Genomic DNA, 144,179 nt, shown 5'->3' on the forward strand with positions numbered 1-144,179 from the left:
AAACTGATCCATATCGATGCATCGAAGGAAAGAATTCCAAAAGTCAATATTTAGCTGAATTTGCAAACAAACAATGCAATGTGCAATTTTAACTGAACAATTCATCAGAAGAGGAGAACACAATCTTTAAAATAGTACCTCATCTATGGATTTTGGTTAAGGATGAATGAAAAAGGGATCGTAATTTTTGCACGGGCCATCTAGTAGGTTTTATGTCTTTTTCCTTAAATTTTAGACATACCTCAGAAAGAGCCCTTCCCCTCTTATTATAGAAATGGGGTCCAGATCTCTGGGCGACCTGTTTGCAGAGACAGGGAAGGACGTATCAGGGCCTCTGTAAAGAGGCCTCTGCTGTGATCCCCACTGCTGGCTGCACCCGGAAGGTAAGCAGCCTTTCTTCGCACTGCCTTTGTATGCCCGAAGTCTTAGTCCCCAGCTGCGGCTTTGCAAGCAGTGATGTGGCGCGAGCGGCTGGTTCTCTGGCTTGTACTGAGGTGCTTGTGCTCTTGTCCTGCTGCAGGTGCATGTAGCTTATGGGGCTTTGCTATCAGATGGGACATGGTGTCAGCGGCCAGGCTCCGTCTGGGGCTGTATGTCGCATGTGCATGTCCTGCAATGAGGCTGAGCTCCAGGAGCTATAAGTAGCTGAGTGGGTTTTGATTTAGCAGTCAGGTGAGGGGGGTGGGGGAGGCAGGGACTGCACAGCGGTCTGTTAGCTGCACTGGCGGTAATGTACCCGTGCTGCTAGTCTTTTCAGCGAGTGGAATCCCCCATGTTTTTCACACAGTGACCGGATCAAGGCAAGGAGGAAGGTAGAGGGGTGGAGCTTATTATGTAACAAATATATCAGTTTATACAATAGTTTTGCAAGAAAGTGCAATTGATAGAAATGTTTAATGTTACTGTTGTTATATGGTAAACTGACATGGTTTATTGTAAATATTTATAACTTAAAGTGAAGTTATAGTATCATTTCTTCCATTATTATGAGTATGTTATGCTAAAGATTGTGAAATCTAAAACAGCTGTTAAATATTATGGTTCTATTGTTTCCTCATGTTATGCAATGCATGGGGACACATCTAATTCTAGCAGGGAAGTATGTGGTACCCCAACACAGTAATCAATGTCAAATTTGAAACAAACAATGTGCAATTGAAAGATTAACAATTTGTCAGAAGAGGAGAACATAATCTTTCAAATCTACAAATGCAACAAATAGTTTAAATGGTCTGCGCCACAGGGCTGCAGCAAGGTATACACCAGGGATTACCAATCCCAAAACACGATCTACAAGCAAAAAATGATGAATACTCTTGCGCTGTCCTATACTGCTGGTCTCCCCAAGCTGAAACTCGGTAGACGTTGCTCCAATATGCAGGTGAGGATAGGGCAATAGATCACATAAGAGGGATTCACCCCCTGTAACTGACCTCTCTGTAAAGCCCTATAGGCACGTAAAGGTTTCTTTTTTTCCCAATCTCTCTCCAGCCTCTCACTCTAAGCAGATCAGAGCTCACCTTGTATCTGTGCCCTATGGTCCACAAAAGGTTTCTTTCACTCTGGTCAGTCGGCGGGTAGCCCAATTTACTCGGATCCAGATAGGTGAAAAAACTTTTTATTCGGGTCACAGCAGGTATACACAATCCATAAAAAATCACAGATAAAACTTAAAAAATGGCAGAAGCCAATAAAAAGTCAATGCACGGAGGGGGTCCAAAAGGGAACCAGTCCAACCACTTCCCACTCACCCGGGATTGAGACGAGAGTGGGTGTCAGATGAAAAAAAGACACTGGAGTCCCCAAGGTGCACAGACGCTGTTCCTCCTACCAACGCGTTTCGAGCCTGTAATATGGCCCTTTTTCAAGGTATGGAGGAAGTAAGATCTGAACAGGTATAAATACCTGTCCTGATTAGCATAAAAATGGTCAAATTAAAAACATGTACCGGATTTCCTAATCACAAAGTACAAAATAATGCTAATACAATACGACAGTGCTATCTCTAACACCTATCCTGAATGTAAACAAATATACAGCTGGCAATCACATAAATATGCAATGACATATACACCAACAATTTCTTGGGGCGATTCTCTCTCTTCCGTGTTTTCTGGGTTTCCAGAAGTCAGGTGTCAGCCAGATTGGTCTTACGCTGAAACCGGAGATGACGTATCGGGATCCGTCTGATCCGTCTCTCACTTCCTGGTTCCATAGGATGTGACGTCCTATGGAACGAGATGTTGAGGACTATAAAACAGGTTCACAACATAATCCACCCAACAAAAAGATCACTAAACCTCTAAAAACTAATCCCATAGATACCAACACATCCACACCTAAAATCAGAAAGAAAAAGGAAGCAGTACAAACTCCCTATCGCCCTAAATGGACTAATAAACAAATACGCCATGATAGGAATTATGAAAACAATTCCCAGTATAAATATAATAGGAGGGAAAATAGGGACCCCTATAGATCTAATGATAGGAGGGATTTCCGCCCACAATATCAGAGAGGGGACACTAATAATTGGAGATCACATAATCAGGTTGAAACTCCACAAAATAGAGGGGAACACCATCATTTTTTAGAGAGAGGGGATCACCCATCAAACAGGTGGTAGTCCAACCCAATAAAAAGAGAAAAAGGGGCAAACGTGGTTCTGGGAAATCAGAATCATCCAAACTGGCTAAAAAAGAGAAGAAAAAAAAGCAAAAGTAGAATCCTCACCAGTATACCTGACAATGATGAGGTTAACCAACCAGTAGAGATACTAGGTAAAAATAAAATTTATAACCTGAGCAGTTACACCCTTAACGAGGATGAGTTGAATGTCCTACAAAGGGGACTAAAATTTGCCCCCGATAACAAAATTAATGATTTCGAGGTGTTTATAGATTTGCAAAAATTTGTGCGAAAATTAACACTTAAAAGATTTTTTGAGGATAAAGAAACCATCAACCCCCAAACAACCGAACTGGACAGTGATAATTTCTCTGTGTTCAGAAAGAAATCTACATTCTTTCCGAAACATATAAAAGGTTGTTTCGTTGAAACCTTTGAACGGTTAGTCAGAGATGACTTAGAAAAAATGGAATTTAAACCCAATAAAAAAGTAAACATGTCCAAAAAAGAAAGAATGGCCATTAAATCTCTGAGGGAAAATGCTGATATCGTGGTTAAACCCGCGGATAAGGGGGGCAGTATTGTGGTCTTAAATACCAGTGATTACAACAATGAAATCATTAGACAGCTCGAGGACAGAGCAACATATAAGAAACTTAGAGGTGACCCCACAGAAACAATAAACAAAAAATTAGAGGTTTTTCTAAATCTATACACAAACAAAGGTGTGATTGATGAAAAAATTAAGGAATATATTAAGATTGAAAATCCCTCGAGACCTGTGATCTATATCCTTCCTAAAGTGCATAAGTGCCAGGAGAGACCTCCTGGCCGCCCAATTGTAGCGGGCACAAATTCTGTGCTGTCTAATTTGTCGCACTATTTGGACAGTATATTACAGCCCTTGGCACAAGCCAACCAATCTTATCTTAAAGATACTATAGCTACACTCGGTATCATGAATGAGATTACTTGGCAATCCAATTACACATTGGTTACTTCAGATGTCACATCGTTGTATACGATTATTAGCCACGAATTGGGTTTAAAAGCAGTGTCCTATTTTTTGGATAAAGAGAACATGTCGGAGGATAAGAAGAGATTTGTGTTGGAGGGTATCTCCCTTATCCTCACTAATAACTATTTTTGGTTCTCAGATACTTATTATTTGCAGCTGATGGGCACAGCTATGGGCACCAGACTGGCACCTAGCTACGCCAACCTTTTTATGGCGTGGTGGGAGGCGCAGTCCGTATGGGCTGGTCACTCGCATGGTGCCAGTCTGGTGCTCTGGCGTCGTTACATTGATGACGTCATCATGGTCTGGCAGGGGGATGATGAGCAATTGAAACTGTTTTGTGACCACCTAAATGACAATGAGTACAATATAAAATTGTCTTTCACTATAAGTAGAGAATCGGTGGATTTTCTTGATGTGACGTTTTATGTTGATGATAACCAACTAAAGACTAAAAATTTCATCAAAAGCACAGACTGTAATTCATTCATAGGAGCCGATAGTAACCATCACCACAATTGGCTAAAGAGCGTGCCCAATAGCCAATTTCAACGCATCAGTCGGAATTGCACCAATGTTATAGTTTATGATGGCCAGGCTAAGAATCTGGAGGATCAGTTTCTTAGCAAAGGTTATGATAAACAGATGGTTGCCAGAGCAAAAAATAAGGGAAGGGATCTACTTTCGAATAGAGGTAGAGAACCGAACCTTATCAGGCCCAGAAATACAAACACCGATGTGGCATTTATTACCCAACTCACTAGCCAGCATAAACAATTTGAGCAGATCATTCGCAAGCACTGGCAAATCCTTACCAATGATCCTCTTCTCAATAAATATATTACCCACAACCCCAAGTTTGTGTACAGAAGAGCAAGGAATCTTAAGGATAATATTGTCAGCAGTGCTATTAATACACCCATACCATACAACCCCATCAAATCCAAGGGGTTTTATCGATGCGGCACATGCAGCCTTTGCAGACTATGTAAAAGTCCAGTATCAGTGATTCAACAGTACCAATCCACTTCTACTGGTAGGGTGTATAATATTGAAGAATTTATATCCTGTAATAGTAAATATTGTATTTACCTTTTAGAATGTGACTGTTCTAAACAGTACATAGGTAAAACAAAGTTCTGAAAGTGAGAATGGCTGAGCATGTCAGAAACATTAAGAAGGGCCTGGAGTCCCATAATGTTTCTGCACATTTCAAACAACTACATGCATGCGATATCTCACACCTCAGATCTTTCTGTGGGATCCGCACGGTGAAAACCCACTGGAGGATAGATAACAGAGATCTCAGGCTGTCACAGTTGGAGATGAAATCCATATATGATCTTAAGACCCTCGAACCGAGGGGGATCAATATGGACTTCGAACTTAAATGTTTTTTTGTAAATCCATATATGATTTGTGATTGGTACCTGGTTATCTGTATATTGACGCAGTTTTTTTCTCTATTTTTTGTATGATTGCCGGTAATACTGGATACCTATATATCACGATCGTATGCTTTAACGTCACCATGGCAACCCGACGCATGCAGTCAATGAGAGAGACTGGCTGCGTTCCAACTGTCAAAACATGGGCGCCCTCCATACTTCCCGTTGCGTTCCACGGACGTCACATCCTATGGAACCAGGAAGTGAGAGACGGATCAGACGGATCCCGATACGTCATCTCCGGTTTCAGCGTAAGACCAATCTGGCTGACACCTGACTTCTGGAAACCCAGAAAACACGGAAGAGAGAGAATCGCCCCAAGAAATTGTTGGTGTATATGTCATTGCATATTTATGTGATTGCCAGCTGTATATTTGTTTACATTCAGGATAGGTGTTAGAGATAGCACTGTCGTATTGTATTAGCATTATTTTGTACTTTGTGATTAGGAAATCCGGTACATGTTTTTAATTTGACCATTTTTATGCTAATCAGGACAGGTATTTATACCTGTTCAGATCTTACTTCCTCCATACCTTGAAAAAGGGCCATATTACAGGCTCGAAACGCGTTGGTAGGAGGAACAGCGTCTGTGCACCTTGGGGACTCCAGTGTCTTTTTTTCATCTGACACCTCGTCTCAATCCCGGGTGAGTGGGAAGTGGTTGGACTGGTTCCCTTTTGGACCCCCTTCGTGCATTGACTTTTTATTGGCTTCTGCCATTTTTAAAGTTTTATCTGTGATTTTTTATGGATTGTGTATACCTGCTGTGACCCGAATAAAAAGTTTTTTCACCTATCTGGATCCGAGTAAATTGGGCTACCCGCCGACTGACCAGAGTGAAAGAAACCTTTTGTGGACCATAGGGCACAGATACAAGGTGAGCTCTGATCTGCTTAGAGTGAGAGGCTGGAGAGAGATTGGGAAAAAAAGAAACCTTTACGTGCCTATAGGGCTTTACAGAGAGGTCAGTTACAGGGGGTGAATCCCTCTTATGTGATCTATTGCCCTATCCTCACCTGCATATTGGAGCAACGTCTACCGAGTTTCAGCTTGGGGAGACCAGCAGTATAGGACAGCGCAAGAGTATTCATCATTTTTTGCTTATAATCTTTCAAATGGTACCTCAATTGTCGATTTTGGTTCAGTATGAAGGGAGAAAATGGGAGCGTCATGAAAAATTACCTTCTATAAATAATATATATGAGGATGAGAGTGATGTGGTTGTCAGTACAGATCCTGAACTTCAGACCGGATGGCAGAGAGCGTCACACAGGGTTTCTTAGAGTGTAAATCTTCCGTTAAATTAAATTACATCTTGTTCTGTGATGCCAGATTATAGAATGTTATGTTTTTCCGAATGAGCCAAACATGATCTTTGAAATGTGGGCTATCCTGATATGAGCTAAATGTCATACACAGTAAAAACTAATAGACCTCACTTTCATCAGAAATTTTCCTTAAACACATGATTATACATCAAAATTGGTCATTGGCCAAGCATAAGTTTTATTCCGGTAGACTTTATGCCTTTTGGCATGGAAACATTTTATATCTACATTAAAACCAGCTACAGATGATACTTAAAACAAACTTCAATGTCAGAGTAATACAATTTGCTCAAATTAAACCCCATGTCAGGATCCACCCTGTCCAGATCAATCAGTGGTCACAGAATAAGGTGGCTCTGGGCAGTCACGATAGCAACTTGGTGGTATATGCTGGACACTGGGTTGGATCCATTGTCTGATTGAAACTGGACTTGGAGACTGGACTAGACTGGAATCAACTGATTACTGAAGCAGCCTAAAACAATGCTTGAATTTAAACAGGACAAATTGCAACACTCTAATGATTGGATTAGGCTGTGCTTGAACAGGAACAATGGCCACTGGATACTGGTGGATTTACATTGAGCTGCTGGGAGCTGGTGCAATGTCTGGAGGCGAGGATTGCACACAGAATAGTACTGTATGTAGATGTGCAGGTGATACAGGGGGTTAACAGCAAGGCTGCAATCAGACTGCAGTAGCAATTTCTCCAGTGGGTGTCTTAAATACTGTAATCAGGAGCAGGCTGCATATACAGGTGAAATCACAGATCAAATGTTAGCCAATTGTGAAATCTAGCAGTACAAATTAAGGAACTTGTTGCAGAATAAGTAGAAAGGGTTGTTAAAGGTAGAGATTAATGGCAAAAGTTTGAGTAATATTATTATGGAGTGAAGCACTGTTGACAGCTGGAAATGTAGACAATAAATCCAGCAGGGCAATATTCAATTACTAGGAACTGTGGAACATGCTTAGGGGCCAGGGAGTCAGAATGTGACTTGCTAGACGTCAGAATGCCTTATGCACTGGCACATACCAAAAGGCACATGAGGTATTCATAGGGATTTTAAGTCTATGATTGGTTGCTCATGTCAGCTGAAGTAAGGATCAATCTGTCTGAAGAGAAAGCTATCAACTGACATGATGTAACAGTTGACAAGACAAATAGGAAACCTGGCCTGCAACCCAGCTGACAAAGTAAATCTGATAACAATTAGAACTTGATTGTTGCACTTTGATATTCTGGGGCAGTTTTGGTAAAGTCTTTTGAAGTGATGAAGTGGAACTACAGGCTGGGTTTGCACTACAACAGTTAGGATGTGATTGGGGTTATTGGGTGTTTTATATTGCAGAATATAAAATTCTATGATATTTGATGGTTGACCTTGGATATTCCATAATCAGTGCGTAGGAGAGCTATAGATGACTAATGGACTATTCCATTTTATAGGAATATAATCATCCCTGGAGGCCTCTTTGGTTAATACCTAACCATGGTGATCTTCACTTCACTTGTTCTGTTCAGCATGCAGCAGTCAACAGTGGTCAGTTGAGTGACAGATCATCACTTCTTTACAATAGGCTGTTCCTGTTATCCTGTGTGGTGTCTTTCATACTCTATCCTTAAATTTGAGGATTGTAGACCAAACTAATCTGAGCGAGTTGCAATGTCTTATCACAATGTGTGTCTCTAGCCATTTCTGGGGTAAAGTGTTCCTTTCTGGGTTTCAAATCTATGTTTCCATTGCATTTCAACTTCTATACCTGAATACTACATTTACTGAAGTAAACTCTACCACTAGAATAATAATGAATAGAAACATAAGAGAACATGTGTCTGGTCAATATAGTGAAAATAAGCCAACAACAGGTAAATCTCACTCGATTGTCTCTAATCATCACGGAATACAAAAAAAATGAAAAGGAACCTCAAAATGTAGGTTAAAAAAACAAATCAATGAATAACACAAATACAGTAATAGCAAGCATAGACATGATAGTCAAATTAAACAGTGAAACCTTGTTTACTATTAACCCAATAGATTTCTTCCTTTATAGAAATTTGTATTAATCCTCAGAAATAAAAATAAATATTGAGAGAATAAGAGGGATATAAGGGGAGGAAGAGCTTTAAATTGGTACCGGTAATTAAACAAAGAATGTGGCGAAGCCCTCCTAGAGAAACATCAATACATTGTCACATCATTAATGTTACTAAAGGTCAATGGTACAGTATGCTAAACAACAAAGACCAACTTGTGTTTTTAAATACCTTCATAATAAGTTCAGATTGAATCATAGGTAATTAATGAAGATACACACATAACAATATCTCAATATTCATAGGCATAATGCGCCTACTAAAATTAAAGCTAGTGAGCAAATTACTATCCTGAAAGAGGAAACCTGCAAGGAGACTCAGTTCTGTTAAATAGCTTACCCAACAATGGTAACTAAAATAGTATGAAATGGAAAAAACAGAAGGGGGCTTAGGGGAAATAGACCAGGAGTGAATCTCAGCCAAGAGAAATGCCTCCAAGGAAAAGACACAGTGAGACCTGTTTTTTGTCCAATAAAATGTTTTATATCAAAATGATTTAATCTTAACATTATGCACAAAGGTTGCTGAGGATGCTTTACATTTGAGACACTCTCTCCATTTCAGGAAAAAGAAAGGGGTGGTGGAGCGCTGATAAAAATATATTAGACCAATTGGGTATTACAATTTATTATAATATATCATATGAAAATATATAAAAACACATAATAAAATCACAAATTAAGAATAAGTTCAATATGACAATAATCACCCCTACATGGGACCTGTATGAAGAATGGATTGGGAATGAGTCTCACTTGTTCCTGATGATGCTCTCCTGTTTGATTGGATATATGATTTATACTGGAAACTGGGTGTCCATGAACCTGAATTGGAGCCGATGTTGGTAATCTTCCCTCGTGAGGAAAGATGGTACACGTCTCACGGAATGGAGGGCCTCGCAAAGAATTATCAGGTGGTGGTGTCCCTTGGTTGTTATTGTCCAGTAACAGTTGAAAAACAGGAGGGCTGGTTCAAGTTGAGATGATATAAAAATTGTATTCCACAGGGTCCGGTAGAGGGTGAGCGCCTAACGCGTTTTGTCATCCACAGATGACTTTATCAAAGGCATTTTCAGACCATTTCAGACCACTGCGGAAAGTTTTAGACCAGGATATTTGCTATTCCTTTAAGAAACACCTTTTTACCTCTTGAAAATGAAGATATAACATTCCAGTCATCCTCTTTTTAATGCGGGACTGATGGACCCCCAAAAAAGGTGATATAGAATCTATATCATAAGTGAAGAAAACCCATAGAGGCAGTTGAAGTGGGACTAAACAACTGAAAACTTTAAAACATAACATCAGAATAAAAAATTAGAAAGCACAAGTAAGAGAAAATGAAGAGAATAATAAATAGGATAAAGTAATGTAACATTAGCTCATATCATTTATCTTTAGAGAAAGTAATAGTATTCCAGAAAGGGCTTATATTGGCCCCAACAACCCTTTTGATTTTTAAAGAATAATTAAAAAACTCAGTGTACAAAATATTTTATGTCTAAGAACAAAACAGAAATCATTTCTACAACAAAAATGGATAAACTAAAAAAAAACAAAAACGAAATTTAAACTATGATGTACATTCAACCCTAAACCCATTGATGGTAATTGTATTGATTATTTCAATAATGCAGTTTGTAAACTTAAGAAATATAAAGAGGATAACATTTTTTAATAATAACTTAACAAAAAAGGAAGACATTACTCTAAATAATTTGAAAAGGCTGAAAATGTGATTATTATGGCAGCAGATAAGGGGGGGTAGGGTAGTACTCATGAATAAATATAACTATGTTGCAGAAATTAATAGGAAGCTAAATGAGCAACAAACCTACAAAAGACTAGAAGACACACCACTGCTAATATAAAGAAATGACTAACAGATGAGCAATAAGACACATGCAAAAGTAATGCTGTCTAAAGATTAACTGGATTTCATCAATGTACTGAACCCTTCAGTACATAAGTATATATTTGTACTTCTCAAGGTACACTAAGATCTAAACCATTACCCAGGGAGACCAATCCTCTCTAATAACATCTTCAGCCATTGGTCACAGAGAATGCTTCCTATATAAAAGGAACAACAGATAAAATAGACACTTAGGCCCTTATTCTGATCGGTGCGGATATTCCCGCTTGCGTACGGGCCGCCGATGTTTATCGTCTGCGCATGTGCAGAGGTCACTCTGCGCATGTGCAGGCGATTTCGCCGCATGGATTCTTTATACGCCGCACAGGGGGCGTAGAGGGGCGTGAGGGGCTACTTATCCTCATTACCCTATGCATACGCCCCGCGTTTCATGGGCGTTCCCATGCAAACGCGGGGCGTATGCATGGTAATGAGGCCGTGACGCGTGGGTACGGGGCGGGCATCTGACATCGCCGGATGTCAGCTGCCCGCCCCCATACAAGATTTCACACGGACAAGTGTCCGTGTGGTCTTGTGTTGCGGGACCTGGTGGAGCGTGCGGCCCTGCATTCGATGTTCGGCGACCATCGAATGCAGGGGCTGCTCCCACCATGGAGGAGGCGTATCCCCGTCCACATTCATGCGGACCGCCACATATCCGCATACGGACGGAGGTGGCGATCCGTATGGAAGGCGGGGATTCGCCAAGACGGACATCACCGCATATTTCTGATCGGGCCGCACCGATCAGAATAAGGGCCTTAATTCCAACAGGAATAGGAGACTGCGCTAATTAAATATAGTAATAATAATCTCTCCTATGCCATGGATGAGTTCAAATAATCAGAAACAATGTTTATATTTCAATAATAAAAAATATTTAGCAATTTATTAAATCAGCATATAATATATAACCTATAGCATTGTAAGTACTAGTACATTTGTATCAATTTGTGTACAAAAACACATTTAAAAAAAAAATATATATAAATATATATATATATATATATATATATATATATATATATATACAATGAAAAATGTAAAATGTATATATAATAAAAAAAAACACACTAAAAAAAAACACACTTTGGCCTTTGGATTATTTGTAGGAGGCCACGTGACTTCCAATAGATATTTATATGATCCTCTAATGGGTATTTTATATAATTATTACTATAATCATAATCAGAATGATTCAATATAAATTAACAGTAAATATCAGGATTGTCCTTTAATGATCTACATATTTATAGTAAAGAAGGTAAATTATGCCCTCGCACTCTCCAAAAATCTACAGATTCCAAATGATAGATTGATGCAACTAGCAAACATCATAGTTGTTGGCTAGGAAACATACTGTTAGGATTTAAAAGGAACTTGATGCAGGTTACTTGCCTACAAAACGAAATTACAGAAATAAGTAGTATATTTATAAATAGACAATATTCTCATGATGCTAACAATAAAGCTACTTTAAAACTGAATAAGATAGAGAAAGGACTTATAAAAGAAAAGCCTAAAATCATCATCAGTTCACAATATAAATGGCCATTTATTTCACAATATGGGACTAATCATAAAACTCTAGAAACAATTATAAAGGATAGCATTTATTTACAAAAAACTCATTCAATTAAATAAAAATTAGCACTACAGGGAAAATCTAGTGGAAATCAAACAAACAAATTTCAATAATGTGTAGGTTGCTTGATGTGTTGATCCACCTTTTCACCAAATACTCAAAGAAATCTAGAGTTTGAAGTAAAAGGAACAAAAATAAAAGTTAAACAAATTCATAACTTGTAATTTTAAGAAATGTTGTTTATCTAGTGCAGTGGTTCCCAAACTGGGAACCACTTGTAATGGTGCCTTGGGTTAGTTGTCCAGAACCAACCTTGGGTTAGTTGTCCAGAACCAACTCAAATTTGTATATATGGTCAAAGTAATAGGCAAAAGCAGTGCTTGTGGTTTCCAATCATAATTTATGTGGACAAAAAGAGATTAATCCTGTCCTTCATGCCATAAATAAACCTACAAATTTCATAAACACAAATTACATAAATTAATTATGTAAAAACAAATTGTCAATAAGAAACTTCTGGTCTAGGGGTGACATGAAAAAAAATCAGATTCTCCAGGGTGCTGTGATTTAAAAAAGTTTGGGAACCACTGCATGTATGGAAATGTGTACATTGGCAATACAAGTAGAAATGTTAAAACTAGAGTGTCTAAGCATTTGTATAAAATCTAAAAAGGTCTTCTGAACATCCCTTGTCTGAGCACTTTAAATGAAAACGATAAATGTGAAAGACAAATTAGTAGATTAGTGGAATGTTGGAAACTTAGAATGTTGATAAGTGAGTAGCACAAAGTGAAATTAAGCTTAAATAGCCACTAGATTCTCTGGTATCGTATGTCTGAAATGTGGACTTTGATTTTAGATGAATTCCTTTAAATTCATTTTATATGTGTTTTAAATATTGTTTTAACCTGCATACTAATATTTGTTTTACATTTTCTATTTTTACAAATATACTGAAGGCACTGCATACCTGGGCATTTGCATGCCATTTGCCCATCCAGGGCTTCCACAGCATCTTCAATCTTCAGGAGCTCTTCAATTCTCCTCCTCCACCATAAGATTGCCTCTCCTCCCTTTCGCAGACTAATATTTGCTGATGCAGGGGGATGGGGCAATGACATGGAAAACAATGATTGGTTTGCCGTGACCATCTTGGATTTTCAAAAATGGCACAGGAGGCAAATCTAATATCAGCGTATGCAAGAGCCAAGGAGGCAGTCCATTGGTGGAGGAGGATGTTATATAGTGCAGCATATTCCGTTGCGCTTTACAAAAGGAGACAGTGATACAACAGACAGGGAATTTACAGATCCTTTGAAATCTTTGCTGCCTGGTCACCGCTGTTTGGGTGCAGGACGGGGTTCCGACAGTCGGGATCCCAACAGGTATTCACCCGACGTCGGGATCCCGACTGTCAAAACACTGACACAGAGAGCCGAGTTATCTCGGGGGTGGACCCCTCCCTCGTGGGGGTCCGGCCAGTCGGGATCCTGACATCGGGATAATGACTGTCGGGATCCTGACTGTAGGACCCCTATACCACACCCCCGCTGTTTGACACCATTACCGCCAAGCACACAGATCGTCCGGCAGATCTCCAGCAATACTGTTGTCATTGCCTCAAAATTTAATTAGAAAGTTCTGATGAACTCTCAGCCATTGCTAAGCCTCATACTATAGGCCAGATCTGAAGATAAATGTTATTAGTGTATGGGTACCTTAACTGCCAGTTTTTATGTGTTATGTGTTTTATTGTCCTGTGGTGTTTAATTGTTTTTATTATGAAGTGCACTTCTAAGAATATGTTTATTTATGAATTGCTTTTTGAATAAATTTGTATATTGTATAAAATATTGTATTGATTAATTTTTGAACTAAACACAACTGCAACTGTTAAAGCAACAGCGACTATATGCCGCAGTTGCTATATACATTATAAGCAGTTAGCATTATTTTCAGCATAATACTAATACACATCTATACATTTCTGTATCATTGTGTATTTGATACAGCAATAGAGTTGATACAATTTATTTATATTACATTCCTTTCTCCTTCATCCTTGGGGACACTGAAGTCTACGCTGGGGAATAGAGTGGGAGAGTTCAACGGTCATTCTGGTGGCCCTGAATTGGCCTCATCATCCTTGGTATGCCGGGCTTCAGGGGCTCCTGATAGATCGTCCATGGCAGCTTCTTCCAAGGGACGATCTCTTACAACAGGGACCGTTTGTTTACCAAGGCTTACGGCAGCTTCGTTTGACGGCATGGTTGTTGAGGCCACGCTGTTAAGCAGACGGCGAATTCCTAAATCGGTGATTCCCACAATGATGAGAGCCAGGAAGGAGGTTACTTCCCGGCATTATTACAGCATTTGGAAGGCCTATGTGGCATGGTGCGAGTGCCGTAAGTTGCCTACGGCCGTCTTTTCTTTGTCCTGTTTGCTGCGGTTTCTGCAGTCAGGGTTTAAGGCAGGCCTGCGCCTAGGATCCCTGAAGGTGCAAGTATCCGCCTTATCCATATTTTTTCATCGGCGGCTTGCCGTTATTCCAGAGGTACAGACCTTCCTGAGAGGGGTTCTCCGGCTACAACCCCCAGTTCGGACCCCGGAGGAACCTTGGGATCTTTCGTTAGTCCTGGACTATCTTAAGTCGGAGGTCTTTGAGCCTTTGGACACCATTGATTTGCGTTTATTAATGTGGAAAACTGTTTTGCTGCTGGCCTTAGCGTCGGCACCCGGTCAGGGCTGAACTTCGAACTCGGTTGGATTATTTACCAAAGGTGGTGTCTTCCTATCATCTAAATCAGCCAATTGTGGTTCCAGCTCTCTCGGGAGATTCCGCTTCGCTGAATGTGGTCCGAGCTTTGCAGGTGTATGTGAATAGGACTAAGGATCTCAGAAAATCAGATTCTCTTTTTGTTTTTTATTCCTTGGCGAAACGTGGTTGGCCGGCTACCAAACAGACTTTGGCTAGGTGGATTTGTCTCACCATTAAGCAGGCTTACTTTTATGCTTCTCAGTCACCGCCAATTAGGATTTCGGCCCATTCTACCCGTTCGGTGGGGCCTTCCTGGGCTGCAGCCAGGGGAGTTTCCCTTTCACAGTTATGTAGGGCGGCCACCTATGCATGCAGTTGTGTTTGGTTGTGCATGCGTTTGTCTGTTGGTGACTTGCTGGTTATCATTTATGTTCCTTGGTTTTGGTATCTCTCTCTCTCTATCGGGGATTCCCTGGTCTCTTTTCTCCTCTCGGGCACAGTTAACTAAGACTGAGGTCTGAGGGGGGGATAGAGGGGGAGGAGCCAAGCCACACTTCAAAGTTCTTAAAGTGCCGACTCCTCCAATACACCACTCTATTCCCCAGCGTAGACTTCAGTGTCCCCTAGGGATTCGGAGAGAGGGAATTAACGGTGAGTACCAAATTCCTATTTTGTTCCTGTACTGTATATTGAAAGTATCAAATCTATGGAATAAGATAAAGATGTCTCTGTGGTGCACATACAATACTGTATATTGTTGTAAGCACTTTATGCAAATCTCTGTTAAGGCCCATACACACTGGGCGACTTTGAGCTAAAAGCATGGCCGACATTTACTATCCCGAAAATACGGCAATTCGTATTCGTATTGATAGCACATCAATACGAATACGAATTGCCGTATTTTTGGGATAGTAAATGTCAAAAATAAGTGTATTTCTGGATACAAATACACCTATTTTTTTTACAAATTTCCTGTAGTAAATTTCCACCTTTGCATGTATTTTTGTAAGTAAATGCTCTCATAGTATATGATCTAGATAAGCATGGATATCACTACAATCTGGACCGTTAGTGAGCCTTGAGGACTGAGGTTGGGCATGCCTACTCTAGTCAACTCATGATTCTGGACATGTGCCTAATGGGAAGTTTGGCACTGGCTGTAGCAAAAAACGGTACTTGTGAGTTATCCGGGCTGCCGATTTTTTCATTGCGCCCGAAATCGTGGGCATCGTGTCGGTCGTGGCCGTTATAAGGGGCCGCGACGCGATGCCCGCGATTTCCCATAGACAGTAATGTTAAAAGACGCGATGGACCCGATTTCCCATAGACAGCAATGTTAAAATAAAATGACAATGTGAAATTGGCCAATATGGCCATTTCACATTGGATATGTTTTAAAAAAAAAGGTTTCATGGCCCCCCACCACCGTTAACGCCACCCCGCTATTGAGACCAACCCGAAGCGTGGCGAGCGTAGCGAGCCCGCGAGGGGCGGCGGTACACGTCCTCCGACCTTTTCATACCTCTACTATCCACTAGGGCGTGGAGTGAGAATAGAATAGTGTGGCGAGCGCAGCGAGCCACCGAGCCCGAAGCGTGGCGAGGGGACGCGGACACCTGTGAAGCCCGCAAGGGGACGCGGATACCTGTGAAGGTATCCGCGTCCCCTCGCGGGGCTCGCTGCGCTCGCCACGCTTCGGGCCTCGGTGGCTCGCTGCGCTCGCCACACTATTCTATTCTCACTCCACGCCCTAGTGGATAGTAGGGGTATGAAAAGGTCGGAGGACGCGTACCGCCGCCCCTCGCGGGCTCGCTGCGCTCGCCACGCTTCGGGTTGGTCTCAATAGCGGGGTGGCGTTAACGGTGGTGGGGGGCCATGAAACCTTTTTTTTTAAAACATATCCAATGTGAAATGGCCATATTGGCCAATTTCACATTGTCATTTTATTTTAACATTGCTGTCTATGGGAAATCGGGTCCATCGCGTCTTTTAACATTACTGTCTATGGGAAATCGGGTCCATCGCGTCTTTTAACATTACTGTCTATGGGAAATCGCGGGCATCGCGTCGGTCGGGTGTCCTTAAGTTAACTAAACTTAAGGACAAAATCGGCAGCCCGGATAACTCACAAGTACCCAAAAAACTGGGGTTATAGACTCCATTTGTGGCAGTTCTCCTCAGGTTACTGCAACTGTAAGGCTGCATTCACACATTGCCTTTTGACAGCATGCAGTTAAACAGGATCCTGTTTAGAAGGATGAAGCTTCTTGCATTTATACACATCCTGTTTAGCAGGATGCGGCAGGCTTTTGTATGTAAGTCTTGAGTATGCATCCTTCTAAACAGCTCATGTTTGACTGCGTCCTGCTAAAAGGCAATCTGCAGACGCAGCCATAGACTTAAGCCCCGTACACACGGGGGAGATATCTTGCTCAGTTTCTCCTTTTCATCACTGACCAGAGATGGTCGCTGATGAAAGGGAACCTCTGCCGGCGGTACCGCAGAGGTAATCAGCTGGTCGCAGGAGCTTGCGGTTAGAACCAGCGATTAGAACGGGGCTGAAAACGGGAGCGCGCACCCGGCGATTTATCGCCGGGCACACTCCCATCAATAGTAATATGGTCGCCTGCGACCATACTTCCAGAGATTTCAGCCCCTATCGCCCCCCGTGTGTACACAGCTTTACATGTCTCCTTCCTGCCAAAAGGGACCTGTCAAAAGGCAATGTGTACACGCAGCCTAAGTAAAGTAACAGTTGTTCTCCACAGCCTCCAACTGTGTAAATATATATTTACACTTTGATGTCAGCCTCAATAACATCACATGTCTGAGTTAAGTTTTATTTATATAGAGCACTTTCTCCAACAGGACAGTATTTGATGTTGCTTATGTAGTCAAAATCTAATCGAACATGAACTGTTTTCAGCCGATCCACAGCATCAAAATCGAAATAGAAAATAGAATGCACTGTACTATACTCTAAATAGAATGTGTACACTGCGCCGTGCGATTAGATCCTGATTGCATCCCCATCAAATCGGGATTTAATAGAAAATTAATTGCAACATGTGTTCGGGGCTTAGTTTTCATTGAAGAAAATGTGTTCGGGGCTTAGTTTTCATTGAAGAAAATAGAATACAGGTAATAAATATTACCAGCAGTCAATAGATATCAGTCTATCCTGGGCTAAGTATTATACAGCCACAAAGGACTGTGGTGCTCCAACAGTACAGTTACAGGGCACATGCAGTCCCTTTAACAACATTAACCTACAGTTTCCTCATGTGATGTTATTGAGGCTGGCATTCACAATAACATAGACATGTGGGGTGACATTCTATGGGATGCGATTTGGCTTTTTTTGCGGTAATTAGACCGCAAAATGGCGATATCGCATTTTCCCATTAAATCGTTAATTTAATGGGATGCGCTAAGGGACTGAAATCGCATATTATGTGCGTTAAGGTATGCAGAGTAATTCGCATTTTTATCGCATCCAGATGTTTTCGTATAGAAAAGTATACAATTCGCTTATTTAATGCAATGCGCATTTGCACATCGCATTATTTAGGTGCCTAATTTTCGCACTTATTTCAGACCAGGGTCTGTTTGGCGAATTAGCCAGAACCCTGCACAGATCGCAATGTTCTGTGCAGGGTTCTGCTGTAAAAAATAAAACAAAGGGTTAAAAAAAAAACGAGCGCGGGGTCCCCCGCCCGAGTATAACCAGACCCGGGCTCACTGAGCCGGTGCTGGTGACATAAAATCAGGGTCCCCGACAAATAGGGGTCCCCTTGATTTCATGAAACCAGCACCAGGCTCAAGGTCCGGTGCTGGTTCCCAAAATACGGGGGACAAAGTGACTAGGGGTCCCCCGTATTTTAAGAACCAGCACCGGACACAACCAGCCAGCAGGGTAATGCCACAGCCGGGGGAAACTTATTATATAAGCTCCCGCGGCCAAAGCATTAACCCCCTGGCTGGTCAGCATAAGCAGGGGTCCTGGGGAAGTGGGGACCCCCCCAATGAAGGGGTCCCCCCCCTCCAGGACTTACCAGCCCATGCTGATAGTCCGGGGCTGTCCCCGATGCCCCTGGGCGGTGGGCATCGGGCTGATGGCTTGTGTAAAAAAAGAAGTAAAACTATTGTTTTATACTGGCGAACTATGAGTCCCAGCAAGCCTACCCCGCATGCTGGGATTTGGAGAACCACAAGTCCCAGCATGCGGGGCATTAAAGGGCCCGCTGGCACTTGTAGTTCAGCAGTACAAAAAATAGTTAACAAAATCACACTGACACACTGTAAAATAAAAGTTTAATACATACAAAACACACACACACTGATACTTACCTACCTTGAGCCCTACCTTGAGCCTTTATTCACCACCAAACGCTCCTTGATAAAGGTCCATGTTCTTAAGGACCGAAACGTCGGGGCTATGGTAAAATCGGGATTTACCTGACATACTTTGTTGAAAATTAAAACGACTTTATTTTTTATCAAAAAGTATCATTCTTTGATAAAGTGGAGAGTGCTTGCGTCTCTTTATGAGAATCTAGCTACATATTGGAGGACGGATTCCTGTCTGGACTCCTTCGCATGCACCCCACAGCTGATCTATCACCCCCAGTGTGAGTGCGGTCTTTCCTTGGAGTATATATATATATATATATATATATATATACACACACACACACACACACACACACACACACACACACACACACACACACACACATACATACATACATACATACATACATACATACATGCATACATACATACATACATACATACCACATGAAAAGCCTGTGTTTGTCCCTCTGCCCCTTACTTTGTAGGAGACCTCACAGTCGTAGTGCTGCCTCTGATTAAAAACCCTCCCATGACTAAGCTGCTGCTGCTGTTCTCCATGGACCTGAGAAGCATGTAATGAGCTCCACCAATCAGAGTTCAGCACAAACCTCTCAGCCTCTGCCCTCTGGTGCAAAGTGTCATGGGACTTAGTCAATTCCCAGTAATGCACAACACACTTGTGCAATCAGTGTGCCTTGGCTTCCGATGCTCAGCTCCATTAATCATTGTCACATTGGCAGATCGGTGAAGCTGCAGCATTACCCCGCACCCATGCACAAAACCTTTAGCTAAAAAAAAAATATGCAACCACAGGGGGCCCCTAGCTAGAGGGGGGCCCAGGGGCACTGACCCCTTGTGCCTCCATTATAATCCGGCCCTGATTGTACATCAGTATAAAACATTGTTAGTCCCACTTATATACTGTATACTGTATTTAGACACCCTATGCAATGAATAGGAAAGTACACTATTTACTCTAGAAATGATAATCAGTATTTGATCAGCAATGTTTACTAAGTAGTGATGTGACTGTGGTGTGATCTGTGATGTTGTTAGAAATATCCGAGGACGCGGTATAGAAGCATTTACCAGACTGCAATACGGGACCAGTTGGAGATTTACCACAAGATGTAAGTAGCTACTGTGAGAAGAGAATTGTGTCCATGCAAAATGTCGCAGGAGCTAACCAGGTTTGTTGCTTTGGGTATGGATCATTAGGTAGACAGCATTAAGGTCGACATGCATTTAAGTCGACATGCAGGAAGGTCGACGTGACTGTAGGTCGACATGGGTTAGGTCGACAGGGTCATTAGGTGGACACAAGCATTAGGTCGACATGGGGAAGGTCGACAGTCAAAAGGTCGACATGGGGTTTTTCATATTCCTTTTGTCCCGAATTTCGACACAGTCGACTTGAACACTGAGCTGCGTTTGCCATGCTTTGGGCACTATTTAATTCTCCCACCACGCCCTAGTGGATGGTAGGGCATGAAATACCGCCTGTCGGAACATGTCGGCTCAAAACAAAAAGGTGAAAAACCCCATGTCAACCTTTTGACTGTCGACCTTCAAACATAGCAATGGACTAGAGAGTAGCTGCCAGGAGGAAGAAACAGGAGCCTTACCATGAAGTGGGAGATTGTGAGCTTTTAAAGTGCAGTACTGGTTCTATCTTGTTTGTGAATTATTTATTATAATATTTTTAACCTTTTCCTGACCACTTATCTTATTTAAATGTTTGAAACAGCCTATACTATAGACAATCTGTACTGTTACATATTAATACTGTATTCCAGTATCCAGTGTATAAAAAGACCAATTTTCAGGGCTGTTACCGCTCCCCCAGACTCCCGTACTTATTTCAATGCCCTGCTGAGTAGGAGATTTCGTACTACTGTACATTTGGAAACCCCCTCTAAAAATCCTGCGTTTGCCACTTATCTGTACGGTTTAAGTACTGACTTTGCAGCAAAGTAACCATCTACCTGCCAGCCTGAAAGCTTGCCAGCTCTACTTGGGTTGTTCTGAAACCACTGACTGTGCTGCTGCACCAGTGGAGAATCCTCCTGTTACTGCCATAGGGATGTGTATGGAGGGTATGTCATGCAGGGAAATGTACAGTACTGAGCAAAATATATAACAAGAGGAATTAAGTAGAAAGATACAAGCGAAACCAGAATGATTTAAACTCTGCTTTAAACCTCGCTATAAAGTTGTGAGCACTACAGATATTCTATGTAAAGACATATAATATAAGTGAGTGTCGGGATTTCGGCAGGCAGGATTCAGGCGTCGGAATTTTTACCGCCGGGATTTCGACCGCCGAGAATTCAAATGCTTCCCGACATAAAACAATACACAACAATATAAAAAAAAAAAAATTAAGTCTCATTGGCTTCCTCAGATGACGAGCTGCTGCATTAGTGTTGATGGCGCTTTTAAATAGCGTGTATCTGCTGGTTCGCATGTGTATCTATAATGGCACTTTGGTAATATTTACCCTTCGGAGTCCAGCGGCAGGAGTGCAGCAGAAATCACCGCAAGAATGGCCGTGCTCTAGTGCTCAGACACTACAACACAGCAGAGGTTCCCACCTGCGCAGAAGGGTCTGAGCACTAGAGAGCTGAGACCCGACTGCTCCCGGCCCCACTCCCAGCAGAGACGCTCTCTTAAGACACTGGGGAAGACCACTCACTCAATCTTTAATTCCTTGTAGGAATTTATACAATCAATAATAATAATAATAATAATAATAAGTATTGAGATTAACACAGTGGTCATTTGTTTTTAATCCCTCAATTTTTTTACTTTTTATACTATTATTTTAACAATTTTTTGCTTGATTTAGAGTTGATCACAAAAGCAAAATCTTTCATACATTATATGGGCAATACCATGCTGCACTGTAGGTGTAGCAGATGTAACATGTGCAGAGAGACTTGCATTTGGGTGGGTTATATCGTTTCACTGCAGGGCAAATACTGACTGCTTTATTTTAACGTTGCAATTTAGATTTCAGTTTGAACACACCTTACCCAAATCTAACTCTCTCTCTGCACATGTTACATTTTTTTTTTGCCCTCTGCAGTGCACATACTGTACTGTAATTTTGTCCATTTGGAAAAAATGTGGCTTTTGCAATAAACTGAATCAGGCCCTTCATTGCCTAGAGGAGAGTCATAATGTGTGTGGAAGAGCATTCCATAGGGTGGGTGCTGACAGACGAAAATCCTGCAAGTTTAATCAGGAGTGAGTAATGAGTGTGGATGACAGACGCAGGTCTTGTGTAGAGCGGAGAGGTCAGGAGGGGATATATTTGGGACTATGTAAAAACCGGACCCGGACTAAACCCCGGACCGCCGGACAGGACCTCAAAATATGCAGTCCAGAGCTTGTAGTGTCCGGTCCAGGGGTGTCCCATCCGTGGGGTGTCTTTTCCAGAGGGGTCCCTGTGATAGCTATCATCAGGGACATGGGGAAGGGGAGATTACAGCCTCCCCATGGGGTCTGTACTGTCCGTTTTTTGCTACATGCCTGGACAATACAGGGAGGCTTTATTCTCCCCCTCCTCCTCTCCCTGGTGACAGGTGTCACAGGCATCACCCCTAGACAGCACACCCCTGGACAGGACACCCTCTGGACTGGACGCTACAAGCTCCGGACTGCAGATTTTTATGTCCGGCCCGGCGGTCCGGGGTCTTGCTCTGGTCCGGTTTTTACCCATACCCGATATATTTTGAGATAAGCAAAGAGATATGTCGGTGTAGTCAGAGTAATGGGTTTGTATGTAAGTAGAAGTATTTTATATTGAATGCAGCAATATACAGGCAACCAATGGAGAGACTGACAGAACGGATTAGCAGACGTTGAAAGTCTAGCCAGGAAGATCAGCCTAGCAGCTGCATTCAAAATGGCTTGTAGTGGTGAGAGTCTTTTTTAGGAAGAACGGTAAGGAGGCTTTTGCAGTAATCAATGCGTGATATGAGTGCATGGATTAGAGTTTTTGCAGTATCTTGTTTAAGGTAGGGACAAATTGGGAATATGTTTTTTAATGCATGTAACATGATTTAGAGACAAATTTAATGTAAGGAATAAAGGACAGTTCAGAGTTGAGGATCACCCCTAGGCAGCGAGCTTGTGGAGTAGGATTGATTGTTATGTTCTCAACAGTAAGAGAGAGATATCAGGTTTGTAACTACTCTTGGCTGGTGGGAATATAATTCATTCTATTTTGGAAATGTTGAATTTTAGGTGGCGAGATGACATCCAAGATGAAATGTCAGAAAGGCATTCAGAGACACGGAGCAATACTGATGGTGACAATTCAGGGGAGGATAGATAGATTTGAGTATCATCAGCATACAAATGATACTGAAATCTGAAAGAGTTGATTAGTTTGCCAAGAGAGGAGGTATAGACTGAGAGAAGCAGAGGACCTAAGACTGAGCCTTGTGGTACACTCCAGCTGACAGAGGTAGTGAGGAGGAGGTAGAATCAGAGAAGCAAACACTGAAAAAGCGATTAGATACAGTGGTAGGAATAGAATCAAGAAAGGGCTGTGTTCTGAAGACCTAATGATTGTAGTGTTTGTAAGAGAAGAGTGTGGTCAACAGTGTCAAAGGCAGCAGAGAGATCTAAAAGACTAAGAAGTGAGAAATGGCCTTTAGATTTAGCAGTGGCCAGATCATTGACTACTTTAATGAGTGCTGTCTCAGTGGAGTGTTGGGAGCGAAAGCCTGACTGAAGTGGGTCCAATAAGTCATAGTAGTTAAGAAAGTGTGTGAGGCGAGTGTAGGCAAGTCTCTCAAGTAGCTTGGAGAGACTTGGGAGCTGAGAGATAGGACGGTAGTTAGAGAGACAGTTTGGATCAGAATTTAGTTTTTTTTAGAACGGGATTAATAAGTGCATGCTTGAACAGAGAAGGAAAGATACCAGTAGAGAGAGAGGTTACAGATTTTAGTTAAATTTGGGATAAGCATAGGAGACAGAGCTTTACTGACTTGTAAGGATATAGGATCAATAGGATCAATAGAAGATTTAGTGGAGTAGGAAGATGAGAAGAGTGTGAATACTTCATCCTCACTTGTGGGGTCAATTGAGGAGAAAGTGGCAAAGGGCTCAGGAACGGAAGTAAGCAAGTCACTGGCTGAAGAAGAGCATGCCATTTCATCTTTTATTTTAGCAATCTTGTCCTTGAAGAAGGAAGCAAGTTATTGTGCACAGATAGTATATGGTGGGGAGGGTGAGGGAGGGTAAATAAGTTATTTAAATTTATTAAAAAGTCGCTTGGGTTTTGTGGCATGAGAAGAGATGAGAGATTGAAAACAGTTTTGTTTAGCAGTGTCCAGAGCATAATGATAGGAGTGGTAGATAGTCTTATATATGAGGAAGTCACTTGGATTTCGACATTTACGCCACTGACGTTCAAATCTATGTGATAGTTTTTGAAGGAGTCTTCTTAATTTACAGTGCCACGGTTGGCATCTAAGCCTATGTGGATTGTGAAGAGTAGCTGGAGCAACTTCATTGAGAGCTGTTTGTAGAGTCTGGTTCTGGTGGGATACAGCTGTCTCAGGACAGACAAGTGTAGAAATGGGCGAGAGCTAATCTCCTGATCCACACATCTTCACTTGGTGTCTCCCAGTTGACCTTCTTCACCTACTGTTGTGATATTTCTGATTTCTCCAACTTCCTATTATACCTTTCACCTACTTTATTTTAACTTATCCTCTCTGCTTCTCCACATCCTAAAACTGTTATCACTAAGCATAACATTGAGGCTATTGGCACCACTTCCCTATCCTCCCTCTATGACCCACCTCTCCCTCCTATTTTCTCTCTCATGCCCTGAACAAGCCACTTCCTTATATAATACATCCCTTTCTTTTGCTCTTGACTCTGTCGCTCCAACGACCACTATTCACTCTTGAAGATTAAACATCAACCCTGGCACACCAAATGAACCAGATACGGTATCTGGAAACAAAAACCTCATATACTGCTGAGCGACAGTTGAAGATATCACACTCTAAGGCAGACTTTCTCCATTTTGCCACTGTCAATGCCATCCCCTGACCACCTCCACATCCCCTCCCCACCTCACTCTCTGTTCTTGACTTTGCCACTTATATCACAAACAAAGTTGACTCCATTACATCAGTATATCACATCCCACCAGACCACCAGCAACCAGCCACCTAATTTTCCTTACCACTCCTCCCAGTCTCTCTTATCACATCCTTCTTCCATGTATCTGGTGAGGAAGTCATGGCCTTCATCCATTTTTCCACTTCTATTATGATTGACTCATTTGGCCTCCAATACCACCTCTATGCTGATGACACACAAATCTACCTCTCCTCTCCTGATCCCCACTGGTCTCTCTCAGGTTTCCAACTGCCTCACCACCATTTCCTCCTGGGTGTATGAGTGCTCTCTGAAGCTCATTATGGACAAAACTGAACTCATTATCTTTCCCACACCTAGAGTTATACACCCTTCTAATATTTCTATCACTGTCAACAACACCGTCATCTCCCCGTTCCCCAAATCCGCTGCCTGGGTGTCACTCTTGACTGCTCCCTCTCCTTTGCACACCACATCCAAGCTCTGGCCCATTATTGTCGGTTTTAGTTATGCAACGTTGCTCGCATCAGGCCTTTTCTCTCCCACAGTGCAACTAAACTTATTATACACTCGTATTCGTATTGATGTGCTATCAATACGAATACGAATTGTCGTATTTTCGGGATAGTAAATGTCAAAAATAAGTGTATTTCTGGATACAAATACAACTATTTATTACAAATTTCCGTTAGTAAATTTCCCCTAACAGAGTCATCTCTAATTCCATTGCTCCAAATATCTTCAACCTCATCTTCATTCATACTCCCTCCTGCCCTCTACAGTTGGCCGACGACTGTCATCTCTCCTCCACCCTGATCACTGCTTTCCATGCTAGAGTTCTGGAATTTGCCCATGCTGCATACCCCTTCAAAAGAACACACTCCCTCGCTCAATTAGACTCTCCCTGACCTTGCAAAGCTTTAAACAGGCAATGAAAACTCACCTATTCATCAAAGCGTACCCTTCCGCTGCATAACCTAGTCCTAAGGCTGGTCTTCCGACCCCCCTGCCTCATGCCTTGACCATCTCTGCCTGCTTATATAGAGTGTAAGCACCTCAGAGCAGGGACCTCTTCCCTCCTGTTATCAAAGCCCTCTTCTCTTCACATTTCACTTACACCTCTCCCATACTCAAACACTCAGCGACCATCTTTGTCCACATACTCATTTCCATCTTTGGCCACCAGCCCCTAGTAGTACATTGATCAAGTCCTCCTCACTACTTACATTTAAGCTGTAATGAATTGTGGCAGTCTTTTTTACCTGTACTGTATTTTTGTTATTTATTTACTGTAATGTTAAGATTTGTCTCCCTGTACTGTTCCTTTGTACAACTCTGCTAAACACTTGTGGCGCCTTATAAATAAAATAATAAAAATAATAAATAATAATTACCTCCCTTCTTGACCCTAAACCCTCCTGCCTACTCTGCTGCCTACAGTACCTCCTTCTGCCTGTTCTTATCTAGCACACCTCCACTATCTATCCCTCTCAGCAGGCACTGTCCCCTCCACCTTTAAGCACACTCCCATCTCCCCTATTCTTAAAAGAATACCCACCCTCTCCAATGACAATGACCAATCTCTCTTCTCCTTTTTACCTTCAAACACCTTAAGCATGTTGTCTTCAACTGCCTTACTGTCTTTCTTTCCTCTCACTACCTGCTTGAACCATTTCAGTCTAGCTTTCATCCTCTCCACTCCACTGAAAACTGCCCTTTTAAAAGTTTGCAGCAACCTCCATGCTATCAAGTCTATGGGCTGCTTATTCTACTTAACGTCTCTACTGCTTTTGCACTGTGAATCACCCTCTCCTTTTGCAAATCCCTCACTCCCATGTTCTAAATGATACTGCCCTCTCCTGGCTGTCCTCCCTCCTCTCCCTTACCCCACACTTCCACAAACTGTAGATGTCCTCCAAGGTTCGGTTCTTGGTCCTCTCCTTTTCTCTCTCTATAGATCCTCTTTTGGTGAACTCATCACCTCTTTTGACTTTAAATATCATCTCCATGCTTATGATACTCAAATGTACATTTCCTCCCCTTACCTCTCCCCATCTCTCCTCACTTGTGTCTCCTACTGTCTATCTACATCTGTTCTTGGATGCCACAATATCTTCCCCTAGTGGAGCCCACGGTACTTTTGTAGTTTCACGGCGCCAGCATGGAGCCGGGTGTACGCTCGCCACGAAATATGTCCAAAAAAGTAACTTAACTCCATGCCAACATGGATAGTTCATACCTCCACTATCCATGTAGGCATGGAGTTGATTTTAAATAGCCTGGCGAGCATAGCGAGCCACCGAGCCCGCAGCATGGGCGAGCGAAGCGAGCCCCGCAAGGGGACTCAGACGCACGGCGCCATGCTGGCACCGTGAAACTACACAAGTACCGAGCCCACAAACACCTCAGAAATTGTTACACCCCCAGATAGCACCCTATCCTGTCCCTTTAACAAATGTCACAATGAGTAGAGATGAGCGCCTGAAGGTGGCCATACATCAGAAAGATATTTTACCCAATCATACAATCTCAATTGATTGTCAGATGGATTGTATGCAGATTGTGTGTACATTGTGTGTACAAAAACCACCAAGGACTGCCGGGGAATTGAAGGTAAATTGGACACAATCATGAGCGCAATCGATCTTAAGATCGATCTTTCTGATGTATGGCCAGCATTAGATGCGTATTTGCAGCATCAGATACTCTGCTCTGTAAGGTTGTTTTGTGTGGCAGAAAGGAGGGGGACGGGACAACTACTCTGGGCAGAGCCACATCTTAAATAAAAAGTCACTGTTGGATGGATGGCTTCACAGGTGTGCCGTGCTACTGGGAATTTTCCCTGTAGGGTCTATGGCCAATCCGCCTCTGCCCCTACTCCTGCCACTCTATCTCTGAAATTCTCTAAAGCTCTACCCTAGACTCTCCACCTCTCTACCAAACTTCAAAAGGGTTTCGAAGACCCACTTCACCATACCCAGTCTAATCTCATCTTAACCATCTATTCCATGCTCACAGTCTACCCCATCTGTATCACGTCTGTCTGTCTGCCCCTCCCCTTTAGAATGTAAGCTCTCACGAGCAGGACCCTCTCCCCTAGTTTGCTGTTTCTTCTCTTAGAATATGTCCTACTCCATACTCCCATCTGTATAGCAAATAAAATAACCCTCTGTTTCTACCACCCTGATTGTTTCACTGTCCTGTCCCTTGAAGCAACAATGTTTATATACCATGTACTTGTACTCGATTGTATTCAACTGTAATGTAGGGTACACACCAGTGCGACCCGCTCACGATGCACATCGTGAGCGGGTCGTCAGTGTCTCGTCCGACCCGCTCACGGTGACGCGGGGGGGCACGACCCGCTCACGATGTGCACCGTGAGCGGGTCCGATCCGATGGCGACCTGCACCCGGCTGTATGGTCGTCATTGAGATCCTACCTGCAGCAGGTAGGATCTCAATAACGACCGACCGACCCGCGGGACCGCGCATCGGATCGGTATCGGTCCACACCAGGTCAGAAAAGGGCCCAATCAGCACACAATCTACATCCAATTGATCGGAATTGGATCTAGATTGTGCGGATCGGGCCCTAGTCGTCCTGGTGTGTACCCAGCATTAGTCACTGTTTCCTGTTTTGCTTATGTACTCTGCAATTGGGCGTTGTGGATCCCTTTTGGTGCCATAATAATAATAATAATAATAATAATAATTGTTTGTGAGATAGGTAGTACTGTTTCTCTTAAAATATATATCTAAAGAACCATGTATTGAAGATAAATGAAGTGTACTAAATGGAAAATTCCCTAAATATGGGAAAATAGAGACATAATTGTACCAAATATAAAAATAGTTCTATGCGGAAACCATCATTTTCTCTTCAAGTTGTGTAGGATACTATACTTTGAAACATTTTAAATTCTGACTGCTTTGGTTTCTTACACAGTTGCTTTTGTGAGAATCATTGTCTAAAGACATGCCGACCTACAAGCTTAAAATTGCAACTGGGACTGACCTGAGTGCCGGGACCTTTGTAGAAGTTTCCATTGTTCTTGTGGGAGTCGAGGGAGAAAGTGCAAAACACCAACTGCCTAATAAGTGGAGCAACTTCATACGTGGAGCAGTAAGTGTCCTATGGGAGTCTGAATAATAATAGTAATAATGAATACTATGGGGGAAATTTACGAAGCACAAATGACTACAAATAGGTCTATTTGTAGCCATTTGTGGTCATATACGGCCGTAAAGTCCTATTTTTCTAATGTATTATGGCAGATGTACGTCTATTCGTATTGTTATTATAGGCATATGCATATTTATATTTTTAAAATAACTAATGCATACGCCAATGAAAGAATACAAATACAAATTATTCTTTATTACTGTTAAGTTATGTATAATGGGATAATGCACCAACACATAGGTGTGTTTACTTACCACCGATTAACCCATGTATCTGTAACTATAGGACTCGCTGGATTGCGGAGACTATTAAGTATTGCTATACACACATTTGTAACTATGGGCCTTATTTTGGTTCATTCTTTCTGACAAAATCCTTCTTAGATGGACAAAACCATGTGCACTGCAGGGGGGCAGATGTAACATGTGCAGATAGAATTAGATTTGGGTGAGTTATTTTGTTTCTGTGCAGGGAAAATACTGACTGCTTTATTTTACACTGCAATATAGATCTCACTTTGAAGTAAAACCCCCACCCAAATCTAATTCTCTCTGCACAAGTTACATCTGCCCCACCCGCAGTGCACATGGTTTTGTCCATCTAAGAAGGATTTTGTCAGAAAGAATGAACTAGAATAACCCCCTTTGTCTCTAATGAAAAAATCAATAAAAACCTTTGAAAACAAAATATTACAAAGAATATGCCTATGACACATAGGGCCTTATTCTAGTTCACTCTTAGAGGAAAATTCCTTCTCAAATGGACAAAACCATGTGCACTGCAGGTGGGGTAGATGCAGTGGCGTAACTATGCCTCCGCAGCCCCCGCTGCGGCGGGGAGGCGCAGAGTAACTATGGGCGCCGGGGGGGCTGCGGTGCTATAGTTACCCACTGCGCTGCTGCCTGGCCGCATCTGCTGTCACTCCCGTCACTCGCTCCCGGCTCCGGCTCCTGCTGATAATGAAAACTGACACTTAGAAAATGGCTGCCCCCGTATTGAGACAGTTTTGGCAGCCATTTTCTAAGAGTCACTTTTCATTATCAGCAGGAGCCGGCGCCGGGAGACTGGACGGGACAGTGACCACAGATGCGGATCTGTCAGGTATGGGCATGGGGAGGGGCGCCGAGGGGAGGAAGAGGGGGAGGGGGGCGCCGAAAAAGTTTGGCGGGGGGGGGCTCAAAATATATAGTTACGCCACTGGGTAGATGTTACTTGTGCAGAGAGCGTTAGATTTGGGTGGGGTTTATCTTCAAAGTGAGATCTATATTGCAGTGTAAAAATAAAGGAGTCAGTATTTTCCCTGCATGTGCAGGGTAAATACTGGCTGCTTTATTTTTACACTGCAATATAGATCTCACTTTGAAGTAAAACCCCACCCAAATCTAATTCTCTCTGCACAAGTTACATCTGCCCCACCCGCAGTGCACATGGTTTTGTCCATCTAAGAAGGATTTTGTGTGAACTAGAGTGAACTAGAAGGCCCATGATCTGTGTCACAAGATTTTATTTATATTATTTTACTAGTTTGAAGTATTTATACTAGTTTTAGAGACATTGATAAGCATGCCTCCCACAAAGAACTGTACGGGGATGAAACGGGGGTGGGGCTAAGCAGTGGGCTATAAAAGCCCATTAGAAATAACACCAACAGCGGAACTTAACCCCTTCCCGACATTTGACGTATATATACGTCATGGCCGGGATGTACTTCCCGACACATGACGTATATATACGTCATGACTTTAAACTGTCCCCGCGTCTATAGACGCGGTGACAGTTTAAACATGTCTGCTGTCCCTGACAGCAGACATGTCCCTGCATGCCCAGGGGGGGTGGCGATGCCTCCCCCCCGTCGGCGATCGCTGTGATTGGCTGTTCAATGTGAACAGCCAGTCGCAGCGTTTTCCTGTGTTACCGGCGAATCAGACGCTCGGTAACACAGGTGTCAATCACCGCCGGGGGTGAGGGGGCATGAGGGGGTCACCGGTGATGACCACACCTCACCCCACCTCACCCCACCTGCCCCCAAGGCTGTGATTGGTCCGTCGGACCGACGGACCAATCACAGCCAAGGCGCGTCATTTAAACTAACGGTGACTGCGCTGCAGACGCCATTCCGGTCTGGAATTGCGTGCAGAGCGGTCACCGGCCACTCTGTCGTGCTATACATACCTGAACCTTGCCTGATACTTACCTGATCACCGCTGATCACCGCTGGTAGCGTGCTGCCAGCAGCTGGATGCTTCCTGGATCTTGTGACTTCCTGTGTCCTGCTGCTGCAGTGTCATAGAGTCACAGATCGTGAGAGATAGTGACAGATAGTGACAGAGAGTGACAGAGAGTAATAGAGAGTGATAGAGAGTGCTAAATTTTGTGTCTGCTGCACCCCTTTTGTGCTGATCAGTATATCTGTGCTGATCAGCAACTTTTTTTTTTTTTTTTTTTTATATATATACCTGTCAGTTGCACCAAAGGTTGTGCTGCCTGTGCAACTGACTGCTGTCCCCCCCTGCTGCCCCCCCTTTTGTGCTGATCAGTTTAAATTAATTAACTGATCAGCAACTTTTTGGGGGTCCAGGGTTTTTTTTTTTATATATACCCTGTCAGGTTGCACCCGTGTGTGCCTGCTGCCCCTCACTGCTAATCAGTGTTGCATCACTGCATCACTGATCTGCAGTTTTTTTGTTTTTTTTTGGAGAGTGCAGTGGGGTTTTGTTTTTACACCCACATTGCTTTTGTGGGTGTCCTGTGGCCGCTGATCAGTGACGTACATCACTGAACAGCATTTTTGGCACAGGGTTGATATCATTTTTTTTCTGCAGTTTTTTTAAATTGTTTTTTTTTTTGGAGAGTGCTGTGGTTTATTACACCCACGTTGCTTTTGTGGGTGTCCTGTGGCCGCTGATCAGTGACGTACATCACTAAACAGCATTTTTGGCACAGGGTTGATATCATTTTTTTTCTGCAGTTTTTTTAAATTGTTTTTTTTTTGGAGAGTGCTGTGGTATTTTTTTTTTTTTTAAATTGTTTTTACACCCACGTTGCTTTTGTGGGTGTCCTGTTGCCTTTGAGCGCTGTTCAGTGACGGACGTTACTGACCAACATCTGTGCTCAATTTTTGGCGCAGGACCTTTTTTTTTTTTTTTAACCCCTTCAATTTTTTTTTTTTTATTGGGATCAAATTCCTGTATAAAGTATTTTTTTTTCTGCACTACATACACACTACACATTACATACCCCCCGTGTTCAAATAAAGTTTGTACCCCCCCTACACTATACACGTGTTGAAACATTACACTTACAGAAACACAAAAATAAAAATGGCATCCCAAATGTCATCCCAAATGTCATCCCAGTCATCCAGAAGAATGTATTCAGCGGAGGAGGCATATGCCATGCTTGCCTCTGACTCTGACACAGCCAGTGATGCAAGCGGGGAATTTGAAGGATTTGTCTTAAGCTCCTCTTCCTCCTCTAGTGATGAGGGACCCCCTCAAAGACGCCCCCGTAGAGCAGCTGAGACCCCCCCCCCAAATGATTGATCCCATATGGACCCCACCACCAGACAATTTTGAGCCCCAGGTTCCTGAGTTTTTGGCCATCCCAGGAATCCAATTTGATTCAACAGGTCTCAGAGAAATTGACTTTTTCAAATTATTTTTCTCTGATGATTTTATAAATTTAATGGTGGACCAAAGTAATTTATATGCCCAGCAGTTTATTGCTCAAAACCCCATGTCATCATTTGCTAGGTGGACCCCTGTAGATGCAGTAGAGATGATGACGTTTTGGGGTCTGGTGTTACATATGGGCATAGTAAAAAAGCCAGAAATTAGGCAATATTGGAGTACAGATGTTCTGTACAGCACCCCATTTTACCCTATGGCCATGGCTCGGACTCGTTTTGAGACAATCCTTAAATTTTTACATTACACCGATAATGCACAGTGCCCACCCAGAGATGATCCCACCTTTGACCGGCTATTCAAAGTCAGGCCGGTCATTGATCATTTCAATGCCAAATTTGCAGAGATGTACATCCCTGAAAAATGTATTTGTATCGACGAGTCCCTTATGCATTTTAAAGGAAGGGTTAAATTCCGCCAGTACCTTCCCAGTAAGAGGGCAAGGTATGGCATAAAAATGTATAAACTGTGTGAAAGCACCTCAGGGTACACCCACAGGTTTAGGGTATATGAAGGGAAGGATTCAAGAATTGAACCGCCAGAATGCCCCCCCTCCCTCGTAGGTGTTAGTGGAAAAATTGTCTGGGATTTAGTGCACCCCTTCCTGGATAAAGGTTATCACCTCTATGTGGATAACTTTTACACTAGCATCCCCCTGTTTTAGGCCCTTGGTTCAAGAGGTACAGCAGCTTGCGGTACTGTGCGCAAGAACCAAAGAGGCCTCCCAAAAACGCACATTGCCCAAGTACTGAGAAGGGGTGAAAGCAGGGCACAATCCACCGAAAATATGTTGTTGGTCAAATATAAGGACAAGAGGGATGTCCTTATACTGACAACAATTCATGGAGACAGTACCACCTCCATCCCTGTACGAGGTACCAGTACCCACACCTCAAAACCTAATTGTATCCTAGATTACAATAAGTACATGGGCGGAGTGGATCTTTCAGATCAGGTACTGAAGCCGTACAGTCCCCTGCGGAAAACAAAAATCTGGTACAAGAAGCTGGCCGTGTATATCATCCAGATGGCACTGTATAACGCTTACGTGCTATTCCGTTCTACCAGCCAGAGGGGGACATTTATGCACTTTCAAGAGGAAGTCATAAAGGGCCTAATATTTGGGAACCAGCAGGCAGAGGGCCCCAGTACTTCTAGTACTGGCCCCCGTATTGTACCAGGGCAGCATTTTCCTAACGAAATCCCCTCCACTGCAAGAAAGGGCAGGACACAAAAAAGGTGCAAAGTTTGCTATAAAAAGGGAATAAGAAAGGATACTATTTTCCACTGTGAAACTTGCCCCGACAAACCCGGCCTATGTATAAAGGAGTGTTTTAAAATATACCACACATCTATGGATTATTAGGTTCATCATTTCACCGTGCTTCGGGGGTCTTGCTAATGCCACATAGCACCCACCATTCATTCCACCAGAATCTGAGCTGCAAAATCCAAAAATCACTCCTTCCCTTCTGAGTCCTGCCATGCACCCAACTGGTATTTTTTGGTCACATATGAGGCATTGCCGTACTCGGGAGAAATTGGGGCACAGATTTTGGGGTGCTTTGTCTCCTTCATTCCTTGTGAAAATGAAAAATTTTGAGCCAGAACTGCATTTTTGTGTAAAAAATGTAAGTTTTCATTTGCACAGCCCAGTTGTATCAAAATTGGTGAAACCCCTGGGGGTTTGAAATGTACACTATACCCCTAGATGAATTTCCTGAGGGGTGTAGTTTGCAAAATGGGGTCACTTGTGGGGGGGTTCCACTGTATTGGTGCTTTGGGGGTCTTGCTAATGCGACATAGCACACACCAACATTCCACCAGAATCTGAGCTGCAAAATCCAAAAATCACTCCTTCCCTTCTGAGTCCTGCCATGCACCCAAATGGTATTTTTTGGTCACATGTGAGGCATTGCCGTACTCGGGAGAAATTGGGGCACAGATTTTGGGGTGCTTTGCCTCCTTCATTCCTTGTGAAAATGAAAAATTTTGAGCCAGAACTGCATTTTTGTGTAAAAAATTTAATTTTTCATTTTCACTGCCCAGTTGTACCACAATTGGTGAAACCCCTGGGGGTTTGAAATGTACACTATACCCCTAGATGAATTCCCTGAGGGGTGTAGTTTGCAAAATGGGGTCACTTGTGGGGGGGTTCCACTGTATTGGTGCTTCGGGGGTCTTGCTAATGCGACATAGCACCCACCAACATTCCACCAGAATCTGAGCTGCAAAATCCAAAAATCACTCCTTCCCTTCTGAGTCCTGCCATGCACCCAAATGGTATTTTTTGGTCACATGTGAGGCATTGCCGTACTCGGGAGAAATTGGGGCACAGATTTTGGGGTGCTTTGTCTCCTTCATTCCTTGTGAAAATGAAAAATTTTGAGCCAGAACTGCATTTTTGTGTAAAAAATTTAATTTTTCATTTGCACAGCCCAGTTGTATCAAAATTGGTGAAACCCCTGGGGGTTTGAAATGTACACTATACCCCTAGATGAATTCCCTGAGGGGTGTAGTTTGCAAAATGGGGTCACTTGTGGGGGGGTTCCACTGTATTGGTGCTTCGGGGGTCTTGCTAATGCGACATAGCACCCACCAACATTCCACCAGAATCTGAGCTGCAAAATCCAAAAATCACTCCTTCCCTTCTGAGTCCTGCCATGCACCCAAATGGTATTTTTTGGTCACATGTGAGGCATTGCCGTACTCGGGAGAAATTGGGGCACAGATTTTGGGGTGCTTTGTCTCCTTCATTCCTTGTGAAAATGAAAAATTTTGAGCCAGAACTGCATTTTTGTGTAAAAAATTTAATTTTTCATTTTCACTGCCCAGTTGTACCACAATTGGTGAAACCCCTGGGGGTTTGAAATGTACACTATACCCCTAGATGAATTCCCTGAGGGGTGTAGTTTGCAAAATGGGGTCACTTGTGGGGGGGTTCCTAACTTTTAGCATCTTATGGTGCCTAGAAACCTACATGGTGCCTAAAAAATAATCTCATAAAAAGGAGGCTCCAAAATCAAGTAGGTGCTCCTTCTATTATGAAGCCTATGGTTTGGTCAACGTGCACACTAGGGCCACATATAGGATATTTATGAAAACAAAAGAATTGGGGGAATCAATTTTTAGTCACATTTCTCTAGTAAAATCTACTGTGTTCCTTAGAAAAATGTATTAAAATTGCAAATCTGCAAAAAAAATGAAATTTTGAAATTTCACCTACACTTTGTTTTAATTCCTGTGAAACACCTAAAGGGTTAACAAACTTCCAAAATGCTGTTTTGAATACTGTGAGGGGTGCAGTTTTTGAAATGGCATCATTTATGGGGGTGTCTCACATACAAGTCCCTCAAAGTCACATCAGAACTGAACTGGTCCCTAAAAAAATCAGTGTTTGAAATTTTCTTGAAAATTTGAGAATTTGCTATTCATATTTTAAGCCTCCTAGTGTCCAAAAAAATTAAAAGGATGTTGAAATAATGATGGAAGCATAAAGTACACATTTGGTCTATGTTAGTTATTAACTATTTTGAGTGGTATGATTATTTGTCTCACAAGCAGAAAATTTAACATTTTGAAAATTGCTAAATTTTCCATTTTTTTACGACATTTTGGCATTTTTCACAAAAAAACACAGACTGTATCGACCCAAATTTACCACTAACTTAAAGTACAATGTGTCACGAGAAAACAATCTCAAAATCACTGGGATAAGTAAAAGCAAAAAAAAGTTATCCCCACTTAAGTGATACATGTCAGATTTGAAAAAAAGGGCTCTGTCAGGAAGGCAAAAACAGGCTGCGGCGGGAAGGGGTTAAAGAAGTGCCTTATTGACGGGCTGCTGCGATTGGATAGCAGGTCCAGCTGCTGTCCAATCACAGCAGCCCCTGTCATGTAATCTTATGACAGTGCTTTTGCTGTCCACTTCCCTGCTCCCCTACGACACGTGCCCTGGCTCCTGAGTCCCTGTTCCCTGCTCACGTGTGCTGTGTGCCTGCTCCCCTCTCCCCTGCCTGGTGAGTACAGTTTTTGGTACTTATGTAATATCTGGGCTCCCGTTTTTCTTATGAGACCGCGGCCGCTCGCCACGCTTCGGGCACGGTGGCTCGCTGCGCTCGCCACACTATGCTGCTGCGGAGGGTGGTAGCAGTGGAGCAGTTGCTGGCTGCTGCAGGCGCTGGGGGGGAGTGTTTTGCGGGTGTCAGCGGTGGCCAGGTGTGGGAGAGTGCAGTGGTGGCTGTGACAGTACCTCTCTGTTCACAGCCATCACTGCATGTCATTGCTGAAGGCAAGAGGAATGATTTAGTTATACCATAGTACTAAATCAAAACCATCAATAATTACAGTCTTAACCCTTTGGGTGCCAACGTTGCTGTGAGCGTTCCTCAAAATATCCGCTAAAAATGCCAGCGCCGCTCACAGTGACTGTTCTTTTAGCATAAATAAGTACAAAAACAGCCAAGTCAATTAACTAAAGTTTAGGTAAATATTGAACCCAAAAATAAAAACACTCGCTTTGACCGGCGCTGGAATTTTTAGCGGATATTTTGAGGATCGCTCACAGCAACGTTGGCACTCAAAGGGTAAATAAAAAAGGTTTGCTTGGCAAAAATATGTGGATACTCAGGATAAGGAAATGTTTCTTTATAGACTTTCCCTGTCCTTGTACTTCTCCGCAGGAACCACATTATACAACTAACTTGATCATGTTGATATTGACCAATAGATGGCAGTATAAGACAGTTTATGATTTGGTTATTTAAAAGGTGATGTGTACTAGACACATATGTTGCATCCCACACAGGTCCTCCTGCGAGCTTCAAAGGTATAAAACGGATAGAATAAAACGTTCCTATCTTACAAGGAGCGTTCCTCTTCTCCGATTTCAGGAAGATAGGCAAGAATTCACCACAGTGTATCCTAGTTGCATACGGATTAGTGGATAAATCTGCACCACACTTCAGGATAGAGAAAGAGGTACCATACGTCCCTTATAAGGGATTGGCGTCTCCTCTTCTCCGAACGATAGTATATATCACCAAATATCGAATCACATCGGGATCCTTTCCTCCTTTGTACATATATCCATGCGCCAGTGAACCATATGGGAGCAAAATAGAACCAAATATGGTGTAATAAAATCTTATTTATTTGGTCACAAACATAAAAACATAAAAACAAAGGACAGTGATAAAGGAGTATTTCTAAGGCCAGATGGAAAATAAACCGTTCGTGGGGATTCAAGCAATTACCAGAAATGGTGGAGAACTTGATGAAAAAAAGTTCTCAAACGAGCATCAGAGGTGGAAGTCCCGGAAACTTCCTGCCTCAAACGGGTGTACACCACGGAAGTCCTGGCAGAGCGATCCCCAGATGGGTATGTGACAGCTGTAGTCCTACGCGTTTCAACCGCCTGCTGCGGTCTTTGTCAAGGATAACAACTTCCGGTGTAAGCACCGGAAACCTGATCTGGCGCGATGTAGCGCAACTTTCCTATTGGACATTCACCCCTTTAAATAAGGAACAGACAGCATGTAACTTTATCCTTGACAAAGACCGCAGCAGGCGGTTGAAACGCGTAGGACTACAGCTGTCACATACCCATCTGGGGATCGCTCTGCCAGGACTTCCGTGGTGTACACCCGTTTGAGGCAGGAAGTTTCCGGGACTTCCACCTCTGATGCTCGTTTGAGAACTTTTTTTCATCAAGTTCTCCACCATTTCTGGTAATTGCTTGAATCCCCACGAACGGTTTATTTTCCATCTGGCCTTAGAAATACTCCTTTATCACTGTCCTTTGTTTTTATGTTTTTATGTTTGTGACCAAATAAATAAGATTTTATTACACCATATTTGGTTCTATTTTGCTCCCATATGGTTCACTGGCGCATGGATATATGTACAAAGGAGGAAAGGATCCCGATGTGATTCGATATTTGGTGATATATACTATCGTTCGGAGAAGAGGAGACGCCAATCCCTTATAAGGGACGTATGGTACCTCTTTCTCTATCCTGAAGTGTGGTGCAGATTTATCCACTAATCCGTATGCAACTAGGATACACTGTGGTGAATTCTTGCCTATCTTCCTGAAATCGGAGAAGAGGAACGCTCCTTGTAAGATAGGAACGTTTTATTCTATCCGTTTTATACCTTTGAAGCTCGCAGGAGGACCTGTGTGGGATGCAACATATGTGTCTAGTACACATCACCTTTTAAATATTCGTTTTTGGTGGTACGGGGTTATCACTAGCATTCCATTTCCACCTGCAGACCTACAGCGCTCTGATTCGGTTCACCGCCCCCCCTTTTTAGTTTATGATTTGGTACTTGTGTAGTTTCACCGCTGCAGTTACGTAGTTAGCGAAGCATTCCTGTCAGAATCAGCGTGTTCCCGCGGGCAGCGTAGTCAGTGACCCTGTTAGAATCAGCGTAGTTGGGCTATACCAGGGCCGGACTGGCCATCTGGCCGTTCTAGCAAATGGCAGATTTTGCTCAAAAACGTCACCCTGAGCCCGCTGCCTGACTGTTCTTGACTGTCCGTCACTGTAAAGCGCCTTGCATCATTTGCATATTGACGCCGGCGTCATGACGCAGCGGCGGAAGCTCCTGAGCCCGCTGCCTTTCATTCTGCCCGCCCATCACTCTGTGCCACCCCGCCCTGCCCTTCATTAGTCACACCTGACCGGCCAGCACTGCTTCATCAGCTGACAGTCCTGATGAGGGGGGAGCTGACTCATCAATGCATCATTTCCCCCGTGCGGGAGAATCTGCAGTAGGGCGCCATGGCGACGGTGTGCTATTTAAGCAGAGGGCCAGTCAGAGCCAGAGACTGTTGTCGGATCCATCCTGCAGTGCCAGTACCACATTGAAAGCCAAGACTAGTAAGTGGCCTGCTCTTTTTTGTCTATGGGCATAACTGTGTGCAGCTTATTGTGTAATGGTAATAAGTTAACTGTGTGCAGCATATTGAGTAATGGGCAACATGATGTGCAGCATTTTGTGTAATGGGCATCACGGTGTGCACTGTGCAGCATCATGGTGTGCAACATTTTCTGTAATGGGCTTGATGGTTTGCAGCATTTTGTATAATGGGCATTACGGTGTGCGGCATAATGTGGAATGGGCATTACGGTGAGCGGTGGAATGGGCATTGCGGTGAGCGCCATAAAGTTGAAATGGGCATTACGTTGTGTGGCATAATGTGTAATGGGCATAATGGTGTGTTCCATAATGTGTAATGGGCATAATGGTGTTTTGTGTAATGGGCAGTGTAATGATTACTTTTTGTGATGCCACGCCTCTTTTCCATGAGGCCATGCCCCTTTTTTCCATGGACAGTACAGTGACTACGCAAGGCTGCCGCGGAGACACTACGCTTACTTCGCTAGGCAGACGTTGGGCTGCGCAGACAACGTAGCTTAGGCTGCTGCCGTGAAACTACACAAGTAAGGCAGCCGTTGGGCTACGCTAATAACGTAGCTACAAACGTAGTGTAAGCTGCTGCCGTGAAACTACACGAGTACCTATCATTTTTAGCAAGTTTCACAGGATACTACAGTCTCAATTTTTACATTAATTACAATGACATTTTCTCCGTAATATTCTTTAAAGCAAAGTACATTCATAGAAGTTTTAGACTTAAACAATAGGATATTTTGTAGCATTCTGGCTGAGACCAGGTGTCACAGGCTGACATGCTATAGATTTTCCCAGACTGAAACAAAAGTTAAAGGCTGGAGTACAGATTTTTTTCTATTCAGCCAAAAGTTGCTCATTCTATTCAAACAGAATTACTTATTAATTGTATTAGCTATGACTATTCATGCTTACTCTTAGGTCTAATTATAGGGTTGGCTACCCTACCGGAATGGCTGGGAGGCTCCCGGAAATCAGGTCCGCCTCCCAGAATCCTCCCAGCCTCCTTCAATTCCCAATTGGCGGGGGATCCGAGGGGACCCAATGATGCGAATTGCATCATTATGGCCCCGCCACCCACTCTGCAATGCCTGAAATATGCAATGCAGGATGTGGCCACGATGATGAGATCGCAATGGCCATGCCCCCAAATACAGCACAGAGCTTCAACCATGCCTCCAGCTATGCCCCCTTCATGGCATGTTTGCCAGATCTGCCCCCTTCTTCAGCTAGCTGGTTGCCCTCTCCTGAAGAGGCCAGCTGAAAAGTAGGCAACCCTGGTCTACTAATATAAAAATTTTGCAGGACCATCCTTTTTTGGGGGAATGATCCTGCATCCTGCCCATGGCTGGCAGTGTCTCGTGGTGGGAGAGGCAGTTGGTTCCCCCTTCTTTCTGTTGCCCTGCTGACCAGAGTTGTGATGAATAGATACATGCGCACAGCATCTATTTACGGGAGGCAAAGGGACAGGGGGAGTGGCCAGCAGCTCACACAAAGCTGGCCATGCCTACACAGTGTCAAAAATGGGGGCGTGGCTTTGTGATCTCGGTCATCCCACGGAGCCACACCCATTTTGCATGAAATCATGCCCATCAATTTTGGGAGGTATCTATGAATCTATGCCCACGCATATTTTTGTCTTTAAGGTGCGTATACACCAGAAAACTTTTAGACGATCGTTAATCGTCACTAATTATGCATGTGTAATACCCTGGACATTGGTACTATTGTTGCAGGCTTTGACGGGGGCTGCCTGGGCATGGCGAAGGGTGCTGGGTGCCTCTCCACGGCCCCAGTGGATGGAGCCCTGTCGCTCACCGGGACTGGCCGGTTGTTGTTTGGAAAGGGGGGAGACTGATAAAGCTAGAGGGCTCGAGCCCCACGACGAAGTGCCCAGCGCACCCCGGGAGATGCCCGCGCGGAGAGGAGTATAAGGAGGGACAGTGGCGGTTGGAGCCAGTTAAGCGGCAGAGGCAGAAGGGAGAAAAAGTGCAGGACTGCGCAGCGGCAAGCGGAAGAGAGAGACCGGACACTTACCGGAGGTCCGGGGAGTCCAGGCCGGTGTGAACAGACCCCATAGACGTCGTCTGGCGGAGTCCAGCTGAAGCGCTCCGGGAGGCGGCAGCGGGAGCGGAGATTGAAGACGCGTCCAACAGCCGACACCAGCCGGAGGTGCGTCACCAAGGGGGCGGCGACGGGGAAGGAGGATACCGATGCGAGGCGGTGCTCGCACAGTGGAGACTTCAGCCGGGGAGTGGTGAGTGAAAAGTCCGTCCCACTGGTCCACCCCCACTCCATCAGTCTGACACAGCATCACGCCCCCGGAACGCCCACACCCACAATACTGAATGCAGGAGAGGGCTAAACCCGGCTCCAACTGTAGCCAGGGGACGCCCACAGGCATCTACGCAGTATAGCCTAACAGGAAGAGGAGTACTCCCTCTGCCTATCCTACGCCACCTCCCTCCATTAATCTGACACAGCGTCACGCCCAGGAACGCCCACACCCACTACAGAGAGTAGAAGAGGGCTAAACCCGGCTCCAGCCTTAGCCAGGGGACGCCCATAGGATCTCACCTAGTGCAGTTACAGAAGAAGGGAGAGCAATTAAAGACAGGGACAGCGCAGTACAGAAGCGGCCGAGTAAAGCAGGAAGGAGAGCTCAGATTCCCCCGCATACTAGAGCAGCTTTAGGAAGATGATACTCCTAGCGAATAAAGTGGAAGCTGTCTAGCCACCGACGAAGCGTTAAGCACCCCTCCCTGACAAGAAGGTTTATTTAAGTCTGCTGGACCAACAAAGGCATACGATCTACAGGATAGTACAAGGGACCAGAATGAGGAGAGACAGCTAGTGTTATCTGTGTAAAGACAGGGAGGACCTCACACTTGTAGCCTCCATACGGCTTCAAAACACTTCAGGGAATAAACTAGGATCCCCTTGCTGGGGATAGGGAGAAGTCAGAAGCCGCTACACAGTAACTGTTGAGAATATGTTGTTGCCACTTAACCGCTCAGGTGACCCCTTTTAGACAGAAACTGCAACTACAGTGTGACAGGCACAAGGGCTCCTGCGTTGTATGATACATTGGTTACAAAAGTTTATTATAATTGCATTGTTGCGAGTGTGAAAGTTATGTTGTGTCATTTAAAGGCACAGGTTCTAGTTTAAACGCTGAAATGTTATAGCGTAATTTTGCATAACCTGCGTAAGTTGAAAGGTAATACCCTGTACCAACCTGTTATATTCAAATACATACAGTATGTCAGTAAGAAATGTTACTGCAGTATGATAAAATAGTTTTGGTGAATTGTTATGACGGATTGCATATGATGGTGTATTATGCTCTAACCAGTCAAAATTGAAATGCCAATTGTTTATTGAACTACCCTATCCTATGTTCAGTTAAAATAAACCTCTATATATATCAAACTAACCGTCTGTACTTACCTGCACCGAAGAAAAGCTTTGCAACGGAGAAAACGGAACCTAAAAGAGAAAAACGTAAACAAGGGTAAGAAGAAAATTGCAGTGCATTACAGAGGTAAAATCTTGGCGTCCACGAACAGGATCACGAAAGGAAAATGACGAGTCCACAAACCCCCGCACCAACATCAGGAAGAAGGTTTTTACCGGCAATAGACCCCTCACCCAATAAAAGAGTCAGCCCCACAATGGAAGCGTCACCCATTACAATGCCCTATTATTTTGGTGCCCCGTGGATACCAACGTATTCGGGAGATACTCGTACACCGGGAACCACTACATTTAAGGACTTCAAAGACCAGATGCTGTCCATGTTCAAAGTATACAAACTCGGAGACACACAGCAAGTAGAGATACTGATGGGACAGTTGAAGGGGTCTGCTCGTCGGGAAGTCAAGTCATGGGCGGAAAAAGAAAGGCAAACAGCAGAAAATATCTTTAAAAAACTTGCCAGCATATTCGATCGGAGAACAGTGGCCGAGATCAAAAGTCGCCTATATGCAAGGAAACAACGCCCCAACGAAACCCTCAGAGACTTTGCATTAGGGTTACAAGAAGCGTTGAAGATCATTCAAACGCTGGAGCCACAGGGGGAACCACATGGAGATGAGACCCTTATTAACCTATTTATTGAAGGAGCTTCTGGAGAAGCGACGCGCGCCCAACTAAGAATGTGGAGGCGACAAAATCCGACGTATTCTTTTCCCGAATTCAAAGAGACGATACTACAAATTCTGGGCTTAGACGCAAGCGTCGACCCCGAGAGTGAGGAGACCTTTGAGGTAACAGAAGAGACGGGAATAGCAGAGGCCAGCCGAAACTGGAAAGGCCCAGCCACTCAGCAAGCACAAGCGGAAAGAGACCCTCTCCTCCTGGAATTAAGTAAGAACATGATGGAGTTGGGGCGGGAACTAAAAGAGATCCGTCAAGAACAGGCCGAGGCCAGACGCAGAGGGTGGCGGCAGAACGCGGGTGGAAGAACTCGTCCCCGATGGGATGTACCCCGCGAATACGGCCGGAGAGCCACCGACCAATTCGACGATCAAGGTCGACCGATCTGTCGGCGATGCCGGCAGAGTGGGCATATTGAACGGAACTGCCCGCAAGAAGTTTTAAACGACCAGACCCCGGGGAGGCGGACCGACCCTCGGGAGGAGACGCACATGTAGGTCCGGTACCAAAAGAGTGGAGGGCGCACTATGTTGGCGAGTGCCCCCACTTGAACATTAAGATCAACAATATCATCTTGCCAGCCCTCGTCGACACTGGGTCGCAAGTGACGACGATTCAAGTTGAAGAGTTTGCCAAATACTGGAATCAGGAAGAACTCCAAGAAGTACCCACTAATTGGCTACAGCTGATAGCCAGCAATGGCCAACAGATCCATATTAAAGGGTACTGGGAGGCGGATCTGTGCCTTGGAGCGACCAAACTGGAAAAACAAGGGTTCTTGGTCACCACTGTGCAAAATCAACACATGCCGCCCGTTATATTGGGCATGAATACACTAAGGAACTGTCCAGAGGAATTGGTAGACCTCCTGAAGAAAGAAATGCGCCTCGCAAACCCGAAAGAGAGGAAAGCCTTACAACGAGCTGTTCGAGTGCTGGTAGGACAGCAGAAGTTTGTAAACAGTGAAGGTGAAGCGGGCAAGGCGAGAATTGTTGATCGACGCCCCGTGGTTCTCAGACCAAACTCCGAACACATCGTATGGTGTAAGGCGAAGATTGGACCTGGGGGTCAGGACTACGAAGCTGTCCTGGAATCCTGTGACCTCGAGGGACGGAACCCTTTTGCTGTGGCCAGAACGTTAGCCAAGGTCGACCGGGGAAGGGTCCCTATTCGAGTGCTAAACCCTCATAACTACCCCATTAGACTCTTCCGGAACTGCCCAATAGCCAGCATTATCCCAATCAACTTCCAAGATGTAGTGGAAGGGAAGAATCCAGGAGACTCCCAGGAGCATATCGCTGGACAAATAGTATCACCTGACGGCGGGCCTACGTGGTGGTCTGATATTCAGATTGGGGATACCAATACCCCGACGGAAAAGAAAGAGGAAGTCCTCCGCATTGTACAGAAGAATGCTGCCACCTTTAGTCAATCTCCTGCTGACTTCGGGACAGCGGAGGGTATCCATCATCGCATCCCGACGGGTACTCACCCGCCCATCAAAGAACGACATCGGCCTTTGCCCCCAACGCTATACCAACCTGTAAGGAAGATGCTAGCCGAGATGGAAGAGACCGGTGTAATCCACGAAAGTTGTAGCCCTTGGGCAGCCCCAATTGTCCTGGTAAAGAAAAAAGATGGAAGCCTTCGGTTCTGTATCGATTACAGGAAATTAAATGCCATCACCCATAAAGATGCTTACCCCTTGCCCCGGATAGAGGAGTCGTTAACTGCCCTCAAGACCGCCAAATACTTCTCGACTCTTGATTTAACCAGTGGGTATTGGCAGATTCCGATGGCCCCTGAGGATAAAGAAAAAACAGCGTTTACAACACCAATGGGCCTCTTTGAGTTCAACCGCATGCCTTTCGGCTTGTGCAATGCCCCTGCCACCTTTCAAAGGGTAATGGAGCACTGCCTCGGTCATTGCAACTTCGAACTAGTCTTGCTATACCTCGACGACATTATAATCTTTTCCAAAAGTTTTGAACAGCACCTGAAACATCTGGATTATGTGTTCGGCCGTCTGGCTCAGAGTGGACTGAAGCTCAAACCCTCAAAATGTCACTTGTTAAAGCCAAAAGTTCACTATCTGGGACATGTAGTTAGCGAAGAAGGAGTGCAACCAGACCCTGATAAAATCGGGGTAGTGCAAGATTGGCCCATCCCCACTACAGTGAAAGAAGTCCGCAGTTTTCTGGGCTTCGCAGGGTACTATAGGCGATTCATAGAACACTTTGCTAAAATTGCCGCCCCGCTTCATGAACTGCTGCGAGGCAAAACGGGCCGAGAGAGAAGAAGTACATCCCCTGTAGTATGGGCTGAAGAACACCAAAACTCGTTCCAACAACTAAAGTCATCCCTGATAAAGGCGCCATTACTAGCCTATCCGGATTATTCCAAACCCTTCCGTGTCTATACGGATGCGAGCCATCAGGGACTTGGGGCCGTATTAGCCCAAGTGCAGGAAGGGAAGGAACGGGTTATAGCCTACGCCAGTAGAGGTCTGCGTAAAACCGAAAGAAACGCCGAGAACTATAGCACTTTCAAATTGGAGCTTCTGGCCCTTGTATGGGCTATCTCGGAAAAATTCAAAAATTACCTGTCAGCCACCTCGTTTGTCATAGTAACAGATAATAATCCGTTAGCCCACTTACACACTGCTCATCTGGGGGCATTAGAACAACGATGGCTGTCCAGATTGGCCAACTTCCGGTATACCGTTGAATACAGAAGTGGCAAGTTGAATGGTAACGCTGACGCACTGTCTCGACTCCCAACCCAAGATGTAACTGAATTGGCAAAAGACTCGGAGGAAGAGGTGGAGACCCCCTACTCGTACCCCGCTACCAATAACTCGCTACCCATCATCTCTGGACCATTAACTGCCAGTGAGAGCCCGGACTCTGATGACCTGGAGGACACATCCATTGACTTTGACTGCGAGGCCATACAAAAACAAAGCCCCGTGATCCAAGAGTTAATCAGCATCATGAAGAACAAGATCCGGTTGACAAAATCGCAAAGGGATAACGCAGACCCCGAACTCATTAAGTTGCTAAGACAGCAAGACCGCTTCCGATTACGACGTGGCCTGTTAGTACGGATCAGCATCGACCCCGGTACTCACCGGTCCATCGTACAGAAAGTTATCCCACAACAAGAGGCCCGACCCCTACTGGAGGCCTACCACGACCACTCCGGACATTTTGGCCTACAAAAAACCGAGGCAGTGTTGCGGAAAAGATATTTTTGGGTCAACATGCGAGCGGATGTCGAACGATGGTGTCAAAAGTGTGTGGCTTGCAATCTCAAAAGGCACCCCAAGCCGGATCAGAAGGACCCCCTCTGTCCGATCAAGAGTCACCAACCAATGGAATTGATCGTCCTGGACCATGTTAAATTAGAAATGGCGTCCAATGGGGTCCAATATGCATTGACAATAGTAGATCATTACAGCAAGTTCTTGATTGCCGTCCCAGTTAGGGATTTGACTGCAAAGACCACAGCGGAGGCCCTGTTGAGACACTTGGTTCGACCTTATGGATACCCAGAGCAGATTTTGACAGATCAGGGACCCGCATTCGAAGCACAAGTATTCCATGAGCTTTGCCGACTGTATGCCTGCAAGAAATTACGAACCACGGCTTACCATCCGCAGTGCAATGGACTGTGCGAACGAGCAAATCAAACGATAATTAGCATGTTGAGGAGCCTCTCCACGGACCAACGTTCCCATTGGCCTGTCGCTTTGGCTGAGCTAGTGTACTTATATAACAATACCGAACACTGTTCTACAGGCTTCACCCCGTTTTATTTGATGTTTGGACGGCACGGAAAATTGCCCAAAGATGTTGAATTGGATTCCGGAGTGACTGAAACTCAAAACTTTCGTACGGGGTGGGTGGATGAGCACCAACGACGAATAGGGGTTGCCCGGAAAATTCTACAAAAGCGAATGGAAACAGTGCATCTTCGGCAGGAACGGAACTACAATTCCAACGCCAAAGCAATCCCTTTAAAGGTTGGTGATAGAGTCTGGAGGAAAAAGATGCGCCGGGCCAGCAAACTTGATGTTCTGTGGGAAGAGGAACCTTACCTCGTCGTAAAAACACCAGATAACGACTTACGGGCCTATCAAATTCAAAGAGAGGAAGACGCTCCCGTCATTACGGTGCCGAGAGACCAGTTGAAATTATGCCCAGCGGAAATCCCTGTTTTCCCCTCTAAACAGCCGCCTGATATAGACACATCAAAATCTGTTGGAGATGTACCTTTCCGTGATCCAATGGATTTGCTATTGTTCATGTGCGGACCAAGTTTATTGAATACCACCAAGAGGATAATTGATCAGCCGCAAGTGGAACAGACGGCGGAGAGCGAATCAGACGCTCCCACTACAGTGGGTCAACTTGAAGACAATGGTGGTACTATAGTACTTAGGAAGTCGGAGCGTAGTACTCGGGGGATACCACCGTTGAGATATCGAGTTTAGAGTATATGCTTGCTGTCAATACTGTAACCGACAGTTGGGGTATGCCCCTTACTGAAATTGTATATATGTATATAAAGTTGTAAAGAGACTGTGGAGAAGTTTGAACTGTATAGATGCCCGAGGACTGGCATCATTCCACCGGGGAGGCATGTAATACCCTGGACATTGGTACTATTGTTGCAGGCTTTGACGGGGGCTGCCTGGGCATGGCGAAGGGTGCTGGGTGCCTCTCCACGGCCCCAGTGGATGGAGCCCTGTCGCTCACCGGGACTGGCCGGTTGTTGTTTGGAAAGGGGGGAGACTGATAAAGCTAGAGGGCTCGAGCCCCACGACGAAGTGCCCAGCGCACCCCGGGAGATGCCCGCGCGGAGAGGAGTATAAGGAGGGACAGTGGCGGTTGGAGCCAGTTAAGCGGCAGAGGCAGAAGGGAGAAAAAGTGCAGGACTGCGCAGCGGCAAGCGGAAGAGAGAGACCGGACACTTACCGGAGGTCCGGGGAGTCCAGGCCGGTGTGAACAGACCCCATAGACGTCGTCTGGCGGAGTCCAGCTGAAGCGCTCCGGGAGGCGGCAGCGGGAGCGGAGATTGAAGACGCGTCCAACAGCCGACACCAGCCGGAGGTGCGTCACCAAGGGGGCGGCGACGGGGAAGGAGGATACCGATGCGAGGCGGTGCTCGCACAGTGGAGACTTCAGCCGGGGAGTGGTGAGTGAAAAGTCCGTCCCACTGGTCCACCCCCACTCCATCAGTCTGACACAGCATCACGCCCCCGGAACGCCCACACCCACAATACTGAATGCAGGAGAGGGCTAAACCCGGCTCCAACTGTAGCCAGGGGACGCCCACAGGCATCTACGCAGTATAGCCTAACAGGAAGAGGAGTACTCCCTCTGCCTATCCTACGCCACCTCCCTCCATTAATCTGACACAGCGTCACGCCCAGGAACGCCCACACCCACTACAGAGAGTAGAAGAGGGCTAAACCCGGCTCCAGCCTTAGCCAGGGGACGCCCATAGGATCTCACCTAGTGCAGTTACAGAAGAAGGGAGAGCAATTAAAGACAGGGACAGCGCAGTACAGAAGCGGCCGAGTAAAGCAGGAAGGAGAGCTCAGATTCCCCCGCATACTAGAGCAGCTTTAGGAAGATGATACTCCTAGCGAATAAAGTGGAAGCTGTCTAGCCACCGACGAAGCGTTAAGCACCCCTCCCTGACAAGAAGGTTTATTTAAGTCTGCTGGACCAACAAAGGCATACGATCTACAGGATAGTACAAGGGACCAGAATGAGGAGAGACAGCTAGTGTTATCTGTGTAAAGACAGGGAGGACCTCACACTTGTAGCCTCCATACGGCTTCAAAACACTTCAGGGAATAAACTAGGATCCCCTTGCTGGGGATAGGGAGAAGTCAGAAGCCGCTACACAGTAACTGTTGAGAATATGTTGTTGCCACTTAACCGCTCAGGTGACCCCTTTTAGACAGAAACTGCAACTACAGTGTGACAGGCACAAGGGCTCCTGCGTTGTATGATACATTGGTTACAAAAGTTTATTATAATTGCATTGTTGCGAGTGTGAAAGTTATGTTGTGTCATTTAAAGGCACAGGTTCTAGTTTAAACGCTGAAATGTTATAGCGTAATTTTGCATAACCTGCGTAAGTTGAAAGGTAATACCCTGTACCAACCTGTTATATTCAAATACATACAGTATGTCAGTAAGAAATGTTACTGCAGTATGATAAAATAGTTTTGGTGAATTGTTATGACGGATTGCATATGATGGTGTATTATGCTCTAACCAGTCAAAATTGAAATGCCAATTGTTTATTGAACTACCCTATCCTATGTTCAGTTAAAATAAACCTCTATATATATCAAACTAACCGTCTGTACTTACCTGCACCGAAGAAAAGCTTTGCAACGGAGAAAACGGAACCTAAAAGAGAAAAACGTAAACAAGGGTAAGAAGAAAATTGCAGTGCATTACACATGCTCCTGCGGGTCATTAGTGATGTCCTCTATCATCTGCATATGTAGGATCACTAGCGAGAGCCACGCATGGCCTCCACTCTCCCTGCCATTACAGCCTGTATCGGTATCCTGTCAGGTCTGCGGCGGTAACAATATTACTGGGTACACAATCCATATAGACTAATGTGTACCCAGCTTTAGAGCTGACTGGTTGTATGTAGGGATGCCAATCCCGGCGCATTTTTTCAATCCCGGATTTCGGGATTGAAAAATGCTCAATCCCGGGTTTTCTCGGGATCCCGGGATTGGCATCCCTAAAAGAAAAACATGCCCTGTCCACCCGTTTAATCGACATGGCAGGGGGGGGTGGACATGGTCGGGCGGGCGGGCATCGACAAGGGGTGGGCGGGCGGGCATCGACATGGGGGGTGGGCGGGCGGGCATCAACATGGGGGGTGGGCGGTTACCGACATGGGCGGGCGGGCGGACAGAGCAGCGCTGCGGGGGGTGCCTGCTGCAGCCCCGTAGATTACCTTACATAGGCTTGCTGGAGTGGGGCACATAGCGCTGCGGACGGTGAAGCTTGCAGGAGGGGAGGTCAGTGCGGCCGGAAGCAGTCACCTGTGATAGGCTGCTGTGGCCTGCGCAGCGTGACAGTCAGAGGTCACGCTGCGCAGGCCGCACGCCGGGGTCGGGAACAGCCGGGCAGCTTCTGAGCGGGTGCTCAGAAGCTGCTCGGCATTAGACTGCGCGTGCGCAGTCTAATCCCGAAATCCCGGGATTGGATACTCTAATCCCGGGATTGAAATCCCGGACATTTTGGGGCCAAATCCCGGGATCCCGCTGATCCCGATCCCGGGATTGGCCACCCTAGTTGTATGTTTCCGTGTCAATTAAAAACTGACAGTGGTGTCTGATTGGGAGTATTTATTAAGTGGTGGTATTGGTGTTTAACCTGAATCTGCCATCAATCCTTGGTATTTTCTAATACCAGTTTTAGATGGCATTGTCGGGTCAGACCCCCACTATCAAATTAATCCCCGGTCATTCATTATCATATCTCCCAACTGTCCTTATTTCTGTGGTGCACGGGGCCGGCAGTGTCCAGCAGGAGGGGACAGGGGGCAGGTGGGAGTCCCCTGTGTCACAGAAGCGTCTATTCACAGAAGACGGAGGGACAGGGGGCATGGGCAGAAGCTCTCAGAGCGCTGGCAGTAATCCGTGATTGAGGTGCGGTGTGAAAGGGGTATTACTGACAACCTCTTGCGGCATGTTCTATTTGGCAGCTGTTTCTATTGAAACCACTGTGGAATAAACACTATTCTATTCATGTTCATTTACTTGTGCTCGCTACTCTGTTTGTACTAGAAAGCAGTATTGAGATGGCTCGCACTGTGGGGGGGGGGGTACTTTTTGTACTAAATCTTATCTCATTGCGAAACCGAGATGCGATGAGATGAGATGCGATATTGTATACAATAAGTGTAACGTGTATGGGCACCTTAAGACAGATTTGCAAACACTATAGATATAATTTGATGATACAGTGCAGTCTTTGAATAGTGTGATCTGGATACAGTGAGGGTTGTATACAATGTAGATATATTGGGGGAAATTTACTTAAGGAAATTTGTAAAAAATAGGTGTATTTGTATCCAGAAATACACTTATTTTTGACATTTACTATCCCGAAAATATGGCAATTCGTAGTCGTATTGATGTGCTATCAATACGAATACGAATTGCCGTATTTTTGGGATAGAAAATGTCAAAAATAAGTGTATTTCTGGATACAAATACACCTATTTTTTACAAATTTCCTTTAGTGAATTTCCCCCATTGTATGATACAATGTGCATTGGATACCGTATGGGTCAGATACAGTGCGGGATATAGTATGTGTTGCATAGAGTCCAGGTGGGATACAGTGCAGGATACAGTTTGGGCTAGATCCAATTTGGGATACAGTCTGGGTCGGATTCAGTGCTGCTGGATACAGTCCAGGTTGGATACAGTATGGGTTGAATAAAGTGGGGTATATAGTGGGAGTTGGGTACAGTGTGGACTACAGTGGGGGTTGAAAACAATGCAGGATTCAGTGAAGGTTGGATACAGTGTATATTAGATATAATGTGGGATCGGTGGGCGTGGCGTCGGGTGGAGGGCGTATCCAAGCACCATGACCCCCATGGTGCTCAGCACTCCCTAAGCAGCTCTTTGCCTGCACTGCTAATGTAGATACGGATGCATCTATTCAGTGATCACTGGCTACTGTGCTGTTCTCAACTAGCCGGACAGTGTCCATTTAGCAGGACTGTAATTGGGACCATTGGGAGATATGCACTACTAGAAAGTCAAACTCAAAATGGCAAAGTTCTACAGAAGTACAGTTCAGTACAGTACAGTACAGCTCAATGCATTTCCCTAGACCAGGGGTCCTCAAACTATTTTGCTCTGGGACCCCATTAGACAATAAAAATAATGACAGGACCCCAGCAAGTTACTGCAGAAGGTCATCACATCACATGTGTAGTCAGCATACAGCACGTACATGGCAGCATTGTGGAGGCACGACATGATGGGAGGAGTCTAAACTAACAGACAATTCAACAGATTGTTGGACTCCTTCAATCACTGACAAAGATTATAAAAATCATCAGCCTGATGGTCAACAACATGGAGTCATGACCCCATGCTGAGAAGGTCGGGACCCACTTTGGGGTCAGGACCCACAGTTTAAGAACCTCTGCCCTGGGCTATGGCTACCTAGCTTCTTGAGGTGATATTTATTTCTTGCCCCAAGTGACATAATTGAAAGTTATGGCTCTGTTTTTCATTACTGGGTCCAGCCGTAACCAAATCAGTGACCATTATATTTTTGCAACTTGTTGCTGATTTATTACATGTAGTGAATAATTTGTGTTGCAGGTGCTATAGAACTGGTGATTATGATATTGGTACCACCAACTGTTTCTGACTGGAAGTTTTCAGATTCCACTCTCCAGTTTTAAGGGGAAGATATTGTAACCAATGCCTGTATATATTTTTTGTTTGTCACTTTTCTATTTTATTATAGTTTTCATGGAAAATTTATTATTTTATGTTGTAGAATAAAAATACAACTTAAGCATTTGCTATAAACTCTGTCAAGCCACACCCTACTTTTTTTTTGTATATGACACCTGCTGCTTCTGAGGTAAACCAGGTGCAAATCTTGAGATGCATTCACCTGAGTATAATGTATCATTGGTGCATGTAGGAAGGGTTTGTCAGTACCCCAAAAATTCCATCCACACTGGCAGCCCAAACCTTTTTCCACACAGGCTACCATAAATGATCCTTTTGTACACTTTCTGTTCGTTTGAGGTGCATATACATATCACATACCTCCCCACATGACCCATGCCAGGAAAGACACAATGCTCTGCTCCTGCACTTTCCTCTTAATGTATGATTACCATCACCTGTGTTGAACAGGTTAATTGATGAGAAATGTGTTTCAAGGTGATGGTAATCATACATCAAGAGGGAAGTACAGGAGCAGGGCAATGTGTCCCTCCTGGAGAGGGTAATGTTGGGAGGTATACTATCATACTTGCCTACCTGACCCTCTCCTTCAGGTAGAACATGCTCTGTTCCTGGACTTCCCTGGTAATGTAGGATTGCCATCACCTGTGGGGAGCTAGGTAATTGATAAGAAAGGTGTTTCCCCACAGGTGATGGCAATCACACATTACCAGGGAAGTCCAGGAGCAGAGCATTTTCTCCCTCATGGAGAGGGTCAGGTAGGCAAGTGTGATACATATGTGCCCAGTATCATGTTGCACGTGCCTCCTGCATGCTTCAGCATGACTTATGGAGTGACTAGTATGCTCCAGACTTCCCTATGAAAGTAAAAGTTTAAGCACATGCCTGTGGACATTTTTAACGGCTAATGACAGGGCCTGATTTAGGTGCCCTAGGCTAATACACATGTAGCTCCCCTTGTAATGCTGCTAGACACATGTGTATGGGCGTTCAGGGACTCGCCAGTCATACTGCCCATGTGCATGTACCGCAGGTTATACAACTGGCATGTAGAATCTAATGCTTGGGGCGTATGAAGGAAACTTTGGCTCTAGACTGCACTGTAGTACAATGTATGTAAAGTAATGGTCCGATCAGTAAGTTACATTGGCACAGTCATCTTGCATTCATCTTCAGAACTTTACCCACAGTACATCGGGACGGGTGATAGCTAACAAGCATGGAATAAATTAGGCCTTCATTTTATACCTCGGCTGCCACTTGCACGTAGAAATGTGCAGGTTCTGATTTACTCTGATTTCAAAGCAGGATCTTATTGGCTATCCCAAATCACATGACAGTTGTTGACAGTTGATAGCCAATAAGATCCTGCTTTGAAATCAGAGTAAATCAGAGCCTGCACATCTCTACTTGCACGGCGCCTCCCCCACAGTCCTGACACCCTAGGCTGCAGTCTAATCATTCTCTTGGGTAATCAGACGCTGACTTGTGAGTTTGCAAGATGATGCTATATGCCAAGTCCCATAGTGTCTTCCCTACTGGAAGGCCAGGCTTCCTTCACACATGTTTCTCAGACATATTCTGCTTTTCCAGGTATCTGACTTTGAGGTTAACACCGAGAAAGACCTTGGAGAGCTCCTGCTGGTCCGGCTGTATAGAGAGCAATACAAGAGCTTTAATATGGATGCTTGGCAATGCCAGTATATTGATGTGACCAGTCCCAGTGGTGAATATTACCAGTTCCCTTGTTATCAGTGGATATATGGTCCAATGGCTGTGGAGATCCCAGAAGGCAAGGGTGAGATATAGCTTTGGTAACTATATTCTACTCACAAAGTTTTGGTAACTGGTATCTTTGTAGTTATAATCTGGCCAATGTTGGTGATGCATTATGTTTTTATTGTGGGGCCTGGATACAGCTAGGAGCTTACTGATAACTTTACCTCATAAATCCCTTAAAATGTCTCTGGATTGTTTTCAAAATAATTATTAATATACAAAGCTAAAGATTATGAAGCGATGTGGGTCAATGTAGAATGGCTGTGGAATTAACAGAGTCCATGTTACTCTATAAATGGGAAGAGTTCCATGGACCTTGTACTTATAGATTCACATGACTCATCTCTATGCAAGATCAATAACCGTCCATAGTCACCAGGTTTATTGCAATCCAGTACACTTGGAATCTGTTCTGTTTCAGGCATCATATTATCCAGGAATACTCACCCTCTTCTCCAACAACAACGGCGAGTGGAACTGGTGAAGCAGAGAGCAACCCACAAGTTAGTGTCCAATATATATGCACTGACTGTTTAATATACCGGCTGTCCTATCTGGTATCCAGTCATAAGATCTACAGTGTCTAGGTTGACAGTCAAAAGGTTGAAGTACAAAGGTCTACATGGGTAAAATGTCAGCAGTCTAAAGTTCCATACACAATGGGCGATTAGGCTCAGCATGTATGGCCTGAGCGGCTTTTCCCCTGCCCGGCGCGGCCAGCCAGGAGTGGAGAACTTTGCATTTAAGGGGCCTTCCCAGTGATGATGCGGGAGCACGCATGACCGCTCACCGCTCATCGCCAGGCCATACACACTGGGTGGTTTTGAGCTGGCTATGAGCTGAAAGTCGCTCAAAACAACAAGTCAGCTCACAGTCGCCCCATGTGTATGGGCCTTAAAAGGTTGACAAAAGTCGAAATGAGTTTTTCATGATATTTTTGTAAAAAAACAACTTGTTGATACTGTACCATCCACATGGGCAAAGAGAGATTATAATAGTGTGTTGAGTGCAGCGAGGCACTGTGCCAAGCATGGCAAGCGCAGTGAGTGTCCATGTCGACCTGTGTTGACATAGACACCAAAACATGAACAATTATGTCAACCTTTTGACCTTGTGAACCTTTGACCATGCTGACTTTTTCAATGGCGACCTTTGACCATATCAACCTATTGACAATGTACCTTTGACCATGTCAACTTTTTGACAATAGTTGTAAACCTTTTCGAATGTAGACATAGACACTGTAGATCTTATATACCAGAACCGTCGTGTCTCTGGGGCTTCTTCATGGGGAACAGGAGATTCCCAGTTTTGCTGAGATATTCAGTTATTTTTCTGGTTCTCAAGTGAAATATATCGGTCATATTGAATAAACTGATTTTAATGTATCAAATGCTGCTTATATAATGGAAGCAAGAAGCTTAGAAATGGTTCGACGTTGAACTAATCAATGTATAGGGGGAGTCTGAATAATTTCTTGAGCAATAACTTGGTGTGTCTCTTGCAGATGGAAAGTTTATGCAGAAGGCGTCCCTCACTGCATTGATGCTGCCACAACTCAGGCCCTGCCCCTTAATGACCAGTTCACCCTCGAAAGCCGTATCGGCTTTGGCTCGGCTAAGCAGCGCACGTATGTATCACCCTGAATAGACTACAATAAAACATGGTCATAAATCACTGGAGACCCCTAAATTTAAACTCTGACTGTATGTAAAGTAATTGCATTTCATAAGACTTTTTCCTGTGTGCACCTCTTTATGGGCGATATCGTTTTGCCCACGATCGCTGATAACAAGCAATAGGTTTACTGGGGCTAGTTAGCCCCAATGAGCTGGCGCATGCCATACAGTAGCTTATCAGGGATTTTGTTTCACCTGTGGGCAAAGCAGAATCCCTGAAAACAGTCCCATTCACAATGAAAATGGGGCTGCAGTGACCAAAATCACTGGAGACCCCTAAATTTAAACTCTGACTGTATGTAAAGTAATTGCATTTCATAAGACTTTTTCCTGTGTGCACCTCTTTATGGGCGATATCGTTTTGCCCACGATCGCTGATAACAAGCAATAGGTTTACTGGGGCTAGTTAGCCCCAATGAGCTGGCGCATGCCATACAGTAGCTTATCAGGGATTTTGTTTCACCTGTGGGCAAAGCAGAATCCCTGAAAACAGTCCCATTCACAATGAAAATGGGGCTGCAGTGACCAAAAACACAAAGGGAGTATATACAATATCCAGGCGGTGGAAATAGACCAACCCTTGAATCCTATTGCAGAGAATTCTGGCAGGGGCTATGCAGTACACTAGTACTCCTAACCCTAACCGACCCATGTAGCAGCCCAACTAAAAACCCCAAACAACCGCCTGACTGTAACCTTCCCCACTAGTACTTAACCCTAACAGTTCACCAGTGCAGGAAGAGTACATGGTGGGACCTAGGGGGTCAACACAAATTTACAGGGTGGAAAAACTACTTACAGTATGCAAAGTTCCAGTTGGAGCAGGGGTGTAACTAGAACTTGGTGGGCCCCATAGCAAAATCTTGGATGGTCCCCCACCCTCACTCAACACACAGCATCAGCTCAGCTAAAAAGCCAGGTCACCGCATCTCTATGCCCCTCAAGGCAGATTAAATAATGTAAATGTTGCTTATGGCAATCTCTTTAGCGCTGACCAGCATTGGCCGCCATCCCTGCCCTCCCTGTCCTCCTCCTCCAGTGGTCGCACTGAATGTTGGGCATGACGTTATCATTCCTGACATTATCAGTGAGGAGCGTAGAGAGAGGTGAGGTTGTGTATATACTGTAGGGGCCCCACTGCACTGCTTTGCCCGGGGGCCATAATGCTGTTAAGATGGCCCTCAATTATACCTAATATTAGCTAAGTGGGAATAGATGCACAAAGCATAACGTTTCCCATGGAAATGTACTGATCTGAAGTCATAAATGCACATAATAGCACCAACTGAAGACCTGATTCAGACCTGACCTCACAGCTGCGAATTTGCACGCCAGCGTTGAGTTAAACCACCTCACTGCTAGAGTGAAATCCTGCCTTCCGCATTTATGTGATCATTGTTGGAATGGAAGTATACATCCATTTGAAGCAATGTGAATATATCCCAAACCCATCGTAATAGACTCACCCTCCAATGATTTTTACACTTGGCATAAGTCATTGCATGCACCACGTAGCACTGGACTTACTCGGCGGAGCGATGGAAAAAGGCATATCCAGCCTGGAGCTGACATCACACAGTCTCCCCTAAAATGCTCATGCACACCTCGCGTTTTACCACACACCCAGCGTTTTCCTCGGCACGCCTGCGTTTTTCGCACCACTCCCACAAAAAGGACGGATTCCACCCCCTGACGCCTACTTCCTGTCAATCACGGTGTGCAAATAGAAATAAAATAAATAAAAAGTAAAGCAGCGCTGAAATTTACAATGTAACAAAATTTATTTGACACAATAAAAACAACAATTTAAAAAACACATTAAAAAGGAACCAATTAATATGGAGAAGAACTTGAATGGACCCAATGTTATAGTCACCAATATTGTATGGTAGTGGAACCTGCGCTGATCCAATGAAGTGTGGAGGAGTCTTTATATGCCACTTGATGGTATCCTGAAGTTATGTTATTGGACTACAACCGATGGCAAGGATGGAATTAGCCTGATCGGGAGTCCCACTGCTGCGAGTGGTCAGGTGTCCAAACAAGGAATCTTGGCTTGAGACTTCCAGAGTGATTGGTATCCGATCAGATGTTTTTAAGTAGGTAGGACCGTCCTTGATGAAAAGGCAAAAGTCATTGGGACAATAAGGGTACAAACAGTGGTGTCACCACTGTTTGGACCCTTATTGTCTCAAGGACTTTTGCCTTTTCATCAAGGACGGTCCTACCTGCTTAAAAACATCTGATCGGATACCCATCACTCTGGAAGTCTCAAGCCAAGATTTCTTGTTTGGACACCTGACCACTCGCAGCAGTGGGACTCCCGATCAGGCTAATTCCATCCTTGCCATCGGTTGTAGTCCAATAACATAACTTCAGGATACCATCAAGTGGCATATAAAGACTCCTCCACACTTCATTGGATCAGAGCAGGTTCCACTACCATACAATATTGGTGACTATAACATTGGGTCCATTCAAGTTCTTCTCCATATTAATTGGTTCATTTTTAATGTGTTTTTTAAATTGTTGTTTTTATTGTGTCAAATAAATTTTGTTACATTGTAAATTTCAGCGCTGCTTTACTTTTTATTTATTTGCTTTTTTCCATTTGGGAGCTGACTACTCCCTTAAGCAGCTGCTGTTCTGACAAAACCACTCTTGGCAAGCGCTCCATACCAACCCAGGTTGGTTTTCTTTTCTCTTCTGCAAATAGAAATAGTTGCACGATTTCATCACGGAATGGCCTTGAGCATGCGTTCTGCACACTGAAGGCATTCGCAGTGTATCGATAATCGTTGCCATGAGAATTTCCCGCTGCGCCATGAATCGGGCCCCTAGTCATCCGTAGCGTGCCAGAGTGATTTCATTTTTCATTCAGGAAAAGAACACTTGAATTTTAATATTGACTTAAAATAAAAGCACACTGTCTACTGTATCTCATCTTGACATTCCACTCACCTGTCACATTCTTCCCAGGTCTAGATTGGTTGAATTCATGGGATAATTAAATATTTCAGGCATCTGTCCATACATAAGTGCTTATGGATATTAATCACAATCTTATTCTCTCTTACAGGGATATTGAAATGTTGATGGAAGGTTTTGTAACCTGTAGGGCTCAGTGGACTGATATAGAAGACATCAGAGTGATATTTTCCCTTTATAAGTCGGAACATTCGGGTATGTGTAGATTTCTGGACTTTTGCGCCACTACTTCTATACATTGTGATGAAATAAAAACCTAGACAATCCTCAGCCAAATAAGTGTTGAAATAAAGCAGACAATACAGTATTTACCTTGCACAGATACTAAAATCACTCACCCAAATCTAGAGCTGAGTATACACAAGGGCAGGGGTGGGCAATTCTTTCAGCTAGGGGGCCACTTAATACTTCCAGCAGATATTCGAGGGCCGCACTCCAGAAATAGGGGGTGTGGTCACTCAAAAGGGGGTGTGTCTTTTAATGTATTGTAGCACACCATATACCCCTTTTACACATCAGGCAACACAATAGTAGGCCCCTTATACTTGCCCCTTACATATTATGCCGCACAGATTGAGCCTAAAGTCACATTATGCCACACGGAATGAGTGAAATTTCACACTGGAGTAGTAAAAATTCACATTATTCCATGTCTCTCATATTTCCACACACCAGCTCCCCCTTAGTTATTCCACACACCTGCCCTCCTTAGTAATTCCACACACCAGCTCCCCCTTAGTTATTCCACACACCTGCCCTCCTTAGTAATTCCACACACCAGCTCCCCCTTAGTTGTTTCACACACCTGCCCCCATTAGCAATGTCACACACCTGCCCCCATTAGTAATGCCACACACCTGCCCCTCTTTAGAAATTCTAAACACCTGTTGATTGCAGCCCCATGCAGTCATGACAACTCACCCATCCTCGGCGGTGGTGCTGCGGCTGTAGTGACATGCAGGGGTGGGCGGCTCGGCACTGCTGTATGTGTGTCTGATGACAGCTGTGTGTGCGCGCTGTGTAGTTTCATCAGCTACACAGCACTACGCCGCGCGAACATACAGCCATCATCAGGCACCCATCCGGCAGCACCGAGCGGCGGGCCAGTCAGGAGCTGTTCGTGGGCCGCATGTTGTATTGCCTGGCTCATTTTGGAGAGTGATAAACCACCAGCCAATCAGCTCCTACCTGCCATGTCACAGACTGGGTTTGAAAAATGACAGGAAGGAGCTGATTGGCTGGTGGTTTATCACTCTCCATTTTATCACTTTTCAAGCTTAGTACACCTGGCCCTAAATCTCTCTAATCTAGTGAAATTATCTGTAGTCTTAACATGCAAGAATTCACATAGCTCATACAGCTACACTGTGACTGATCTACAGGTTCCTGATGTCTTATATCCACAGATGCGGTGGCTGAGTTATGGAAGGAGGATCACTTCTTTGGTAGCCAATATCTGACTGGAATTAACCCTATACTCATCAAGAAATGCTCCAAAATTCCTGAGAACTTCCCAGTTAGTGACAACATGGTGGCTGCATCTCTGGGGTCCTCCACCAGTCTTCAGAAAGAACTTGAGGTTGGGAACTAGAGGACAGGGGTTTTAAACTAATGCAAATATCATATAACATACTACCTATCTCTATTTACATATAGTGAACCTATAAGCCATGACCGTTATATGTTGTAATAAACTGCTGCTTGTGTCTTGCAGACAGGCAATCTCTTCCTGGTAGATTACAAGATTCTGCAGGGGGTCCCAGCCAATAATTCCGTTAATGGAAAACAACAATATATTACTGCCCCTATGTGTCTACTGTGGAGTAATCCTCAAGGCCAGCTTCTCCCAATAGCCATCCAGGCAAGTCCTTGTTTATGTTGTTAATGATACTCCATTTAGCTCATTATCTCTTCAAAGGCTTATTCTCAAATTAAATGCACGCTTTGATTACTGTTTATACTTGTCACTAAATAGTAGAAGATATCAGTGGCACCATTTTTTCTTGTATATGTCTAATCTATTAATTGTTAACAGGAATACAGGTACAGGAGTGGATGAAGCTTCCAGGGCACTGGTACTAAATATTTTAATCTGTAATGGTCAATAGAGGTACAGCACATACTCATGCAGATGCGGAACGCGCGGTTAGTGAGCTTGGGTACAAAAATATAATTTGGGACTCCCTCCTCCACCCCAGCCCAAGTTCGCAATATGCAGCACGGCACTATCTAGCAGGGGGAGGCAGACTGTGACAGGGAAAATGATTGGGGACAAGATGAGGGTGACAGGGGCAGCAATGGATCTGCTGCACCAATGGTGGTTCCACCTTTGTGCTTATGGCAGTAGCACACCTAGACCAGTGGCGTGCGGTGGGGTGAGGCAGGTGAGGCACAGCCTTTCCTGTCATACAGTACTATCGTATATGCCAGAGTTTTGCATTTATAAAGTATGTAACAAATACAAAGTATATATATATAAAAATCTTATTTTTATTATTTTAATCATTTTTATAGTCAAAACTATGGAGTAAAAAGTCTATGGCAGGTGAGGCAGTGCCTCACCTGGCTACCTTTTCTGCACATCTCATCGAATCTCCAACAATGTATACTGCTGATCCTGTGTATAATGCTGGCATGTACCCCAGGGCTCATATATTGTGTGCAAATCTGGCTCTGGTACTTGCCAGGGACTCCTCAGCCATTTACCTCACGCACGTCCCTGACCTAGACAGGGGTAAAGACAAGATTTCTGTCACATGGTGTAAAGGGCAGCCCATCGGCAACCTTCCACCATCCAAGGTAGATAGTCACCTTCTCCCAATATCTTGCAAGTGATGTAGGTGTGGTTATCCAGCGGAGTTCAGAGACACTGTCTACATTTTTATTCTCTGTTGGGATCCAAAAATGAAACCAATAAATCAATCAATAAATAGAGCGTATATAGACACAAATGAATGTGTTAAAGCAATGGTCCATTGGTGTTAAGGTTGTGGGCACCCCGATGTGTGATTGCGCGATTTTTCATCGCATGCCATACACCCGATGCACTGCGATGCGATGCGATTTTAGCCCCCTATGCGATGATAAATTGTATAAGTACCCTAATGGGTGCTTTTAAGCACCCTAATGGGTGGTTACAATGTTAAATGCACCCCCACGCCACCCCTCAGTATAAACGTGAACCCGAAGCGTGGCGAGCGCAGTGAGCCCGCAAGGGGCGGTGGTACGCGTCCTCCGACCTTTTCATACCCCCACTATCCACGTCGGCGTGGAGTTGACTTTATAAAGTGTGGCGAGCGCAGTGAGCCACCGTGCCCGAAGTGTGGCGAGCGCAGCGAGCCCCGCGAGGGGACGCGTATACCTGTGAAGTTATGCGCGTCCCCTCGCAGGGCTCGCTGTGCTCGCCACGCTTCGGGCTCGGTGGCGCACTGCGCTCACCACACTTTATAAAATAAACTCCACGCCGACGTGAATAGTGGGGGTATGGAAAGGTCGGAGGACGCGTACCGCCGCCCCTCGCGGGCTCGCTGCACTCGCCACTCTTCGGGTTCACATTTATACTGGGGGGTGGCGTGGGGGTGCATGGGGGTGGCATGGGGGTGCATTTAACATTGTAAGCACCCATTAGGGTGCTTATACAAGTTATAATCGCATCCCATCGCATTGTATGGCATTGTATGCCATATACAATGCCATACAATTTTAAAATTGTATGACATTGGGGAACATCGCGCGATATCGCATCGCATGCCTTATGGTCTGCGATGCGATGGGCGCCGTGATACTACACAAGTACCAGGTTGTGTGAGCATCCAAGTCCCGTAGACAAATTCAAATAGCGTATACAAACATAAACAAACGTGTTAAAGCAAGGGTCCATTCGGGTTGTATCAGCATCCAAGTAGAGTAGACTATAAAGCACAAGCAAAACCAATGGGAAGTGATTACTGCTTACATTTACACATGTCTCTATTACCAGGAATCATGGTGGAGAGTGCAATGCTCCATGCTCAGAGTCCTGGGTCCAATTCACAAAGTGTGAATGCCTTTATTTTTTTTTCTTGACACTTTATTTATTATTTTTTTTTTTTTTACTTTTCATACATTTAAGAAACTTACATTCAATAGAATTATGCACCCACGAAAATACTTTATCTGTTTCCATAACTAACTGTCTGAGCGTCTACCATGCAAAATCCATAGCATAGCACAGTACTGTACTGTACATTCACTCGGCCCCTCTCTAGTCCCTTCCCCCAACCAAAGCGACTGTAGTATTAGCCCTGCATTTACATACTGTGTTGGCAATTTATTGACTGTAAGCTGGCCTCCTTGTCTGTGAAAAGAGCAGTCTACCAGAGGAGGGGAAAGAAGGATAGAGTAGGTGGGGGTGAACCAGCAGAGTTCAGACATGCTGTCAATAAAAAAAAAAAGAAACCAATAAATTAATCAAAAATTTGCATCTGTATACAGATGCAAACAAACATGTTAATGCAATGTATACAGGGTTATACCAAGCTATTAGGCGCTCCTTTCATGTACATAAAAATATATACTAAAGTACTAAAAAGGAAGAATAATGATGTGGAATACTCTCCTTCCTTCAATGTGGATGCTCCTTGTCCCGATTGGGTGGGCTCTTTTTGAATCCTCCTTAATTTTTCTCAGAGGATCAGTCGATATGCGGGTAAAATATATATATATATATATATATCTTTTACCCACATATCGACTGATCCTTTGAGAAAAATGAAGGAGAATTCAAAAAGAGCCCACCCAATCGGTACAAGGAGCATCCACATTGAAGGAAGGAGAGTATTCCACATCATTATTCTTCCTTTTTAGTACTTTAGTATATATTTTTATGTACATGAAAGGAGCGCCTAATAGCTTGGTATAACCCTGTATATACTGTAGATTTATTTGGAGGTCTGTAGGTTAGATTCTCACATACCAAGACGGGCGAACCCCAAATCACACCAGCGCCACGTTATCCTTCAAAAATCCTTTTTCTATGTTAATGCAATGGTCCATTGACATTAGGGTTGTTTGAGCGTTTATGACCTGAAGACAAATTAATGAATAAAAATAGCTTATATAAATGAAAATGAAGGTTAGGGTTGTGTGAGGGTCCAAGTCCCCTAGTCAATACAGCATAAGCAAAACCAATGGGAAGCTTATGGTGATTTAAATGATAGGTACTTGTGTATTTTGGCGGCGCCCATCGCATCGCATACCATAACGTATACGATGGTATGCGATGCGACGCGATATCGTACGATAGTGCACGATGGCATACAATTTTGAAATTGTATGCCATTGTACATGGCATACAATGCCATACGATGCGATGCGATTAAACATTGTATAAGCACCCTAATGGGTGCTTATACAATGTTAAGCACCCAAATGGGTGCTTACAATGTTAAATGCACCCCCACGCCACCCCCCCACTATAAACGTGAACCCGAAGCGTGGCGAGCGCAGCGAGCCCGCGAGGGGCGGCGGTACACGTCCTACGACCTTTTCATACCCCCACTATCCACGTCGGCGTGGAGTTGAGAATAGAATAGTGTGGCGAGCGCAGCGAGCCACCGAGCCCGAAGCGTGGCGAGCGCAGCGAGCCCCGCGAGGGGACACGGATACCTGTGGAGCCCGCGAAGGGACGCGTTTACCTGTGAAGGTATCCGCGTCCGCTCGCCACGCTTCGGGCTCGGTGGCTCGCTGCGCTCGCCACACTATTCTATTCTCAACTCCACACCGACGTGGATAGTGGGGGTATGAAAAGGTCGTAGGACGCGTACCGCCGCCCCTCGCGGGCTCGCTGCGCTCGCCACGCTTCGGGTTCACGTTTATAGTGGGGGGGTGGCGTGGGGGTGCATTTAACATTGTAAGCACCCATTTGGGTGCTCAAAAGCACCCTTTAGGGTGCTTATACGATTTTTGGTCGTATAGGGGGTCAAAATCGCGTCGCATCGCATCGTATGCCATCGGGTGCATGGCATGCGATGCGATCTGTCCGTCGTACGACGGACATCGGGGGCGCCGCCAAAATACACAAGTACCGAATGATAAATCAGTGTGCAATTGTACTGTGTGTACTGTAATTACTGTATGTTACAGTGTACAGTATGGCTGGAATACTGTACATTGTACTGTAACACAACATTTAGTATGCACATACTGTACTGTATACTTTCTAGGAAGGGTACAGGCTGAGTGGGGGTAGGGCACCCTTGTACTCTGCTGCTGTTGCCGGCTCCAGCCTGTAGCGTCTCCCTGGGCAGCCAATCAGGGGGGTGTCAGGCTCCCTGCACTTGGACTGAGCTGGGGCTGTTTAACCCCTCACATCCCTGCAGTTTTCCTCTGAGCAGCATTGGCTGCAATTAAACTTTTTTGGGGGCGGCTGCAAATAAACTTCTTTGGGGGCGGCTGCTATTAAACTTCTTTGGGGGCGGCTGCAATTAAACTTCTTTGGGGGCGGCTGCAATTAAACTTCTTTGGGGGCGGCTGCAATTAAACTTCTTTGGGGGCGGCTGCAATTACACTTATTTGGGGGTGGCTGCAATTACACTTCTTTGGGGGCGGCTGCAATTAAACTTCTTTGGGGGCTGCTGCAATTAAACTTCTTTGGGGGCGGCTGCAATTAAACTTCTTTGGGGGCGGCTGCAATTAAACTTCTTTGGGGGCGGCTGCAATTAAACTTCTTTGGGGGCGGCTGCAATTAAACTTCTTTGGGGGCGGCAGCAATTAAACTTCTTTGGGGGCGGCTGCAATTAAACTTCTTTGGGGCCGGCTGCAATTAAACTTCTTTGGGGGCGGCAGCAATTAAACTTCTTTGGGGGCGGCTGCAATTAAACTTCTTTGGGGGCGGCTGCAATTAAACTTCTTTGGAGGCGGCTGCAATTACACTTCTTTGGGGGCGGCTGCAATTCAACTTCTTTGGGGGCGGCTGCAATTAAACTTCTTTGGGGGCGGCTGCAATTCAACTTCTTTGGGGGCTGCTGCAATTAAGCTTCTTTGGGGCCGGCTGCAATTAAACTTCTTTGGGGGGCGGCTGCAATTACACTTCTTTGGGGGCGGCTGCAATTACACTTCTTTGGGGGCGGCTGCAATTAAACTTCTTTAGGGGTGGCTGCAATTAAACATCTTTGGGGGCAGCTGCAATTAAACTTCTTTGGGGGCGGCTGAAATTACACTTCTTTGGGGGTGGCTGCAATTTAACTTCTTTGGGGGAAGCTACTCATAACACCTTGAGTGAAGACCAGTACTTCTCTACCGGCAAAGAAAATCCTCCTCGACAAAGCGTGCAGCTTCACGAGGGACGCATGTGAAGCAGTGAGCAAAGGGAACACACGCCTAGCGAGCCAGATCACCTGAATCCACCCTAGCGATCAATAGAGTTACAGAAGTCGCAGCCAGATAGAACTCTTCCAGCTGCCACCTAGTCATTGATTAGCCCCCTCCCCTCCACCCATTAGGCAATGATTGACGAGACGAATGGTAAAAAATAATAAATGAATAATTACTAATCACCAAATTAAAAATCAGATGAAATGAATTAATTATAAATAATCATAATCACAATCAAGACAGATAGGGGTCTTATGAAATATTAAACTGATCACCTGACCGAGCAGGTGATCGCTGACATGCCAGGTGCAACGGTCTTTAGCACCCTGAATACCAAGTGTGGGTTTTGGCAGATCCCTCTGGACAGAGCCTCTTCCATGCTTACTGCCTTCATGACCCCTATTGGGTACTACGTCTTCCTAAGTATGCCCTATGGCATCACCACGGGCAGCAAAGTTTTCCAGCGCTGCATGGAGCAACAGTTCGCTGGCTCTCCCTGTGATATTAATATACAAGTGTGTGTTGCGCAATTAATGGCAGCTGACCCAGGGTTTTGTCACAAACCCCAAATATTATGGTAATAAAAAAAGTGGTTTTGTGTCAGCGCCTGCTGTTTTTAATAATTTTCAACACGGTTCTCTTTGAAAAAGATATATACATTTTTTAATTATGCTAAAAAATATAACAAATGAATACATATAATTATACATATAAAATACAATTTAAAATGCGAAATCAGGTGTTGGTATGAATCAATTAGCCAAAAAAGGCTTTAGAATTTGCAAGGTATATCACACCGTCCCGTAATAGAGGAAAAAAGATTGCTGATGAATTATATTACCATCCTTTGGCGCTTTGTTGCGTTGGCCAATTCAATTCACTTGTGACAAAAGTTGAGGTTCAGTTGCCTTATAATTTCAAAGGCTCATGAGTCCTGAATCGACTGTCCTCCTTTTCGTTTTCTTGGATAATTAGGGATATACTTGAAAACCCAAAATGAATGAGGATTGTCCAAGATGATTTTCTAGGAAGGAATGGACGTCTCAGGATAAAGTGGTTGAACCAGGTCACTTGGGTGATGAGGATGGAATCAGCATAAGAGAGTCGCTCAACGCGTTTCTCCGGAACCTCTGGCTTCTTCAGGAGCAAGTGTATAAGTGGGACAGTTTGTCCTGGGTTTATATACCTACATGGCCAATTAGTTTCACTGATTCGCATGTGTGATCATAAAAACAATAAACTAATATAATCAGAGAACCGTGTATAGTTTAACAAATAAAAATATCTAAAAATAACAGGAGACAGATAATGATTCAGACTAATAGAAATTTTCAATAATGGTTGAAATAGAACTTATTTTAGAGGTCTCAGATCTGAGTTGCGATCATGTGACCCGGAAGTGGGTCCGATTTTAACTTTCAACGTGAACAAAAACATTATGCTCAATATAAACAAAACATATCCAGCATGGAGCGACTCAATATGGACTAGGCCAGCGGGTAGTAGATATTTCACATCCCTGTCTCGTGCCAATTGCCGGTGACGGCAACAAAGACTAAGGACGCTACTTACCACTCCTCCCCCAGCGTCTCTGGTGTTGCCCGGCAACGCTCGGTCACGTGATGAGACACGACCGGACGTGCCGTGCATTTCAGAAGGCCCCAGGAAGAACAGACGCCTCACCCGGATGTTCGTCAGGCGCCGCGTGCCTGTGCAACGCAGCTTATACCTGACGTCACCGCGTTCGGCGTACAGGTCTAACCTGAAACCCTCTGCGTCTTCATGACGACGCGCCAGAGACTGGTTGCCATGGTGGCATCCCACTAAGTCCATTAAGTCGCTACATACCTACATATGTAACAATTTGAAACGAGACATTGTCTAATTGTAATTCTATTGAAAAAGGGAACAGTTGTATAGTAAGATATTCTAAAAAGCGTAATGGTGAAAAACAATATTACACGTCATAATACTTAGAGCAAATTGACAGAAAAATTGTTATTATACATAAGGACAGGAATTATATCAGAATCCTCTGACTGATGGTGGGATCGATTGGACAGGATATATGATTCAATTTTATTGACAAAACAACATACATTGATTAGAAACATAATGTACATTAATCATATATGTAATGTTATATCAAAATATAAGGAGTTCATTTATATAATTTGTCCCATAAAAAATAAATAAGAAGAAAAGAGAGAGAATGGAGGGAAAAAGGTCCCAAAATCTGTGACATTATAACATAGTCTTTTTACAGAGCTGTATTCAATTCGATGGTTTCGTTTAGACCATCGGGATATAAAGAATTAAACCTCAGTGTCCAATAAATTTCTCTTTTGCACAACGTATTAAATCTATCACCTCCTCGAGATGTGTGGGATATAGATTCTAAACCTACTATGGACAGACATTTTGGATCAGATTTGTGATGTGTCTGGTAATGTCTTGATACACTATGTTTTTGAAAACCCTTAAGTATATTACGACGATGTTCCATAAACCTTACTCGTAGGGGCCGAGTAGTCCTGCCTATGTAGGGCAATTTGCAGCTACAATAAAGTAAATAGATTATATAAGAGGAATTGCAGTTTATAAACGATCTAGGTGTATATGGGGGATCTAAAGAAAACATAATTGATAGGGTATTGCTATTTGTGACATGTCCACACATTAGACATTTATTTTTACCACATTTGTGGCAGCCCTTAGGTTTGTCGGGCAGCCAATTTAGATGTTCATCTTTAATTTCTACAGTTGTTTCTTTTTTAAGATGACTAGGGGCAAGTAGTGTTTTAAGTGTTTTATTCTTTTTATGGATAATCACCGGTTTTTTGGGGATAATTTTAGATAATATTTTGTCTTGATGTAGGACTCTATAGTTTTTGTAAATGATGTTCTTAATTTCTGTAGAGCAATTATTGAATTTACTTATGAAGGCAAATTCTCTATTCTCTTTATTTTCTCTTGTATTTTGTGTGATACTAGTTTTCTTTTTGTTTTTTGGTATTAAAAGATCTTTGCGGTCCATCTCAAGAACTTCTTGGAAGGCCTTTTTGATGAGATCTTCAGGATAATCTCTTTCTTTAAAAGAATCAGTCATAGTTTCTGCTTGTTCTATAAACCGTTCTTTATTAGTGCAATTGCGTCGAAGGCGCATGAATTGCCCTTTGGGAATATTGGTCTTCCAAGGTTTAAAGTGAGCACTTTTATAATGTATGTAAGAATTCGTATTTACAGGTTTGACGTAATTTGAGGAAATAATCTTATTATCTTCAATTTCGAGAGTCACGTCCAAGAAGTCTACAGAGACTTGACTATAAGAGTGAGTGAAGGATAAATTATAAGTGTTGGAATTCAAAGAGTGAACAAAAGATAGTGCAGAATCTAGATCCCCATCCCAAATTATAATCAAATCATCTATGTAGCGGCCATAGAAGACCAGGTTCGCTGCCCAGCTGCTCCCCCACACGTGGGTCTCCTCCACCTCTCCCACGTATAGGTTCGCATAGCTGGGCGCAAACCTGGTCCCCATGGCCGTCCCCATAGTCTGCAAATAATAATCACCGTGAAAAATAAAATAATTGTGAGTAAGAATAAATTTGATGCTGTCCAAAATAAATTGCCTATGTATTATTTTGCAGACTATGGGGACGGCCATGGGGACCAGGTTTGCGCCCAGCTATGCAAACCTATATGTGGGAGAGGTGGAGGAGACCCACGTGTGGGGGAGCAGCTGGGCAGCGAACCTGGTCTTCTATGGCCGCTACATAGATGATTTGATTATAATTTGGGATGGGGATCTAGATTCTGCACTATCTTTTGTTCACTCTTTGAATTCCAACACTTATAATTTATCCTTCACTCACTTTTATAGTCAAGTCTCTGTAGACTTCTTGGACGTGACTCTCGAAATTGAAGATAATAAGATTATTTCCTCAAATTACGTCAAACCTGTAAATACGAATTCTTACATACATTATAAAAGTGCTCACTTTAAACCTTGGAAGACCAATATTCCCAAAGGGCAATTCATGCGCCTTCGACGCAATTGCACTAATAAAGAACGGTTTATAGAACAAGCAGAAACTATGTCTGATTCTTTTAAAGAAAGAGATTATCCTGAAGATCTCATCAAAAAGGCCTTCCAAGAAGTTCTTGAGATGGACCGCAAAGATCTTTTAATACCAAAAAAACAAAAAGAAAACTAGTATCACACAAAATACAAGAGAAAATAAAGAGAATAGAGAATTTGCCTTCATAAGTAAATTCAATAATTGCTCTACAGAAATTAAGAACATCGTTTACAAAAACTATAGAGTCCTACATCAAGACAAAATATTATCTAAAATTATCCCCAAAAAACCGGTGATTATCCATAAAAAGAATAAAACACTTAAAACACTACTTGCCCCTAGTCATCTTAAAAAAGAAACAATTGTAGAAATTAAAGATGAACATCTAAATTGGCTGCCCGACAAACCTAAGGGCTGCCACAAATGTGGCAAAAATAAATGTCTAATGTGTGGACATGTCACAAATAGCAATACCCTATCAATTATGTTTTCTTTAGATCCCCCATATACACCTAGATCGTTTATAAACTGCAATTCCTCTTATATAATCTATTTACTTTATTGTAGCTGCAAATTGCCCTACATAGGCAGGACTACTCGGCCCCTACGAGTAAGGTTTATGGAACATCGTCGTAATATACTTAAGGGTTTTCAAAAACATAGTGTATCAAGACATTACCAGACACATCACAAATCTGATCCAAAATGTCTGTCCATAGTAGGTTTAGAATCTATATCCCACACATCTCGAGGAGGTGATAGATTTAATACGTTGTGCAAAAGAGAAATTTATTGGACACTGAGGTTTAATTCTTTATATCCCGATGGTCTAAACGAAACCATCGAATTGAATACAGCTCTGTAAAAAGACTATGTTATAATGTCACAGATTTTGGGACCTTTTTCCCTCCATTCTCTCTCTTTTCTTCTTATTTATTTTTTATGGGACAAATTATATAAATGAACTCCTTATATTTTGATATAACATTACATATATGATTAATGTACATTATGTTTCTAATCAATGTATGTTGTTTTGTCAATAAAATTGAATCATATATCCTGTCCAATCGATCCCACCATCAGTCAGAGGATTCTGATATAATTCCTGTCCTTATGTATAATAACAATTTTTCTGTCAATTTGCTCTAAGTATTATGACGTGTAATATTGTTTTTCACCATTACGCTTTTTAGAATATCTTACTATACAACTGTTCCCTTTTTCAATAGAATTACAATTAGACAATGTCTCGTTTCAAATTGTTACATATGTAGGTATGTAGCGACTTAATGGACTTAGTGGGATGCCACCATGGCAACCAGTCTCTGGCGCGTCGTCATGACGACGCAGAGGGTTTCAGGTTAGACCTGTACGCCGAACGCGGTGACGTCAGGTATAAGCTGCGTTGCACAGGCATGCGGCGCCTGACGAACATCCGGGTGAGGCGTCTGTTCTTCCTGGGGCCTTCTGAAATGCACGGCACGTCCGGTCGTGTCTCATCACGTGACCGAGCGTTGCCGGGCAACACCAGAGACGCTGGGGGAGGAGTGGTAAGTAGCGTCCTTAGTCTTTGTTGCCGTCACCGGCAATCGGCACGAGACAGGGATGTGAAATATCTACTACCCGCTGGCCTAGTCCATATTGAGTCGCTCCATGCTGGATATGTTTTGTTTATATTGAGCATAATGTTTTTGTTCACGTTGAAAGTTAAAATCGGACCCACTTCCGGGTCACATGATCGCAACTCAGATCTGAGACCTCTAAAATAAGTTCTATTTCAACCATTATTGAAAATTTCTATTAGTCTGAATCATTATCTGTCTCCTGTTATTTTTAGATATTTTTATTTGTTAAACTATACACGGTTCTCTGATTATATTAGTTTATTGTTTTTATGATCACACATGCGAATCAGTGAAACTAATTGGCCATGTAGGTATATAAACCCAGGACAAACTGTCCCACTTATACACTTGCTCCTGAAGAAGCCGGAGGTTCCGGAGAAACGCGTTGAGCGACTCTCTTATGCTGATTCCATCCTCATCACCCAAGTGACCTGGTTCAACCACTTTATCCTGAGACGTCCATTCCTTCCTAGAAAATCATCTTGGACAATCCTCATTCATTTTGGGTTTTCAAGTATATCCCTAATTATCCAAGAAAACGAAAAGGAGGACAGTCGATTCAGGACTCATGAGCCTTTGAAATTATAAGGCAACTGAACCTCAACTTTTGTCACAAGTGAATTGAATTGGCCAACGCAACAAAGCGCCAAAGGATGGTAATATAATTCATCAGCAATCTTTTTTCCTCTATTACGGGACGGTGTGATATACCTTGCAAATTCTAAAGCCTTTTTTGGCTAATTGATTCATACCAACACCTGATTTCGCATTTTAAATTGTATTTTATATGTATAATTATATGTATTAATTTGTTATATTTTTTAGCATAATTAAAAAATGTATATATCTTTTTCAATGAGAACCGTGTTGAAAATTATTAAAAACAGCAGGCGCTGACACAAAACCACTTTTTTTATTACCATAATATTTGGGGTTTGTGACAAAACCCTGGGTCAGCTGCCATTAATTGCGCAACACACACTTGTATATTAATATCACAGGGAGAGCCTGACCTGCCAGGTGATCGCTGACATGCCAGGTGCAACGGTCTTTAGCACCCTGAATACCAAGTGTGGGTTTTGGCAGATCCCTCTGGACAGAGCCTCTTCCATGCTTACTGCCTTCATGACCCCTATTGGGTGCTACGTCTTCCTATGCATGCCCTATGGCATCACCACGGGCAGCGAAGTTTTCCAGCACTGCATGGAGCAACAGTTCGCTGGCTCTCCCTGTGACATAATCTCTGTCAGCATCCTTATCTGCACAGCCGGGTCCATCAGTTACTGCCACTGCTGCAACCAATGCTAGTGATGGTTTACATTACATTACATCTTCCATCTGCCACCTTAAAATTGATTAGCCCCCTCCCCTACACCCATTAGGCAATGATTTAAGAGACGACTGGTAATAAATGAATAATAATCACAAAATTAAACAATCAGATTACATTAATTAACCATAATAACACAATGAAGCCAGATAGGGGTCTTGTTGGATGTAAAAGTGATCAAAACAGTTACACACTTGCAGACAAACTCTGTGCTGCACAAAATGCCCACCGCTCCTTGGCTGCACATGGTAAAAAGTGCATGATCAAGCCAGATAGGGGTCTTTTTTGGGCCTATTTTTTTAAACTGCCATCCTGTCTGCCGCTGCAGTGCCACTCTTACATGAGCCACGTGTTTGGGCAGCACACTTGTGTGGCTTAGCATAGTTATCCAGCTACCTCAGTGCAAACTTTTGCCCTAAAAACAATATTGTGAGGTGTTCAGAATAGACTGGAAATGAGTGTAAATGAATGTTATTGAGGTTAATATAGTGTAGGAGCAAAAAAAACAACACCCAAATTCTGCGATTTTAGCAGTTTTTATGCTTTCTTAACAAAAAAATTAGAACCCAAAACCCAAAAAATCCAAACACAAAACACTTAGGAGGTGTTTTGCCAAAACCCATTAGAACCCAAAACCTCAAGGTAATCAGAACCCAAAATCCCAAAACCCAAAACCCGAAAAGTGGCCGGTGCACATCTCTAGTCAACAGTAGATCTTACAATGTAATTTCGTTCAAGTGTACTGGCATAATTTATAGCTTCCGTTAAATCAAGAAAATTAATCTGTGATGGATGGTGAGTGCATGTGACTGCTTACGAATACACCAAATCCAGGCGTACTTTTGTAAGTAAATTTCCCCCATTGGATCATTGGTACATACTAGAATTATATAGGAAGAATCAAGCAACATATTGTTCCATCCTTCATGTAAATAGAACTACATTCAAACTACTCGCATTATAGCCCAGTTGTCTGTGCTGTATATTGGGCATACACACTTAAGGGATACAGATGTGTTCTCCCCCAGCAATCCTAATCCTCCCTTCCTCCCCTTATCTTAACCCTAACCCGCCCTTCTAAGTGCTGAACCCTAACCCTATCTCTCCACAGTCTAACCCTAATCCTCCCCTACACACAGCCTAACCTCAAGTCCCCAAATTCTGCCTAAACTAATACTCCGCCTTCCCCAGCCTAACGTAAATGTTCCCTGCATACTTACGTTCAGGATGCCAACCGTTGGGATCTTCTGTCGCAAGCTAGGATGCTGTCGTCAGTATTGTGACTGCTGTCATCTCTTCCATTGTGATGCTAACCGCATCCCATGTAAGGGCTGATTCAATTTTAAAACATGGGATACTATAAAACATGGGATACCTGGCCTTGCTATGCTGTGCTTCGATAAGGTTTAATTGAATTGGAGCTATTATTGTGCAGCCATGTCCTTTCCTTATGACACCACACCCTATATTTGCGGTGCCATACACTGTCTCTTTTATTGAGTATGGGAGGGCACAAATTTAAAGTTTGCAGGGAGGTGCCGGACATCCTATCACTGGCCCTGCCCAGAGCAGCACCAGTTATCAAAATTAACCATTACTTAGATAAACTCTTTTGGTCAACTAATATCTATAAAATACTCATTACTGCTTTACTGTTCAAATGAAAAACCTAGTACCCTTATTTACTTTACCTATTATACCTACTTCTATACAGGTGCGTAACTAGATATTCGTAGGCCCCATAACAAAAGTTTGTAAGGGCCCCCCTATTTAGCAACTGATGGTGATAAATGTACTGTATGTTAAACATATTACTTGGAACTTGTTTCCTAGCACGGCGCCCGTCGGGTCCCATCGCATACCTTAACTTAAGGTATGCGATGGGACCCGACCGACCCGATTTCGGGCTTTTTAAGAGCTTTCCTGACAATTTAAAAATCGGTCGCATCGCATGCCATTATAATGGCATGCGATGCGGCCGATGCGACCGACCCGATTTAACATTGTATGTAATGTTAAATGGCCGTTTAAAATCGGGTCCATCGCATGCCATTATAATGGCATGCGATGCGACCAATGCGATGGACCCGATTTTACATAGGAACCAATGTTAAATGGACCCCCATACCCGATTTTTGAATGTATACCCACCCTGATGGGTAATTTTGTATGTCAAATGCCCCCTCATTGTTAACACCACCCCACGATGAACGTTAACCCAAAGCGTAGCAAGCCCGTGAGGGGCGGCGGTACGCTTCCTCCGACCTTTTCATACCTTCACTATCCTACTTCACTATGCCCTTGATTCCCATAACTACTATACCTACTTCTATAACTACTATACCTACCTCTATACTATACCTACTTCTATAACTACTAAACATATTTCTATAACTACTATACCTACTTCTATTACTACTATACCTTCCTCTATACCAGGGCTGGGCAATTGCGGCCCTCCAGATGTTGAGGAACTACACATCCCAGGATGCTTTGCATTTGTTTTGCTATGTGGCCATGCGGAAACTGATGCAAGGCATGCTGGGATGTGTAGTTCCTTAACATCTGGAGGGCCGCAATTGTCCAGCCCTGCTCTATACTATACCTAATTCTATAACTACTAAACATATTTCTATAACTACTATACCTACTTCTATAACTACTATACCTTCCTCTATACTATACCTACTTCTGTAACTACTAAACATATTTCTATAACTACTATACCTACCTCTATAACTATTATACATACTTATATAACTACTATACCTACCTCTATAACTACTATACTTAATTATATAACTACTATACATACTTCTATAACTATTATACCTACCTCTATAACTACTATACCTACCTCTATAACTACTATACTTAATTCTATAACTACTATAATACTTCTATAAAAATTATACCTACCTCTATAACTACTATACCTACCTCTATAATTACTATACCCACTTCTATAACTATTATACCTACTTCTATAACTATTATACCTACAGTACTTCTATAACTACTATACATACCTCTATAACTACTATACCTACTTCTATAACTACTATACCTACCTATATAACTACTACACCTACTTCTAGAACTGTTATACCTACTTCTATAACTACTATACCTACCTCTATAAGTACTGGCCTTGAGAAAGCTCAGTGCGAAACGCGCGTCTGCGTTATCACATGAGCAGGGGCATGCTGTCCTACCTTGTATTAATGACTGAAATGTGAAATTTGTATGTTTAGATAGTGGAGTGCGTTATAACACTGTCCATCCCCGGGCGCCGAGATTAGCATCCAGCCGGCGTCGGCTGTGAATGGTTCTCAGCAGCAACGCCGCACGAGATCTCTCAGTGTGTAGTGGCGCTAAACGATAATAGGGCGGCAGTAGAGGGGACAACCAGCCTATCGTGGTCTCCCCTTAACGTTGCAATAGTGTACCTTTTCACGTATTTATTTTGTGCAACCATTAATGATATAGAGAACGGAGTGGCCAGGACGCTGCCCGCACTGTTTCTCTTCACTCTCTATTTGTAACGTTACAAACACACACTGCATTTATGTAACAAAATGTTAACATAATTATTTCATTGCCACAGTGTGTCTAATACATCTTAAGCACCCACATCTGACATCTCTATACCACAAAGGTATTATTGACAAACGGTCCCCTGCCATGTCAGGATTCATATCCTTTTTAAATATGTCCATCAGTGTGTAAGTGTTGTATGTCTTTTTTATGAGAATTTGCAGTTCTTAATTGAATCATTAAAAGTACATTTTAAGATTTTTCTCTCTTTGGTGCACCCAACACGGACATACTTTTCTTTCCAAAAACCTTCTTTGCAACATTTCATGTCCAAGGGTAGCACGCCTCTATTAATAAAAGACAATAATTTGTGCCTTATAATAAATAAGAGAGGCTCACCCTACAATTGTTTATTTATTTGACCAGTGTTATTGACATCCCCCTTGTCTTTCTATTTCTATAACTACTATACCTACCTCTATAACTACTATACCTACCTCTATAAGTATTATACCTACTTCTATAACTACTATAACTACCTCTATAACTACTATACCTACCTCTATAACTACTATACCTACTTCTATAACTATTATACCTACTTCTATAACTACTATACCTACCCTATAACTACTATACCTACCTCAATAACTACTACACCTACTTCTATAACTACTATACATAATTATTTAACTACTATATCTACTTCTATAGTTGGCCCAAACCCCAGGAGGGAACGCTCCAATCTTCCTGCCCAGTGACTCTGAAAGTGACTGGTTACTGGCCAAGATGTGGGTGCGCAATTCTGACATCCAGGTGCATGAAGTGGTCACTCACCTTCTCCGTACTCATCTCTTTTCTGAGGTCTTCAACATTGCAACCACCAGACAACTTCCAATGGGTCACCCAGTGTACAAGGTTAGATGATATTTGTGTAAACCATTGACATAGAGATTGCACAGTGCTGCACAGTGTCCCACACCCTCCTCTTTAGTCCCCCGTATGCCCACACATCCCTATCACTACCCAGCTTCCTGCTCTCCTGAACCGTAACTTCCACCACTGGGGAGTCGCTGACGCTGTGTTGCCCACATACCCCTATCATGCCTCATAGCCCAGCCTCCTGCTCTCATCCACCCTAACTCCCACCCAGTAGGAGGAGATGCTGACTCAGGGCCACCGTCCTGTGCTGCCACGCTGGAACCTCACCCACTGGCAGAAGCTTCACAGTGTCCCCCACCCTCTTTAGTCCCCTGTATGCCCACACACCCCTATCACTACCCAGCTTCCTGCTCTCCTGAACTTTAACTTCCACCACTTTGGAGTCGCTGACGCTGTGTTGCCCACATACCCCGATCATGCCTCATAGCCCAGCCTCCTGTTCTCATGAACCCTAACTCCCACCCAGTAGGAGGAGACTCTGACTCCTGTATTTCTGTGCTGCCACGCTGGACCCTCACCCACTGGCAGAAGCTGCACAGTGTCCACCACCCTCCTCTTTAGTCCCCCTTATGCCCACACACCCCTATCACTACCCAGCCTCCTGTTTTCCTGTGTCGTGACCTCCGCCAGTGGGGAGCCGCTGACTCAAAAACACCCTACTATACTATTGCACACACACACCTAAACAACATGCACACACACACCCCCACACACACCCACAAATGTCACTGTACCCTCCACACTATCAATGTACATCTTACTCTGTAACCGCTTTTTAATTAAACAAAACAATACAATACACACCCCCTTCCAAATCATATGCTCTCTATTTAACACATTTCACCTATAACTCAAGTTGCAATACAGGGCATCTTTCATACAATTCTAACTATATTTCTCACAATACAAACGTTCACAAATTAAGGGGGCGCAGCCCCTTACGACGGTGTGAAGAGCGCGCATAGGGCACGATGAATCACTTAGTAATACTATAAAAGGGGAGCCATAGCTGTAGACTTTAGGAAGGCATTTGACACTGCCCCATTTTGCTGGCTGCAAAATAAACTCGAATGTGTGGGATTTGATTAAAAAAAACCCAGTTAATTGGATAAGAACCTGGTTGCAGGATAGGAAGCAGACGTTTTTAGTAAATGGGGTGCATTCTATGGAGGGAAATGTTATGGGTGGAGTGCAGTTATCTGAACTTGGACCACTGCTCTTTAATATCTTTTTTGGTGACATTATAAATGGAATTGAAGGAAAGTATGTATTTTGTCAGGTGACACAAAGAGATACAGCAGGAGGGGTAAAACAAATTGTTGAGCATCTACTGTAGGTAGAGTTGAGGAAGGGTGAAGAATGTGACAACTACAGGTTAATGCTAACAATGCACTTAGGTCTAAAAACCCAAAGGCTAAATATAATATCAAGGGTTTAGGAGACTCTAATTGAAATGACTTTAAGGCAGGGATAAAATGCAACAAAGCAATGAGGAAGGCAAGTCAGATGCTTGGTTGCATAGGGAATGGAATAATAAACAAAAACGCACCCTACACTGGGCGTTCTCATGGTAATGAGGCCGTAACGCGGATGCGGGGGGGCGGGTAGCTGACATCACCGAATGTCAGATGCCCGCTCATATCCGTCCAATCGTGCATGCATATGTAAGTGACTTGAAAGTCACTTTTTTATGCTTGCACCTTCCACATCTTTCGATGGTCGATGGTCAGCAACCATGGAAATATGTGGGTGTTCCCCACAGCATGCGAATAGAAGTTTATGTTAAACTTAAAATCCATTCACAGCCTGTGCATGGGGACACACTCTGCGAGGGGTGGGGGAGGCTGGGCATTTGCAGCCAGAACCAGAACCTGTATCTTATCAGATGCATAGTAAGGCCTAAATCAAACATGCTATAATCAATATTTTTTTCCCCAGCTAATTGTGCCACATGTACGCTACACTCTTGAGATCAATATTATTGCCAGAATTCAGCTGATTGGTCCTGGGACTTTCTTTGACAAGGTGAGACTGTATCAGATATATTATTTTTAAAAGGTGATTTTTCGTGACGCTCCCTTTTTCTCTCCTCATACTAAACTAAACCCGATTAATGAGGTACCATTTGAAACAATGCATTCTCCCCTCTGATAAATTGATCATTTACAATTGCACATTGTACTGTTTGTTTACAAATCTTCATTAATTATGGTGTTGGGGTACCACATACCCACTCGCTGAAATTATGCATGTCCCCATGCATTGCATTACATGAGGAAACAATTGAACCATAAAAACATTTAAAAACAGTTCTAGATTTCACAATCTTTAACAAAACATACTCAAGAACCAGCCGCCTGCGCCACATCCTGAGGTATGTCTAAAATTTAAGGAAAACCAACAAAAAGTACTAGCCCATGCGAAAATAATGATCCCTTTTTCTCCCTTCATACTTAACCAAAATTGATAAATGCAGGATAATTTTAAAATTAAGTTCTCTGCTAATGATTCAGCATCTCCCCATTTGTAGGCCCCTTAAGATGATCAGTTTTGCTTGGCTACAAATGTTCTACAAATTAACCAGTCCTTCTTTCCTCATACTACAAACCACTAACCTCGCTATAAAATTATTCGTATTTTATTCTCATGCTAATTTTCACACAGGCCCCCTAGTATATACTGTTGTTATAGACAGCAGTAGCATGTTTTGGATAGGAGTGGAGTTTGACTTGACCCACCAATAAGCTTTCACCAATGGTGCATGCAGGGGGGATCTGAATACCCAGCACCCCTTCTCTGATGGACCAGGTGTTTTTTTGTATGATCACAGGTACCCCACACAACAAAAAAGTTCCCCAGACAGAGAGCTTGGCTCTCTGTTCTCAGTAAGCAATAGAACAGTGATTAGTTTATGTCTGCCGGACAGTCACTGTTGTTTCAGGTGGGTCAGTCATGAGGCTGATCGAGTCCAGCTTATATAGTTTGCAGAACTCCTTACTAAACTATTTCCAAATGTCAAAAAACAGTAGGGGGCACTGGCAATTTTGAATGGTCTAAATAACATCTAAATACAATGTATAACATGGATTATATAGATTCAAGGCACAAAGTGAAACATATTGTTTTGGGATTAAAAAGGAAGGACATTTTTGTCTCATATAACAATACAATGGTCTTTGTCAAATTAGGTAAAAACATTCAACAAAAACAAGAACTGAATTGTCAGCATAGAACCTGACATATGTAATGATCAACAACTGTCTCAGCCTAAGTATGTGTATTATAGCTGTTTAAGCAATCTGGTGCAAAACAGACTGAGGGCCTGATCCCGGTTGGCTCAATAAACTGCAAAGATCGCAGATTACTGAGAGCCAGAGAGCCCACCCCACTGCCCCACTTAATAAAATCATCCCCCCGCATGCCACCGCAGCAGGAGAAATCATTCAATGGTTGCCGACCATTGAATTATTGCTCCTGGATTTGCAAATAAAAGTCTGTGGGAACGGACTTTATTTGCGAGCACCAGGACAAAAACAATGCCTGTGACGCCAGTCACCTGCCCCCGGGACCCATCGGCCTGCCCACGTAGCCATGGGAATGCCCAGTGTTTTCATGGGGATGCCCATAAAAAGCAATGTGTTCTCATGCAAACGGCACAATGACTATGCAAGTCACTAAAGCAAAGGGGAGCCGCACATGTGCAGAAAACACAGTACGCATGCTCAGACCCCCAAACATCGGAATGGGCCAAATTCAGCCCTTTCTAAATAAGTTAGAATGACCCCGTGAGAACAGATACAAATCAAAAAGTGCAACTATATATTTTTTTCATCACTCCTGATACAACTGTACAGATCCAATCATTGGCAGTTGGACATGTCTGTTTTGGCTGCAACTGCTTCCTTCCTGGCACCAGGAGATGGCTATCTTGGAGCTGCAAGCAGCTCCTCATCCCCACTTATGTATGTATATATGTATCACTAATACAGAACCCACCCCCCATACAAGTCTTGCATTTGCGCTTCTTTATAATATCACAACCAAGTACAGGCTGCATCATTTGCCAAGATGCATCTCCAACACCTTTTGTCATTTATCCAGGCTATGGTTACTGGAAATGGAGGGGTCCCGATACTACTGAAAAAAGGAATGGATGAGGTCACTTACTCCAGCCTCTGTCTTCCTGAAGACATCCAGGCAAGAGGATTGGAGACCATCCCCAATTACCTATACAGGGATGATGGGATGAAGATCTGGTTGGCTGTGGAGAGGTAGAGATCTGTTATACTGGCAAAGCATTGCAATACTGCGGTTGCTCATCCAGAGAGAAACGTTCACTGTCTACATACAGTATGTGTCAGATCTGTGTGTGTGTGTCAGGGAAATCATAGCCCCTAAACCAGTGGTTCGCAAACTGTGCCATGGCACCTTGAGTTGGCTCCGGAAACCTCCAGGGCTGCCCTGGGTTGGTGCTCCAGGATCAATTCAAATTATAAATGTTCAATGTAACAGGCAAAACTAGTTCTGGCGGCTGACAATCATATGTGGACAAACAGAAGCCAATTCTGCCCCTTACCACTTAATTAAACCCAAGGATGATATTTAAATACAACTGATGTAATATAATATTTTTTTTCCGGAGTTAGATTTAAGAAACTTTTGGCCCAAAGGTGCCATAAAAAAAATCTGGTACTCTAATAAAAAAAGATTGTGAACCACTGCCCTAAACATTTGAGAGGCACCAGTCAATGTACTAGGTTGCAAGTTGTGGTGGGGCTACCATCTAGGGTTAGCATGGGCAGTGTCAATATTGAGATAATCTACTTTTTTGCTGCTCCATCTCTGCCATCCCCATAGACCTTTTCCACCTGCCACCTGGGTGCCTCTTGCTCCTACCATGTGTGACTAGTTACTGTGGGCAGACCCTCCTTTGGGATCAACACTGAGGGCCTAATATCTACAGTACATACAATATTAACTTACAAATGGACACGCAAAAGTGCACCATAACAAGGCAATTCCATACAGTGGTACCAACAGGTTGGCTGAGCCTCGATAAAAGTAAGGAGGCATGGCCACTGAGGGGCACGCCACACCCCTGTGAAGATAAAAATCTTATTTTGTGCAGACAGACAGTGGGGTGGGATTGCACACCCACACACAAGGAAAGAGAGGACAGGCTGCCGCTGAAGCTGCCTCTCTCTACAGCTCAGCACACATCACTCAACAGCATGTGCTGAGCTGGGGAGAGAGGCTGTACTGCAGCAGCAACCTGTCCTCTCCCACTAACTGCCAGGGTTGCCTACAATGCGGGAGGGGAAGGCGGGACCCTCCATCAAACCGGAGCCTGGGTAAAAAGTCCCGGCTCCTTCACCTCTCTGCACCACTGATTCCATATACATAGTGTGTGAAATATGACAGGTAGGAGCTGATTGGATGGTACCCTCCAAGGCTTGGTAACACCCATTTATTCCTTGTTATTTCATATTCACCTATATATCTCCTCCTGTCTCCATGCAGCTTTGTGTCCAACATGGTTCAATATTACTATAAGAGTGATGAAGAAGTCAGTGAAGACCCTGAACTTCAGGCCTGGGTAGCAGAAATCTTTAAAGAAGGGTTCTTGGAGAACAAATCTTCAGGTACAAAATACATCTCTAAACAGATAAGCGCAGTAGGGGGCTCATGCCATGGGTGCAGGATTGCATACGTACATGTGCAGTTAGGAAGGTGTGGGGGGGGGGGAGATGGCACCTTGAACCAGGTAACAAAAACCCTAACTTCAGCATTACCCTGCCAAACTGCCTAGATAGACTTGCTAAGTGCACTAGAGGCCTAGACTTCTAATGAAGAGTATCCTACTCCCTGCCATAGGGATCCCATCTTCCTTGGAGACCAAAGCCTCTCTGATCAAGTACCTGACCGTGGTGATATTCACATGTTCTGCCCAGCATTCAGCTGTCAACAAAGGTCAAGTGAGTGGCACAGATCATTTAATTTCACTGCACACTACTACAGTATACTACAGTAACTACTTGATGTATGTAATGTTTTCTATTGTTAGTGTTTACTACACACATCCAATGGCAATTTGATGCTATAGGAAAATCACTGACAGCCAACATAGATATAGAATATGAATAGGGTTATGTATTGCACAACATTACGGCTTTTTTCCATTACAGTAAATGTGGATGTTGGATTGAACAGTGATGAGCGTATTAGAGCAGTCATATTCTGGGTCACATTGGTCTTCCTCTTGCTCAGCCCCCCTCTTTGATTCACTCTATCTCCCCCATGGCTGTATAGTCACCCCACTCTTGTCAGATCGCCAGTATGCCCCATTGCATACTGCAGCGGGAACCAACAGAGGAGGGGTTTGGGGAACGCCAACTCCACTTTGCGGACACAGGACAGACAGTAGTGGATTAGAAATGAACGCTGACTTTGAAATTTCTGCATTATGCTGCATGTGTGAGAGAAGTACACTTGCATAGGTTCCAAGCAGAGGCAGAACTCTAGGTGGCAACTGCCCCCGGGCTTCTGCTCCCAAGGGGGCACCTCTCTTCCCCTGCAAGTTGAAATCCTTTAATTGAAAGCCATCAAGGTCTGAAATATATGTGTTCTCTCTATAATATATATATATCAAACTTACGCCACTGGTCCCAAGTACAACATTTCTTACATTTAAACATAAGAGCTACAGTGGTGTAGTGTGGTCGACAAAACCTTCTGCTCTTCTGTCAATGCACACCATGATAGAGAGGCAAGTGCAGGTGTAGTCACTTTATCCAGCAATAGCAATAGTCCCTATTTAATGTGTATCACACAGGTTAGCTTACAGGATCATACTGTAGCTGGTTGGCTTTAAGACACAGTATACCAATATGCCCTTTAAAGCTCAGCACACAGATTAGCACGTATTCATGTAACATATGCTGGTTGGCTTTAAGACACATTGGGGTATATTTACTAAGATGGGATGTTGCTATGGGTTACCAATCACATTCTATTTTTTATCGTCTAGAAGGTGCTAAATAAATAAGTAGAATCTGATTGGTTGTTATGGGCAACATCCCATCTTAACTAGAACTCTCGTCTAAGTAAATAAACCCCAAACATCCAACCAATCAGCTCCTGCCTGACATTTTTCAAACACAGTCTGTGACATGGAAGCTGATTGGTTGGTTGTTTATCACTCTCCATTTTATCACTTTTGAAGCTTAGTGCATCTGGCCCTAAGGGCCAGATGTACTAAACCTTGAAAAGTGATAACATGGAGAGTGATAAACCATCAACCAATCAGCTTCTACCAGTTATTTTTAAAACACAACCTGTGACATGGTAGTTAAGAGCTGATTGGTTGATGGTTTATCACTCTCCATTTTATCACTTTTCAAGGTTTAGTACATCTTGCCATTAGAGAGAAAACATTTGTTATAACTTTTTCCCAAAAATCAGGCATTCCTTTGCAGCAAACTGCATCAGGGGAGCCCAACCCCCTATATTTAGTCAATACTAGCAGTGGGACAGCTAGCATAAGAGCGGAGACTGTTCCTCTATACTGTATATTCCGTAATTATAGTGGGGCTGAGGAGACAAAAAAGCAGGACACCAGACTCAATTTTGCTATTTAGCATGGTACAGTATATGGGATAAAGGGGAACTCCTATTTTAACTAATAATATGTCATGTTGTAGGCTGGGTATGAAAAATGCCAGGCAGGAGCTGCTTGGTTGGTTGTTTATCACTCTCTATTTAATCACTGTTGAAGCATGTTTCAGGGTAGCCCACCCTTAAATGGTGGTGGCAGGGAGACAGAAAGGGTGATCATACTCCCTTCACTCCCCCTCTCCCTCCTTTGGCAGCATTTTTTTCCTGGGTCCTCCATGCTGCAACCTCCAGTGAACAGCTAAGTTCCCCTGGTTCTTACTGCACAGTCCAGTCTTCTTCCTCCTCACGGTCTGCTCTCCTCAGGTCACTCCTTGCAGTCTTCCAGTCAACCCTCTAGGCCAGTGGTTCCCAACCCTGGTCCTCAAGTACCCCCAACAGTGCACATTTTGCAGGTCTCCACACAGAATCACAAGTGACATAATTAGCTCCACATGTGATCTTTTAAAATGAGTCTGAATAATGAGTGTACCTGCTGGGTGAGCTGCAAAACGTGAACTGTTGGGGGTACTTGAGGACCAGGGTTGGGGACCGCTGCTCTAGGCACTGGGTCTCCAGGTCAGCTCCTTCTTTTATGGGTCCTCAGGGCTAAGGGACCTCTACTCTACTCACCCCAAAGCTCTTCACAATCACTGGTTGAGGACCCCTGGTAACAGACCACCCCCTGTCCACTTTGCCCTGCAACCAGGAGACCCGGTCCTCTGTGGATAATTAAGGCAAGTTGTTGGACAGGGGAGAACACAGTACAGTCCAGTCACACCACAACTTCTGTCAGCCAAGCTGACAGGATTACACCGAGTTCAGCTAGACAGGACTATACCACAGATTTTGTATACTAGTTAAAAGCCCATAACAATTATCGCTTGTGCAATGTACTTTCACTTTGAGCTGTGACAGTTTTTAGCTCAAAAACTCTCCACCCCACCTCCAGTCCCTATCTCCTCCTACCTCCAATCTCTGTCTTCATGGCTCCCTCTCTCCATATCCAGCAACTAGGAGACAGATCTGTGTCCCTGCTAAAATTGTTTTCTCTTTCCATTATGACATCTTAAATTTGGTCCGTTGTGGCCTCTAGTGGTCGGTATTGGTACTTTACCTCATACATGTGAGAGGTATTTAGCTTTTTATACATATAGAACAGGCATTGCCATCCAGGCTTCAGCACAGGTGACTTAGTGAGAACCTCAGTTGTTTTGATTTAACCTTCTGTGCTGAAGCCGGGATATCACCATAACCTGCACTGTAGTGTGCCTTGAGGATCGGGGTTGGGAATGTCTGATATAGATATATTTAGAAAATTGGGGTTCCTTATTTTTTAGTAAACTCTGGGGTACTACAGTACATTAGCTATACAAAATAAAATTTGTCGATGAGTATTGAACTGTCTGGGTAAACTATGGTATTTCCACAAATGTGTTTTAGACGATCCATGCTTCCATTGCAGTTTGACTTCTACTCTTGGATGCCCAATAGTCCATCATCAATGAAAAAACCCCCTCCCACAGCTAAGGGCATCAGCACAATGCAGAGTATCCTGGAAACATTGCCAGATGTCAATGTTACAAGTACTACTTTGTCCATGATATGGCTTCTCAGTAGAGACTCAAAACACATGGTGAGTACCGGGGATCAGAATAGATAAGATATTGTAAAAATCAGTGTCTGTGCCCACTTGTTACATATTCCCCAAACAGGGCCGCCGAGAGGTATGCCCGGTCCTGGTAAAATTGGGGGCGTGGCCTAACCATGGGAGGCGTGGCCATCCCACGATTAGGCCACACTCCCAAAATTATTGCAGGGTGAGTGAAAAAACCCTCTAAAGTCAGGGCGGGGGGGGGGGGGGGGGGTGTTATTATCTGTCCACCCATATAGCAGCAGCTGCAGCACGAACCTACAGCATGTGCTGTGCTGACATGAGCTCTCACACTGTCAGTGATGCCTGGGAGGGACGGAGGGGGTCAGACCAAGACCCCTGCCGGGCCCCTCCAGAAAGCCCAGGCCTGAGTAATTGGTACCCCCCCCCCCCCTCTCGGCAGCCCTGTTTCCAAGCACACAATATAGAGCTCCTGCACATACAGTTCTCCTATGCACCATTCATGTACACAGTGGTGTAACTATAGCTCCGCAGACCCTGCGGTAGTGGGGAGGCACTGAGAAAGCATGGACGCCGGGGGTCTGCGGGGCTATTGTTATGCCGCTGCTGGGACCTTCCACCTCTCTGGCCAGGACCACAGATTTACTTGTCTGCTGTCCCTGCTCTCCTCCTGGCTCCTGCTGCTAGTGAAAACTGACCTTCAAAGAAATGTCTGCCTCCTTACAGCAGACAGTTTTGGAGGATGCTAGAGGAGGCGGCGGCCTCCTCTAGCATCTTTAAAAAATGGTCTGCTATTAGGGGCAGCCATTTTGTGAGGGACAGTTTTCAATAGAAGCAGGAGCCAGGAGGAGAGGAGTATGAGCAACGCTGGGACCGCAGAGAAGACCGGCAGGGGGGCGCCGCACACGGAGGGGTAAGGCATGGTTGGGGGGGGGTAACTTTACTTGGGGGGGTGCACAATTAGTAGTGGTACTTATATGTTAGTTGGGTGCCCACTATAGTTAGTACGCTCCTACCCCCACTATCCATGTCGGCGTAGTTACGCCACTGCATGTATAATGGTGTAATGTTATGACTGGTGATTGGATTTAGATAATGACATCACACTAACAACCATTAGACTTCCAATAACACGATTTTCCAATTCTTTCTAGAGGTTAATAGGAGATTACCCCGATGTTCGTTTTACAGAGAATAGTCCACAGAAGTTTATTGAGGATTTCCAAAAAAATCTGGCGGAAATTTCCAAGTCCATTAATGACCGAAACAAGAGCATGCATTTCCCGTATACCTACTTGGACCCCCAAATTATTGAGAACAGTGTCACTATCTAACAATAATAGTGTTGGTTATCACTAAAAGGGGTAAAGTTAGAAAAGTTTCTAAAAATGAAAAGAGGTGATGTTGCGCATAGCAAACATATATTCTATTTCGCATTTCTCTATTGCATCCTAGAAAACGATACATCTGATTGGTTGCTATGACAACATCACAGAGTTTCCTTTTAGAAGCTTTAATAAATATAATCCATTGTATCTAAATTTGCCAATCATTTCTCACCTGTCTGCTTGTGTTTGCATAAGGCTATATGATCTGGTAATTGCAATATAAGTAGTATCTTTAAGTTTATTATCAGAACACATGAGTGACATGATTAAAGATTAATTAGGTTGAAGTACTTTTGTTAAATCCATTCTTAAAAATTAACTTTTTTATTTGGGGAGAGTTAAGGTAAGGTTAAGGTTTATACAAATTGAGTATCCCTTATCCGAAATGCTTATGACCATGAGCATTTTGGATAAGGGATTATTACAGATTTCCGCATCCGCAGTGTCCCCTGGTATCCACGGTGACCATCGCATTAGACTTCAACGGCATTCCTAGTCCCATGGATGCATTTGCACATGTGGGGGGAGAATCCCCCCACATGTGCAAATATCTGGATAAGGGTTACTCAACCTGTATAAACAATACCAAAAATCCCTTTTGATATCAAGTGCTATTGTTTTATATATATATATATATATATATATATATATATATATATATATATATATATATATATACGGTTTTTACCCCCTCCTGGTGTAGGTACAGCAAGATGAAGGAAATAGGCGGCACTCTCTGGATTTTAAACAATGAGTTTTTAGTGAATAAAGAAGTTAATTAACTTCTTTATTCACTAAAAACTCATTGTTTAAAATCCAGAGAGTGCCGCCTATTTCCTTCATCTTGCTGTACCTACACCAAGAGGGGGTAAAAACCAAATATACTACACCATTGGAAGGCACCCTGGGATCGCTTTGTTTTGTCCGGAGTGCCGGATCATCCAATTTCTCTCTCTCTCTATATATATATATATATATATATATATATATATATATATATATATACCACTGACTTTTCTCGTATGAGGCTAAAACTGACCAAATACAGAACTTACACATTTGGATAATAGTCATGTATTGTAGATACTTCAGCAATCTCTTTTGTCATTGGTTGTGTGCAGATATAAGTGGACTGGGGTAGGGGTAATATACATAACTGGGGCAGTACGGATGGTGTAATGTTTAGCATTACTGCCTCACAGCACTGAGGTCATGGGTTCGATTCCCACCATGGTCCTAACTGTGCTGAGTTTGTATATTCTCCCCGTTCTTGTGTGGGTTTCCTCTAGGTACTCTGGTTTCCTCCCACAATCCAAAAATATTCTGATAGTTTAATTGGCTCCCAACAAAATGAAGAGTGTCACAGGCGAAGGACTAGGAGAGTTTGTGTGGTGCTCAGGAACCACTCTAGGACCAGAGGTTTTAGGGTTGAAACGAGCTGGTTTAATAATAGAGGGTTTCGTCAATGATTAAACAAGCAATATAATGTTTCTTGGGGAAGTCTGGGAACTGAAAGGGAGGTATACTCAAATATGTCTTTGAGGAGGGGCAAAAAACTAAATGGGATGGTCTCAAATAAAGTCTTTGAGGAAAGTCTTTTAAACGTAAAAGAAAACAACAATCTCTTGCGTGGGATTGAAAGAAGTAAAAGTCTCTGTAGAATAACGGATATGATGGCTGAATACTTGGCACCAGAGAAGAAAGTTATTTGATGATGATGAATGGACTAGATGAATGTGAAGAAATAAGGATGGTGTGAAGGCTGAAGCGTCCAATTGAAGAAACTGAAAGACATGGAATGTAGCTGTCACAATGAGGCGGAGAAGAGTTGGCGATGGCGGAACCGGAGTCAGGAAGGGCGAAGCAGGACGTGCAGGTTGGTGGACAACCGGGGGGTATTGGAGTGAAATCCAGCGGGTCGACAGGCAGAACCGGACACAAGGATCGGTTACAGCTGGGAAGACTGCTGCACTAACTGAGGATCCCAGGACCGGAATGGCGACCGAACCGGACAGGACAGTAATGAGCCGAATGAGCCAGGAGTCACTTGAAGCGAATAGAAAGGTAAACTTTTTGCACTGATGCTGAACTTGCCTAGGCTGCTTTCCTAAGTACCTAGGGACCAGCTGTCATTGGCTAGCCAGCTCAATGAGGCAGGATCTACACTGGCCGGCCCAATGAGAACTTTTGCCCTCATCCAAGATGGCGCCACTGTCCTTGCAACGCCCTGGAATTCCAGAATCAAGTCAGCCGCCGGGACCCGCCACGTCTGTCATGCCTTCCAGCCCCTGCCCTGCTGCTGCCAGTCTGCCGCCCGGGACCCGCTGCACGCAAGGAGAGCCACCTGGAGGGGTGAGTAGTGAGCCCAACGTGCACCGCCATGGTTGCTCCTGACAGAAGAGTGAATGTGTGCATGTACATGTGGTAGGGCAGTAGTGCACGCAGGGGGGGGGGTTCTGAGTACCCAGAAACCCCCCAGGAGTCTAAGGGCCCTAGGATGAAAGCTGAGGGTCCCCTCTTTCCATGGGTACAATAATTTTAAAAATCATCCCTTGGGAACCGGAGATATCTGACTTCAAAGCAGTGGTCCCCATCCAAGCCTGTTAATTGCTCTTCCCGGTCAGATATTTCAGGTTCTGTCTGACTTAGAGTTTTTCTGAGGGTATATTCCAAAAGCTGTGACTCTCCCCCTTTGATGGACACTAGTACCAAAGATATCAGCCTTCCAGCACCTGGTTACTGCTCCAGCTCCACACACCTGGTATGTAGTTTTATATTCTCGTTGGCAGATTGCTCTGCCTCCTGAACTCTGATCCCCTAGTCCCCAATATCATTTGGTAGGTGGGATTCTCTAGTTTTAATTCTATTAAATTTGAAGAAATCTATTTCCGGGAACTGGAGATATCTGCAGTCAAGCAAGCTGTCCTCCCACCAGAAAATATGAATAATAAGCCCACTCCAGTATACACCCTTCCTCTGCATATTAAACATCCTCTACCACTCTGGAAGTTATGTATCAAGGCCCCTTCATTCAGCCCAATGCCCCCTTCTCCCACCCCATCTCCCACCATCTGTGCATTAAATGGGGAAATTAATGGAAATTACTGATCCAGGCCCTACATGTTGAGTGGTTGACATAATACTACCCGCGGAAATCAAAGCTTCCCCCACCCCTACTGCTGGAGGATCGGTAGGTGCCCCAATACATTGCTATGCCCAGGGGTCTTCACTGCTGTTGACGCCCCTGTATGTGTGTGTGTGTGTATATATATATATATATATATATATTTTTTTTTTTTTATTATTATTATTATTATTAATAAACATTTGGTCTATCTATAATACTTTAACTGACCCGGCATATGCTGGGTCATCCAAGTGTCCATCTCTGTGCTTTGCTCCGCCCCTCTGGAAACCCCCTTGTGAAAATCCTGCGTTTGCCCATGTAGGGAATATAGATTGTAAGCTCCACTGGGACAGGGACTGATGTGTGTATATGAATATATATATATATATATATATATATATATATATATATATAACACCCAATTTTCCAATCGCGCTCTATACAAATGTAAATCAACCAAATAATTGGTAGGCTGCCTTACCACAGTGTCCTCCAAAGGTTAGAGGACCCCCCCCAAACAAATAACAATACCCAATTGTGCTATGGTGCCTTTTAAAACTTTATAAATAATGTCCATACATACAGATGTAGCACCACTCATCCTTGGCTGGTGCTCACCAAAACCCTTGCACTGGCGAGCGCCGGCGATAGAGACTGGGACTCACGTGCGTCTCACACGCACGTGCGTCCCAGTATCATGGCAGCTGGGCAGCGTCTCCTTGCCCATCTCCACTTCAGGGAGACGCTGCCCAGTTCGGGGGGGGGGGGGTTTGGGGCGGCAAGGGAGACCGGTGGCGGCGGTGGGGGAAGCAGAGGGGACCCCCGCCAAGCTCCATTCCCAAGGGGTGCGCGAGTGTCTCATGCGCACGCGCCCCTGGCGGTAGCCGGCCGCTGGCGGGGGATGGCAGTAGAATCGCCATCCCCTGCAGAGATGAGCCCTGCTACATCTGTATGGTAATATTATATTCAGTGAAGCCAACAGCAAAAGTTTGTCCAAAACTTGTTTATTTGATTCTTCAGCAAGTTGTCATATGTAAAACTGTACAAAACGACCCAACGCATTTCGTCTACAAAGACTTCATCAGGGGAACAATGTATACAATCAAGGTCCCAATTTATTCTCAGGGCCTGAATAAAAATTATGCAGTGACACAAATGTATGAATAAAACCATAAGAGTTATTAAAATATTCCAACAGTCCTTCCCTGTTGGTGCAAAGTGCTCATATCAGTGATCAAGAAGTATAACTGCGCACCAGCAGTGAAATAGAGGGTCTCTCAGAGTAACATCTATCTCCTACAAGGAAGGGAAGTCATGAAACTCTTCATAGCTACCTAGCCATAACAGGAACAGGTCCTCAATAAATCTTCTAAAAATAAAAATTTTGTCTCGGACCTCTCTGTTGAAGAAAAAAATCTTTCTCTATTGCTGCCACATGCATTTGCATATGTGGGTGCGACGTGAGGATCCATCACAACTCCTGTCAACTGGGCATATAGTTACCATTAAAGTAAAAGTAGATACGTTCCAAAACCAGCTGGAGTAATTTTACTAAATAATTCACTTCTGGACCTTTGTATTATACAGCCCAGGTCCGCCGGCAGGGGGGTTCCAGGGGTACAGCTGTCCTGGGCCACGGCCGCTGCAGAGGCCTGGGCAGCTGCCTACAGTGGCAAGGCACAACCCCCCCCTGCACCCGCACAGTATCCCCCACCCAGCGCAAGCAACCAGGCGCACGCAATACACAGTGCAGCCTGCAGAGCGCTGAGCCTAGGATACAGAGGGGCTCGGCGCTCTGCAGGCTGCACTGTGCAGTGAGTGCTCCGAGCCCCAAGTCCCGGAGGGAGAAGATGCTGCGCCGCCGCCACCGCTGGTAAGTAATAATAATGGGGGGGGGGGGGCAAGGTGCCGGCAAGTGCAGGAGGGGGGGGGGGGTCATTACTAGTGGCGGCCCTTATACAGCCAGCACACCCTCAGTATGTGGGTGTATAAGCTGGTAATATCTAAAGTGACCAACCATACATTTTGTGGCAGCTCACCTAATTGTTGGTGGTGATATCAATAAATCTGAAGTATCTTTGATGTATGTGTTCCCTGCCTGTACACATGGCTGTAAATGGTAATCAAGATATTTCGATATATTGTTATACATAGATTCACAGGCTGATATTATTGGCCTCCTCGGAGAGTTTACACATTTTTTTGAATCTTTGGCAGAGTGTACAGGAGGGGAATTCAAGGATGATCAATCTTTAACCCACCCCATTTGTCCGCTGCTCTTACAACAATACCCTGGTATGCGCTCAGCTGTTTGAGGGCTTTCCATTCATCAGGATTCGTTCTTAAAGATGGATGGGTTCTTTCGGGTTTCCAATATTTGATTATCACCTGCTCTAGTGTAGCCTTGTATGGCTATGTTATTCGAGATGGGATCAAATATGGACTTTTTGCGAAATTTGGCAATATCTGTCCCATCCGGTGTGCCTCCTCTCTTTCTGAAATGTTTACGTAATTACAATAGTCTGTTAAATTTGTATTGATCCACTCTCCATTCAAATGTGTCAAACGGATTGGTTGGGATATATCCTAATCCCTTGTTCAATACTGTGATTTCTGATGCCATGAGTTCTTGTTTTTACAGGTTAAACACTAGGCTTTCTCCTTGCCGCTGGCATTGGTCTTTTGCCTGCGGCGGCACTGTTCTCCCCTTTTGGTTCTCTATTTTTTGCCCATCCAGCTCTCCTGGAGTGGACTCCTAAAGGGGGCCTTTGTGTGGGTTGTGGGTTCATAGGATGTCTGTTAGATTCGTCACCAGGAATTCTTTGTAGGTCTGCTCTATATATATATTCTGCAGAAGGGTGGCTCTCTGGTGTCTGGTAATAACGAAGACAGAGTCCTGTATTTATCAGTGTTTTGAGACCTTTATTCTCGTCAACAGGCTTAATATAGACACCTTCACATGTGAAACTTCCATTGAAAACTCCTCCCCTGACAATCACAGAGGTGATATCTCCAACAGGTGTGGATACAGCTGAGCCGCTTGCTTAAACATATATATCTAGCATCTTCAAAATATGTACAAGTTATAACATTATAAGTGCAAATGCATACAAAATACACCAAAAAACCACAAAAAAACAAATATATACAAAGAAGACACATCACACTAATCATAAACATAGCTAACTGACAGAAAATATATATGGCAATATACTGTACATATCCTCCAGTTATTCAGACTTTGACATCAGATGACTTAGTGGTGGGTACCTGAAATGCAATCATGTCTTCAAAGGCAATATACTGTACTATATACAGATACAGGGTGAGTATCCTTTATCCAAATATCCGTTATCCAAATTATTCCAAACCCCATACTCTCCAAAATTTACTTTTATTTTTAATTTTTTGCTAAAAACCTACTGGGTACATCTGTAACTGACACTACTGGGCAAATAACATGTAACTAGCACAAAATATGTCCAAGGACATGATTGCTTGCCATTCAAATTCAGTATCTGATAGTACACAAACTTTGTTTCATTTTTTAAAACCTTGTTTCATGCACAAATAAAATGCCCCCGTTGTCCCAGGATGGTGGTCACCGGGCTGATTCGTGTACAATTACATTAAAAAAACATTGCTTTTTAGAGTCAAACAATACATCTCACAGGCCTCCCCCACATGCTGGGACTTGGTGAACCACAAGTCCCAGCAAAGGGACTTGTTGTAGACAATCTCAGCCAATGTAGACAGTCTCAGCCAATCAAGAATGAGACTGTCTACAGCACTATGACAGCAGCATTCCCCAGTGTCAATAATACGAGGGAAGCCACCTCACCCTGCAGTCAGTGCAAGGGAAGCCAGCTCACCCCACTGTCAGTGCTTTTTGTCCCCCGTATTTCTGGAACCAGGACTGGCTCAATGAGCCCAGGGCTGGTTATGGTCAGGAGGGGGGGGGCCCACTCCATTTTTATTTTATTTTAACTTTTTACACATTTTTAAAGACAGAATCGTGCACAGATCTCAATGATCTGTGCATGGTTCTGTCAAATTCGCCAATCAGAAACTGGTCTATTTTCTTTGCTATTTTTGGTAACGTTTACCAAAGATCACACCAAATTACATTTGCGAGTTGTATACTTTATAATGGGAAACCATCTGAAAATTGCCATTTTTTACTGCAATTCGCATCGTATTAAAAGTGAGTTTTTCGGAAAACGTGTTTTGCGAAAAATTTGCAAAAGTGTAAAATTCTCACTCTATTACATCTCGCCCATTGTATTTAGAAACAAAGGCACTTACAGGTGACTTTAAAATAAAACTTATCTTACGGGAAGTACATTTTGGCCCAGAACAGGTTCAGGAACCCAGTTCCCGATGATGTCATATTGAATTAGAGATTCAGAGTTCCTGTTGGTTTCTGATGAAAAATAGCACTGGTCTTACCCAAGATATCTCTCATGTTTCTTCCACTTGAGAAACACTGCATTTTTTTGTGTTACGTAAAAGAGTTGTGGGCCTAATTCAAAAGCAAAATCTCTCTCTAATGGACAAAACCATGTGCACTGCAGGTTGGGCAGATGTAAAAGAGAGAGAGAGTTACATTTGGGTGGGGTGTGTTCAAACTGAAATCTAAATTGCAGTGAAAAAATAAAGCAGCCAGTATTTACTCTGCACATAAACAAAATAACTCCCCCAAATCTAACGCTCTCTGCAATGCTACATTAGCTCAACCTGCAGTGCACATGGTTTTGTACATTAACCCCTTCCTGACAGAGCCAGTTTTTGCGTTCCTGACAGAGCCCTTTTTTTCAAATCTGACATGTCTCACTTAAGTGGGGATAACTTTTTTTTGCTTTTACTTATCCCAGTGATTTTGAGATTGTTTTTTCGTGACACATTGTACTTCAAATTAGTGGTAAATTTGGGTCGATACAGTCTGTGTTTTTTTGTGAAAAATACCAAAATGTCGTAAAAAAATGGAAAATTTAGCAATTTGCAAAATGTTAAATTTTCTGCTTGTGAGACAAATAATCATACCACTCAAAATAGTTAATAACTAACATAGACCATATGTCTACTTTATGTTTCCATCATTATTTCAACTTCCTTTTAATTTTTTTGGACACTAGGAGGCTTACAATATGAATAGCAAATTCTCAAATTTTCAAGAAAATTTCAAACACTGATTTTTTTAGGGACCAGTTCAGTTCTGATGTGACTTTGAGGAACTTGTATGTGAGACACCCCCATAAATGATACCATTTCAAAAACTGCACCCCTCACAGTATTCAAAACAGCATTTTGGAAGTTTGTTAACCCTTTAGGTGTTTCACAGGAATTAAAACAAAGTGTAGGTGAAATTTCAAAATTTCATTTTTTTTGCAGATTTGCAATTTTAATACATTTTTCTAAGGAACACAGTACATTTTACTAGAGAAATGTGACTAAAAATTGATTCCCCCAATTCTTTTGTTTTCATAAATATCCTATATGTGGCCCTAGTGTGCACATTGACCAAACCACAGGCTTCATAATAGAAGGAGCACCTACTTGATTTTGGAGCCTCCTTTTTATGAGATTATTTTTTGGGCACCATGTAGGTTTCTAGGCACCATAAGATGCTAAAAGTTAGGAACCCCCCCACAAGTGACCCCATTTTGCAAACTACACCCCTCAGGGAATTCATCTAGGGGTATAGTGTACATTTCAAACCCCCAGGGGTTTCACCAATTGTGGTACAACTGGGCAGTGAAAATGAAAAATTATTTTTTTTACACAAAAATGCAGTTCTGGCTCTAAATTTGTCATTTTCAGAAGGTATGAAGGAGACAAAGCACCCCAAAATCTGTGCCCCAATTTCTCCCGAGTACGGCAATGCCTCACATGTGACCAAAAAATACCATTTGGGTGCATGGCAGGACTCAGAAGGGAAGGAGTGATTTTTGGATTTTGCAGCTCAGATTCTGGTGGAATTTTGGTGGGTGCTATGTCGCATTAGCAAGACCCCCCAAGCACCAATACAGTGGAACCCCCCCACAAGTGACCCCATTTTGCAAACTACACCCCTCAGGGAATTCATCTAGGGGTATAGTGTACATTTCAAACCCCCAGGGGTTTCACCAATTTTGATACAAGTGGGCAGTGAAAATGAAAAATTACATTTTTTTACACAAAAATGCAGTTCTGGCTCAAAATTTTTCATTTTCAGAAGGTATGAAGGAGAAAAAGCACCCCAAAATATGTGCCCCAATTTCTCCCGAGTACGGCAATGCCTCACATGTGACCAAAAAATACCAGTTGGGTGCATGGCAGGACTCAGAAGGGAAGGAGTGATTTTTGGATTTTGCAGCTCAGATTCTGGTGGAATTTTGGTGGGTGCTATGTCGCATTAGCAAGACCCCTCAAGCACCAATACAGTGGAACCCCCCCACAAGTGACCCCATTTTGCAAACTACACCCCTCAGGGAATTCATCTAGGGGTATAGTGTACATTTCAAACCCCCAGGGGTTTCACCAATTTTGATACAAGTGGGCAGTGAAAATGAAAAATTACATTTTTTACACAAAAATGCAGTTCTGGCTCAAAATTTTTCATTTTCAGAAGGTATGAAGGAGAATAAGCACCCCAAAATCTGTGCCCCAATTTCTCCCGAGTACGGCAATGCCTCACATGTGACCAAAAAATACCATTTGGGTGCATGGCAGGACTCAGAAGGGAAGGAGTGATTTTTGGATTTTGCAGCTCAGATTCTGGTGGAATTTTGGTGGGTGCTATGTCGCATTAGCAAGACCCCCCAAGCACCAATACAGTGGAACCCCCCCACAAGTGACCCCATTTTGCAAACTACACCCCTCAGGGAATTCATCTAGGGGTATAGTGTACATTTCAAACCCCCAGGGGTTTCACCAATTTTGATACAACTGGGCAATGAAAATGAAAAATTACATTTTTTTACACAAAAATGCAGTTCTGGCTCAAAATTTTTCATTTTCAGAAGGTATGAAGGAGAAAAAGCACCCCAAAATCTGTGCCCCAATTTCTCCCGAGTACGGCAATGCCTCACATGTGACCAAAAAATACCAGTTGGGTGCATGGCAGGACTCAGAAGGGAAGGAGTGATTTTTGGATTTTGCAGCACAGATTTTGGTGGAATGAATGGTGGGTGCTATGTTGCACCAATACAGTGGAACCCCCCCACAAGTCACCCCATTTTGCAAACTACACCCCTCAGGGAATTCATCTAGGGGTATAGTGTACATTTCAAACCCCCAGGGGTTTCACCAATTTTGATACAAGTGGGCAGTGAAAATGAAAAATTACATTTTTTTTACACAAAAATGCAGTTCTGGCTCAAAATTTTTCATTTTCAGAAGGTATGAAGGAGAAAATGCACCCCAAAATATGTGCCCCAATTTCTCCCGAGTACGGCAATGCCTCACATGTGACAAAAAATACCAGTTGGGTGCATGGCAGGACTCAGAAGGGAAGGAGTGATTTTTGGATTTTGCAGCTCAGATTCTGGTGGAATTTTGGTGGGTGCTATGTCGCATTAGCAAGACCCCCCAAGCACCAATACAGTGGAACCCCCCCACAAGTGACCCCATTTTGCAAACTACACCCCTCAGGCAATTCATCTAGGGGTATAGTGTACATTTCAAACCCCCAGGGGTTTCACCAATTTTGATACAACTGGGCAGTGAAAATGAAAAATTACATTTTTTTACACAAAAATGCAGTTCTGGCTCAAAATTTTTCATTTTCAGAAGGTATGAAGGAGAAAAAGCACCCCAAAATCTGTGCCCCAATTTCTTCCGAGTACGGCAATGCCTCACATGTGACCAAAAAAAACCAGTTGGGTGCATGGCAGGACTCAGAAGGGAAGGAGTGATTTTTGGATTTTGCAGCACAGATTCTGGTGGAATTTTGGTGGGTGCTATGTTGCATTAGCAAGACCCCCCAAGCACCAATACAGTGGAACCCCCCCACAAGTGACCCCATTTTGCAAACTACACCCCTCAGGGAATTCATCTAGTGGTATAGTGTACATTTCAAACCCCCAGGGGTTTCACCAAATTTGATACAAGTGGGCAGTGAAAATGAAAAATTAAATTTTTTACACAAAAATGCAGTTCTGGCTCAAAATTTTTCATTTTCAGAAGGTATGAAGGAGAAAAAGCACCCCAAAATCTGTGCCCCAATTTCTCCCGAGTACGGCAATGCCTCACATGTGACCAAAAAATACCAGTTGGGTGCATGGCAGGACTCAGAAGGGAAGGAGTGATTTTTGGATTTTGCAGCTCAGATTCTGGTGGAATTTTGGTGGGTGCTATGTCGCATTAGCAAGACCCCCCAAGCACCAATACAGTGGAACCCCCCCACAAGTGACCCCATTTTGCAAACTACACCCCTCAGGGAATTCATCTAGGGGTATAGTGTACATTTCAAACCCCCAGGGGTTTCACCAATTTTGATACAAGTGGGCAGTGAAAATGAAAAATTACATTTTTTTACACAAAAATGCAGTTCTGGCTCAAAATTTTTCATTTTCAGAAGGTATGAAGGAGAAAAAGCACCCCAAAATCTGTGCCCCAATTTCTCCCGAGTACGGCAATGCCTCACATGTGACCAAAAAATACCAGTTGGGTGCATGGCAGGACTCAGAAGGGAAGGAGTGATTTTTGGATTTTGCAGCACAGATTTTGGTGGAATGAATGGTGGGTGCTATGTTGCACCAATACAGTGGAACCCCCCCACAAGTCACCCCATTTTGCAAAGTACACCCCTCAGGGAATTCATCTAGGGGTATAGTGTACATTTCAAACCCCCAGGGGTTTCACCAATTTTGATACAAGTGGGCAGTGAAAATGAATAATTACATTTTTTTACACAAAAATGCAGTTCTGGCTCAAAATTTTTCATTTTCAGAAGGTATGAAGGAGAAAAAGCACCCCAAAATATGTGCCCCAATTTCTCCCGAGTACGGCAATGCCTCACATGTGACCAAAAAATACCAGTTGGGTGCATGGCAGGACTCAGAAGGGAAGGAGTGATTTTTGGATTTTGCAGCTCAGATTCTGGTGGAATTTTGGTGGGTGTTATGTTGCATTAGCAAGACCCCCCAAGCACCAATACAGTGGAACCCCCCCACAAGTGACCCCATTTTGCAAACTACACGCCTCAGGGAATTCATCTAGGGGTATAGTGTACATTTCAAACCCCCAGGGGTTTCACCAATTTTGATACAACTGGGCAGTGAAAATGAAAAATTACATTTTTTTACACAAAAATGCAGTTCTGGCTCAAAATTTTTCATTTTCAGAAGGTATGAAGGAGAAAAAGCACCCCAAAATCTGTGCCCCAATTTCTTCCGAGTACGGCAATGCCTCACATGTGACCAAAAAATACCAGTTGGGTGCATGGCAGGACTCAGAAGGGAAGGAGTGATTTTTGGATTTTGCAGCACAGATTTTGGTGGAATGAATGGTGGGTGCTATGTTGCACCAATACAGTGGAACCCCCCCACAAGTCACCCCATTTTGCAAAGTATACCCCTCAGGGAATTCATCTAGGGGTATAGTGTACATTTCAAACCCCCAGGGGTTTCACCAATTTTGATACAAATGGGCAGTGAAAATGAAAAATTAAATTTTTTTACACAAAAATGCAGTTCTGGCTCAAAATTTTTCTTTTTCAGAAGGTATGAAGGAGAAAAAGCACCCCAAAATATGTGCCCCAATTTCTCCCGAGTACGGCAATGCCTCACATGTGACCAAAAAATACCAGTTGGGTGCATGGCAGGACTCAGAAGGGAAGGAGTGATTTTTGGATTTTGCAGCTCAGATTCTGGTGGAATTTTGGTGGGTGCTATGTCGCATTAGCAAGACCCCCCAAGCACCAATACAGTGGAACCCCCCCACAAGTGACCCCATTTTGCAAACTACACCCCTCAGGGAATTCATCTAGGGGTATAGTGTACATTTCAAACCCCCAGGGGTTTCACCAATTTTGATACAAGTGGGCAGTGAAAATGAAAAATTACATTTTTTACACAAAAATGCAGTTCTGGCTCAAAATTTTTCATTTTCAGAAGGTATGAAGGAGAAAAAGCACCCCAAAATCTGTGCCCCAATTTCTCCCGAGTACGGCAATGCCTCACATGTGACCAAAAAATACCATTTGGGTGCATGGCAGGACTCAGAAGGGAAGGAGTGATATTTTGGATTTTGCAGCTCAGATTCTGGTGGAATTTTGGTGGGTGCTATGTCGCATTAGCAAGACCCCCCAAGCACCAATACAGTGGAACCCCCCCACAAGTGACCCCATTTTGCAAACTACACCCCTCAGGGAATTCATCTAGGGGTATAGTTTACATTTCAAACCCCCAGGGGTTTCACCAATTTTGATACAAGTGGGCAGTGAAAATGAAAAATTACATTTTTTTACACAAAAATGCAGTTCTGGCTCAAAATTTTTCATTTTCAGAAGGTATGAAGGAGAAAAAGCACCCCAAAATCTGTGCCCCAATTTCTCCCGAGTACGGCAATGCCTCACATGTGACCAAAAAATACCAGTTGGGTGCATGGCAGGACTCAGAAGGGAAGGAGTGATTTTTGGATTTTGCAGCACAGATTTTGGTGGAATGAATGGTGGGTGCTATGTTGCACCAATACAGTGGAACCCCCCACAAGTCACCCCATTTTGCAAAGTACACCCCTCAGGGAATTCATCTAGGGGTATAGTGTACATTTCAAACCCCCAGGGGTTTCACCAATTTTGATACAAGTGGGCAGTGAAAATGGAAAATTACATTTTTTTACACAAAAATGCAGTTCTGGCTCAAAATTTTTCATTTTCAGAAGGTATGAAGGAGAAAAAGCACCCCAAAATCTGTGCCCCAATTTCTCCCGAGTACGGCAATGCCTCATGTGTGACCAAAAAGTGGCAGGACTCAGAAGGGAAGGAGTGATATTTGGATTTTGCAGCACAAATTCTGGTGGAATGATGGTGGGTGCTATGTCGCATTAGCAAGACCCCCCAAGCACCAATACAGTGGAACCCCCCCACAAGTGACCCCATTTTGCAAACTACACCCCTCAGGGAATTCATCTAGGGGTATAGTGTACATTTCAAACCCCCAGGGGTTTCACCAATTTTGATACAAGTGGGCAGTGAAAATGAAAAATTACATTTTTTTACACAAAAATGCAGTTCTGGCTCAAAATTTTTCATTTTCAGAAGGAATGAAGGAGACAAAGCACCCCAAAATCTGTGCCGCAATTTCTCCCGAGTACGGCAATGCCTCATGTGTGACCAAAAAGTGGCAGGACTCAGAAGGGAAGGAGTGATTTTTGGATTTTGCAGCACAAATTCTGGTGGAATGATGGTGGGTGCTATGTCGCATTAGCAAGACCCCCAAAGCACCAATACAGTGGAACCCCCCCACAAGTGACCCCATTTTGCAAACTACACCCCTCAGGGAATTCATCTAGGGGTATAGTGTACATTTCAAACCCCCAGGGGTTTCACCAATTTTGATACAAGTGGGCAGTGAAAATGAAAAATTACATTTTTTTTACACAAAAATGCAGTTCTGGCTCAAAATTTTTCATTTTCAGAAGGTATGAAGGAGAAAAAGCACCCCAAAATCTGTGCCCCAATTTCTTCCGAGTACGGCAATGCCTCACATGTGACCAAAAAATACCAGTTGGGTGCATGGCAGGACTCAGAAGGGAAGGAGTGATTTTTGGATTTTGCGGCTCAGATTCTGGTGGAATGAATGGTGGGTGCTATGTGGCATTAGCAAGACCCCCGAAGCACGGTGAAATTATGAACCTAATAATCCATAGATGTGTGGTATATTTTAAAACACTCCTTTATACATAGGCCGGGTTTGTCGGGGCAAGTGTCACACTGGAAAATAGTTTGCTTTCTTATTCCCTTTTTATAGCAAACTTTGCACCTTTTTTGTGTCCTGCCCTTTTTTCCAGTGGAGGGGATTTCATCAGGAAAATGCTGCCCTGGTACAATACGGGGGCCAGTACTAGAAGTACTGGGGCCCTCTGCCTGCTGGTTCCCAAATATTAGGCCCTTTATGACTTCCTCTTGAAAGTGCATAAATGTCCCCCTCTGGCCGGTAGAACGGAATAGCACGTAAGCGTTATACAGTGCCATCTGGATGATATACACGGCCAGCTTCTTGTACCAGATTTTTGTTTTCCGCAGGGCACTGTATGGCTTCAGTACCTGATCTGAAAGATCCACTCCGCCCATGTACCTATTGTAATCCAGGATACAATTAGGTTTTGAGGTGTGGGTACTGGTACCTCGTACAGGGACGGAGGTGGTACTGTCTACGTGAATTGTTGTCAGTATAAGGACATCCCTCTTGTCCTTATATTTGACCAACAACATATTTTCGGTGCATATTCCCCTGCTTTCACCCCTTCTCATTACTTGGGCAATGTGCGTTTTTGGGAGGCCTCTTTGGTTCTTGCGCACAGTACCGCAAGCTGCTGTACCTCTTGAACCAAGGGCCTTAAACAGGGGGATGCTGGTGTAAAAGTTATCCACATAGAGGTGATAACCTTTATCCAGGAAGGGGTGCACTAAATCCCAGACAATTTTTCCACTAACACCTACGAGGGAGGGGGGGCATTCTGGCGGTTCAATTCTTGAATCCTTCCCTTCATATACCCTAAACCTGTGAGTGTACCCTGAGGTGCTTTCACACAGCTTATACATTTTTATGCCATACCTTGCCCTCTTACTGGGAAGGTACTGGCGGAATTTAACCCTTCCTTTAAAATGTATAAGGGACTCGTCTATGCAAATGAATTTATCTGGGATGTACATGTCTTCAAATTTGGCACTGAAATGATCAATGACCGGCCTGACTTTGAATAGCCGGTCAAAGGTGGGATCATCTCTGGGTGGGCACTGTGCATTATCGTTGTAATGCAAAAATTTAAGGATCGTCTCAAATCGAGCCCGGGGCATGGCCATACGGTAAAATGGGGTGCTGTACATAACATCTGTACTCCAATATTGCCTAATTTCTGGCTTTTTTACTATGCCCATATGAAACACCAGACCCCAAAACGTCATCATCTCTACTGCATCTACAGGGGTCCACCTAGCAAATGATGACGTGGGGTTTTGAGCAATAAACTGCTGGGCATATAAATTAGTTTGGTCCACCATTAAATTTATAAAATCATCAGAGAAAAATAATTTGAAAAAGTCAATTTCTCTGAGACCTGTGGAATCAAATTGGATTCCTGGCATGGCCAAAAACTCAGGAACCTGGGGCTCAAAATTGTCTGGTGGTGGGGTCCATACGAGATCAATTATTGGGGGGGGGTCTCAGCTGCTCTACGGGGGCGTCTTTGAGGGGGTCCCTCATCACCAGAGGAGGAAGAGGAGCTTAAGGCGAATCCTTCAAATTCCCCGCTTGCATCACTGGCTGTGTCAGAGTCAGAAGCAAGCATGGCATATGCCTCCTCTGCTGAATACATTCTTCTGGATGACTGGGATGACATTTGGGATGACATTTGGGATGACATTTGGGATGCCATTTTTATTTTTGTGTTACTGGTAGTGAAATGTTTCAACATGTGTATAGTGTAGGGGGGGGGGGGGGGTACAAACTTTATTTCAACCCGGGGGGTATGTAGTGTGTAGTGTGTATGTAGTGCAGAAAAAAAAAATACTTTATACAAAAAAAAAAATTGAAGGGGTTAAAAAAAAAAAAAATTGAAGGGGTTAAAAAAAAAATTGAAGGGGTTAAAAAAAAAAAAAAATTGAAGGGGTTAAAAAAAAAAAAAAAAGGTCCTGCGCCAAAAATTGAGCACAGATGTTGGTCAGTAACGTCCGTCACTGAACAGCGCTCAAAGGCAACAGGAATTTGATCAAAAAAAAAAAAAAAATAGATCAACCCTGTGCCGACAAAGATGATCAGTGATGTACGTCACTGATCAGCGCACAGCGGCCACAGGACACCCACAAAATCACAGTGTGTGTAAAAAAAAAATTAAAAAAAGACCCCACAGCACACACAAAAAAAAAAAAGGTGATCAGTGATGCGACACTGATTACCAGTGAGGGGCAGCAGGTGCACAACCTTTGGTGCAACTGACAGTGCAACTGGCAGGTATATATATAAAAAAAAAAAACCTCTGCACCCCCAAAAAGTTGCTGATCACCTCAGATATAGTGATCAGCACAAAAGGCGGGGGCAGCAGACACAAAATTTAGCACTCTCTATCACTCTCTGTCACTATCTCTCTCTATCTCTCTATCTCTCACTATCTAACACTCTATGACACTGCAGCAGCAGCAGTGACAGGTATATATATATATAAAAAAAAACCTGCGCCCCCAAAAAGTTGCTGATCAGTTAATTTATACTGATCAGCACAAAAGGGGGGGCAGCAGTCAGTTATATAAAAAATATATAGCACAATCTGTCACTATCTCTATCTCTCTCTCTCTATCTCTCTCTATCTCTCTATCTATAACTATCACACTGCAGCAGCACAAAATATAGCACTCTCTGTCACTAGGCCTCTCTATCTCTCTCTCTCTATCTCTCTCTATATCTCTCTATCTCTCTCTATCTCTCTCTATCTCTCTCTATCTCTCTCTATCTCTCTCTCTATAACTATATCACACTGCAGCAGCACAAAATATAGCACTCTCTGACACTATCTCTCTCTATCTCTCTCTATCTAACTAACGCTATTACACTGCAGCAGCACAAGTTCACAACACAGGAAGTCACAAGTAACAGGATCCAGGAAGCATCCAGCACACTACAAGCAGTGATGAAGCAGGCAAGATATTTGCAAGGATCAGGTAAGTATTTTGCAAGGTTCTGGTCAGTATATCGCGGCAGCTAGGCACGGTGACCGCACTGCACGCAATTCCAGACCGGAATGGCGTCTTCAGTGCAGTCACCGTTAGTTTAAACCCCCCTCCATGGCTGTGATTGGTCCGTCGGTCCGACGGACCAATCACGGCCTTTGGGGGCGGGCGGGGTGAGGTGGGGTGACACCAGTGTCACCCTTACACCCCGCGGTGATTGGTGCTGTACTTTACAGCACCAATCACCTCCGATCGCGTGTCACCGGCGAACGTTATTCGCCGGTGACACAGAAAACGCTGTAATTGGCTGTTCACACTGAACAGCCAATCACAGCGATCGCCGACGGGGGGGCGGCATCGCTGCCCCCCCTGGGCATGCACGGACATGTCTGCTGTCAGGGACAGCAGACATGTTGAAACTGTCACCGCGTCTATAGACGCGGTGACAGTTAAATGCCATGACGTACATTTACGCCATGTGTCGGGAAGTACTTCCCGACCATGACGTAAATGTACGTCAATTGTCGGGAAGGGGTTAAAGAAGGAGTTTGATTTTGCAAACCAACCTGAATCACCCCCTAAATCGGGCTTATCAAGCACTATGGGCCAGTTTTTAGTATAGCCTTTTCTAATAATAAAATTTCTTTTGACATTGAAGGGATTAACCCTTGGAATCATAGGTGCCGATTCTGTGGGTGCTCAGGGGCCCAAGCACCCACAAAATATTATGAGCACCCATGGGCCCATAACCTTCCAAGTCCCACAGCCAGGCCACATTTACTTGCTGATTTGCATCCGCTGCCCTGCACTGCCGAACCTGCCTAATGTGTGTTCTTTTTGTATACACACTGCCCTTTTTGTGTAGTATGTGTGCTTACAGTGGGCAGTATTAGTCACTATTATGTGTTGTATATACAGTGTGCAGTATTAGCTATTGCTTATTGTGTGTGAATTGTGATTCAGGACCGTTCAGGTCAGTATATTGCAGGGCCACACCCCCTCCCCAAATAACATGCCCCTTTTCATGAGGTCACACTTCCTTGAGCACCCTCCAGCAAAATCATAATTCAGCACCCCTGCTTGGAATAGCCTTTTTGCATTTCTTGGTCTTTTTTTTGGGGGGGGGGGGGGTAACAGCTGTTCTCTAGTAATTTTAAGAGCTTTATTGCTTTGTCGTATCAAATCATTAAGCAAATATCCCCTTGCCAAAAATGTATTAGTAAGGATGATAAATTGTGAAAGAACTTCACCCTTATTACTCAGAATACCTCTAATACGTAGGTACTGTGAATAGGGCACAGTTTCTCAAACTCAGTCCTCAGGACCGCACACAGTGCATGTTTTGCAAGTCTCCTCACAGAATCACAAGTGAAATAATTAGCTCCAACTGTGGATCTTTTCAAAAGTGCGTAATGATTGCACCTCTGAACCTGGAAAACGTGAACTGTGTGGGGTCCTGAGGAACGAGTTTGAGAACCACTGGAATAGAGTAATCCTGCTTTAAGTTTGGTTGGGTGAAAACTGGTAATGCAAAATATAATTACGGTCAGTGGGCTTAGTGTAAAAACTGGTGGAAATATTGACCGACTTTAGTTGTATAAGCACATCAAGAAAGTGTACCTTACTGTTGTTAATTTCATATGTAAATTTTATGAGATGTGCATACTTATTATGCATCTCAAAAATCTGTATTGGATCCTCCGGGAGGGGGGGGGGGGGGGGGGGGGGCGGGGGGCGCTCACCTGGTGTGTCTGGTGAGTAGCTGTGTCTTTGCTGGGTAACATTGGGAATCAGAGGGTGTCTGGCACTGTGGGCTCACTGGGCTGGTTCTCTGTCATGTGAGTCAGTCATGTGAGTCAGAGGCTCCACCCAGCGTTAGAGAGTCAGACAGACTTTGAGTGACAGATGTAGCCAAATATATAAGAGATAGCCAGTCATTTCAGTAGGACAGTTCTCTGTGGTGATCCTCTAGATCAGGCATGTCCAACCTGCGGCCCTCCAGATGTGCTAAAACTACACATCCCAGCATGCCTTGCCACAATTTGGCTATTAGGGAATGCTATAATGATGGCACTGCATGCTGGGATGTGTAGTTTTAGCACATCTGGAGGGCCGCAGGTTGGACATGCCTGCTCTAGATGACACCTATGATATTTAGGTGTGGTCAGTTCAAGAGCAGACTGTCCCCCCTCTGAGTTAGCTGGTAAGAAAGAACTGCTATACACAACATGCAATGAAATATTTAATGTGATCAGAAATCTTTTGACAAGAAGATTGAAAGCTCTACACTTACAAGGTCTAGTCCCCTCTCAACACAGATGGACAGATGGACAGTGCATATCAGATCATGATAAACTGGTAGCATGGTGGGCATGGGCCTTCATTTGGATGTGGTTGGAGTTGCGGCTCATTCAGAAAAGTAACAATGATTGGTAATTTGCACCAATTTGTGGTGTAACTATAGCGCCGCAACCCTCGTGACAGCGGGGAGGCGCTGACTAAGTGTGGGTGCTGGGGGTCTGTGGGCGCTATTGTTATGCCCCCTAGCTCTCTCCCCTTGTGGGTGCAGCATCGCAGAGAGGGTGACAGACCTGCAGGGAGAGGGGCAGAAGGAAGAGGCAAGTAAATAGCAGGAAGAGACAGGCAGTGCAGAGAGAGGTGCAGCATCAGCTGGAGCAGTGGCACATGTGCGGCGTCCTGCACTGGCCGTGAGAAGAGTGAAGGGGAGAGCAGAGCTAGGAGGACGGCGAAGGAGAGACCTGGTGTCTATGCAGCAGTGGGGACAGATCTGATGAGTGGCGAGCATCCATCGCCTCCCGCCCAGGGCAACTCCGGTCCTGGCACACAGCGAGCACATCTGCCCAGTGATGCAACATCCAGGTAGCACCTTGCCTCCCCTCCCTTAATTTGTCCCAGCCGGGGGGGGGGGGGCAGGATGTCTAAACTGAGGTGGGAGGGGGTGCCAAAATTTCCCCGGAAGGGGCCGCACAATTTGTCGTTAGGCCACTGCCGGTCCCCTACTTTGAATCACAAAGTTGTGTCACTGCTGCTTGTGTCCTGACCTCTTGAAAGCTCCCGTGGTGGCTGGCTTCTGTGACTCCATGGGTCACAAAGCTGGCCGTTGGGTTTGCAGGTGTCCTGATATTGCATTTTTGGATGCAGATCATATTAGTAATGCAGGAGGAGACATCATGCCTCCTGCTGCATTGCCATATTAGTGTTATCGCTGCTGCATCTACGTATATAAGCAGCAGTGATAGCACCTCCAACCACATCTGAATCAAGTCCTTAGTCCATAGAGCTACGGTCACTATACATGCTTTTTATACACATACACTGTTCTCAATTACACTTGGGTCCAGGTAGGGATATGGCAAATGCATGCTTTTGTTCCGCTCTTTAATGGAACGTGAGATCTCAGCCAGCTTCTCCTGGAAATTCTTTATGAAGGTCTGTGGAACCGCCTCTGTAAAGCGCACATCAGGGTACTGCCCAAGACGTCTCTATTGGGGAATGGGAAATATTGTTAATGGAAGTCCAAGACCTGAAATAATTTTGGTCACTGCAATAGCTCCTTTCTCCACAATTATATGCACATGCAAACATGGTAGGATTATATAGTAGTCTTTACATTTATTAGCTGTACCACAGAAAAGTACTACTGTAGACCTTATTGCAGTATTTATACTGCCCCAAACACTGTCCCCAAGGACTGACCTGGTCCGTTGGCTCACTACTAAGCACCCACTCAGTGGACATGCTAAAAGTGGTAGTGTTTACTTCAGGCAGTGCATCCAGAATAGTCTGGGGTGTGGCAACTCCTTTTACTGTGGGTGGGGGACTTTTCATTGATGAAGGACCATTGGGCATCCAGGCATAGAAGTCAAACTGCAATGGAAACAGAAGGGAACTCTTTACTCCAGAAAGGATAGAGACGTATTCATGATGCATTGCAAGCCCATCTAATTTAGATTAATCAAAATGATCTCCAATCCTCTAAATCAGGCATGTCCAACGTTGGCCCTCCAGATGTTGTGAAACTACACATCCCAGCATGCTTTGCCAAAGTTTTGCTATTAGAGAATGCTAAAACTATTGCAAAGCATGCTGGGATGTGTAGTTTCAAAACATCTGGAGGGCCAACGTTGGACATGCCTGCTCTAAATCAAGGATAGGGTTTAAAAGACACCGCATAGGATATCAAGCACAGCATATTGTAAAAATGTGATCTGTCACTCACCTGACCACTGTTGACAGCTGCATGCTGAGCAGAACAAGTGAAGATCACCATGGTCAGGTACTTGATAAGAGAGGCCTTGGTCTCCAAGGATGAGGGTATTCCTAGCAAAGGAAATAGTCCATTAGTCATTTAGACCTCTCCTACACACTGATTGAACACCCAAGGTGGACCATCATATCTCATTGAATTCTATCGACCACCACACAGATTATTAAGCTTGAGACAATAGAATTATGATTTTTGCTGTGTAGCTGGTTTTAGATATGGAATGGTTATGTCAAAGGGCTTAAATTTTACCAGAAGCAAAACACAGATGAGTCAGAGATCAATGTGGCCATGTGTCTAGGGATTATTTCTGATGACCGTTTGACCTATTTGGTGGTGTTTGAACTTTTGGTCATACCAGGTTTCTTAACATTGAAAGATCATGTTGGCTCATTATGGACCCCATGATATTTAGTAATATGGCATCACAGAACAAGAATATCACTTACCTGTAGATTTATACTCCAAAAAACCTTCTTTAAAGATCTCGGCCACCCAGGCCTGAAGTTCAGGGTCTTTACTGACAACCTCATCACTCTCATAATAGTAATTAACAATGTTGGACACAAAGCTGAAATGGATAACGCAAGGTACAATCAGTGAGCTAATCAAGTATGGCTGATTTACAGAAGTTGTGGATGGTTGTGGAATTGTAGCTGTCTTATTCCCTTGATCAGGCATGTATGCAATGCCAAGGTGTTCTATATCCTATAGCATATGTGTACTATGACCATTGGGAAGCAGTTTTATTCAAAGGTGGAAATCTAAATAATATCCCTCTGGGTGGGCAGCTGGGACAGGATAGTGTTTATCAGAACTACCTCTCCACAGCCAACCAGATCTTCATCCCATCCTCCCTGTAGAGGTAATTGGGAATGGTATCCACTCCTCTTGCCTGGATGTCATCAGGGAGACAAAATTTGCTGTAAGTGATGTCATCCATTGCTTTTTTCACTAGTATTGGAAGCCCTCCACCTCCGGTTACATTAGCCTGGATAAAAAAACATTGCAATAAATGTGTATTTTTGTGCAATGTTGCAGCTGGTATATTACAGTTATTGAGTAAAATTGTATATAAGCAAGTCCAGGGCTGAACTTCCCATCTGGCACAACGACCATATGGGCAATGGCCAGGCGGGGCTGATCCAGTCATGCAGAGAGACCAGGGCTAGCTGAGAACTCTGTTTGGCTGCCAGGCTCATAAAGACAGAGACTGGACAAGCAGCTGAACCTCTAGATTATTTTTTAGCTGCCCATCATGTAGAAGCATGGGGGGTGTTGTGAGTCTCCATAACTCACGCCGCTTACCCAATTAAGCTATGATCATGCCCAATTTTGGTGCATCAGGCAGCCCCTTTCCTTCTCGGCACAAGTCACAGCCTAAACAATCAGACTCAAACCCTATGAGCTAGCAAAGTTTTCTGGAACAGATATTTAAAGGATCTCACCTGATCAAAGATGCCACCAGGACCTATGAGTTCTTGTCTGGCAAGGACATTGATCTCAAGGGTATAGCGAAGATGTGGAATAATTAGCTGAGAAAGTAGAAATATATTGGCATTATAATACTATCTACTGTGGAAATCCATATTATGGCACAAACAACTCAACTCAGTAAGGAGAAATGACAGTCCGTCATTACTTTGAGACATGAGGGTCAGTTGATACTGAAAATTTCAAGAAATTTGTATCCTCAAGTGCAAACCATCAAATGCTATGATGAAACTGGCTCTCATGAGAACCGCCCCAGGAAAGGAAGACCACCTGGTCCAGCATTGTCATCTCTGCCACTGCTCACTCGGCATTGACAGCTGTTCTATAGCGAGATGGGGACCCTGTGACATCACAAGGTCTCCATCTCCGCTGCAGAACAGCATGCTCACTCAGGTGCTGTCAGTGTGAGCAGGTGATACCTCCTGTACCTCAATATTAAAATTACCTTATTAGCCCATCTCTAGAGCCCCTGCTATGTGAGCCATTCCAGGACAGGGGTTTAAAACCAGATCTCACCTTGTATACTGGGTGACCCATTGGAAGTTGTCTGTTGGTAGCCATGTTGAAGACCTCAGCAAAGAGATGAGTGCGGAGAAGGTGAGAGTCCCCTTGATGCACCTGGAATTCAGAGTTACGCACCCAGATCTTGGCCAGTAACCAGTCACATTCTGAGTCACTGGGCAGGAAGATTGGTGCGTTCTCTCCTGGGGTCTGAGCCAACTGTAGTAGAAACAGAACTGTCACTACAGCACCTTCCTTTACCATGTACTCTTCCTTATTGTATAGAACTGGCAGTACAGTATTTATAAGTAATCTTTGTATTACAAAGAACATATGTGAATGAAAATGAATGCATGCAGCATAAAAAATATGTCACAAATCTGGTTATTTCACCTTACCTGGTGAGTGATTTTGCTCTGAGTTCTAGACTCAGCCTTTCTCAGTTCTGACTGCATCAATGCTGCCAATCTGTATATGCATTGCTGGCTCTCTGATTGAGCACTTGAGAAGAATCCAGTCTGAAGCTATAATCATTGGTTACCCTTCGGTACCCTGTTCCTTGTTGCTTACCTGTTCAGTTCAGACTGAAGTCTCCTGAATTCATGCCTCAGATTGCAGTTTCCCCTCTGTCCGTTCCTCCAATCAATTTAAGGCAGGGTGGTTCCTGCTCACAAACTCAGAAACTGCCTTCAGCAACTTATCTACCTGCTGCATGTTCCGGATGCTCATCGCTGTACAAGCTTGTTTCCTGGCTCCTGCTTTGTATCCTGACTGTAGCTTCATAATGTCTAGTCATCAGGGCCGGCGCCACCACTAGGCAAATCTAGGCATTTGCCTAGGGCGCCGGCCACTGGAGGGCGGCATTTTGTGCCGCCCGGGTACCTGTCCTACGGCGCTGTGTATTTAAATCTGGTGGCGGAGGCAGCGGGGGTCCCTGCAGTCCATTAGAAATCACGAGCGCTATCCACCGGGCTATGCGGAAGCGCTTCTAGTGTGAAAACTCTGGCAGCACGGCGCACGCTGATCTCAGCCAATCAGCGTGCTGCCAGTGTTTTCACACTAGAAGCGCTTCTGCATAGCCCGGCAGATAGCGCTCGTGATTTCTAATGGACTGCAGGGACCCCCGCTGCCTCCGCCGCCAGATTTAAATACACAGCGCCGCAGGACAGGTACCCCCCCCGGCACCGGGGCGCCCCCACCCCGACTCGCCTGGGGCGCTCCGGTGCCTTGCACCGGCCCTGCTAGTCATCCTGTGTTCCTGGCTATCCACGCTCCATTTCCTATTTTCCTGATCCTACTCGGGACTACTAGCTGTGACTACTGGCATCTGCTACTCAGACGCTGTGGTTATTTTTATCACTCTATTTTAGCCCAGTCAGCCTGGTAAATTCCTCAATTCAAGACTCCTGTCTCTGTAGTGAACACTTCTGGTCCACTAAGCCTCGTTCATCCTCCTGATCCTGTTTTTCATTGCCAAGCCAGCCTATTTCAGTTATTCTTGTATTCAAGTTCCCTTTATGTGCCATGCTATTCTAAGTTATCGCATTATTTCCAGTTTCTGTTTAGCCAAATAGGCATCTTTAAGTTCCTGTGTTTCTGTGCCATCCGGAATATCCGGTCCTGCCACTCCGTCCCATCCGCTCCAGTTACTTTTATTATCCAGCATCTGCCACCTGACCACAGAGGTCACCACTATGTCCAAAAACTCCTAGTCCTGATAAACATATCATCAAATCTTTATGTATACATATGTTTTTTACAGCTACAATGGCAGAGAGCATAAGTCTTGCCTAGTAATGCTTCACCTTGGTTGGGATACAGCTTAAAATTAATCCACTACCTTTAGGGTCAATGAGAAAAGCAATGCATTAGTCTAGAGGTTGACAAACTGTAGCAACAGCTGCTGTGAATACACTGCCAATATTTTTGGATGGGCAGCTGGAACAGGAGTAGTGCTTGCTGGGATATGTAGTTCCACACCAGTTGGAGTGTAATAGGATGTATACTTGTGCATTAGTTCATGTTTAAACAATTTACATGTGATTATAACCTTTTAAATAAAGAAAATTAAGTCAGGATCCTGAATATTAGTATTTCATACCCAACCTGAATGAACAAGCCCTCTTATGGTCATTGTAATACTGCAGGTAGGAGGTGGTTGTAACCTTATGTAAGCTTATGACCTTTTGCAAGCAACATAAAATAAAGGGAGTAAGACTACAATGGGTGCAACTGCCACGATTGTTACTGTGCCAACATGTATGATCGACATGGCAATGATATTTGCTCCTATCTAGATATTTGTGTTCTGACATTTGTTGCAACATTACCCATAGGGGGTTCTTCAGTCCTTAAGTACCACTAATTGGTGATGTTTTGTGTGATGTTTTGTGTAATGGCCTACTGGTCGATGTTGAGAACCATTGACCTACGGTTCTATAACACACATTTAGGGAGCCATCGTCCACTGGTTTTTAACCATATTCTTACAAACAAGATTTTCAAAAAAGATTTGATCAGAAGACAGACTTGCCTGGATGGCTATTGGCAGAAGTTGATCTTGAGGAGTTCTCCACAGTAGACACATTGGGGCAGCAATGTATTGTTGCTTTCCATTTATAGATTTATTGGCAGGGACCCCATGCAGCAGCTTGTAATCTGCCAGGAAGATGTTGCCATTCTGCAAGACACAAGCACCAATTTACTGCATGGTATATGGGTCTTCAGGGGTTTGTTTTTGAGCTATATATGCCCCATTGAAAAAAAGAAATAGCATTCCTCATGGCTACATCCCACCTCTAGCTCTTTTTGAAGACTGGTGGAGGTCCCCAGAGATGCAGCCACCATGTCGTCCTTAACTGGGAAGTTCTCAGGAATTGCGGAGCATTTCCTGATTAGCGTAGGGTTAACTCCATTAAGATATTGACTTCCAAAGAAGTGATCCTCCTTCCACATCTTAGCCACCTTATCTGGGGATAAAAGACATCAGGAACACTTTATACAGACATTTAATGCAAGCTGAGGGACTCAAAGCTCTTCTTATGATCATTTACACAAAATCCCTTTAAAGTTTCCTTAGTCACAATCTTATCAAGAGATTCGGGTCGTTACTGTAAGTGGCCAAAAAGAGTGGACATACCTGAGTTCTCAGACTTTCTTAGGTAGAAGAGCAGTTTGATATCTTCTAGATCAGTCCATGATTCTGTACATGTTAAGAAGCCATTCCTCTTCATATCCATTACCCTGTGAAAGCACGTATAATAAAGGTTTCAAATAAACTACAGAGATGTACAGAAATGTTGACAAGCCAATTCAAATCGCCCTTCCCCAATTACAGAATCATTTAGAATGATCAAAAGGAATTTTGAAATTACCACGAAGAGGTGTTTTATTGACACTATTGACCTATCCATCAGCACATCTCCAGGCCCATCACAAACTCTTAGGCCCTTATTCTAGTTCACTCTTAGAGGCAAATTCCTTCTTAGATGGACAAAACCATGTGCACTGCAGGGGGGCAGATGTAACATGTGCAGAGAGAGATAGATTTGGGTGAGTTATTTTGTTTCTGTGCAGGGTAAATACTGACTGCTTTATTTCTATACTGCAATATAGATCTCACATTGAAGTAAAACTCTACCCAAATCTAATTCTCTCTGCACATGTTACATCTGCCCCCCCTGCAGTGCACATGGTTTTGTCCATCTAAGAAGGATTTTGTCAGAAAGAGTGAACCAAAATAACCCCCATTGTCACTAATATTAACACAAACAAAATAGCATATGCCTAGTAATATACTAGATACAATAGTGTCAAGAGGGGGAGCAGATACTTTTTACCCAGGCCTGGGTCTGATGGAGGGACCCAGAACCCCCTACCCCCCTTATGAATTGCAGCGAGACGGGCAGTGGGAGGAGAGGACAGACTGCTGCTGCAGGACAGCTTCTCTCTCCAGCCCAGCACACTCTGCTCAGTGCTGTGTGCTGAGCTGGGGAGAAAGGCTGCTGCAGTGGCACAGCCTGTCCCTTCTTCCTGCACAAGTGTGTGGCCACACCCACACCCTTCCTCCCGCCGCTGCCCCTGCCAAGTTTTTTTTTTTTTTTACAGGGGTGTGACACAACCCCTTCCATTGGCCCACTCATTGACCCATGGTCCGTTGGAGCTGTTGGTGCCCTGAGTAGATCTTCTTTGGAATGATCCCAAAGGCATAGTTTGGAACATGAATGTTTCCCAACCACTCAGACTAGATACTTACGTGGATAAGAGGGCATAGCCAAAGCTGCTCAGTTTTAAGAAGGAGTAACGGTCAGTAGTCGGCAGACTCTGAACCATGTTTACATCAATGCATCGAGGGGCACCTTCTGCATAAGTTTTCCACCTGCAGGAACCAAAGGTTAATATTATAGAAAATTATGCTATTCCTACATGGACCATGACTTTCTCCATTCCTAGGCCTATTGGTTAGATAAACTAGGAGATGCTCAATTTTCCCTTGAAAAAAGATTGCTATTGCCTACTTCATGGTGCATGGTTATGTTTCATATACCCTGGTCTTGGACAGTAGAGTCACTGAAGCAAGGGGACAAGACATAACTGCCACTGAACATAAGTCTGGTTGTTTTTATGGGCCTCCATAGTATTTGAGAGCCAGTGGATCTTTTTATATTTCATGAGGTTGTTTAGAGTAGGATAAATGAATTAGTCTTGATAGCACTGGCTTCTCTTCTGCAGATGTTTATATATTTAAGGAGTGGAGCTAATATTTTAGTACCATGCACCTAAAATAAACACATTCTACGTGTGAGTTATCAATTTGAAATTAGTTGGTAGATTAACAGGCAAGTACTCCATGTATATCCGCCACTCACTTGTGAGTTTCTCTCTCCTTCTCCAGTTCCGCTGTCCGTTGTTGCTTGAGCAGTGGGTGAGTATTCCCAGATAATACGATGCCTGAAACAGAACAGATCCCAAGAGCACCGTATTGTAATTAACCTCATGATTAGGCTTGGCTGTTAATTTGGTATAGCGATGCACTACATAATGTAACTTAAATGGGAGAAGGTCCCTCCATAAAAACCTTCCAATTATTGATGCCAATCCTGAGGCATCTTTCTAATCCTAGGATATGGGATTGAAAAATGCTCAATCCCAGGATCCCTGGTATTGGCATCCCTAGTTAGCAAGTGCCCCCCCCCCCCCCCGGCCTCCCTGCACATTTACTTACATGGGTGGGCGGCCAGGAGCGGGGCAAACAGAAGTGGGTGTGGGGGTGCACAGTGCCTCTGGGCACGTGGCAATGGCAGCAGCAGTTGAAGGGGCGGGAGGCAGCAGAGTGGAGTAGTGTGGCCTGCCCAGTGTGACCTCTCCACTGTCACGCTGTCCAGGCTGCACACCAGGGTCGGGAACAGCCGCATAGCATCTGAGCAGTTGCTCAGGTGCTGCCCCGTATTAGACTGTGCATGTGTAGTCGAATGCCGAAATACCGGGATTGGATACTCCAAACCTGGGAATGAAATCCTGGACTTTTTGGGGCCAAATCCTGGGATCCCGCCAATCCCAATCCCAGGATTGGCCTTCCTACTTCCTATCAATATACATGTACTCTGGTAGAATGCAGTTATAATCTTAGTGGTCAAGACGTGGGGAGCATGAATCCCTACTTCTGTCTGAACACTGGGAACACAACTTCAAATTTAATAAGGATGCCAGGGCTGGAATCCTGACAACCAGCATCCTGAACAAAAGTTTGTGGGGGTGGGTTAGGCCTAGGCCAAGGAAGGAGGGTTAGGTTTAGGTGGTAGGGGAGACTTAGGTTTAGGCTGTGGTGGGAGGTTAGGGTTAGTCCGTTGGGAGGAGGGGTTTGGTTTAGGCACCTACAAGGGGGGTTTAGGGATAGGCTGTGGGGCAGTAGGGGTTATGTTTAGGTGGTGGGTACAATCTAATAGGGTAAGGCAGAGGGATAGGGTTAGGCTGCATTTGAAGGGTTAGGCTGGGAGTGCTGGGGCTAGGAGGGTAGTGGGCAAAGTAAAATTACTTCTGGAGCCCCTGTCAGGATTCTCCATATCAGGGTGCTGGAGTCAATCTTTTGACCCCTGGCATCCCCACCAATGGGATATCCTATGTATCTGGTACGGCACAGCCATTCTACATTATACCATAGAGCTGTGTAAGCTCTGGCTATGTACATTAATATTCATTTACTGTACATGAATATATAGAGCAGTGATTCACAATCTCAGTCCTGCAGGTACACCAGTAGTCCAGTGTTTAGTGATAACCATGTTTTAGCCAGATAGTTCAATCAAAATATTCATGGTATTCAGTAAGCAACATGTACTCTTGTACGGCTTTCTTTAAAACCTGAACTGTTACTGTACCTTTAGGACAGTGGTTGTGAACCCTTAATTTACAGGTTTGTTAGGAATTTATAATGTAATAGGTATAACTCTATTAATGAGCTCCTAGTTGAACCCAGGTCTACCTGCATTAAAAAATCATGTACTACCGACATTGGCCCTTGTCAAGAAAACCACTAGAGCACAAGCCGAAATCTCATGAATGGAATATAATTATGAGAGCTACATCTCACCCTTCCCTTCTGGTATCTCCACAGTCATTGGACTAGATATCCACTTATAGAAAGGGAACTGGAAGCGTTGACCACTGGGACTGGTAACATCAACATAGAGACAGTACCAAGCATCTGCACTGAATGTCTTGTATTTTTCTACAGACAGCCGGACCAGCAGGAGATCTCCAAGATCATTCTCAATGTTAACCTCAAAGTCAGACACCTGTAAACATAGTAACATTATAACATAGTAGATACGGCTGAATAAAGACGTTTGTCCATCAAGTTCAACCTGTTCATCTAGACTCACTGGACTCATTACTAGATGTGATCTTCTCCCCCAGGATTGTACATTTTGATTCCATCATTAGCATGTTTAGTTTGTTGGGTATGGCCTAATTTATCCCGCTGATCCCCCCATTAGTCTATAAAATGCTTATTATAGACTTGAATATTATTATCCATCAAGTACTTGTTGTATACTAAATGTATTTAATGTATCTTCCATCATCACCTTTGCTGGCAGGGAGTTCCACATCTTTACTGCTCTCACTGTAAAGAACCCCTTCCTTCCAATGGTACAAAACCTCCTCTTCTCTAGTTTAAATTGATGTTCTTATCACACCTGAGGCTTGAACTTGCTCTGTGTAGTGGAAGCTTAGGGGTTTTATAACCTGTGCCTACATTTGTGGGTAAACCTCACGGAGTGAAGTGGTGTAAGGTGGGCTGAAGTTGTGGCTGTGAAGAATGAGTCCAGAAGAGTTAAGAAAATATAATGTGATTTATTGAGTAAGTACAGAGTCAGTAAATCAGCAAACACCGGATAATACTGAGGGCGGAATGGAACTGGTGTAGTTCTTGGAATCATCTGTAACAGAAATAGTATGGAGAATGGAATTGGTAGGAAACGATAGGAGCTAGTTTAGTAGGACTGTCGATGGTGACTATCAATGATGGAAGTAAGATATGGTACACTGCAGGTAAGCAAATCATAGCTCAGGGCAGAGATCAATAACACAGGCACTAGAGGAAGGTTCACGTTGATGATGGTTTTCCGATGTTGGTTTACTGATGGTGACGGATATTGAGGAAGGCCTTCTGAGTAGGGATGGCCATTGACCATCAATGATCTGAAATCATCTGACCGATGTTGAATACTTTTGCCATCGATGTGGGAGAACCAGATGGTTTCCCTACATCGATGGCAAAGGAGAATCAATGTTTTTTTTTTCCAATGTGCCAGGACACGGAGTATAGCTCTGCCCCCGACAACTGGAAGTCCCACCCCCACACTTTGATTGGCCCTCGGGCCATTCAGTCAAAGATAATGGATAACCATCGATAGAAAAAACCATCAATGGTTATTCAGCACATAGTTTATGGCTGGGTGTAGAATCACCATCGATGGTGACTGCACCGATGCCCATCCCTACTTCTAAGTGGTGACTGGTAGAGAGATGGCTCTGTAGGGATGAGCAGACAGGCAAATAAGCAGTGATTGCAAGGAAGCAATAGAGTTTGATTGTATCGATCATTTCAGGGCAAGTGGAGATATCCAGGAGAGGTAACAGAAGCAATGCTGAGAATCGACTGGTGGCCACTGGAGGGAGTCAGGCTGTGCAGCAGGATGGTAACTTGCCCAATGCTGGAAAGCAGGAAATTAAAAGGAGCTGTTCAGGAGGGTGTGGTACAGGGGTCCGACAGTCGGGATCCCAACAGTCATTAGCCCGACGTCGGGATCCCGACTGGCCGGACCCAGACAGCATGGTGAGCGCAACTAAGCCCCTTGCAGGCACGGTGGCTCACTACGCGAGCCACCTATTCTATTCTCCCTCTATGGGGGTCGATGGCCATCGGGGACCCGGCTGTCAGTGTTTTGACGGTCAAGATCCCAACGTCGGGTAAATGCCCGACTGTTGGGACCCTGTCCGGCACCCGTTCAGGAGATACAACTACTCTGGAGACATCATTGCACTGACTGATTGGGGTTGTTCTCCCAGCATTTTTACAGTAGCAGCTCACAGCTGTGTCCCAGTGATGTCTATGTTAGGTAACAGGATTGGCTGTGGGAAGTCATGTTACTGATCAAAGATGGCAGCGTCCATGGCCAGAAACTAAAAGATAATCCTGGCATGCTGGAGACATGATTGTGTCCTGCAAATGTGGTAGTGAGGATAACCATGGTGAAGGGCTATACAAAGCCGGTACCTGTTGTGAAGGAGACAGCGCCAAGGTGTTTGGATGAACACCGCTAGATAGGTGTGAGCTGCGCCAGCATGACTCCAGTTCACCTGCAAACCGCACACTGTAGTGCAGAGCAAGCGTAGACAGACACTTGAATGGTAAGAAAGTGTTTCTAAGTTTCTGGATCATGACAGCCCTTTTGTCTTGGTCACCAACCTTAGGGTAAAGAAGGCTCTTGATAGTTCCTTATCATGCCATTAAATACATAGTTATACATGTTAAGCATGTCTCTTCTTAAACATCTTTTTTAGGAACATTCCTAGTTTTGCTAATCTGTCTTCATAAAATATGTTCTCCATCCTTTTATTTACCTTAGTTGTCCTATGCTGAACCTTTTCCAGTTCAATTATGTCTTTTTTTGTCATGTGGGGCCCAGAAATGTACTCCAAACTCAAGATGAGGCCTAACTAGTGACTTAAAAAGTAACACAATAACAGTGTCATCCCTTGATTCTACACTCCTTGTTCTACATGCCAGTATCCTATTGGCCTTATTTGCTGCTGCTTGGCATTGAGTAGTGCTCCCAAGTTTATAATCAGTTTGAACTCCTCAGTCCTTTTCCATTTCTGATGCTCCTACCTTTACCCCATTACGATTGTAGCTAGCACACTGATTACTTCTCCCAAGAGGCATAATCTTACATTTGTCAACACTGAAACACATTTTCCATTTATCTGCCCATTCCTCCAGTTTGTTTAAATCCATCTGTAGCATGGATACATCCTGACCTATTTAAATCACTTTGCTCATTTTAGATTCATCTGCGAAGATGGACACTGCGCTTACTGTACCATCTTCTATGTCATTAATAAATATGTTATATAGAAGTGGCCCCAACACCGAACCCTGGGGTACTTAACTTAGTATTGGTATTCAATTTGAAAAGCACCATTTATAGCCACTCTCTGGGTGAGATTTAATAGGATGACAGATTCAGAAAGGTTTTTTTTTTAAAGCGGCAATCATTTACACTGCAAAATTATACTGGTTTTGCAGTGTAAATGATTGCCCCTTTAAAAAAACCTGGAGATTTCTTACCAAACCTCTCACTTTCTGAATCTCTCATCCCATTGTTCTCTGTCGAGCACCTAGTTATTAGAGCATATACAAGTTCTTTCCCCTAGTCCCCATACCTCCAGTTTGTGGATTAGCCTCTTGTGAGGCACCGTGTCAAAGGCCCTCACAAAATCTAGGTTTACCGCGTCAGCTGCATTTCCTTTGTCTAGGCTACTAACTTCCTCATAGAAGCTAATCAGGTTAGTTTGGTATGAGCGTTCTCTTACAATCCCATGTTGGTTCCTTATGATTATATTATTTTGCACTAAATATTTCTGGATACCATCTATCAATATTCCCTCAAATATTTTTACTACAACGGATGTTAGGCTCACTGGTCTGCAACCGATAGGAGCTGGTTTAGTAGGACTGTCCAATGGTGGCCATCGATGATGGAAATAAGATGTGGTACACTGCAGGTAAGCAAAATGTAGCTCAGGACAGAGACCAATAACACAGGCACTTGAGGAACGTTCACTGAGTAGGGATGGCCATCGACCATTAATGATCTGAAATAACTGATGGTTTATGACTGATATTGAATACTTTTGCCTTCGATGTGGGAGAACCAGATGGTTTTCCTACATCGATGGCAAAGGAGAATCAATGTTTCTTTTTTTTCAATGTGCCAGGCCATGGAGTATAGCTCTGCCCCCAACACCCGGAAGCCCCATCCCCACCTCCACATTTTGATTGGCCCTCAGGCCATTCAGTCAAAGATAATGGATAACCATCGATAATTAAAACTATCGAAGGTTATCCATCACATAGTTTATGACGTCAGCTGCATTTCCTTTGTCTAGGCTCATACTCTACAGTAAGAAAACAAGTAGAATAATACTAATAATAAGAAAACATACAGGCAATTCTATAGCATTTGTTTAAACAAAAAAATGTGAATAGAGATGGTGGGTGTGATCCCAGTTCCGGGGAGCGTAAGAAAAAGGCTTAAAATACAGATGGAGCTGCTATCCCCCTTGCCACCAAAACATGCCAGATATCGTATCTGGTGGCTGCTGGCATGAGCATCTTACACACTCGCGCATCCACTGCCGCCAATAGGGCGCACAGGCAAGTGGACAGCGTGGTGAGAGCCGGTTAGATGTGAGCTCAACTTGGTCAAGTCCTATTGGGGCAGATGTATTATAGCAGCGATATTGCGCCGCTATAATACTTCCTGCTTCGCCTCATTAGCAAGGCTAAGCAGGAAGGGACATCGACAAGATGTATTAACATCTTGTCTGCCGAAGGGGGGAGCGCTAACTCCCCCCTCCGGCGATGTCCCCTCCTGGAGATAACGCATCAGTTTACACTGATGTGCTGTCTCCTGCCCCCGGCCGGCTGCACTGAGCATGCGCGGGATCTTGCTACTCACGCGAGATCCCCAGCGCAGCCCAGACCTAACAGCAGGGACAGCGCTGTCCCTACTGTTTAGATAGGGCTTCGCCAGCCTGCTGCTGGCGAAGCCAAAAGCAGCAGTGGGCGAACGGTCAGCGATGCTGACCGTTCATACATTCGGCCTGCTATCATTTAGCTAACAGCGCCCCTGTCCATTACCGCACGCTGGCGCCATCATACATGGGGGAGTAGTATAGTGCACATAACATGCGCTGATACCCCTTCTCCCCCATCACGACCCTTCATACATCTGCCCCAATGTGCGTTATTCGAATCAGGCCCATAATTATCAGGTATCTCATCCCATCAGTAAAATCGACATTCTGTACTTTTTAAAGGATATCTTTATATAACATAGCAATCATAAGCTACTTACTGCTCCAGATCTGAAGTTGCTCCAGTTATGGGGCAGTTGGTGTTTTGCACTTTCTCCCTTGGCTCCTACAAGGACAATGGAGACTTGTGCACATGTCCCAGCACTTAGGTCAGTCCCGGTTGCAATTCTAAGTTTGTAGGTCCCCATGTCTTTAGACAATGATCCGTGTGAAAGCAGCTGTGTAAGAAAGTATACAAGAGATGAGAACAGACCCGAGTTTTTTATTTTGGTTCTAATTAGTTCTGGTAATACTACGCTGAAGTGTTTTGGTTTCAATTTGGGATTTTTTAAAAACTAGCTAAAAACATGTCACTTGGACCTATATCCTCAATACCATTATTTCTAGACATTTCCAGTCAGTTTGACCACCTCACAGCTTACATTATTGTTTAGGTCGATATGGTCAAAAGGTTAGCAAAAGGTCGACATGGTAAAAGGTTGACTTTTTTTTAAATAGACTTGCTCATACTTTACCCTCCCAGTGGGCATAGAGGGAGAGTATAACACTGTGCCATGCGAGAGGATATACTAATATGGTGTCCATGTCGACTTACAGTATGTTGACATAGACACAAAACCCCCCTAAAAAAACTCATGTCAACATTTTGATTGTGTCGACTTTTTGACTATGTTGACCAAATGGCTTTTGAATGTGCCTACATTCTGCCTGTTGACCAATAGTGTTCGGCCTATTGACTGTTGACCTAGGCACTTTCGACCTAATGATCCACACCTGTCACAAACACACTAACCACTACAGTAACCACTACACTGACCACTACAGTAACCACTACACTGACCACTACAATAACCACTACAGTAACCACTACACTAACCACTACACTGACCACTACAGTAACCACTACAGTAACCACTACACTGACCACTACAGTAACCACTACACTGACCACTACACTGACCACTACAGTGACCAGTACAGTAACCACTACACTGACCACTACAGTAACCACTACAGTAACCACTACACTAACCACTACACTGACCACTACAGTAACCACTACAGTAACCACTACACTGACCACTACAGTAACCACTACAGTAACCACTACACTGACCACTACAGTAACCACTACAGTAACCACTACACTGACCACTACAGTAACCACTACACTAACCACTACGCTGACCACTACAGTAACCACTACACTGACCACTACAGTAACCACTACAGTAACCACTACACTGACCACTACAGTAACCACTACAGTAAATTGTGCATTTAGCATAAAACTGATCAGCTGCTAATGAGCCAATAATCTTCACCAACTAAGAGTATTGACCACAGTGTTTCTTCTAAACTTAAAAGAAATACAACAAGTCATTAAACTGTGAAGATTTAATTTACTTTAGAACATTTAGTATCTGAATGATCATCATCTCAGATCTTGGTTGTCCTGCCTGCTGCCACAGGAGCACGGATTCCTGTCTGCCGCCACTGGAGCATGGCTCTTCTCTATGCTGCCCCAGAACTCGGCTCTCCTGCCTGCCACCGCCACTGCAGGAGCCTGACTTTACTTTCTGCTGCCATTGGAGCCTGGTTATTCTCCATATTGCCACCCCGAGCCCAGCTCTCTTGCTTGCAGCTTCTCCTGGAGCCCATCTGTCATGTCTGCTGATGCGGAACCTGGGCTGTCTTCCCTGCCACTGCAATAACCAGGCTTTCCTCACTTCTGGCACTGGAACCCGCCTCTCCTCTCTTCTGGTACCCTCTCCAATCCTACACCCCCCTTTGACCCTACTGCCTTTCTCTCTCCCATCTGTATGTCCCTGCTGTCCCTCTTGCTGTCCCTGCTGTCCCTCTCTCTTCCCTGCTGTCCCTCTTACTGTCTCTGCTGTCTCTCTCCCTGCATTCATTCTTTGTCCCTGTATTCATTCTCTGTCCCTGTCATCATTCTTTCTGTCTCTCCTGTCACTCTCCCTGTCCCTGCTGTCACTCTCCCTGTTCCTATGTCCCTACTGCCACTCTCTCTGTCCCTGTTTTCACTCTCTCTGTCCTGACCACAGCCTCCTCTGCACCACCACAGATCATAGCCTCCACCACTGCCCCCAACCAAAGCCTCCTCCTTCTCACCACTGCTCATTAGGTAATCTTACCCTGCTGCCTTTCTCTCTCTGACCATTATGTCATTGCTGTCACTTTCTGTCCTTGCTGTCACTCTCTGTCCCTGCTGTCACTCCTGTCACTCTCCCTGTCCCTACTGTCACAGTCCCTATGTCCTTTCTACTGATGTCCCTTTGACCCCGCACATCACTGAAGGTCAGTCTCGGGCCCCAAGATTCTTGGTGGCGGCCCTGCGTGGTACACATAGATTAGTGTAAAACACTTGTCAGTGACAGCTGGCCTGTAGCCCTTGGTCACAATGTAGCACTAGGAGGGCTTATCAGTCCTCATCACTGCTGGGAATCACAACTAGTGGGCACATTGGGATTGGGTCTGAGTGACTGAGGTATCCCAGGAATCCAGGAACTGTGGGCTAAATTTACTAAAGCTTCTAAAAATGAAGAGAGGATGTTGCCCATAGCAACCATTTAAATTCTGTCTATAATCTGATTGGTTGCTATCAGCAACATCTCCACAATTTTAATACATTTACAATCCTGAATCCTCAATAATTCAACTTTACAATTGTTACATTATTTTACAAATGCAAAAAGACAGAAGTGTTATTTATTTAAAAGGGTCAGTGATTTACAAGGCTTGGTATTGCCAAGTAAATGACTGCCCCTTTGTAAAAACCTCATAGTTCGGCCATAATCCAGTACAGCCGCCGGACTCTCACTCCATCACGCTCAGACTCGCACTCCATCACGCCCAGGCTCGCACCCCATCACGTCCAGATTTGCACCCCATCACGCCCAGACTCACACTCCATCACGCCCAGACTCGCACTCCATCACGCCCAGACTCACACTCCATCACGCTCAGACTCGCACTCCATCACGCCCAGACTCGCACTCCATCACGCCCAGACTCACACTCCATCACGCTCAGACTCGCACTCCATCACGCCCAGACTCGCACTCCATCACGCTCAGACTCGCACTCCATCACGCTCAGACTCGCACTCCCTCACGCCCAGACTCGCACTCCATCATGCTCAGACTCGCACTCCATCACGCCCAGACTCGCACTCCATCACGCCCAGACTCGCACTCCATCACGCTCAGACTTGCACTCCATCACGCCCAGACTCTAGTGTGAGAATTGACATCAGTATGAAATCACTACAATAGTGCTGCACATTGTTTATCAGATTGAGGAGTGACGATGGCTTTGTTCCCTACCTGGTTAGTCCCTGTAACACCTGTATACGTGCAATTCTTTGTTCCCGTTACCAACAAATACAGGATCAGAGCAAGCTACTTACATGTCGTGGTAAATCTCATAGCATTTACTGGTGATTGTGAGGTTTTATTATCTGTACCATGGCTCCCGGGGTTTCTTACAACTGCACAGATCACATCACAGTCACATTACTGAGTACAGTAAACACTGCTGATCAAATAAACACTAAATGACCGTTATAAAGTAAACACTTTGCATTAGGTATATGTGGGAAATGCAACATGCTTGTAATTAAAGGCCCCATACACTATACGACTTCTCAGAAGGGAATAATTGCTTACGATGCCCCATGAAAGTCCCAGGTGGCAGGATCATATGCGGTACTCCTGCATGTGACGGATCATATGCGATCCTGTTTGCCTCCACCTGGAAGGGGTCCGAATCTGCAAGTCCTACCTCCGACTCTAGTCTGATGCACCGGAATCGGATGAAATCAGGCCAAAATAGCATAGTGTAATAGCCTTAAGTGTCATGTACATCAAAATATACAGTATACAGTGAATACTTTTATACTGTTTTAGTAGTAAGAGCAATAAATGAATTGATATCTCACTGCAGAAGAATATAACACTGCAAGCTTCAAACACAAAAAGGGGCGTTAAAGCCACAAAATAATTTATACATGACTGGCGCACACAGGGGGGGGGGGGGGGGGGGGGGGGTGTTCTGAGTACCTAGAAACACCCCTGACAAAAAAAAAGAATCATGCTACTGTGCCTATGTGCTACATGCAGGGGCAGAGCCAATATGCTGAGCCCTTTCCCGTTTCCCTGGTAATAGTGTGATAATGCTCTCAGTAGCGTGGCCTAAGTAAACAGGGTGCCGACCCTGCCAAATCCTGGGTTTAGTGTTGCCGCTTTGCTTGTTGCCAGACTGTTATGTCGGTGGTAGTACCAGCTATTAACATCACAAATTCACCATTACAGCAGTGGCATGTGGTGGGGGGTCAGTGGCTGGTGAGGCACCAGCTAGTAGCCAGAGTTCACGGCAGCCATCTTGGATTTTAAAAGGGCTCATCCCTTTAATTCCGGACACATATTAATTACACAGGTTCTGTGGCTGGCTGACTTCAAAACTCCATTTCACCTGGTTTTAAACTGCCACAGAACCTGTGTAATTAATGTGTCCGGAATTAAAGGGATGAGGTGGTAACCCTATCTGCGGCACAATTTCTTAAATGGGTGATACGGCGGTACTTATGTAGTATCTGGGCGTCCGATTTTGTGATTGTATGCCTTACCTTAAGGCATACAATCAGATGCGATGCGATGCGATTCGATGCGATTTTGCATAGGATTCAATGTTAAGAAGGTCCTGTTCATTTCCCCACTATCCAAGTGGGCATAGAGTTGATTTTATATAGCGTGGCGAGCACAGCGAGCCACCGAGCCTGAAGCGTGGCGAGCGAATGCATATTTCTTAAAAAGTATTCTGTGTCCCCTCGCGGGGCTCGCTACGCTCGCCACGCTTCGGGCTCGGTGGCTCGCTACGCTCGCCACAGGTTTATATCCAACTCCATGCCCATTTGGATAGTGGGGAAAGGAAAAGGACCCCTTTTTCCCATTGAATTCTATGTTAAAATGGACTCAGACCATTTTAACATTGAATCCTATGGAAAAATCTTGACCATCGCATCGCATACGATTTGGTCGCATGCGATGCGATCCGATCCGATTTAGAAATCGGATGCCCAGATACTACATAAGTACCTATACGGCAAACTGTGCCCTAATGGCTGACAGGGACTGGATCTAGAATGCAGCTATTGGGTGAGATTTAGGGGGAAATTTACTAAAGGAAATTTGTAAAAAATAGGTGTATTTTTTATCCAGAAATGAACTTATTTTTGACATTTACTATCCCGAAAATACGGCAATTCATATTCGTATTGATACCACATCAATACGACTACGAATTGCCGTATTTTCGGGATAGTAAATGTCAAAAATAAGTGTATTTCTGGATACAAATACACCTATTTTTTTTTTTACAAATTTCCTTTAGTAAATTTCCCCCTTAATAGGATGAGATATTCAGAAAGTGAGAGATTTTGGAAGAAATCTCCAGTTTATTTTAAAGCGGCAATCATTTACACTGCAAAATAAAACTGGTTTTGCAATGTAAACAGAGCCAGATTAAGGTCTAAATGGGCCTGGAGCTGAAAATTATCAAGGGCCTATTATGCGCAATAATGCAAACAACAAAGGGTTTGTGGCCAGCACCTAATAATGTGGGAGGCGTGACCAGTGTTCTGTTTGGGTGGTCTGCTCATGGGTGTGTCTCTATTTGTGTAAATACTTTCAACTAATTATATATGCCTGGAAAAGGCAGGGGGCTGGCATAGGAAAAATGCAGGGAGATATTTTGGCGGATGCCCTCCAAAGGTGCACCCGCAGGATGCCGATGTCCTAAGATACTTGTGGGGTCATCCATAAAAAAATACTGAAAGCCGAAACTCTGACAACATTTCAGCACCTTTTATGTGGTCACCTAAGTTTACCACACCATATACCCCTTATACAAATCATGCAACACAATAGTAACCCCCTTATACTGTACTTGTCTCTTACACATAGGCGGAAATTTACTAAAGGAAATTTGTAAAAAAAATAGATGTATTTGTATCCAGAAATACACTTATTTTTGACATTTAGGGGGAAATTTACCAATATGAAAAACCTAGTTTTTCGTATTGGTATTTTCCCTACGACTGCATACGACTGTTTAAGTCGTATGCAAAGTCGTGTTCCAGAGGATCAGTTACAAAGCAGTCATATACGACTGCTTTGTAACCCACCGATGTCGTAGGAATTCGTATTAGCGGCCGTATATACGGCCGCTAATACGAATTATTTCTAGCAGTCTGCACGGATCAGTCAGATCTGTGCAGGCTGCAATGTGTAAAAAAAAATAGAAAAATAAATAAATAAAAAAAAAAAAACGGCGTGGGGTCCCCCCCACAGCCGAAACCAGCACCAGGCTGACAGAGCCTGGAGCGGTAATTAAAAATCAGGGAACCCGACAAATAGGGGTTCCCCGATTTTTAACAACCAGCCCCAGGCTCCAGGTCCGGGGCTGGTTCCCAAAATACGGGGGACAAAATGACTAGGGGTCCCCCGTATTTCAAGAACCAGTCCCAGGCACAACCAGCCGGCAGGGTAATGCCACAGCCGGGGGGAGACTTTTTATACAAGTCCCCCCGGCCAAAGCATTAACCCTACCGACCAGTCAGCCTGGCCAGGGGCCCTGGGGGAGTGGGGACCCCCCCAATAAAGGGGTCCCCCCCTCCAGGACTTACCTGACCAGGCTGAAGCCTGGTACTGTCCCCGATGCCCCTGGGCGGTGGGCATCGGGCTGATAAATGGTGTAAAAATAAGGTTAAACTATTGTTTTTTACTGTGGCACTACAAGTGCCAGCAAGCTGGGACTTGGAGAACCACAAGTCCCAGCCTGCTGGGCATTAAAGGGCCCGCTGGCACTTGTAGTGCCACAGTAAAAAAAATAGTGCACAAAACACACTGATACACTTTTAAAATAAAACTTTATTACATACAAAGCCCACACATACTAATACTTACCTATCTTCTTTCCATAGGTCGCCCTGATGTCCTGTGTCGGCGTCTTCTGGTCCTGTGTCGTCTTCTTCCTCCATGTCGACCGTCGCTGTCGCCGTCCGGTTCCGACGAAATCCATTTGGGAAGCTGTGGAAGGAAACCATACTCACCTGTCCCAGCGCGACGTAGTCCAGGTAAGTGTCTTGGCAAAAAAACAAACCGACACCCGAAACCAAGCGGACACGACGGAGACGCACGGTGTTTGTTTACATCGTGCGGCTCCGCCTCCCGAATGCCGCTATTGGCCGCCTTGCGGCCTAGCGGCCAATCAGGAGCCGCTAGGCCGCAAGGCGGCCAATAGCGGCATTCGGGAGGCGGAGCCGCACGATGTAAACAAACACCGTGCGTCTCCGTCGTGTCCGCTTGGTTTCGGGTGTCGGTTTGTTTTTTTGCCAAGACACTTACCTGGACTACGTCGCGCTGGGACAGGTGAGTATGGTTTCCTTCCACAGCTTCCCAAATGGATTTCGTCGGATCCGGACGGCGACAGCGACGGTCGACATGGAGGAAGAAGACAACACAGGACCAGAAGACGCCGACACAGGACATCAGGGCGACCTATGGAAAGAAGATAGGTAAGTATCAGTATGTGTCGGCTTTGTATGTAATAAAGTTTTAGGTACTCTTTACTTAGTTGGGCGCCAGCGATTGAAATCGCGGGCGTCGGGGGTAAAAATCGCGGTGATCGCGGTCATCGCGGGTAAATCGGGATGGCCGCGATGGCCGCGATGACCGCGATCACCGCGATTTTCCCATAGGGAACAATGTTAAAACGGCTGATTGACCGCGATTTTACTGTTAAATGCCTCAATGGACCCGATTTGGGGCCAAATAGGCCAAATTAACCCTTAAATGTCCCCCCAAATTTTTAACGCCACCCCACGATCCACGCCAACCCGAAGCGTGGCGAGCGCAGCGAGCCCGCGAGGGGCGGCGGTACGCGTCCTCCGACCTTTTCATGCCCTACTATCCACTAGGGCGTGGTGTGAGAATATAATAGTGTGGCGAGCGCAGCGAGCCACCGAGCCCGAAGCGTGGCGAGCGCAGCGAGCCCCGCGAGGGGACGCGGATACCTTCACAGGTAGACGCGTCCCCTCGCGGGCTTCACAGGTGTCCGCCTCGCCACGGACACCTGTGAAGCCCGCGAGGGGATGCGCATAACTGTGAAGGTATCCGCGTCCCCTCGCGGGGCTCGCTGCGCTCGCCACGCTTCGGGCTCGGTGGCTCGCTGCGCTCGCCACACTATTATATTCTCACACCACGCCCTAGTGGATAGTAGGGCATGAAAAGGTCGGAAGACGCGTACCGCCGCCCCTCGCGGGCTCGCTGCGCTCGCCACGCTTCGGGTTGGCGTGGATCGTGGGGTGGCGTTACAAATTTGTGGGGACATTTAAGGGTTAATGGGCTCTGTGGCCCATTTAACATTGATTCCTATGGCCAAATCGGGTGGATTGAGCCATTTAACAGTAAAATCGGGTCCATCGTGCGTTTTAACATTGATTCCTATGGGAAATCGTGAGCATCGCGTTGCAGGCATCGCGGGTACATTTATAGCCGGCCGCGACGCGACCGACACGATTTCCATGTTTAACATTGGTTTCAATGGGAAATCGCGGGCATCGCGTCGGTCGCGTCGCGGCCACACATAAATGTACCCGCGATGCCCGCGACGGGCGCCCATCTAGGTAAAGAGTACCAAGTTTTATTTTAAAAGTGTATCAGTGTGTTTTGTGCACTATTTTTTTTACTGTGGCACTACAAGTGCCAGCGGGCCCTTTAATGCCCAGCAGGCTGGGGAGGCTTGCTGGCACTTGTAGTGCCACAGTAAAAAACAATAGTTTAACCTTATTTTTACACCATTTATCAGCCCGATGCCCACCGCCCAGGGGCATCGGGGACAGTACCAGGCTTCAGCCTGGTCAGGTAAGTCCTGGAGGGGGGGGGACCCCTTTATTGGGGTGGTCCCCACTCCCCCAGGGCCCCTGGCCAGGCTGACTGGTCGGTAGGGTTAATGCTTTGGCCGGGGGGACTTGTATAAAAAGTCTCCCCCTGGCTGTGGCATTACCCTGCCGGCTGGTTGTGCCTGGGACTGGTTCTTGAAATACGGGGGACCCCTAGTCATTTTGTCCCCCGTATTTTGGGAACCAGCCCCGGACCTGGGGCTGGTTGTTAAAAATCGGGGAACCCCTATTTGTCGGGTTCCCTGATTTTTAATTACCGGCCCCGGCTCCTTCAGCCTGGTGCTGGTTATAGCTGTGGGGGGTCCCCACGCCGTTTTTTTTTTAATTTATTTATTTTTCTATTTTTTTACACTGAAGCCTGCACGGATCTGACTGATCCGTGCAGGCTAAAACGCAAATAGAACAGGAAAATGGTGTTCTATTTTCCTGTCGTATTTGCGTGGGTGTTTCACACCACTAAGCAGCCGTATTGTCAGTACGGCTGCTTAGTAAATCAGAAACCACCATTCTTTTGAATGGTGATTTCTGTCGTATCCTATCGATGGTGTAGACATTCGTATTTGTAAATACAAATACGAATGTTCCATCTTTAGGACTACGAATTGTTGTATTTTTGGGATTGTAAATCCCAAAAATACAAATTCGTAAAAAAAAAGGTGTATTTCTGCCTACGAATACACCTTTTTTCTACGAATCCATTTTGGTAAATGTCCCCCTTACTATCCCGAAAATACGGCAATTCGTATTCATATTGATAGCACATCAATACGACTACGAATTGCCATATTTTCGGGATAGTAAATGTCAAAAATAAGTGTATTTCTGGATACAAATACACCTATTTTTTTTACAAATTTCCTTTAGTAAATTTCCCCCATAATGCCATATGGAATGAGCCAAAATTCACACCGACTGAGCCAAAATTCACACAATGGCACACAGATTGAGTAAAAATTCAGGGATTTACCTGGGAATATGGTCCCAGGATCATGCAGGGACATTCCCGGGCTTGCCCATTTTACACCAGCCTAGTCCCTGCATTTTCTGGTGTGATGGGGAGAGAACCCCCCTCCTAAAACAACCATCTATATCCTCAGAACCAACTGAGCCTTTTACATGTGGGCTTCGAATGATTTTGGTCCCGTGAAACTGTGCCATTTGGTTCTAAAAAAATCTGTCCTCAAACAACATGAACAGCCATGAAATGACATTTCAGAAATGAAAAAATGAAATGAAATCAGTTTACCCGCAATATCTCTAGAACCAATGAACCCAAATGGACCAGCCTGGTATCAGATTGAAGACCCAGCGATTTGGGATTGAGATCAACCTCGAGCTTCTGTGATGCCAGAGGGGGAACTGGCAGCCGTTGGAACCGGGTGGGAGTCAGAATTAGCGGGTCCCATATTATCCTAAGATGGGAAAACGTTCCAGGTTTACCTTGCAGTATCTCCGGTTCCCGGAGGGCTAGCAATGCGGGGCCAGACTCATTGGAAAGCTCTGGCCCTCAGCTACAAAATGGGCCTATTTAGAGAGTGGGCCTGGAGCTGTAGCTCCATCAGCCCCATTGTTAATCCGGCCCTGAATGTAAATGATTGCCACTTTAAAAAAACTGGATATTACTTCCAAAATCTCTCACTTTCTGAATATCTCATCCTATTAAATCTCACCCATTATGTCTGCCGAGTCTGTCTGCTGCCCTCTACCGCCGCTGCTACAGTTGCACTGCAGATTCCTGCTACCACCATTCCGCTGATGAGCGCTACCGCCACTGCAAAGTCAGCCTGCTCATCAAATTTGTGATCAGCAGGCTAATATAATGTAGAGATGTGCACCGGCCGCTTTTCGGGTTTTGGGTTTTGGGTTCTGATTACCTTGAGGTTTTGGGTTCTAATGGGTTTTGCCAAAACACCTCCTAAGTGTTTTGTGTTTGGATTTCTTGGGTTTTGGGTTCGCAGAATTTTTTTTTTTTTTGCTCCTACGCTATATTAACCTCAATAACATTAATTTCCACTCATTTACAGTCTATTCTGAACAGCTCACACCTTACAATATTGTTTTTAGGGCAAAAGGTTGCACCAAGGTAGCTGGATACAGTGGCAAACGCAGGATTTTCAGAAGGGAGTTTCCAGAGGGGCGGAGCAAAGCACGGAGATGTACACTTAGGTGACCCAGTATATGTCGGGTCAGTTAAAGTATTATAGATAGACCAAATGTATATAAATAATAATAATTAAAATATATATATATATATATATATATATATATATATACACATACATACATACACATATATATATATATATATATATATATATATATATATATATACATACATACATACATACATACATACATACAGGGGCATCAACAGCAGTGTAGACCCCTGGGCATAGCAATGTATTGGGGCACTTACCGATCCTCCAGTGTTAGGGGTGGGGGAAGCTTTGCCCCGGGTGGTAGGGGGTATTATATCAACCGCTCAGCATGTAGGGCCTGGATCAGTAATTTCCATTAATTACCCCTTTACTGCAAAGATGGTGGAAGATGGGGTGGGAGAAGGGGGCATTGGGCTGAATGAAGGGGCCCTGATACATAACTTCCGGGGTGGTAGAAGATGTTTAATACGCAGAGATGGGGTGTATAGTGGAGTGGGCTTATTATTCATGATTTTCTGGTGGGAGGACAGCTTGCTTGACTGCAGCTATCTCCAGTTCCCAGAAATAGATTTCTTAGATTTTAATGGAATTAAAACCTAGAGAATCCCACCTACCAAATGTTATTGGGGACTAGGGGATCAGAGTTCAGGAGGCAGAGCAATCTGCCAACGAGAATATAAAACCAGGTGTGTGGAGCTGGAGCAGTAACCAGCTGCTGGAAGGCTGATATCACTGATTTTGGGAACAGTAGAGACAAGCTACTAGTGTCCATCTGAGGAGGAGAGTCCCAGCTTTTGGAATATACCCTCAAAAAAACTCTAAGTCAGACAGAACCTGAAATATCTGACTGGGAAGAGCAATTAATAGGCTTGGATGGGGACCACTGCTTTGAAGTCAGATATCTCCGGTTCCCAAGGGCCGATTTTTAAAATTCTTATACCCATGGAAAGAGGGGACCCTCAGCTTTCAGCCTAGGGTCCTTAGACTCCTGGGGGGGTTTCTGGGTACTCAGAAACCCCCCCTGCGTGCGCTACTGGGATAACTATGATAAGCCACACAAGTGTGCGGCACAAACACTGCATACCTCCCAACTGTCACGATTTTAGAGGGACAGTCCCGATTTTCGGGTCCTGTCCCGCTGTCTCACCCGCGGCAGGCATTGTCCCGCTGCGGGGGGTGGCAGTTGGGAGACCCCCCCAATCTAGTAGAATAGACGCTGTGCGCATGCGCACAGCATCTATTCTCGTATGAAAATGAGGTTGCGGCTAATTAGCATAAGCCACACCCTCATTTGCATACGCCCCACCCCCTTTTCGGTCGCTCGCACGGCGAAGCCGCGCGAGTGTCCCTATTTCCTCAGGTCAAAAGTTGGGAGGTATGCACTAGACTGATATGGCACACTTAGCATACCCTCTAGGCTGATACTGCACACCTAGAATTACCCCTGGACTGATATGGCACAGGTAGCATCACCCCTGGACTGATACGGCACATTTAGCATCACCCCTGGACTGATATGGCACACTTAGCATCCCCCCTAGTCTGATACGGCACACCTAGCATCACCCCTGGACTGATATGGCACAGGTAGCATCACCCCTGGACTGATACGGCACATTTAGCACCCCCCCTAGTCTGATACGGCACACCTAGCATCACCCCTGGACTGATATGGCACGCTTAGCATCACCCCTGGACTAATACAGCACACTTGGCAGCACCCCATGAATTATACGGCAGACTTGGCCAGTATAATTGGAATTACCCCAGGAATTATACGGCACAGATGGTGGCACTCCTGACCTGATACAGCACACATGGAATTATACGGCACAGATGGCGGCACCCCTGGACTGTTACGGCACACATGACGGCAGGCATGGAATTATACGGCAGACAAATTCCTGAAGTAAAAATAAAAATGTGTATTCTTTTAATTATAAAAAAGAGCAGCACACCTTAATTAGCAACACCCCATGAATTATACAGCACTCTTGGCTCACCCCTGGACTACAGCGCATTTAACAGCCCTTGCAGTAAAAAAAAAAAAAAAACACCTTAATTTTATTTTCATTAAAAAAAAGGGCAGCTCCCCTGGTCTGATATGGGACACATGGGGCACCCCTGGAATTATACGGCACACATGCGGGCACCCCAGGACTGATACAGGACACATGGGGGCACCCCTGGACAAATACAGCACACATGTGGGAACCCCTGGATGGAAACAGCACACATGTGGGCACCTCTGGACTGATAGTACTGGTAGCCAGTGGAAACAGCAGATTGGAATTATATACTGCAATAAATACTGGTAGCCAGTGGCAACAGAATGGAATTATATACTGCGATAAATACTGGTAGCCAGTGGAAACAGCAGACTGGATTTTTATATACTGTGATAAATAATACTGGTAGCCAGCGGCAACAGCAGACTGGAATTATATACTGCGATAAATACTGGTAGCCAGTGGAAACAGCATACTGGATTTATATACTGTGATAAATAATACTGGTAGCCAGCGGCAACAGCAGACTGGAATTATATACTGCGATAAATACTGGTAGCCAGTGGCAACAGCAGACTAGAATTATATACTGCAATAAATAAAATACTGGTAGCCACTGCCAGTGGCAACAGCAAACTGGAATTATATACTGTGATAGGTACTGGTAGCCAGGGGCAACAGCACACTGGAATTATATACTGCAATAGGTACTGGTAGGCACTAGCCAGTGGCAACAGCAGAGAGCAGACAGCAGCAGACACTAGGCAGTGCAGGGCAGGCAGTGGCACTAGCAGCACCAGTGGACTATCACACTGTGACTGACTATACAGGAGCAGACTCAGCAGAGGCAGGCCCAGCACAAAGGAGAGACAGAACACAGCACCAGTCATCCTTGCAATGGTGATGTCTTCAGTGGCAAACGCAGGATTTTCAGAAGGGGGTTTCCAGAGGGGCGGAGCAAAGCATGGAGATGGACACTTAGGTGACCCAGTATATCCCGGGTCAGTTAAAGTATTATAGATAGACCAAATGTATATAAATAATAATAAATAAAAATATATATATATATATATATATATATATATACACATATACATACATACAGGGGCATTAACATCAGTGTAGACCCCTGGGCATAGCAATGTATTGGGGCCCCTACCGATCCTCCAGCGGTAGGGGTGGGGGAAGCTTTGATGTCCCGCGGGTGGTAGGGGGTATTATATCAACCGCTCAGCATGTAGGGCCTGGATCAGTAATTTCCACTAATTACCCCTTTACTGCACAGATGGTGGGAGAAGGGGGCATTGGGCTGAATGAAGGGGCCCTGATACATAACTTCCAGGGTGGTAGAGGATGTTTAATATGCAGAGGAGGGGTGTATAGTGGAGTGGGATTATTATTCATAATTTTCTGGTGGGGGACAGCTTGCTTGACTGCAGATATCTCCAGTTCCCATAAATAGATTTCTTATGTAGGGTACACACCAGGACGACCTGCTCACGATGCACATCGTGAGCGGGTCGTCAGTGTCTCGTCCGACCCGCTCACGATGACGCGGGAGGGCACGACCCGCTCACGATGTGCACCGTGAGCGGGTCCGATCCGATGGCGACCCGCACCCGGTTGTATGGTCGTCATTGAGATCCTACCTGCAGCAGGTAGGATCTCAATAACGACCGACCGACCCGCGGGACCGCGCATCGGATCGGAATCGCTCCACACCAGCTCAGAAAAGGGCCCAATCAGCACACAATCTGCATCCAATTGATCGGAATCGGATCTAGATTGTGCTGATCGGGCCCTAGTCGTCCTGGTGTGTACCCAGCATTAGATTTTAATGGAATAAAAAACTAGAGAATTCCACCTATCAAATGGTACTGGGGACTAGGGGATCAGATTTCAGGAGGCAGAGCAATCCGCCAAAAAGTATATAAAACTACATACCAGGTGTGTGGAGCTGGAGCAGTAACCAGCTGCTGGAAGGCTGATATCTCTGGTTCTGGGAAGAGTAGAGACAAGCTACTAAAGTCTATCAAAGGGGGAGAGTCTCATCTTTTGGAATATACTCTCAGAAAAACTCTAAGTCAGAAAGAACCTGAAATATCTGACTGGGAAGAGCAATTAACAGTCTTGGATGGGACCACTGCTTTGAAGTCAGATATCTCCGGTTCCCAAGGGCCGATTTTTAAAATTCTTGTACCCATGGAAAGAGTGGACCCTCAGCTTTCAGCCTAGGTCCCTTAGACTTCTAGGGGGGTTTCTGGGTACTCAGAAACCCCCCCCTGCGTGCGCTACTGGTCTTGATCACTGAGCAGAGACACAGTACACAGCAGCACGGGCCCCAGCAGAGACCACACACAGCAGCAGCACACCCTTCCCTACCCTTCTCCGAGATTGGAGTGAAGATGGCGGCACGAGGTTGCGGAATATAAGGGTTCCGTGATCTCGTGAGAATCCGACGCCAGGCGATGACGTTTTGCCCGTGCGCCCGGATTCGAGTCAGGCGGGAAGCGCCGAGCGCTGCTCGTATCCGGGCCCGGATTGATGACGTCCGTGCTGGCTCGGATCTGGGGAATCCGAGCCCGCACATCTCTAATATAAAGTACATTTGAATAGAATAAAATAAAAAATATTAGTGTGTGGGACTGAGGGGCTAGCGGTAGCAGGAGGAGAATGGGAGAATGGATATGAATACAATTTTGTTGTCCTGGTTAACTTTATAGAGAGCTCACCTACACTATTAAGATACTCTTGTGTAAGAGTATCTGCTCCCAAACCATATATACAGATGATATTCTGTTCCCAGTTCCTGTCACTCCTGTGTCCTGTCCCTAGTTCGTCACTCCTGTGTCCTGTTCCTGGTTGGTTCATGTCACTCCTGTGTCCTGTTTCTGGTTGGTTCCTGTCACTCCTGTGTCCTGTTCCTGGTTGGTTCATGTCACTCCTGTGTCCTTCTCCATGCCTGTTCCTCTACCTGTGTTTTCTAGTCCAGTCCCAAACCAATCTGACAGCTCTGTTACTCTGAGCCTTATTCTAGTTCACTCTTTGAGGCAAATTCCTTCTTAGCTGGACAAAACCATGTGCACTGCAGGGGGGCAGATGTAACATTTGCAGAGAGATTAAGCTTTGGGTGAGTTATTTTATTTCTGTGCAGGGTAAATACTGGATGCTTTATTTTTACACTGCAATATAGATCTCACTTTGAAGAAAAACCCCACCCAAATCTAATTCTCTCTGCACATGTTACATCTGCCCCAACTGCAGTGCACATGGTTTTGTCCAGCTAAGAAGGTATTTGCCTCTAAGAGTGAACTAGAATAAGGTCCTATATACACCGTGTGTCAAATTATCAGTTCCAGCTATAGTTTATTACAGCCGGTGCAGTTGAGAACCCAGACAGAGGGCTGCAACCTGCATTTTAAGCGTGGGAAAACCAATACCTCCTGTTTGTGGCCCTGGTGAAAACTATTAGCATAATTTACTCTGTGCCCCTGTTCTGGGTATCAGAAAGTCTGTACTTGTGTAGTACCCGGGCGCCCAATTAGCATATGTATGCAGCCGTATGCTAAGCTACGCTGCCAGCATAGTCCAACGGCTGCCTCGCGTAATTAGCGTAGAGACTACACGGCAGCCCAAGGGCTGCCTAGCGTAGTGAGTCCACGGCAGCCCGGCTCTGTCCCCGTGTCCCTGGCGTCCATGACTCTATTCCCGGTGTCCATGCCAAGCCTAGTGAGCGCCTCTCACACAGCGCTGGTAACCGCAAGATCCACTGCGCTTGCGGATGCTGGCAGGGAGGGGATCATGCAGGCACCGGCGGAGAGGCACTCCGGCTGTCTGAGGTCGGCGGAGAGGCGCTTCACGCTGACTTGGATAGTCGGCGTGTTTCAGAAACACATTCACACCTGCCATATCATACATCTGAGACAGTAATGACAACATGCAACTTTGAGTCTGTAGCAGCAAATGGTGCTGCTGGAAGAATAACATTGCCTCCTCCTCTGTCTTTGCCAAGCTGAACATTGTCACATGTTCTGCAGCCATTACACTGTCAGTACTACTTCTGACTGAGTACGCTATGCGGGAACACTAAGCTGATTCTGACACTGACTACGCTAACTACGCTGGCCGCGGGAACACTACACTACTTCTGACTGACTACGCTAACTACGCTGGCCACAGGAACACTATACTACTTCTGACTGACTACGCTAACTACGCTGGCCGCGGGAACACTACACTACTTCTGACTGACTACGCTAACTACGCTGGCCACAGGAACACTATACTACTTCTGACTGACTACGCTAACTACGCTGGCCGCGGGAACACTACACTACTTCTGACTGACTACGCTAACTACGCTGGCCACAGGAACACTATACTACTTCTGACTGACTACGCTAACTACGCTGGCCGCGGGAACACTATACTACTTCTGACTGACTACGCTAACTACGCTGGCCGCGGGAACACTATACTACTTCTGACTGACTACGCTAACTACGCTGGCCACAGGAACACTATACTACTTCTGACTGACTACGCTAACTACGCTGGCCGCGGGAACACTATACTACTTCTGACTGACTACGCTAACTACGCTGGCCGCGGGAACACTATACTACTTCTGACTGACTACGCTAACTACGCTGGCCACAGGAACACTATACTACTTCTGACTGACTACGCTAACTACGCTGGCCGCGGGAACACTATACTACTTCTGACTGACTACGCTAACTACGCTGGCCGCGGGAACACTACACTACTTCTGACTGACTACGCTAACTACGCTGGCCACAGGAACACTATACTACTTCTGACTGACTACGCTAACTACGCTGGCCGCGGGAACACTACACTACTTCTGACTGACTACGCTAACTACGCTGGCCACAGGAACACTACGCTACTTCTGACTGACTACGCTAACTACGCTGGCCACAGGAACACTACGCTACTTCTGACTGACTACGCTAACTACACTGGCTGCGGGAACACTACGCTGATTCTGACAGCACCGCTACACTAACTACGTACCGGGAGCCCGGCTAATACACAAATACCAGAAAGTCTAATAGAATCAGGCTGCTTATATATCCATGCGTGAGGTTGCGATATTCGCATAAGCCTCCATGTAGCCATCTTGGTCTATACCAGGGTGGCCAAACCGGTCCTCGAGATCAACCAACAGTTAATGTTTTCCAGGCCAGCTGTGGATCTGTAGAATGTGTCCGATAGGAATAATTGCAGCACATGCTTGAAAATGTGACTGTTAATAATGACTAAACCTGTGCACCAGCTGTGTAGAGCTCAAGGATTGGTTTGGCCACCTCTGGCCTATACATTAGTTAACAATCCCCAGCACTCATATTTTGTATGACTCCCAGAATTAACCATTTGTGTCTTTGTGTTTGAACTTGTCACTAATACCCCTTTCACACCAGAAAATGCCAGGAATTCTGC

At 44.5% G+C, this 144,179-nt stretch overlaps 2 protein-coding genes across 6 annotated transcripts; one reads left to right on the top strand and one right to left on the bottom strand.

Annotated features, from left to right (window-relative positions):
• Positions 1–20,127: 20,127 nt before the first annotated feature.
• Positions 20,128–120,826, top strand: LOC146058042 (polyunsaturated fatty acid lipoxygenase ALOX15B-like). 5 transcript variants are annotated; one of them, XM_083170004.1, is made up of 16 exons: positions 20,128–20,272; positions 29,217–29,393; positions 55,305–55,509; positions 55,912–55,993; positions 56,998–57,120; positions 60,249–60,352; positions 61,564–61,736; positions 61,872–62,018; positions 78,802–79,005; positions 80,968–81,054; positions 83,131–83,300; positions 84,550–84,671; positions 84,904–85,004; positions 88,145–88,315; positions 118,853–118,882; positions 120,572–120,826. In XM_083170004.1, the coding sequence occupies exons 2-16, from the start codon at positions 29,247–29,249 to the stop codon at positions 120,581–120,583; spliced, it is 1,878 nt and encodes a 625-aa protein (XP_083026130.1). In that variant the 5' UTR covers positions 20,128–20,272; positions 29,217–29,246; the 3' UTR covers positions 120,584–120,826. The 5 variants fall into 5 exon arrangements, with proteins under 5 accessions (XP_083026130.1, XP_083026129.1, XP_083026131.1 ...); XM_083170003.1 differs by having other exon boundaries at positions 120,692–120,826; XM_083170005.1 differs by lacking the exon at positions 118,853–118,882.
• On the bottom strand, positions 109,922–118,480 carry LOC146059562 (polyunsaturated fatty acid lipoxygenase ALOX8-like). The gene is made up of 12 exons (XM_083171893.1): positions 118,476–118,480; positions 118,214–118,336; positions 117,098–117,201; positions 116,755–116,927; positions 116,492–116,638; positions 113,974–114,177; positions 113,412–113,498; positions 112,785–112,954; positions 112,413–112,534; positions 111,919–112,019; positions 111,396–111,566; positions 109,922–111,181 (listed from the first exon to the last, which is right to left on the bottom strand). Exons 1-12 carry the CDS (start codon positions 118,478–118,480, stop codon positions 111,002–111,004), a joined length of 1,587 nt encoding a protein of 528 aa, XP_083028019.1. The 3' UTR covers positions 109,922–111,001.
• Positions 120,827–144,179: the final 23,353 nt, after the last annotated feature.

This window comes from Crinia signifera, chromosome 2, assembly GCF_055691185.1.
Source record: "Crinia signifera chromosome 2, ASM5569118v1, whole genome shotgun sequence".
Taxonomy (NCBI): Eukaryota; Metazoa; Chordata; class Amphibia; order Anura; family Myobatrachidae; genus Crinia; species Crinia signifera.

Bases quoted from the DNA above. Each gene is read 5' to 3' on its own strand.
- LOC146059562 (XM_083171893.1), bottom strand. The intron at 117,202-118,213 runs GTAAGTATCTAG...GTGCTTTCACAG, and splicing joins GGCTATGCCCTCTTATCCAC to GGTAATGGATATGAAGAGGA. The intron at 114,178-116,491 runs GCAAGTCTGTCT...TTTCTACTACAG, and splicing joins TTCTGCCAATAGCCATCCAG to TTGGCTCAGACCCCAGGAGA.
- LOC146058042 (XM_083170001.1), top strand. From the start codon at position 29,247: ATGCCGACCTACAAGCTTAAAATTGCAACTGGGACTGACCTGAGTGCC. The intron at 62,019-78,801 runs GCAAGTCCTTGT...CTACTTCTATAG, and splicing joins TTCTCCCAATAGCCATCCAG to TTGGCCCAAACCCCAGGAGG. The intron at 81,055-83,130 runs GTGAGACTGTAT...TCATTTATCCAG, and splicing joins CTGGGACTTTCTTTGACAAG to GCTATGGTTACTGGAAATGG.